General features: G+C 58.8%; 2 protein-coding genes across 13 annotated transcripts; one reads left to right on the top strand and one right to left on the bottom strand.

The window, feature by feature from the left end:
- Nucleotides 1-5,147: 5,147 nt before the first annotated feature.
- On the bottom strand, nucleotides 5,148-84,362 carry KCNT1 (potassium sodium-activated channel subfamily T member 1). Of its 12 annotated transcripts, none has more exons than XM_027556712.1 (32): nucleotides 55,131-55,288; nucleotides 50,943-50,984; nucleotides 44,667-44,746; nucleotides 44,006-44,105; nucleotides 38,494-38,550; nucleotides 37,103-37,151; nucleotides 36,955-37,014; nucleotides 36,668-36,742; nucleotides 36,517-36,600; nucleotides 35,820-35,914; nucleotides 34,637-34,817; nucleotides 24,762-24,926; nucleotides 24,268-24,404; nucleotides 23,285-23,348; nucleotides 23,066-23,174; nucleotides 22,549-22,657; nucleotides 21,644-21,793; nucleotides 21,145-21,383; nucleotides 20,667-20,901; nucleotides 19,365-19,470; nucleotides 17,281-17,453; nucleotides 16,839-16,910; nucleotides 16,598-16,732; nucleotides 16,388-16,499; nucleotides 12,926-13,027; nucleotides 12,474-12,557; nucleotides 12,102-12,227; nucleotides 11,789-11,809; nucleotides 10,751-11,075; nucleotides 9,330-9,392; nucleotides 6,235-6,319; nucleotides 5,148-6,101 (listed from the first exon to the last, which is right to left on the bottom strand). In XM_027556712.1, exons 1-32 carry the CDS (start codon nucleotides 55,283-55,285, stop codon nucleotides 5,981-5,983), a joined length of 3,711 nt encoding a protein of 1,236 aa, XP_027412513.1. In that variant the 5' UTR covers nucleotides 55,286-55,288; the 3' UTR covers nucleotides 5,148-5,980. The 12 variants fall into 12 exon arrangements, with proteins under 12 accessions (XP_027412513.1, XP_027412514.1, XP_027412517.1 ...); XM_027556713.1 differs by having other exon boundaries at nucleotides 20,667-20,895; XM_027556716.1 differs by lacking the exons at nucleotides 50,943-50,984; nucleotides 55,131-55,288 and adding exons at nucleotides 47,785-47,854; nucleotides 48,279-48,368.
- Nucleotides 84,363-88,016: 3,654 nt separating this feature from the next.
- Nucleotides 88,017-92,291, top strand: SOHLH1 (spermatogenesis and oogenesis specific basic helix-loop-helix 1). Its single transcript, XM_027554446.1, has 8 exons — nucleotides 88,017-88,109; nucleotides 88,460-88,597; nucleotides 89,020-89,167; nucleotides 89,626-89,744; nucleotides 89,835-89,932; nucleotides 90,629-90,815; nucleotides 91,248-91,318; nucleotides 91,914-92,291. Exons 1-8 carry the CDS (start codon nucleotides 88,051-88,053, stop codon nucleotides 92,132-92,134), a joined length of 1,041 nt encoding a protein of 346 aa, XP_027410247.1. The 5' UTR covers nucleotides 88,017-88,050; the 3' UTR covers nucleotides 92,135-92,291.
- Nucleotides 92,292-106,431: the final 14,140 nt, after the last annotated feature.

Below are 106,431 nucleotides of genomic sequence, written 5' to 3'. Positions count from 1 at the left end.
AAAGTAACGAATTGCATGCACAGAACTTGATATAAAGTTTGAGTGTTTATTCTTATTTTAAAATGAGTGGTCCTCAGCACTTGCCACTAAAGTCATCCCTAAAGGTTTTGCTTCTCCATTACATTGGTGTCTGGTCCAGTTTTATTAGTAGGAGTTGGTCAGCCGAAGCATGAGACGATGGAAGGGCAGAGCGGCTGTTTGCGGGGTGGAAAGTACGTCCTTATTTCCGTGTCTTTCTTCACACTGCTGTTCAGCTTGTGGGTGCTGAGATGCCTCTTCCAGGGGGTGGTCGGTGCACCGGTGGGGCATTCCCCCTGGGGCGGGTTCCACAAGTTTCCAGCATTAGGCGTCACTGGCCTCAGAGCTTAGGGCAGCTCCGCTGCTGAGGGGGACTGTGTGCCAGGCGTCCCCTGGGCGCCCTGTCCTGGAGCCTCTAGACCGCTGACTAGAAGGACCCACGCTCGCTGGTCTAAGGCGTCCGGAAGTCTAAGACACACCACTGTTGTGTGCCGCCAAGAGAAGCCCTGCCGTGTAGACTGTGTCACGTCGTCGCCTGGGAGACACCCTGGTCTCAGGCTCAGGTGTGTCCGGGGGAGGAGGCTCGGGCTGGGGTCCATGCGAGGACACCTGTAGACTGATGAATAAAACTAGATTTCTCTGCATCAAAACCTGGCCAGAGGCCCAGGAGCATAAGATTACGGTCCAGTTCCTGCTGCCGAGCATAATGTGTACAAACACTGGGATAAAAAGTCAAGGGAACCCAGACGAAGACATCATGCTCGACAGCATCTAAACAGGAATAAACGTTCATCATGAGAGAACGTATCCGCGTGATTCATGTGGAGAGCCGAAGAGGAAAACCAGGGGTAGAAACAAGTTGATCACACTCAGCATGTATTATTCAGGATGAAAGTGCTACAGTTAGAATTCTCATACTCTGATAATACTCAGCAGGGATTTCCAGCAGACCCCTCCTTAACAGTGAAGCTCTGGAAGTGTCCCCCGTTAGGTCAGGGTGGAGCCCAGGTCGCCGGAGGCCAGAGTCCATAGCCAAGGTTCTCCCGGATATCTGAGTTGTCATAATAAGGCATCGGGATTAAAGGCAGGAAAAGAAACGCCCTAAAGGTCTTTATTAGCTGAGAGGTGAAGGCCCTCCTAGAAAAGCGGAGGACAGGTGGCGAGCGTTGGCACCACCAGCATGCAAGCCAGAGCGTTGCCGTACCAGCAGGTGCGTCAGGCAAAGGCGGTCACGGGAAGTTGGTCACTTAGAGTGTCCCCAGAGGTGTGACAGCCAGAGGTTCAGTCTCCTGCTGTGTAGATGGACCGCCACCACAGGCAAAGTCCCCAGAGGCCTTTCTAGGGGGCCTCAGCTGCTGATTCAGGGCTGGGCACTGGGGACCCAAGACCAGGAGCCCTGAACACGGCGCCTGCTGTCACCCTCTCTCCTGGGCTCGGACGGACTTCAAGGCCCCAGCAGGTGAGCAGGCCCACGGGCGCCCCAGGGGGAATGCCCCACCGGGCATTCTCCAGGCCAGAACACTGGAGTGGGTAGCCGTTCTCTTCTCCAGGGGATCTTCCCAACCCAGGAATCGGACTGGGGTCTCCTGCATTGCAGGTGACTGCTAAGTCGCTTCAGTCGTGTCTGACTCTGTGCTACCCCACAGACGGCAGCCCACCAGGCTCTGCCGTCCCTGGGATTCTCCAGGCAGGAACACTGGAGTGGGTTGCCATTTCCTTCTCCAACGCGTGAAAAGTGAAAGTGAAGTCGCTCAGTCATTCCTGACTCTTAGCGACCCCATGGACTGCAGCCTACCAGGCTCCTCCATCCATGGGATTTTCCAGGCAAGAGTACTGGAGTGGGGTGCCATTGCCTTCTCCAAGATTCTTTACCAACTGAGCTATCAGGGACAAACCTAGACAGCATATCAAAAAGCAGAGACATCACTTTTCCTGACAAAGGTCCATCTAGTCAAAGCTATGGTTTTTCCTGTAGTCATGTATGGATGTGAGAGTTGGACCATAAAGAAGGCTGAGTGCTGAAGAATTAATGCTTTTGAGTTGTTGTGCTGCAGAAGACTCTTGAGAGTCCCTTGGACTACAAGGAGATCCAACCAGTCCATCCTAAAGGAAATGAACCCTGAATATTCATTGGAAAGACTGATGCTGAAGCTCCAATACTTTGGCCACCTGATGCAAAGAGCCTACTCACTGGAAAAGACCCTGATGCAGGGAAAGGGAGCAAGAGAAGGGGTCGACAGAGGATGAGATGGTTGGATGGCATCACCGACTCAATGGACATGAGTTTGAGCAAGCTCCTGGAGACAGTGCAGGACAGGGAGGCCTGGCGTGCTGCGGTCCGTGGGGTCGCAAACGGAACAACAACCGCGTGGCAATGAAAGCCGGAACCCTAACCCCTGGGCCCCCAGGGAACTCCCTGGCTTTTTGTGTTTTTGACTGTTACTCTTGGTATTTGGAATATAACCCCTGCTCTTGGTGATTTTAATTGCTGTTTTCCTGGGTAGAGATGAATGCAGCACATTTCCATGTCCTTGTTGGTCATCTTGTTTTTCTTTTGTGAAATGTCTCTTCAAGTGTTCTGCTTCTTTCCCCGTAAAAGATATATTCTGTGTATTAGTTATCTTCTGCCTCCAGAGCTTCTGCACTCTCTTGATGGAGCTGTGATGAGCAGAGGTTCTAGACTTCTTTGGCTCCCTGTCCATCGCAGCCCCTCTTGCTGAGGACCCAGGCTTAGCACCAGCTCTTTGGGGAGGCCCTGGGGAGGGTTCCCCTGGGAAGACCCCCAACCCACCCTGTGCAGCAGGATAGCTGGGAACCAGCCACAGGGGTTGCCTCAGCACCAAGGGGGCCGATGGGCTCCCCGTGACCCCTCCATCCAGACTCCTGGAGCTGTTGGGCTGGAGAGGGGCTATGGATGCTGAGAGCGAGTCTGCAGTCCCTGCCTGGCATCCCGGGGGCTGTGGCCTGGGTCCCTGGGACAGTTGGGGCAGCAGGAAGGCTCTCTGGGTGAGCTGTTCTCCCCTGCAGAGCCCTGGAGAGACCCTGGAGATAATGGGGGTCCCAGCCAGAGAAGGGATCTGCGGGGGCTGGGTGGTCTCCTGGAGGTGCCCAGGGCTGGAATGGAGGCCCACTGTGAACCCATGTGGTCATCTAGAACTTGGGAGGCTGGAGTTGGAGCCGTCCTGGGTAAAGATTTTTACTTACTTTCTCTGGGCATCCCTGAGTCCTCTGAGACCACCCTGCTTGGCACTCAAGCTTCCACGGACTTCACCGGGCCTGGACGTGGCCCTGGTCAGCTGGCTGCCCTGGAGAACTCCTCCCCTGGAGGCCCCATCCAAGCCTCTCAAGCCCCAGGGGGGCAAGGCTGGCAGTAGGGCAGTGGGCTGAGGTCCCGGACGGCATGCCTGTGTGCCCCTAGCCCAGCCAGCACGCCTGTCTGGCACCGGGGACACAGCCCTGCCCAAGATACGGGAAGCCATAGCTCACCAATCTCACAAGAAAATGCCGCGATTCCTGAGATGCCCACCCAACAGGGGGCTCAGCTGCCAAGGATCCTGACCTGAACTTGAGCCCCCAGAGGGAGAGGCACCTTTGAGACTCTTGGTCTGGCCTGGGGTGAAGACGAGGTGCGAATGTCATGGGGGTGCCCGCTTTGTGGTCGTGTGGACTCTTGCCCGGCAGCCGAGCTCGTGTCCACGACGGGTGGGCCAGCGTCCTCCCGAGGCTGGGCCTCTGAGGGGCTGGGGGTGGGGTGGTCTCTGCCCTGCTCCTGACTGTGCTGTGCACACCTTGTCCCTTTTTCTGCCCGCTCTGCTTTTAATAAGCGCTTGATACAATTCCATCTCCTCTCATCTCCCAGCTACTGAACGCACTTCTTTCTGAGATTCTGGGTGGTTGCCCTGAGTCAGTTCACACCTGCCCCACGTCCATCCCTAAATGCTCAGCTCTGGGGGGAGGCGGACGGGCACCTCAGGGCCGGCGTTCCCAGGCCACGTCACGTCACGAGCCACAACAGCCCGCTTGTCGCCGGTGTCATGGTCATGACCAGCTTTCTACAGGAATTAAAAAAATCAGAGGTGTCTCTCTCATTTTATATGTCTGAAAACCTGTCAAAACATTGAGAAATGTCTTCTGCTTGCCGGGTCAGGATGCCTGGATCCAGTCTCAGGCCTTTGCTGAAGACTCTGCATGTGGCAATGGGTGTGAGAGTGCGTCTGGGTAGGAGCGTGTCTGGCCCAGAGGAGACCCCATTCCTCACCGCCCATCCTTGCACCCAACACTCAAGCAGACACCTCCAGAGATCCCAGTCGGATGCTGTCTTCCCAGTGGGGGACTGAGGGGCTGCAACCCCACCTGGATGGAGACCCTGCTCCAGAAGCCAAGAAGGTCCCCTCATTCTCCACTCCTGCAGGGGCCTCCTCCTCTCAGGGAGCTAGCACGTGGGTGCCAGGAGAGGTGGCGGGTGCGGAAGGGAACAGTCACTGGCAGGACCCTGGGAGCCACTGACACCCCGCTGGGACAGGCCCTGACCCCAGAGGCCACCCGAGCCCACATCAACAGCCTGTCACCCCATCGAGGGCCCCTGAGTTTCCCCTCCTCAATCAGACACCCTTCCTGACCCCCCACAGCCCACACTGTCCCAGCAGCTCCCCCCACCCCAGGCGTGGAGACCCTCTCTAGGTGAGAGGGTCCCGGGCAGCCAGTGGGGGGTGAGCTGGACGTGCGGCCTTGACTGGAGAAGGGGAGGGTGGCCCTGAGTTATGTCGCTCCCTGGGGGCAGGCCACTCCAGCACCTGTCTGGCCTGGAGCCACACCCCCCTGGGGGCTGGGTTGGTCCTTTCCCTGCCAGACTCTTGGGGGTACTCTGTAAGAGCAAGAGCCCCCAGCTGAGAACCAACAGGGGTGTCTTTGTGCTGGGGAAGCGCACAGACCTGTCCCGGGGCTCGGCCCGGAACCCCTGCCTCCAGCTGACTTGCTTCCTGCTTTTGGGGAGGACCCGGGCCAGCCTCATTTCCTTGGGTTGGGGGCTTTCCTGTGGGGTCCCAGGGGTTGTTCCTAACCCTTGGGCGGCTGGGGCAGACCCAGGCCCAGAGCATGCAACCATGGAGAGAATGCCTCACGAGGGGACCTCCTGTCTGCAGAGTGCATCCATTTAATGGAAGTTTCCAGCACTGAGCGTGCAAACCTGTCAGCAAGTCACAAAGGAACCGAGGTAACGCCCAGAGTCCCTCCGTGATAAGAAGTCCCCGTCCTGGAGACATGGGCCGGCAGCAGCCCAGCGGCTGTGTTGTGCTTCAGATTTCTTGTTTAAAAGGGTGTCAGATGGTGCGGCTGCAAAAGTTCAGCGTAAAAATACAGGAAAAGGCAGTCGTCCGAGTCTCTTCCACAAAGTCACGGGCCGCGGGATCCCCAGTGCGCAGCCGGGCCCCACCCTGACGCTTCTCCAGAGCCCATACTGCTGCAGGCAGGGGCTTGGCCAAGCTGAAAACCCTCCTGCTTTCCATTTCCTTCTCAAATGAGCGCACAGGGGACCCAGGCGAGAAGGGCAGCCCCCCACCCTGTGGCTTGGCCAAGAGCCACAGGCTAGACTGGTCCACGGCTGAGGAAACATGGCAAGTTTGGGCTGCAGCATCCCTCTCCTATCACGGTGTGAGCCCCCGGCCCGAGCACCTGTCTGATCCACCCCAGCCTCACCCCGTGGTCCAGCCCGGCTCCTCTCCCTCTGCCGTGGCCAGATTCGGTCACGAGTTGCGGTGCGTTTGTGCAAAGGATCAGGGTTGTATAGATTCATAAAAACAGGTTAAAAAGTCTTCCCGCCAGTGTCTGGCGGTGCCCAGGGCAGCCCGAGCCTTCACCCAGCTAAGGTCCGCTCCCTCTTGACAGTCCCAGGAGCATCTCGGGGTTGGGCACCGGGCAGGGCCCCGCGCACACGCATCATGGGCTTGCGGACTCTGCAAGGAGATCAGAGCTGTGTCTCGTCCCGAGTCTCAGGGTTGCAGGAGGCCAGCTTGTTGCTGCAGCTGCTCTTCCGGCTCTGGGAGCTGCTGGCCACGTGGGCCAAGGGGTCGGAGCGGATGAGATATCTGTGGGAAGGGTGGAGGGTGCTGGCCTCACGCTTTGCCCCGGAGGCCAGGCTGGACGCCCATGTGGGTGCGCAGTGCCAGTCCATGTGGTGAAGGGCAGGTGTCTACACTCGCCTGGGGATGCGGTACTTACACAATGTCGTTGGGCTCCAGCCGCGTGTCGGGCGGGGGGTTGATGAGCACATAGGAGAGGGTGTTCTGGTGGTCATTCATCTCGTCTGCGGAGGAGACAGGGCCCGGCGGGCGGTCACCCCTCAGCCCCTGCCCACCTCTGCTCCGCCGGGCCCCGAGGAGCTGGCAGCTCCAGTCAGCTGCAGAATCCTCCTGGCTGTGGGGCCGTCCCGCCCGAGCCCTGTCCTGGGGAACCCAGCCTGGCCGATCCTCCCTGATCCACGTGGGCCTCAGCCCAGCACTGCACCGGCAGGGAGCAGCCACCACCCCTGCCCGTCCCCGTAGCTTGTTGAGTCACCAGCATCTTAGGAGGTGGTGACCCTGAATGTGGAGCACACTTGTGCACACCTCCACGTGTGCACACACCAGCACACAACGACACACCTACACACACACCCAACCCAGGCTCATTCACCCCCCTCCCAGCACCCCTGCCCCATACAGGCCACCCCCAATCCCCTCCTCAGCTGTCAACCTTGGACTTGCCCTCTGTTTCCCAAAACCTGTCCGGCAGCATCAGCCCAGAGTCCGACCGGCTCACCCTGCCGGAGGTCCCCTCTGGCACGCGCAGGGCCAGGACACTGCCCACCACGGGTACAGCCAGCCCAGTGTCCGGCTCTCGGGGTGGCCCCAGGATGCGACCCACAGGGGTGTGAACTGGTTCTAGAGAAACCCTGGCCACCACATAGATGTCTCTTTGGCCAACTATGGGGTCGGGCTGGCCACTGTCCAGCAGTGACCCTGAGCTCAGTGAGTGGCAGGAGGTGGATGGCTCGTGGCCTCAGTTTACACATCTGGCGATGCCTAAAGGCACCTCCTGACCCAGGACTGGGCACTGGGGGGGACAGCCCTGGTGGGGGGCTGGGTAAGGCCCTGGGTGACCTCTGCCCCAGCCCCTCCCGTCCCGGGAGGGCTCCCTGGCCATGGGGGTCAGGGACTCAGGGAAGGTGGGACAGCTGCTAGCGGGTCAGCAAGGGGTGCTGCGGCTGACTTCCCTGAACTGGTGAGCTCAGGGCCGAATCTGACTCTGGATTCGGGACCCCCCCATGGCAGCAGGTGGAGTCCGGCATGCTTCAGGGGACAGCTGGGGGTGGGGGTGCAGACCAAACGGGGTCGGGGCTTACAGATATCACCTGCTCCAGGCTTGTGTCCCCACCCAGCAAGTGGATGGCCTGACCCCCACCCCTCCCACCGCACGGGGTCCCTGGCGGGCTTGGCTCATGGAGGCGGCGCATGTCCAGGGAGGGCAGCAAAGAGCGGGCTGGGGCAGCGGAGGTGCGGGCGGGAGCGGGAGGCTTTGGTGCACCCTGTACCCCTGAGCACAGCCAAGAACAAGGAAAACGGAGAGGCTGACAAGGGACGGGGTCGCCTGTCCATCTCACTCAGGGGCGGGGCTGCAGAGGGTGGGCGTGGCCCCTGCCTCACCGGCCCCTCCCCACCTGGCCTGGGCCCTGCCTCTGCCCGGGGTGGGCGGGCTATGGGCTGTCCCAGCCCCAGCTGGGCCCGGCTTTGTGTTTCTGGGGGTGCTGGGCTGAGAGGTGGCGGGGGGAGGCACGTGGGGTCCGGCTGTAACGCCCGGGGACTGGGTGACCCACGAGGCCCTGACCCCGACTTCCCAGAAGGGGCCACCTCATCGCGCCTGCTGTGGGGCCGGGGGCTGGCCCATGACCAAGGGGCCCCTCCATGGGGGCTCCTCCCTGGACCCGCAGACCAGTCTCTCGACAGCCCCTGGGGGTCCACACCACTCCTCTGGAGGCCCTGCCCCAGAACTGTGAACTGGGGACAGCTGGACCACTCCCCCCAGGGGTGACTGTGTAGAAGGGGCTGTGTCTACATGTCACGGCTGGGGGCGTCTCCTCCCTCATCTGCACCCAGCTCGGGGAGGGGGCTTTGTGGCGGTGTCCCCCTGGAGGACCGCCCTGCAGCCCCCTGGGACCAGCCTCTCCTCTGGTTTTAGGTCCTGGCCCAGGCACCTCTCAACGTCCACACCCCAGGGGCAGGGGCTCAGCAAACACCATGCGGTGACCCTGTGGGTGCGGCCACCCCGCCTGCGAGCCTTGGCGAGAAGTAGGGGTGCAGCCGGCCACAGGGAGGTGGCGACCCAGCCCTCCCGCTCGGGGCAGCCCCAGGCTCGGACTCGCGCTGGCCTAGTGGGGAGTCTGCTGTGAACACGGTCGTGGGTGCAACTGAAGAAAAACGCAGGAACCCGGGGCGGGGGGTGGGGTGTGGTCAGGGCTCTGCCCCCTGGGCCGCCCCGCAGCTCCCCCGCGGTGCACCCCAGAGCTTCTCAATCCTGAGTCTTGTTTGCCCCGGCTGTCCTCAGAAACTGGCCCATCTGAGCTAACACCCACCTGGGCTCAGGAGGCCTGCACAGCTCTGAGCCTGGGGAGCCCCCAGGTAAGGAAGGGGTCCCAGCAGTGAGGTCTGGGGCCTGGACTCTGCTCTGACCCCTGTTGGGGTCTGGGGGCTGCGGGGTGTCTTCTTGGAAGATACAGGGGCCCAAGCAGCACCTGAGCACCTGGATGAAAATGTGGTACATCAGGCTTTGTCTCAACTGAAGTGGTCCCCATCTCGTGAAGCCCCAGCTGGGGAGTGGAGGTCAACCGTCCACCTGGCTTGGGTGGCCCTCGAAGGCTCAGGGTGCTGCAGACCTCAAGGCCCCAGGCGCCAGCTCAGGTCTCACTGTGCTCCACCACGCCGGGGGCGCGGGTACCCTGGCCTGGGGTGCTCCATGCCGGTGCTTCTTGAGAGCTGGGTGGGCTCCCAGGGGCCGGCCAGTGGCTGCCTGCGTGTCCAGAGTAGGGCTTATCTCAGACAACAAAGTGGGCAGAAGGGCTGGGGTGCAGGGGGCCGTGCTGAAGTCAGCAGTCAGTGGGGAGAAAGTTAGGGTCCTTGCAGTGGGGTGGCCTGGGAGCTCGTGGGGCCCTGCCTGGAGGGACCCTCTCTCGTGTCTCGCCCTGTCTGCCTGCCTGGCCGGGGCGGGCGGCCACTGGGTGGACCATCAGGAAGGGTTGGCACGCCCCCTATGCCAGACTCCGGCCCCGGGAGCAGAATTACCTTGCAAATATCCCAGGTTTACCCGATTCATGACATCACTGGCTGTTAAATTTGCTACATCCTCTACGGAACACACAGGAAGAGGGACAGACAGAAACAGAGAGAGAGATTGAGGTCAGCGAGCAGCGCAGAGGAGGTGGCTGGCAGAGCAGGGGCGGGAGGTGCACGCAGGCCGCAGGCGGCCGTCTGTCCCAAAAGCGAAGTCGGCTCTTTGTCTGCCAAGCTCTGGCGGGGAGGCCCGGGGGAGCCCGAGGGGCAGGGGCCTGCTCTGGGGCTCAGCTGGGCTTGAGCGTCTGTCTGCCAGGGTGTTACATGGGGCCGTGAAACGGGACCCCCACTGGGAGCCTGAGCAGCCTGCACGCCACCCGGGATGGGGGTGACAGCACACGCCCGGGGAAAGGGCGCAAAGTGGACAACGTACGCCGTGTGGCAGGGGTGTGGCCGGGAGGGGCTGGGCGGCTCTCCCAGAGGGCGATCTCCTTGGGCCTGGCATACAGCCAGACCCGAGAGACCCTTGGGCAGTTCTGGGTGAAGCCCAAAGCCGCTTGGTCCCACTTGGACGGGCTTGAGGGCCCCTGGCCCAGGAGGTGAGCAGCAGGTGGCGGGGTAGGGGAGTGGGTGCCCAGAAAAATATAGCCAGGCCCGAGGTGGGGTGTGGGGCAGAGTCCCCCAGAGACGGGGCCTAGCGGAGGTCAGAGCCTCCACCCAGCCTGGGGTGTGGATGAGGCCAGGCTGCAGTGGAGGGGCGGGGGGCTTGGGCCCCTTTCAGCCCCATCAACAGAGGCAGCATCTCTGGAGCGAGGGAGGGGCGGGCCAGTCTCCTCGGGCCCGGCCGGGGACCCCAGCTCCATTCATGGTCAGAGTCACAAACTTTTCCCCGAATCAAGCGACAGAGAAAATCTGCTGACAACAACAAACGCCCTGGCGACGGCGCCCTGAAGTCGCCGGAATGGGGTGGCCTTGCCCCAGGAGCAGTGGTGGAGTGTCCTGGTGCTGGGCCCCCTGACCTGCCCCGCCCCTATCCCACACAAGCTCCAGCTGCAGGGAGGGTTCGGGGAGGGGTGGCCAGGGCTCTGGGGTGTCCCCGCCACGCCCCTGTTCCTATCCTCAGAGGAACATGATGGGGTCCTGTGTTCCTGATCCCGGCAGGACCGGCCGGAGGTGGCCAATCTGCCCCCTGGCTGAGGCCGGTGCCTTTGGCTTTCATGGAGCCTGGCAAGGCTGTCCCTACCCACAGCTGCCTCCTCCAGGACGGCTGCCTACTGGCTCAGGCAATAGGCATCTTTTTTCCTACAGATGTGGAAACTGAGGCCCCAGAGCAGAGGGTGAATGAACCCTTCCTTGCCGGGCTTGGCGCTGGATCTAGGGGAGCCCCCCTCCCCACACGGGCCAGGAGAGCAGACAGACGCCCTGCCCCTTACCGTAGCCAGTGGTGGGCAGCCCCAGGTGCTTCATGCGGTTCTTGACCAGCTCTGAGAGCTCCTGCCTCTCGGAGCGCCGGTACAGGCTGAGCCGCTGTTGGCTGATCCACTCGGCTGCCGCATTCCCCGTGTGCCGGGAGCCCTTGCGGCTCAGCCTCCGCGCCCACGGGAGGCTCTTGCGCCGCAGGAGCGGGTGCTCGGCTGGGTCGCTGCCCACCGTGTGCCGGCCGTGGGTGCTGCCGCCGCTCGTGCCCACCCGTGCACCCCAGGGCCCCTTTGCCTCCCGAGTGTCCTCACAGTCCTCCACGCTCACCGAGACCTGGGACTGGCCGGGGAGGAGGGGTGAGGCCTGGGAGGGGAAGGGTGTCCCGGGACAGGGGCGGGGCGGGGGCAGGTACAGGGAAGGGGAACGGGAGCTGGGCAGAGGACTGGGGGGACCCACGGAGCAGCTGGGGTGATGGGGAGGACAGTCACAGTTCCGGGGGAACCCCAGGCCCTTCTTCTCTCAGGTGGAAGTCCCTTCCTCTCCCCAGACCCTGGCTCAGGCCCGTCCCTGACTTGCTGGTGAGAGGTGGGCCTCCCTCCACCTCTCTGGGGCAGCGTGTTCTGACTTTACCACGGTGGGGTAGGGGAGGGAACAGCCCCTCTAGGAGACTCAGTTTCCTCACCACGGGGGCAGGAGAGAACAGGGGCAGCCCGATGGTGGGCTGGGACGTGCAGAGCCTTGCAAGGCTTGGTGGGTGACATGGGGCCTGGGGGGTGTGGAAGTGGGGACAGATGAGGGGAGGAAGGGGTACCTGCCAGGATGGGGGCTGTGCCCTGAGGGGCAGACAGCCTGGGGGTGGGGGGACCCTGGGCTTCCCACCCCGGCCTCAGTTTCCCCATCTGCACGGGGGAGGAGAGTGATGCTAGGAGTCCTCTCTGAGCTGCACCTTGGCTAGTGCCACCTGGGGACTTGCTTCCTGACCACCCTTGCCCCCGCCAGGCCTGCGTGGGGCTGAGCTTAGGCACTCCCGTGGGCTTGAAGGGACCACTCACCTGGGCCCTGAGGTCGGGGGGCTGCAAAGGAAACCAGAGCCACCTGAGTACCTGGGGGCTCCTCCTACCCTGACCACCAAGGCTGTCTGACCGCCCCCCCCCGCCCCCCCCCCCCCCCCCCCCCCCCGCCATCTCCCCGCCCCCCCCCCCACCCGGCGGGCTCATAACTCGCGGGCAGGCCGCCTTGCACGGTCTGGCGGCGCACGGGCGCCCCTCGGTGCTCTCCCCTCCCCCAAAGCGCCCCAAGGAACCATGTGGGCCCCTGTGAACCTGACCCCAAAAGGGCCCGGATCTCCAGGCCCCTGCCCCGCACCTCGGTGGAGAAGACGTGGCACTGGGTCCTGTAGATGCCGATAGGGATCTCGGCGCTGGAGGAGCACAGCTTCTGGAAGAGGCGGCCGTAGGTGCGGATCCACAGGTCGTCCTCCGAGATCTTCATCTGCAACGCAGAGCCTGGGCTGGGCGGGCCTCAGGCCGCAGAGGCGGTGCTCGCCTCCCCGGCAGGGCGTGGCTGCCCAGCCCAGCCTGCCACAAGCCCCGCTCCTCCACCCGCCCAGGCCCGACCCACCCCGCCCCCCGACCCCACCCACCCCGACCCCGGCCCCACCCCCGCGCCCACGCCCCTCCACCCCGCCCACGCCCCATCTGGCCCCGCCCGTCTCCCCTCTCCGGCCCAGGCACTTACCGCACAGAGGTAGCCGGAGCCCGGCGTGGTGTCCAAGCCCAGCAACAGCCTGGTGATGGGGATCATGTAGTCCTTCACGAAGGACTGGAGGAGAGGGGCCGCAGTGAGGCCAGCGTTGTGGGCAGTTCCACACCCCCTGGCGGGACATGCCCGCCGGGCACCCACAGTGTCCCCTGCACAGCGTGCCAGAAGATGGAGCTGGGCGGCCTTTCCTGGCCTTGGTAGCTCGCCTGGTCATGCGCCTTAGGCTAGAAGGGATCAGAAACCCAAAGGCTGCCAGGAATGACCCTAGGCTAGCACCCTCCTGGGAGGAAAGGATGGTGATGCTCAGGGGTGAACCCCTGTGGCTCCCGGTCAGGGACGGGGCCCAGAGCCACTCAGTCCCACTGGTCTCCTGGGGACCCAGGATGGACGTGGCTCAGGATCGGACGTCAGCCAGGCCCCAGGCTGACCTGATACAGCAGTGTGTCCAGCATGCTGATGCTGAAGACGCGGCCGGCGGCGAAGGGCAGGCGGAACATGAAGGCCAGGTTGGAGCCGTTCTCACGCTCCCTCTGCAAGACAGGGCGGCTCAGACGGGCTGGTGCCCGCGGCCACAGCCGCACGGGGCGGGCAGCCCAGGGCTTGCATGCACACGTGTGTGGGGTGAGTATATGAACACGGGCCAGCAGATGCCCCCACACAGAGGCCAAGCACCCGGCTCGTGTCCCCCAGACACAGGGGGCCGGAGCCAGGAGTAAGGACTCATGGCTCTGCTGGCGAGAGCCAGGGGCCCGTGCTGGGGTTAATGCCCAGCCGCTGCCGCCCTGGGCCCTTCACTCTCATAGCAACTCGTCCTGGAGCTCATGTCCTGTGAGTGAGGTGGCGAGGACAGCAGGGCGTGCTCGTGAGCAGCGACACGTGTCACAGCTCCTGCCTCCCCTGTGAGCACAGCAACGCGAGGCCCCACGTGGATTCCTTAGACCCGCAGCTCAGAACCACACGGTTCTTCTCTCACGGTATCAGATTTTGTGAGTCCGATCAGATATGTGGGGCTGGAGTCACGTGTCACAGGGCTCCCGCCGGTGACCAATTCCCCCACCCCTGCCTGGCCAGGAGACTCCTTTCCTGCACCTTTCCCATTTTCTAGAAGCCAACCATGGCCCTGGGCCCTTCCTCCACCTCCAGGGCTGGCAGGCTGACCTCTGGCCTCCCTCTTGCAAGCGCCCTGGTGATGGCGTGGGGCCCTGGGGCGAACCAGGGCCTCCTCCATCTCAGGGTCCTTCACAGAATCGTGTTCCCCACTCCATGCTGGTTCTGGGACGCGAACTTTTTCGGCGCGTGTCTCCACCGCGTGAGGTTGGCCTACAACTGAGGGGTGCCTCTGAACCCAGGAAGTCATCCTTCCCTCTGGACCAGAACACGCTCCACACAGACAGAAGGTGGGACGCAGGAGCCCTCCCGGGGCCTTCTCCTGGGGCTGCTTCCTGCTGCGGCAGCTTCCTCCTGCAAACTCGGCTGGCGGCCGGCAGGGCAGACAAACATTGGGACAGCGGGCCTCACCTCTGTCCCTCCCCAGCAGCAGGGAGCCCGAGGGTGTGCTGGCACATGGGTGTCCAAGAGGGAAACAGTGTGTCAGTTCCGAGCGGCGTTTTGCTGTCCCGAAAGAACGAATCATGGACAAGCCCTGGAATCCAACCTGCGTGGCCTGCTGACTCCAGGCTGCACGCTCCCGCCACACGCTATGAGGACAAGTGGGGAGACTCCCAAGATCATTAAAGCTGTCGGTTTCCCTTCACTAAGAACAGTGAATGGTTTGAGAAGCAAAGACCGAGGGCGGGTCCAGGGAGACTGTGGACGAAGGAGGGCTTGATGTTTCAGTGGCTTCATGCCGCCTGTTCTGTAGTGGCCACGGAGGGACTGGAGGCTGTAGCCCAAGCTCTGAGGTCACAGGTCACAGCGAGACATGGGAGCCCACGTGGACGAGCCCTTCTGAGAACCACGTGTCTGGAGGGAGCAGGACTGAATGGGCAGGCTGGGCCCTGGTCGACGTCACTGTCACAGGTGCCGCGGATATTGAAACGATGATGCCACCAGGAACCTGAGTCTGGGGACGGGGTGGGGAGTGGGGTGGGCAGTGGCCCAGCCTCTGGGAGACCTTCCTGAGAACCTCCAGGGAGATGCAGCCACTGCCCTCCACGCCTTCCTGAATCCCCCACCCCCACCCCCGCCCTAGTGCCACTTCGATCTCGGGGAAGCACGTTGATCTGAATGCCAGAAGCGTTTCCGATGTTCCTGCAGTTTCCGCTCACGAAACAGGACTCCCCTCATCCAGATTGTATGTACAGCGTGATGCCACACTCCCACTCCGTCCTCTGTGGAATCTTCTGCGTGCATAGGTCGGGGGAGGCACCGGCTCTGGCTATCTCTCCAGAGGGGGTGGATCATGTGGCTCTGTGCCCCTCTGTCCTCAGCCCCCAGGCACTGCATGGGCCTGGCTCTGCCCAGCGTACCCATCGGCAGGGCCTTCAACCCTGGGCTGCAGCCTCCCCAGGTCACACGTGCTCACTTGCTAACTTCTCTCCCCATCACAAAACCAGAGCACGAGGTGGGGAGTGGGCCGCCCCTGCCCCTGCCCCTCCCTGGAGGTGATGCTGCAGGGGAAGGTGGAAGGTGTGGTCAACTGGTGATGCCTGCCACAGAGGGCAAAGTGGGGTGGACTTGTGGTGTCTGCTGAGGAAGGCCAGTGTCTGCTGACGGATCTATTTCAAGCCCACTGGCTGAACAGGTGAGGGTGCCAGGCCCATAGGGAGCTGGCGGCGAGTGAGGACCAGCGCCAGGATGTCAGCCCTGACCCCAGTTCTGTGCTGGTCATCCTGCCTGAACTGGGTCAGACTGGCCCAAGCACCTGGACACAGTCCTGGCCGGGGCCGCTTCCGATGCCCACAGTCCCAGTTTGAGCAGACGGAGGATCAGCTCACGGGCTGGTAGGAAGTGGCTCTGAGTGGGCTCCAATGGGCTGTCGTGTGGGGTGCAGGCCAAGCCTCCTCCAGGGGCAGGACAGCCTGAGCTCCTCGGCTGCTGACTGAGGCCTCTGGCTACCGACCCAGGGGCTCCGGGGCCACCATGGGCCTCCTGGCAAAACGTACTTCCATCGTCCACCTGGGTTCTGGGCAGGTGGAGCTCCCACGCTGCCCCTGTCTGCTTTTGGGGCCAGGCCTGGCCTGGTGTGGGGTTAGCCATGCAAATGCAAGCTGCCCCCTGACAAGGACCCCTGTCTGGGCTCGCAGGGAATGGTCACTGCCCCCGACTTCATTAGCTGGGTCTCCTCATAGCGGCCCACCTGTTTCCTGGTCTCACCTGGGGCCACCTGAGCGCGGCCCTGCCTTTCAGTGGAGGGCAGTGCTACACTGACCCAGACAGGGGCTGGGGAGGGCCTGGGGTCCACAAACATGCCAGGGCGGCAACACTGGTCCGTGGCGGGTCCCCGTGCCCCCCGGGCCCCTGCTGACCTGGCCTATGAGCCACTGCGTGACCTGAGGCAACCACTCCCCGCTCTGGTCCCAGAGCCCTCGTCAGTACCAGGATGAACACGTCCCCACCGGCGTTTGACAGAACGGACATGGCTCAGACGTGGGTGTGGTGTCAGGGCTGGTGTCACTGGGCTAGTAATTTCTGGTATAACTAGCAGCCTTGGCCAAGCACAAGGCCGGGATGGACCTTGCCGTAAGGGGACGGTGTCCCCTCCTGGCCGAGGACCCTAAAGTCTCTGGGCTGCACGCTCGAGAGCCTCACAATGGGACTAGAACCCCGCCGGAGGAGGGCAGGCACCCACACCCTCCAGGCCTGGTGCAGGCCCTCAGCTGGGCAGAGTCAGAAGGGGCACTTCATGTGGGGGTGGGAGGGGAAGGGGTGGTTCGCGAGGGGCTACTCACCTTCTCCAGTTTAGAGAGAGCCAGAGAGTAGCTGTCCTTGGCGCGAAACTGCATGAACCGCATGTTGGACGGGTGGGTGAGCTCAGTGGTGATGCTGAGACTGGGGAAGAGCCTGGGGCGGGCGGTCCTGGTCATGGACATGGGGAGGGGCTGGGGGTGGGGCCCCTGGCCACCGACGAGGGGAAGCTCAGGGTGACCCCGGCGCCTCACCGGAACATGGTCTGCACATTGACGATGGTCTTTGCGTCGGCCATGTAGTCCTCCTCAGCGCTCATGGTGCTCTCCTTGTCTGCCACCACCAGATTGTCCGCGTAGATGACGCCGCACCGCAGCAGGCTGTCCAGGCTGCGGGGACACGCCCGTGGGTGCAGCCACCCCCTACTTGGCCCTGGACGCCCCGCCTGGGGGGAGGAGAGCGGGGCGGGGGTCCTCCTGCCGAGAGGCACCTTACTTGTCCACGGAGCCCTCCATGTAGTAGACCATGGGAAAGCAGCAGATGGCCTCCAGGAAGTGGTGGTCGGGCCTGTGGGCACAGCAGGGCCTGCAGGCATCCACCTGGCTCCCCCACCCCCACACCAGTTCTGACCTGGGTGGAGCAGGGGCCCCAGGACCATGATGGCTTGGACCGGGGGCCCTTTAGAGGCCAACGGGGCTGCTCTTTATTGTCCCCAAGGGGAAACCAAGGCCCCAGGACAGCTGAGACTGGACTCTGAGCTCTGGGCTGGCAGGCCTCTGGGGGTAGAGGTGCTGGGGTGCACCCTGGGGGAGGTTCATGGTCATCGGGAGGATGATGGAGCAGCACCAGGGTGTGGGAAGGGGCAGGCGGGGTGGGGCCGCTCCCCTCACTCCCCACCAAAGGTGAGGGCACCCATGCCCTGCCCTCTGCCCCTCACTTGTTGTCCAGCAGCAGCACAATGGGGTTGAGCTCCCGGCGAGGCCGGTAGTAGGCGCGCAGCGGCACGATGAAGTTGTACAGCCCGTTGCCCGCCGTCTCTGCCGAGACGATGATCAGCTTGTTCTTGAAGCCATAGGCCTTGGCATCTTCATAGCTGTTGTGCTTGCAGCCCTGGAAGGGGAGAACGCTGGAATCAACCATGGAGGGGGAGGGAGGGTGCTCCAGGGAAGCCTGAGGCCAAATGGCACCTGGTGTCACCGGGGCTACAGGCCAGCCATCCACCATACCCCACAGAGCGAGCTGGGGCCCTGCGGGGGTGGGAAGGGAGGTGTCTGTGAGCTTGTGGCCTTAGCAGATGCAGACACAGATGTGTCTGCATGGACACATTTGTATTTGTGCACATTTTGTCTTGTGTGTACACATCCTGCAGTGTGTGCATGTGTGTACACGTTTTGTATGTGTTGCACATTTCTTATGTGTATAACATTCTTTCGTGTGTGCACGCGTCTTATGTGTATACACATTCTCTCGTGCGTATACACGTTTTTGAGTGTGCATGTTGTCATGTGTGTACACATTCTGTAGTGTGTGCATTTGTATATGTTTTGTGTGTTCACACACACATTTTGTCACGTATACACACATTCCATAGTGTGTGCATGTGTGTACACATTTTGTATGTGTGTGTACATTTCTTATGTGTATAACATTCTCTCGTGTGTACACACATATTATGTGCATACACATTCTCTCGTGTGTATACACATTTTGTGTGTGCACGTTTTGTCATGTGTGTACACATTCTGTAGTGTGTGCACGTGTATACATGTTGTGTGTATACATACATTTGTCATGTGTATACACATCCCATAGTGTGTGCGCGTGTGTACACATCTTGTGTGCACATGTCCTGCCATGTGTGTAAATGCTCTGTAGCGTGTGCGTATGTATACATGTTTGTGTGTGCACGTTTTATCACGCGTGTACATTCTGTTGTGTGTGCATGTTTTGTGTGTGCACGTTTTGTCATGTGTGTATACATTCTTTCAAGTGGTGTGTACACTTTTTTATGTGTGTGCACATTTTGTCATGTGTGTACACATTCTGTTGTGTGTGTGCCCACTTTCTAGCTCTTTGCAGAGAGGCTCAGATGCAGGGCAGCAGTGAGCACCCCAAATCCCCATCTTGTTTCTAAACATGGTTTCCACTAACAGGAATCAGGTTTCTTGGAGCAGCAGCCAGTCCCAGGACTGGAGTAGGAACAAAAAGCGGGGGCAGGCACCATTAGTTCGGAAGCACAGACATCTTCACAGATCAGGAGACGCGTCGGAAAGACCTGGAGGCCCCATCAGCAAAACCAGGAAAGTCTGAGTGTCAAAACCAGCAGGATCCGCACAGAAAGCCGACGTGGCAGTAATGCACAGCGGGTTTACTGAGTGAAACGCTGAGTCCACACTGATGTGCACAAATGGCTAAGAAAGGGGAAGAACCTCCTCACGGGGAAAAGTGGACTCAAACATGGAAGGAACTGGAACCTGCATCCATCAACTACAGAGGAAACGCATCAGGGGGTCGGTGATGAGCAGCTTTTGTACCCGGTCCCCACGTGTCTCCCCACAGTGACGTCCTGACTGCAAAGGTGAAGCTATATTTCCTCCAGGGAGACCAGGTGTGGACCCGAACCACACGCTCTAAGGCAGCATCGCAAAGGCTGAGTTGCCCCCCTTCAGGGACGCTCCACTGAATCGATGACTGCACTCCCCAAATACGGAAGAAACCCAGGGAAGGTGGGGGCGAGGAGCCTTGAGACGGAGGGAGGCAGGCATGACGGGCACGCAGAAGTGGGTCAGGACTGGCTCTGGCAAGAAGGGCAGCTGGACTGCGGGCTGAGGGTCTGACACACACATCCTGGTGCTGGTAAGTGGACTGTGGTCAGGAGAGGCACACCCTCGCCTCAGACACACATGCGCATGCAGGAGGGAGGGAACCTGCCCCCCTCAGAGGAATAGACACCGGGGAGGTGGACTTGAGTCAGGATGTCCTCAGGGTCCCTGCTGCCTCCCCATCTTTGCTGTGACCCACCTTGTCCAGCCGCAGGCAGCAGAAGGGGGCTTTCACGGGCAGGAGGTGGCACAGGGTGGGGGAGCTGCCGATGTAGGGTGAGTTAGGAGGGTAGCCCTTCACATACCTGGAGGGGTGGGAGAGACAGGAACCTCAGACATGTGCCCCGCACCCTGGGTGGCCACACGGGGGCGCCAGGCCTCGCAGACCAGACTGGGCTGGGGCACTCAGAGCCTCACCACCGCCCCTCCAGCCCAGGAAGCCCCAGGACCCCTTTGTTCAACCCCTAGGCAGGAAGGAGGGCTGTGACCAGGACCCGTGTCTGTTCTCTCGAGATCGAAGGAGATTCCATGCAATGCACACACACACACACACACACACACATGAGCTCACACAGGCCTGGGAGCCACAGAAGAGCCTTAAGGGGTTCCCCTACCCTGGTGTTCCCAGTGCCCCAACGCTGGGGCAGATGCTGGCCCTTGGTCCCTGTTCTACTGGTGGCCAGGCTGGGCTGGGTGCCCCACAGGCTGCCCCCCACCTTCCCACTGGCCCCTCAGTGTCCGGTGCAGACATGTGGGGTGGTAGGCCACCAGGCCACCTGGAGAGGGGCTGGCCTTCTGCTCGGCCTCCAGTTGGCTTAAGGGAGGCGGCGTCAGAGGCCAGTCTGCCACCTGCTCCGAGTGTGCAGGAGCCCTGTAGAGCCCCCTAGATCTTGGACCCAGTTCCAGCAACCCATCTTTAAAGTGCGTTGACTCCACCCCAGGGACAGAGGCAGGAGCAGAGAGTGGCCACAGCACGATGACAGCCCAGCTGAGAGGGACAGGCTGTGCAGGCCTGTGACTGGCCATGGCCCTAGGGTCAGGTGCTGCCTATCTGTTTGGGACGAGGCCAAATGGCTGAGACTCCAGGACACACTGGAGTCTTTTCCGTCTCATGATCTCAGAGGAAGATCTGGACTCAAACCCAGGGCAGCAGCCTCCGGACCTGGACGGCACCTCACCCAGGGCTCCGCAGACCGTGCTCAGAGTGCAGCCGCCTCGATCAAGTAGGCTGTGGTACTCAGGTCTGGCTGCCGGCCCAGAGTGCGAGGCTGAGGAGGAGGAGGGGTGAGGGGGTACAGCACAGCCTTCCTGCCCAGGAGCTGGGTCCCCAGATTCCACTTGCCAAGCAAGGTCTCCGCAGAGGCTGTTTGGAAGCCTGGTTCAGAGCATGGGTCCAGGCCCAGTGCTGGCGGCCCCTCTTCCTGGGCACCAGGCACGCACATGCTGTGCCTCCCCTCTCCCTTGGAGCGCGCCTGTCCTCCCCCCGCCCCGAGACACTCACTCCACCACGGACAGCCCCTCATCCTCCGACGGCGTCATCTCGTCCTCTGACTGGTCACTCAGCAGGTCGCAGGGCAGCAGGGCTGAGCTGTCAGCCACCTCCAGCACCGGCGCGATGCTGGGCCGCCGGCTGCCTGAGCCGTTCTCCGTGGGGAGCGCCAGCTTGCTGCCCCCACTGCCCCCGCCACTCTGTGTGGGCCGGCACTCCGTATTCTGGAGGTCCATGGCCACTGTCCCTGGAACAGAGTGGCTGGACTTGGCTGGCAGCCCCTCCCGGGACTGTCCTGGGGGTGGAGGCTCCCTCCCAGTGCTGACAGTGATGTCCCCACAGGAAGGCAGGGATGACCCCGCCGGACCGACGTGCAAACTGAGGCCCAGAGAGAGGGGGCTTGCCCAGGGTTACATGCAGGCCTGAGGACTGGAGTCTCCGGTGGGGCCCCTGCCCGCTTGCCCAGGTGGGAGCGGGTGCCCGGCCTCACCCATGGAGGCGATGATGCTGTGCACCGGCAGGCGGGATGAGCCCTCGTACAGCCCCTGTCCCGCGAAGCCCTTCCTCTTCTGCTTTTCCTCCTGCTTGAAGATGAAGGCCGAGTTCTCCTCCTTGGTGATGTTGATGTAGAAGCAGGTGTCGGAGGCCGCCAGGATGTGCCGTGGGCCCGGGTTCAGCAGGATGCTCTTGTTGTCCTCGCGCTTCAGGCCGATGAGGCACACGCCGTACCTGGGCGGACGGACGGACGGGGGTGGAGCCCAGAGCTGCCCCTCTCGGGCTCCTCGTGAGGGTCGGGACCCCGAAGACCCACAGAGGGTTGCCTCAGAGAGAGGTGCTGGGCGCAGGTCTCACGCTGAGTGGGCGTGGCGTCCGGCCCCGAGGCCCCGCCCACCCTCCCGACGGTGGGCGAGGTCCCGCCCACTTCTGCCTCCGAGTCCCGCTCAGCGCTCCCTCCCTCCTTGGCCTGGACAGGGTGCAAGGGGCCGTACTTCTTGTGTGCGTGGAAGGCGGCGTAGGTGAAGCTCTTGCCCTCGTACTCGCGGAAGAACTTGCTGTCCCCCATCCGCACGTGGTAGACCTCGTTGCCCGAGCAGCGTCCGTACATGCGCTGCCACTGCTCTGGCGAGTCCTGGCCTTCCCTGGGGCGCGGGCAGGACGTCACCCCCACCGTTGCCCCGCCTGGCCTGGCCGCTTCCAGGCTTCCAGGGTGAGTGGAAGGCAACGTGACCCCTGACCCCGCCCCTCCCCGTCTGTGGGAGACTACACCCGGGTGTGGCCTGATGGGTCCCTCCGCCAGTTTTAAAGAGCTGTGAACATAATGGTCCAGCTTTCAGGGGGGTCAAAAGGTTTCAGAGTCAAGACCGGCTTCTGTGGCCTGTGGGTCCTCCGACATCTCCTTGGTCCCTCCCCGAGGGCCGCCCAGGCCCCACAAGGAGCCAAGGCCACCCGTTGGGGTGTCTTGCTAGAGAGACCCCTCCTCTGTCCCGGGCAGCCCCTTACCTCCCGCTCTACCTGGGACCCCAGCTCAGGTGCTGAACACCAACGCGCCTTCTCCTACAGGCCAAGCGTGTCCCCCAACCACAACCCCTGCCCCTATCGCTGTTTCTAGACTCGGTGGCTCTCCTGAGCCCCCCACCCCCACTAGGCCCTGTGCTTCATGGAGGTCCCTGCCTGTGATTCCCTGCAGCCCCAAGGCCGCCCCCAGCTCCCAATCCTGGCAAGGCACCTACTGCTTCCCAGCTGGGTCCTCCCGGGTCGCCACCCACTCCCATCTCGGGCTCCTCACCCCCCCGCCCCCATCACAGGCTCCTCAACACGTCCCCTGCCTCCAGTGTCTGCTCCTCTCCAGGGCAGCACGCTGCATGCCACGTGGTGGTCCCAGGGCAGAACTCACTGGCCGCGGGACGTGTGCACCAGCAGGGTGATGAGGGTGGACGTGGCTGGGCAGATGCAGTTGAGGGCCAGCATGGCATACTTGCACTCCTCCTCGCACACCACGTGCTCTGCGGGCAGGAAGGTCAGGGTCACTGAGCGCCTCTCACTGTCCCCCACAGTAGGTGCCCCCTCGTCTCCTTAGAAGGCTCCCTCCAGCGCCCCACTTTCCCGAGGCTGTTAATTCTCCTGGCTCTTCTGTGGTTGTTTCCCAGGCTTGGCGGAGAGCTCCAGGGCTGGGAGTGGGGGGAGGGAGCTGGCAACACCTTTTGCCCCCCAGGTGTCCAGCATAGATCTGTTCATCTTAGAGGTGCTCATCAGATGGTGTTCCTGCCCCTCCCCCGCCCTTGGCCCCTGCCCTCACTGACCCCCAGGCTCCCAGGTGCAGCACCTGCATGGGCTCTGCCTCAACCCCACCCCTACCCCCAGCATGCTCCCCTTGGACCACACGGGTGCCCCCCACTCCTGGCCAAACGTACCTGCAAACTTGACATGAAACTTGTTCTCAGGCTTGAGGATCTGGACGTAGAGGGGGCAGTTCGGGGCAAAGTCCTTCACGGCCCAGGCACGCAGTATGGTCTGGTGGTCCTGAGCAGGGAGGCCACGGTCACTGCTGAGGGCAGCCAGCAGGCTGGGGGAGGGGCTCTGCCCCTCTGGCTGGCGGGCAGGCGGGGGGCCGGTGGCCGGGGGGCACTCACCGCAGCGGTGCGGTCCACCTCGTTCCGGCTGCTGAGAATAAAGCAGGCCTCCCCATTGTCCATCCTGCAAAGCACCAGGTCTGAGCACCACAGGACCGGCCTTCCCTGTCTGGGCCATCAGGACCCCGCCTCACTCTGACCAGCCCTGGACGGGCTGAGGATGGGCCCCTACACACTCAGAGTGGGGCTGAGGCATGGAAGGGGGTGTACTTTGTGGCAGAGATGCTGAACCCCGCCTGCTGTCCTGTCCCCTCCTGGGACAGGCTGCCAGAGGTCTGGGGATGGCCAGGTCTGCTCCCCTCATGCCCCGCCCCCAGCCCTTGGCTGCAGAAAGGCCGCCTGAGAGAGGGTCCACTTGCCCCAGGGCAGGGAGGCCTGGCGCCTCGCTCCCCATCACCCTGCACCCCCTGCTTGTCCCTGTTGGGCCCTTGATTCCTGGGCTCAGGAGATGGGTGGATGGGGGCCCTGGCTACCCGGGCTCCTGCCGCCTTGGCCTCCATACAACCCACATTTTACCGTTTCACCACGAAGGTTACATCAGGCTCTGTAATAAAATGGTGACGAGTGGCGGGGGATGGGAGGGCCCTCCAGGGGTGGGGGGGCCCCCTCCCGGGTGTCTCAGAATGTGCTGCAGCAGATTCTGGAAAGTTCTGTTCACAACTCAGTCTCCTTACCTCAAGTCACCCTGTCACCTCGTCTTTAGAAGAATATCCACCCACAGCCTCAGCTTCCCACCCAAGGCGCAGCAGTAGCAGCCCCCGCCTCGCCCCCAAACACAGCCAGGCGGGTGGGAGAGGAGCTGGTGGGCTTGCCCAGGAGGCTATGCGGGGGTCAGTGAGGGGCCCGGCTGGCCTGGGCGGGCAGCAGGCACAAAGCTGGAGCTGCCGCCGGGCTGATGGCCCCTCCCGGTTGGCGTAGTGCTCAGGGCCGCCGCTTAGGCTGGCCGGCGCAGGACCGCACCCTCCCCGCAACCGGGCGCTCACTTGGCCCGCATGAGGTCCTGATCCTTGAGCGCGGAGCCCTGGAGGTAGATGACCCGCTGGGACCACAGTGGGATCTGCAGGACCCTGCGAACCTGGATGTCCATCTCCGTGGGGCACAGGATGACGACGTAGTAGTCCTGCAGGTAGGGCACCGTTAGCCCCCTGGCAAGCTCGCGGGCGCCCTGCCCACCCTGCCTTCCTACTGTTTTCACCTCTGTATAGCCTCTCGGGACCCCCGGCCTTCTCTGTGACGGCAGGAAGGCAGGACGCCACAGACCCACCCCCTACAATGTGGGAGACCATCCAGACTCCACCCCACAAGCAGGGAAACAGAGGCCCAGAGAGCTCAGGGGGTTCTGGGTCCCGATGGGGCTGTGGGCGGGGCCTCACCGCAGCTGTGGGTGGGACCGTGGGCGGGGCCTTAGCGCAGCCGTGGGTGGGACCGTGGGCGGGGCCTCACCTGCAGTGGGGTGGGGCCATGCGCGGGGCCTCACCTGCAACCGTGGATGCGCGTAGAACTCGTTCAGAAAGTCCATGAGCAGGTCGATCTTGAGGGAGCTCACGCACAGGATCACATGCTTCTCCGTCTGGGCCCGGTGGCGGCTGTAGTTGCCCCCCGACTTCTGCCGCTCCATCCACAGGTAGACGAGTTCCTCAAACTGCAGGTAAAGCGTGTGAGCGCCAGATGGCCTGGGGCTCCAGGAACTGCGACAGCACAGGGCAGGGCAAGAAGGCTGATAGCCAGCCCGTGCCGGGCATGAAGGTTGGCGACCAGAGGCAGGCCAGAGGAGGAAGGGCGAGAATGGAGCCCCGTCCTGACCATGTCTCGGAAGGCCTTGGATATTTGTGGCACAGGTAACCCAAGGGGCCAGGTGGGGGCACAGTGGATGGTCTGGCCCATGTGTGGGGTAGCAGATATAAGGCAGGGCCAGTTCCCGGCTCCAGATGGCCAACAACTGACTGTTAGTGGATGCTAAAGCACGTACTCTGGACATCCAGGTAACTACATGACCTTTGGGTCTCTGTCCACACCTGAAACACATTTGGAGAAACCTGGATGGGTCTTAGAGAATTCTCAGCCACAGAATTAGGGACCTAGACCGTGGTCCTGAGCCCAAGTCAAGGTTGTGGGTGATTCGAGGCAGCAGCCTGCATCTACCCTGGCCCACACCTCCTGATTATGAGCTTTGGGTGTTGGGAACCCTTTTTAAAAATAGGACAATGACAGAGACATAAAGGTGGGCAGGGTGAGGGGGATGCCAGGGCCCTGCGGAGCTGTCCGCGGTGCTGAACCACCCAGGGCCTCCCTCTACAGTCTGATTCCATGTCTGTAGGTGACAGCCAGGTCCCATGAAAGTCTGACTGTTTTCATCCCAAGCACTGAGGTTGTTCATTTTTCTCACATGATTTAAAATCAGTGCCAGCGGCCACGTCCATTCATGCTCACCTGCTCTGGTTGATGTACTATATCTAGGTTAAGATCATCTCATTGAATTTATTGAGTATGTATTAGGTTCTAGTAACAAGACCCCGTGGCCTTGAAGCACAGAACTGGGTCCTGCTGGGAGGGGCCAGAGACCCCAGGGTGATCCCTGAGACCTGTGCAGAGTCCGGGCTCTGATGGCAGACACTTGGGTTCCAGCCCTGAGAGAGTCATTTCCTAGGCAGGTTGATAGGGAGTCTAGGGGTCCCCAAGGAGAGAGGGGTCTGGAATTCTCAAGGAGGAAGAAAGGACAAATTTTTTTTCTTTCTCCACATTCCTTAGGATTATATAACAATAATGTATCCTGCCTAAGGACAGTCTTTGGATTAAACCTTCTGTTATCTTAAAATGTAAATTATGGGAGTAGACCTGGTCTTTACAAGGATGTATCCTGCCTGAGGACAGTATTATCTTAAAATGTAAATTATGGGAGTAGGTCTGATGAGGTCTTTACAACCTCCAGACATTCTTTGGATTATATAACTTCATTGTTAACACTAGCAAGCGGGTATTCTTTCTGCCCCCTTCTGATGCCTATGTCAGAAGCTTTCTCTATCTCCTTTATACTTTAATAAAACTTTATTACACAAAAGCTCTGAGTGATCAAGCCTCGTCTCTGGCCCCGGATTGAATTCTTCTCCTCCGGGGGCCAAGAATCCCGGTGTCTTCGTGTGATTCAACAACAACCTTTCATCCTGGGGGCTCGTCCGGGATCCTTCAGGACAAGGTAAGGATGCTTGGAGCTTTAGTTCTTTGTTCTCTTAGCGAACACGTTTTCTGCTGTGCTTTACTAACTCTACGGTGTGCTTGTGTGAATGAATGGCATGCCCTGTGTGAAGCAAGTAAGGAGCCCTGCTCTGCGGTTCCACGGTGATCTCATACAGCTTATGGCAGAAACCTGTTGGGGTGTTATACCGACCTGCCAATGCCAAGAGGCACCCAATGTCTCCTTCTGGAACCGACCAGAAATGGGCAAAGCGTGTGGACAGAACCCTCCTTTCTCGGTCAAACTTTTCAGTCTCTTTGACCCTTTTATAACTCCTTGGGAATTAGAAGTACTAACTTAATCTATCAGATCATAGACTTTCAAGGGACTTGTGATCTATACTGTTATTGTGTACTGCCGTTTAGGTCCCAAACTTGGATTGGTAGTCAAGAAAGCGCCTAGCCTCGCTAGGAATCGAAAGTTCGGAAGCTAGATGGAGCTCTAGCTCCCAGAACATCTCTGAGGTTAAAGGTTACTCAGATTGGGACTGCAATGGGTTTTTTTTTCTTTGGTAATGCCGGCTCTTAGTGGATCAGAGGAGGCTGTTATACTGGTGTGGTGATGCTTGGAAATAACACCTCAGTTTTATGTTTGCGTCGGTCTTATTGTGGTCAGGAAATACTCAGGGTTCTGCACAGGCACTCAGGTGGTGAATGTTTCCCCTAGTAGTCTTAGCTTGGGAGGCATTCCAGAAGGTTACTCTGATTCACCCCGGGTGACATCAGAGGCAAGCAAGGTTAAGGGTGAAGAGCTGGACGTCAAGTAGGGATGCTATCAAGTCTACCCCTGGTACGTCCCCACCCCATCTCGGTGGTAGAACCGGGAGGGACGAGTACGGTGCCTGCGTCGGTAAGGGACAGACTAAGTCTGACCAGGAAGGAAAAGCTTTTGGTGTAACGTCTGTCCACACCCCCATCTAGAGCAGGGAGGGACGCCTCCGGTAGAAAAATGGCGCTGGTCGCTTTTTTTCTCTCTTACAGATGGGAGCTAACAATTCCAGCCTCACTCCTTTGAACTGTATCCTGAAAAACTGGGATAGATTTGATCCCCAGGGCTTAAAGAAGACACACCTGGTCTTCCTATGTGGTACTGCATGGCCACGGTATCCATTGGAGGATGGCGAACGGTGGCCAGTTGGAGGGTCTCTTAAGTATAATACTGTTCTACAATTAGACCGGTTCTGTAAGGAACAAGGGAAATGGGTAGAAGTAGCATATGTGTCGCCCTTTTTCTCTCTGCGAAATATGCCAGACTTATGTCCTAAGGGTATAGATTTGGGCGTGAAACCTTCAGCTCCCTCCTTTACATCTCCTGTCTCAGTATGACCTCAGACTACTCTGGTTTCAGTAGAAACTCAGACCATTGAAGTAAAAGATGAGATGGAGGACAGGAGACAAAGAGAAGAGGAAAAACAGGTTTCTCCAATCTATCCCTGGGATCATATGCACAGAGCAGCCAGAGAGACTGAGGAACAGCCACACAAGCTGTTGCCTCTTTATGAAACACCCACCGGGAGAAATAATCAGTCTGTGAGAGTTAATAAGCCTTTCTCTTATCAAGAAATACAAAGAATCAAGGAGGATCTGGGAGACTATTTAGAGGACCCAGAAAAATATATTAGAGCCTTTAAAGGTGTTACTCTGCTTTATGACCTCACTTGGAAGGATGTGATGTATATCTTGGGACAAACGCTGACTCCCGAGTCAAAGACTCGAGTTTTGGGAAAAGTGGTTGCTTATGGAGATGAATGGCTTGGTAATGAATCAGTAGGGAAGAGGGAGAACGAGATAGCGGCCTTCCCTACTGGGAATCAGGCGGTCCCAACTATAGAACCAGACTGGGACTACAACACAGCTAAAGGAAGATGGGATCAGAGTCATTTTGTTAGATGTATTCTTGAGGGACTTAGGCAGGCGCGTTCTAAGCCTTTAAACTATGGCAAATTGGCAGACATAGAACAGGAGGAGAAGGAAGCTCCTGGTAAATTCCTAGATAGACTGAGAGAAGGCCTTCGCAGATTCACTGAGATTGATCCCGAAAGTGAAGAGGGAAAAGTGATCTTAAAGGATAGATTTCTCACTGGGTGGGCTCCAGATATCCGCCGTAAGCTATTAAAAAGGGCGTATGGACCAAATCAACTTTAGATACTCTGTTACAACTGGCTCAGACAGTCTATTATGGTAGGGAATATGAGGAAAAGAAAGAAAGGCAAAAAAAGACAAAGGAAAAGGCGGAAGCCTTCACCATGGCTATGAAAAACTTTCTTAAACAGCCTGAGAGAAATGCCCAGAGGGGCCCAGGTGAAAAGGGATGGGCTTGCTATTACTGTGGAAAGGAGGGGCACCGCAAGCGGGATTGCCCTCAGGCATCTAAGCCGCCCCCGGCTCCATGTCCAGTCTGCAAAGGACCACACTGGAAGAGAGACTGCCCCCAGAGGTGTAGGTCTCCAGGGTCGGACTCTCAAGACAATCAGGACTGAAGGTGCCCGGGGGTCCCCACAAAAGCTCCCGTCCTAATTACACCTGAGGAACCCCGGGTATTAATAATTGTGGGGGGCCAATCTGTCGATTCCCTTTTAGATACTGGGGAAACTTATTCTGTGCTTACTGAAGCCCCTGGCCCACTTTCTTCCCGATCCGCTTCCGTAATGGGATTGTCTGGACGAGCCAAAAGGTATTATTTCAGTTATTCTTTATCTTGCAACTGGGATTCTGTGCTGTTTTCACACAAGTTTCTGATTGTGCCAGAATCTCCCTCACCCCTTTTGGGGAGGGATATACTGAGCAAGGTCCATGCCTCTGTTTTCATGAATATGGAGCCCTCCCTTTCTCTCCCTTTAGTTGAACAAAATGTAAATCCTAGAATATGGGCTGATGGGAAATCTGTGGGTCGAGCACAAAATGCTATTCCTGTAGTTGTTAAGCTCAAAGACCCACACGTATTTCCACATAAGAAGCAGTATCCACTGAAACCTGAAGTTAAGGAAAGGTTAAAACCCATCATCGAAAATTTAAAGGACCAGGGACTATTAATTCCCTGTAACAGTCCTTGCAACACTCCTATTTTGGGTATAAAGAAATCGAATGGTAAATGGAGACTAGTTCAAGATTTACGAATAATAAATGAGGCTGTAGTTCCTTTACACCCCGTGGTGCCTAATCCTTATACTCTATTGTCTGAAATTCCTGAACGGGCCAAATATTTCTCAGTAATTGATTTAAAGGATGCTTTCTATTCAGTGCCTTTGGCGGAAGAAAGTCAATTTCTATTTGCCTTTGAAGACCCTACACAATCAGCTTCTCAGTTAACCTGGACAGTTTTGCCCCAGGGATTTCGTGACAGTCCTCACCTATTTGGACAAAGTTTGTCACGGGATCTACAAAACTTTAATAGCTCTGAAGCCGTGGTGTTACAATATGTAGATGATATTTTGCTCTGTGCTGAGACAGAGGAAGCTTGTTCGCAAGCCTCAGAAGATTTCTTTCTGAGAAAGAAACTTTCTGGCAGGCTGTGGTTACAAGGCATCAAGAGAAAAGGCTCAGCTTTGTCAATAGTTGGTTAAATATCTGGGCCTAATCATATCAGAAGGGACTAGGGCCATAGGCCCTGAGAGAATTAAACCTATACTAAATCACCCACTTGGAGAAGGCAATGGCATCCCACTCCAGTACTCTTGCCTGGAAAATCCCATGGACGGAGGAGCCTGGTAGGCTGCAGTCCATGGGGTCGCTCAGGGTCGGACACGACTGAGCAACTTCACTTTCACTTTTCGCGTTCATGCATTGGAGAAGGAAATGGCAACCCACTCCAGTGTTCTTGCCTGGAGAATCCCAGGGACAGCAGAGCCTGGTGGGCTGCTGTCTATGGGATCACACAGAGTCGGACATGACTGAAGTGACTTAGCAGCAGCAGCAAATCACCCCCTACCTATGACTTTAAGACAATTGAGAGGATTTTTGGGAATTACAGGTTACTGTCGAATTTGGATTCCAGGTTACAGGGAACTTGCCCAGCCTTTGTATAAACTTACAGCTGAAACTCAGCAGGCCCAAACCGACAAACTGGTTTGGTCTCCAGAAACTCAAAAGGCCTTTAAGGTTCTTCAGACTGCTCTCCTGCAAGCTCTCCAGCTCTGAGCTTGCCCACAGGGTCAGAATTTAATTTGTTTGTCACTGAAAGAAAAGGTGTGGCATTGGGAGTTTTGACACAACCCCGAGGGCCTCACCAGCAACCTATTGCTTATCTAAGCAGAGAATTAGATGTAGTTTCACGTGGGTGGCCCCACTGCCTAAGAGTAATTGGAGCAGCAGCTTTATTAGCACCTGAAGCTTTAAAAATAATTAATGGACGAAACCTTACTGTACTGACTTCTCATGATGTGAGTGGAATCTTAAATTCTAAGGTTAATATTTGGATGACAGACAGTAGGCTTCTTAAGTATCAGTCATTGTTGTTAGAAGGACCAGAAACTAAGCTTAAAGTTTGTGGAAATTTAAATCCTGGCACTTTCCTTCCTGAGAAGGAAAATGAAAACACCTGATCACGATTGTTCTCAATTCCTACCTTTAAACTGTGCAGCTCGGGAGGATCTAAAGGATACCCCATTAGACAATCGTGACATGGAAATATTTACAGATGGCAGTTCTTTTGTTCGGGATGGAAAGCGTAAAGCAGGTTACGTCATGGTGACTGCTGAACAGGTTTTGGAAGCAAAATCTCTCCCCCAGGGAACCAGTGCTCAGTTATCGGAGCTTGTGGCTCTGACCTGAGCTCTAGAGTTAAGCAAAGGGCAGCAGATGGGCCTGATAATCTATGTGAGCTTACTTCTGCTGACTCCAAATATCCTGAGTCTGCCGTTGGATCCTCAAGACAATGTCTTCCTGTCCTGGGCTCACTCCTATGCTGCATTCCACAATCGGTCTAACTGCTGGGTCTGCGGAGCGCTCCCCTCTTCATCAGTGGAAGGCTTCCCGTGGTGGACATCCCCACTTCAAGGAAAAGACTTTCTCCAAGTCTGTGAATACCTTCGACAACAATCACATGCGATGCCTCTTCGTCATCTGATGACATCTACCAACCCTAAAATGGACTGGTGCAACACTTTGTACTCTAACTATGGACATAATGTGACTTAATTTTGATTATACATTGTCTCGGTTCAATGACTATTTTGCTACATATAAGGCAAATAGGTCTAGATCTAATGGTTTTTTACCTGATGTTTATCAACTATGGGATGAGGTTATATGGCTAACTCCTGAAAAAGGACGTTTAATATCTACTGCTTCTATATGCTGGGAACAAACAGAGCCATCCCCAAAAGTTAGCCAACAACTTAATTACAATGATTGGAAACAAGTGGGATATTTGTCTCAGAAAACATGCAATGTAATCATTCCCGTGTTTTCCAGTCCCAGTTCAGGTTCTCCCTTTGTCTGGCCAGGCACGAATTGGGACTGGATATCTCAGTCGCGCTGGCTTGCTCCAAACGGGACTTATTGGATATGTGGCTCTTACCTATGGGCATGGCTCCCCCCTGGTTGGATAGGGAGATGCACCCTGGGTCTAGCCTTTACTCATGGCTTTATATTTTCAGAGCTTCCAGAAAAGCCTGCTAATTTACCCCACCTTAGAACTTGGTGGGCAAGGTCTGTATTTTATTGGTATGATTATTTGGCTGCAGCGTTTGTTCCCTCTTTGGGAACTACAGATGTTATGTTACGAGTGGATGCTTTGACTAATTTTACTCAACAGGCATTACAGGATTCTCAAAAGGCTATTTCAGCTCTTAATGCTGAACAAGCACAAATTAGAAAGGTGGTTTTACAAAACAGATTGGCTCTAGATATTCTGACAGCTGCACAAGGAGGAACTTGTGCCATTGTTCATACCCAGTGCTGTACATATATACCTGATATGAGCACGAATGTTACCCATTTTACTAACCACATGAACAAGATGATTAGGGCCATGGACACTCCTGAAGCCTCAATTGCCTCACTTTGGGAGACATTAACTAGTTCCCCATGGTGGACAACTATCTTAATTACAATCATTCTGGTTGTTTTGTTCTTGCTGTTTGCTCCCTGCACCTGTAATTGTATAACTGGATTTGTTTCTAGCCGCATGAAAGCTTTTAAGTTACAAATGGTTGCTCAAACTCCTGCTACTGCTGTAGCTTCCTCCAGCTACTATTTGGGGCCCCTGGATCAGATATCCTCAATATGAGGATTAGGAGAATATGTTGCCTCACCAATTTAGGGACAACGCCCCTTGTCAGCTCGGAAGCAGTTATGGAACGAGAATGACGCCCCTTTTCCCTAGGCAACATAATTCTCCTAAAAGAAAAGGGGGGAATGAGAGAGTCATTTCCTAGGCAGGTTGATAGGGAGTCTAGGGGTCCCCAAGGAGAGAGGGGTCTGGAATTCTCAAGGAGGAAGAAAGGACAAACTTTTTTTTCTTTCTCCACATTCCTTAGGATTATATAACAATAATGTATCCTGCCTAAGGACAGTCTTTGGATTAAACCTGTTATCTTAAAATGTAAATTATGGGAGTAGACCTGGTCTTTACAAGGATGTATCCTGCCTGAGGACAGTATTATCTTAAAATGTAAATTATGGGAGTAGGTCTGATGAGGTCTTTACAACCTCCAGACATTCTTTGGATTATATAACTTCATTGTTAACACTAGCAAGCGGGTATTCTTTCTGCCCCCTTCTGATGCCTATGTCAGAAGCTTTCTCTATCTCCTTTATACTTTAATAAAACTTTATTACACAAAAGCTCTGAGCGATCAAGCCTCGTCTCTGGCCCCGGATTGAATTCTTCTCCTCCGGGGGCCAAGAATCCCAGTGTCTTCGCGTGATTTGACAACAACCTTTCAGCCCCACATGGCACAGGTGCGCAGCTCATCTGCAAAACGGCCCGACAGTGCCTGCCTCCCAGGGCTGCAGCGAGGGGCAAGTGGCCTAGTTGTAGAGGATCCAACAATGACCCCTGAAATCCTGTCCACCCAGAACCTCCGAATGTGACCTTATGTGGAAATAGGGTCTTTGCAGAGGTAACGCATTAAGATGAGATCAGACAGAATTAGTGAAGTGAAAGTTACTCAGTCGTGTCCAACTCTCTGCGATCCCATGGACTATAAATCCATGGAATTCTCCAGGCCAGAATACTGGAGTGGGTAGCTTTTCCCTTCTCCCAACCCAGGAATCGAACTGGGGTCTCCTGCATTGCAGGGGGATTCTTGACCACTGAGCCACTGGAGAAGCCCACAAGAGATTAGATTCCTCTGGTTCAAGCCCCACCCTTCATTTGTGGGGTGCTTTGTTCTAACAGCTACAGGAAGCACCGCGCGACAACTCAGCCCCGAGTGGGGAGGGTGTTGTCAGCTGTTGTCACTGTTATTCTGGGAGGGACATTTACTGGTGGGCGTTGTTCTCACTGTCATCACCTCTAGGGACACTAACTGTGAATGTGGTATAAGGAAGAATGAAGGACAGGGCTTCCCTGATGACCCAGTGGCTAGGACTCCAAGCTCCCAGTGCAGGGGGCCTGGGTTTGATCCCTGGTCAGGGAACTAGATCCCGCATGCCACAACTGAAGATCTGCATGTCACAGTGAAGACTGAAGAGCCCACGTGCTGCAGCTAAGACCCGGTGCAAAGAAAGAAATAGTAAATTAAAAACAGAAGAATGCCGGATGGTAACCGGGACCATCCTTTTTCATCACTGATAGAGGGCGACACTGGCTTTCCTGGCAGGTACACTGTGCTCTGGATTGGGGCAAGTGGGGAAGGGAGGGTGTCAGCTGGGGCTGGGGTCCTGAGCTAAACACAGGTGGAGTCCTGCACTGTCCCCATTGTGCTAAGCTGGCAGATCAGCCTTGGTGACAAGTGAGAAGAAGCAGCTGCTGCTGCACCGGCTGAGGACTCCTGATCCCCAGCCTGCGGGAGACCCTGGCAGCCCCTCCCGCTCTGCACTCGGCAAAGGTCCTGGGGAGCCGTCTGAGAGTGCCACTCCCCACCCTGTCCTGACGCAGCAGCCTCACTGATTACAGACCCCACCAGGAAGCCACGTCCCCCGCCCTCGTCGGCTCTGCTCCTGGGCAGGGCTCACCTGCAGCGGGAGCACCACCAGGGCCACACAGATCATGATGACCACCAGCAGCTGGGACGGCCAGATCTTGGGCGTCACGTCCCCATAGCCCACGGTGGAGAAGGTGACGATGCAGAAGTAGAAGGATGTCAGGAGGGACAGGTTGTCGCCCGCGCGCTCCAGGTGCTGGATGCCGCAGGTCCTAGAGCCGGGGAGGGGCGGCGGTGGGGCCTCGGCCACCCGGCTCCCAGAGTGAGGCTCTGCCTGCCTGCGGCTCCTTGTCATTCGTCACCCACACAGCCCCCAGCCTGGGCCTGAGTCCAGCCGGGCGCTTCCCGACCCCGGCCTACAGAGCTGGCATACCCAGCACGTCCCTCCTACCTGACCTTCCTTTCTGGCCCCGAGGCTCCTTTGAGGCCCTTGGAAAATTGGCCACGAGCGTGGACATAGCACTGCGTGGGCTCAGTGTGAGCTTGAGATCCGAGGGTGCGGATGTGGCCACCCAGGCTGTGAGCCCCACCTGCCACCCACCTCAGAGGCTCATCCTCACCCAGGGGTCAGACGGCATGGGGCACACGCAGCCCCCTGCCCAGCACAGAGCTGGAGAGTCCTCCTTGCTACTCCTGTGGCCCCACGTCCTGTCCCCAGGCTGGGAGGTGCTGCTGGCAGGGCCTGGGGGGCCCACAGTGCACACACGGGGCAGCATGCAGGGGCCCTCCCCAGAGTAGACGCTCTGGCTGGGGCGGGGGCGGGCTGAATCACCCTGCAGTTTCCCACCCTGCAGACACCCCAGCCTGCTCCACTCAAGTCTGTGTGTTTTTTTTTCGTGGGGGGGAGGGAGGGTAGGAGGCACATGGCCTTGGGGCCTCCCCTGTCCTGGCCTGGGGCAGGCATGCAGGGGGACGGGGTCTCCCCTTCAGGCCCCCCACCTCTCACTCTGGTGACTCCCAGACCTTATTCTCAGCTGGGCCTTGAGCCCAGGGTCCCCACCCGGCCGAGAGCCAGTGCCCCTCCCCACGCTGTGTCCTGGACCCCGGAGGAGCTGGACTTGGGCAGCTCTGGTCTGGAACGTGGGCCCTGAGCTGCCTCCTGGCCCTCTGTCCCAGTCGGGCTGCCTCCCGCCACCCTGAGGCCCGCCTGGCCTGTTGGATGCGAGGGCCCGGCTCTACCTGGGATGGGCGGGTGGCCGCCGGCAGGGACTCACCCTGTGAAGACCAGGCACAGCAAGGTGCAGAAGAGGATGAGGACCTGATTGAACATGGCCGACTGCGAGCGCAGGATGGCACGGTGGAAGTCGTTCTGTGGGACGGGACACGGTGTCATCAGCAGCTTAGCCTGGGTGGAACGGAGCCCAGGGCCCTTCCCGCCGCCCCGGACACACACAGGTGAGCGAGCAGGGGAAGGACTCCACCTGACCTCAGCTCTCTCGCTCCCCGCCATGTATAGGCCAGAGGCCATGACCTCAGCCCCGAGCCCTCCCTTTGCAGCTGGGATGGGGGTGAGCCAAGGCCTGGGCCGGTGGGTGTGTGGCGGGGGGCGCCCCGGGTGGAAACGGTCCTTGAGCAGCACAGGGCTGCCCGTGACCCTGGGTCTTGGGGCCTACCCCCTCTCACGTGCGTGTTCACCCGCTTCCTCCCCCAGCCATGATTCCGGGGTCAGGGACAGGCCTGGGTGACTGTCCCCGGGGCATCAGGGATGAGGCTCCGGCCGGCCAGGAAGGAGGTGTGAGGGCATCTCGTGGTGACAGGCACATGTGTCTGCCGGCCACCGGCCTGGGCACCAAGGGAGTGGGCCAGCTCCCCTGGGCCAGGACCAGGGCATGGCAAGTGGTTGCCCTGGGGTCCTGGGGAACCTCACAGAGGTGAGGCAGTGGTGGGGGTGGGGGGCAGGGGATGGCTTACGATCATGTTCTCCAGGGCGTGCTTGGCCAGCCAGCAGTTCAGAAACACGGGGATGAACAGGTTCCGCAGCGGCGGCCAGAATATCTGCGGAGGAGACGGGTCAGGGGGCAGGGGTCTCGGCGGCCCCTGCCTCGGCCAGCGGCTCACCCACCGTGATGATGAAGGGCAGCGTGTTGATCATCTCCAGGATGAAGGACACGCGGAAGATCTGCTCCCAGATGTTGCCCTGGGGAGCCAAGGGGGTGGGCTTCAGAGCGGGTGGAGGGGAGGGGGCACCGGGTGGGGCGGGGGCTGAGGAGACAGACAAACTGAGCCAGTGGGAGGTCAGGGGATGAGACCGAGGGCTGAGGGAAGGGGTGCAAGGGGCTAGGGGAGGGGGCTGGCAGAGGGTGTCAGTGGTGGGGCCCTCCGGGGCAGGGCCAGGCCTGGGGCACTCACTTTGTAGCTGAGGTAAATGAGAAGCATGGTCTCCAGGAAGCTGATGATGGCCACGATGACCTGGGGTAGGGTGGGAACGGAGCCTCTGAGCAGGGCCAGGGAGGCAGCAGGGCCCACCCAGAGCCATGCCCCACCGCGCCCCACTCACCTGAATGGCCCACAGAGCCACCTTCCTCTCCACCCACAGGATGGGGGCCCTGGGGAGAGAGGGAGGTGAGCGCCAGGCTGGGGGTCCCCAGCCATATGGGCCTCTGCCGATCCCAGGCTGTTCCTTAAGCTGGACAGTGGGCGGCAGCCTTGCCCTCGAGGGGCTGAGAGCAGGAGAGGAGGGGGGCTTCCTCCAGAAAGGAGGCCTTGGGGAGGGGCCTGTGAGACCAGGGGCTGAGCAAGGCTGCTCTGGGGACAGGCCTGGCAGCCCCAGGTGGCCACTGTTTCTCGTCAGGTTCCTGTGCCTCTGCACGGGGGCTGTGCTGGTCGTCCATGCTCTTGGGTTTCCTGGCCTCAGATCCTTGCTTGACTATAACCCACGTAGCTCCCTTGAGGAGAGTGACATGGGGGAGGGGGCGTCCCTGCCCAGACGCAGCCTCTGGACAAAGGTTGGGGTGAGACCAGCAGGAGGGGCCAGATGGCCGAGCTCCGCGCTGACCCTGCCCAACCTCCCCAGGCCCAGATGGCCAAGGCCTGACCCTCGGGGGCCCCTGCTGCAGCCGGGGTGTCGGGTAATCACTTTCTCCACCGAGGGACAGAGACTGAAATGCCCAGGCCTTCCTTTGGGCGGGAGTTGGGCTGGGCTCAGAAGCTGTCCTGCCCCCACTGGGCCAGAAAGGGAGGGCTTCCAGGGCCAGGTGTGAAGGGAGGGGCTGGCGTGTCCCTACGTGTCCCTGCGATCCTAACCCTCTTGCCTCCCAGGGACAGGTGACCGGGCTGGGAACAGTGGCCGGGGCCTGGCAGATGCATCCTGCTGCTGTGGAGGGCCAGGACTGACCTGCAAGGCTGGGCCGGGGTGCCAGGGGAGGGGTGTGGGTGAGGGAAGTAAGGCTGAGAGCAGGGCTGTGGGTTTGGGGAGGCTGGAAGGGAGAAGCCTCCATCAGGGAGGCGGCCAAGGTCCTGGAGCTCATCCTAGCCTCTGGCCCAGGCGCCTCTGCTGCTCTGGGGTCACTTCTCACTGCCTGACTGCAGCACCTGCTCTCTTTGGCCAAAGGCTCATGAATTGCAGAGGCAGCGGCCGACCCTCTGGCAGGTCCCCCCTGTCTGTCTCCTCTCCCCCAGGGCCCCTGGGGCTGGAGAACATCACAGAAGGGCGCTGGGCCAAGCCGGCTCCTGGTGACACCTGCTGCCACCCTTAGGTTGCTCCCAGGGTTTCAGGGGCTGTACCCTGCGGGGCCACCCCAGAGTTGTTCCTGCTCAGCCAGGTCCTGTGGATCCCAGGAGGCTCTCTGGCTGTGACTGGGCATCTGTCCTGCGGGCCCAGGCAGTGTCACTCTCTGGCCACCCCACCCTGCCCCGGACCTCTGAGTGGGAGCTGGGAGGCACACTCACCAGTTGATCTCGGAGGACGACTCATTGAAGGTGTAATTCTGCTTCGGGCAGCCCCAGCTGTGGAGAGATAGAGCTGGCCGCCGCAGCCCCTCCCAGCACCGCCCCCGAAGGGACTGGACCCTTCCAGGACTGCCACGGGCTCAGGGCGTGTTGGGGGGCACTCTCCCCAACCTAGGGCCAGGCCCCACATCTCAGATGGGCATCTGAATTCTAACACTCAGGGACGAGGAAGCCTGCTCCCACTCCGCAGAGGCTGTATGGAGGGTCTCTGAGGAGGGGGGTCTCTGAGGAGGAGGGGCCGGGGAGGGGTCTCTGAGGAGGGGCAGGGGGAGGGTCTCTGGGGAGGAGGGTCTCTGAGGGGGAGAGTCTCTGGGGAGGAGGGTCTTCGAGGAGGAGGGGCATGGGGCGGGGGAGGGTCTCTGAGGAGGAGGAGCAGGGGGAGGGGAAGGGGGAGGGTATCTGAGGAGGAGGCTCTCTGAGGAGGAGGGCAGGGATCAAGACCATCCCCAAGGGAAAGAAATGCAAAAAGGCAAAATGGTTGTCTGGAGAGGCCTTACAAATAGCTAAGAAGAGACGTGAAAGGCAAAGGAGAAAAGGAAAGATATACCCATTTGATGCAGAGTTCCAAAAACAAAAAGGAGAGATAAGAAAGCCTTTTTCAGTGATCAATGCAAAGAAACAGAAGAAAACAATAGAATGGGAAAGACTAGAGATCTCTTCAAGAAAATCAGAGATACCAAGGGAACATTTCGCAGAAGGCAATGGCACCCACTCCAGTACTCTTGCCTGGAAAATCCCATGGACAGAGGAGCCTGGTGGGCTGCAGTCCATGAGGTCGCTAGGAGTCAGACACGACTGAGCAACTTCAGTTTGACTTTTCACTTTCATGCATTGGAGAAGGAAATGGCAACCCACTCCAGTATTCTTGCCTGGAAAATCCCAGGGATGGGGGAGCCTGGTGGGCTGCCGTCTATGGGGTCGCACAGAGTCAGACACGACTGAAGCGACTTAGCAGCAGCAGCAACAGCAAGGGAAGATTTCATGCAAAGATGGGCTCAATAAAGGACAGAAATGGTATGGACTTAACAGAAGCAGAAGATATTAAGAAGAGGTGGCAAGAATACACAGAAGAACTGTACAAAAAAGATCTTCATGACCCAGATAATCATGATGGTGTGATCACTCACCTAGAGCCAGATATCAGAATGAGAAGTCAAGTGGGCCTTAGGAACATCACTACAAACAAAGCTAGTGGAGATGATGGAATTCTAGTTGAGCTATTTCAAATCCTGAAAGATGATGCTGTGAAAGTGCTGCACTCAATATGTCAGCAAATTTGGAAAACAGCAGAGGCCACAGGACTGGAAAAGGTCAGTTTTCATTCCAATCGCAAAGAAAGGCAATGCCAAAGGATGTTCAAACTACCGCACAATTGCACTCATCTCACATGCTAGCAAAGTAATGCTCAAAATTCTCCAAGCCAGGCTTCAACAGTACGTGAACCATGAACTTCCAGGTGTTCAAGCTGGATTTAGAAAAGGCAGAAGAACCAGAGATCAAATTGCCAACATCCACTGGATCGTTGAAAAAGCGAGAGAATTCCAGGAAAACATCTACTTCTGCTTTATTGGCTATGCCAAAGCCTTTGACTGTGTGGATCCCAACAAACTCTGGAAAATTCTGAAAGAGATGGGAATACCTGACCAATTGACCTGCCTCTTGAGAAACCTGTATGCAGGTCAGGAAGCAATAGTTAGAACTGGACATGGAACAACAGCCTGGTTCCATATAGGGAAAGGAGTATGTCAAGGCTATGTATTGTCACCCTGTTTATTTAACTTATATGCAGAGTACATCATGAGAAATGCTGGGCTGGATGAAGCACAAGCTGGAATCAAGATCGCTGGGAGAAACATCAATAACTTCAGATATGCAGATGACACCATCCTTACGGCAGAAAGTGAACTGAAAAGTCTATTAATGAAAGTGAAATAGGAAAGTAAAAAAGTTGGCTTAAAACTCAACATTCAGAAAACTAAGATCATGGCATCTGGTCCCATCACTTCATGGCAAATAGATGGGGAAACAGTGGAAACAGTGTCAGACTTTAATTTTGGGGGCTCCAAAATCACTGCAGATGGTGACTGCAGCCATGAAATTAAAAGACGCTTGCTCCTTGGAAGAAAAGTTATGATCAACCTAGACGGCATATTAAAAAGCAGAGACATTACTGTGCCAACAAAAGTCCATCTGGTCAAAGCTATGGTTTTTCCAGTAGTCATGTATGGATGTGAGAGTTGAAATACAAAGAAGGCTGAGCGCCAGAGAATTGATGCTTTTGAACTGTGGTGTTGGAGAAGACTCTTGAGAGTCCCTTGGACTGCAAGGAGAGCCAACCAGTCCATCCTAAAGGAAATCAGTCCTGAATATTCATTGGAAGGACTGATGCTGAAGCTGAAACTCTAATACTTCGGCCACGTCATTCGAAGAACTGACTGATTAGAAAAGACCCTGATGCTGGGAAAGACTGAAGGCAGGAGGAGAAGGGGACGACAAAGGATGAGGTGGTTGGATGGCATCACTGACTCAATGAACATAAGTTTGAGTAAACTCCGGGAGTTGGCGATGGACAGGGAGGCCTGGCGTGCTGCAGTACAGGGGGCTGTCCTGAAGAGTCAGTCTGAGAGGCTGAACTGAACTGAACTGAGGAGGAGGGTCTCTGAGGGGGCGCGTCTCTGAGGAGGAGGTCTCTGAGGGGGCGGGTCTCTGATGGGGCGGGCCTCTGAGGAGGAGGGCTTCTGAGGGGGTGGGCCTCTGAGGGTGTGGGTCTCTGAGGGTGTGGGTCTCTGAGGGGGCGGGTCTCTGAGGGTGTGGGTCTCTGAAAAGGAGGTCTCTGAGGGGGCGGGCCTCTGAGGGGGCGGGTCTCTGAGGATGTGGGTCTCTGAGGGGGAGGGCTTCTGAGGGGGTGGGTCTCTGAGGGGGTGGGTCTCTGAAAAGGAGGTCTCTGAGGGGGCGGGTCTCTGAGGGGGTGGGTCTCTGAGGGTGTGGGTCTCTGAGGGGGCGGGTCTCTGAGGGTGTGGGTCTCTGAAAAGGAGGTCTCTGAGGGGGCGGGCCTCTGAGGGGGCGGGTCTCTGAGGATGTGGGTCTCTGAGGGGGAGGGCTTCTGAGGGGGCGGGTCTCTGAGGGGGTGGGTCTCTGAGGGTGTGGGTCTCTGAAAAGGAGGTCTCTGAGGGGGCGGGTCTCTGAGGAGGAGGGGGGAGGGGCAGGGGGAGGGGCCAGCCGGGTAGGCGAACACCAGCGGGGAGCCCGGGAGGGGGCTGGGGGCTCCACCTGGGCTGCCGGCAGGGGAAGGGCTGTGCGCGGCCAGAGATGGACCTGGAGCCCTCAGGGCCTCCTGGAGGCCAGAGCTGCCGAAACGAGGCTGGACAGTGTGTGTGCGACACGGAGAGAAAAGCATGCTCCTGCTCAGTGTGCTGACTCTAAGAAGCAGGTTCCCCAAGTCACTCCTGAGAAGGAGCTTCCCCAAGCCACCGGGACGCCCTCCACCGGGAAGGGGGCAGGGGCCTGGCTGCCATGCTAGTTCCGCCCCAGATTACAGCCGAAGCCAGGGTCGCCGAGCTGTGGGACCTGACTCTCAGGGAGTCCCATGGTGGCAGGTGGCTCCCTCCTTTTTTCCTCAATTGGCCCACTTCCTCCTGCACCTGAGCCTGTTGTTGCAAACTTAATACCTATAGGAGTCATGAGCCACCCTTCCATTCATCCACCACCCACCCACCCATCTATCCTATCCATCTGACCCATCCATCCACATCCAGTGTCCTTACATCACCCACCATCCATCCTTCTATCCACTCATCCATCCAGCCTCCATCCATCCACCATCATCAGTCCACCCCCTCCCCATCCATCCGTCCGTCCATCTTCCATCCATCCACCCTCCACCACCCATCCATCCACCATCATCCATCCACCCCCTCCCCATCCATCCACTCTACCCATGCCTCTCCCAGCCCCCATCCATCCATTTGCTCTCCCACCCACCCACCACGTGCCAGGTGCTGTGCAATGAATACAACAGACCTGGTCTCCCTGGGGATGTAAAGCCAGGTGCCTCGATGTCTCTGGAGGTGGGAGAAGGTGAGATGAACACAGAAGAGTGCTCTCAAAGTCAGTTAGAGCCCTTCTCAAACCACCACAGTGCGACCTGCCCTCCCACACTCAGGATGAAGACGAGGTCTGTTCTCAGGAGCAGGTGAAGGAGTCTGGCCTGGCGACCCGCCCCACTGCACGTGGGGGTGGGGAAGATGCAAGCTTGCACAGCGACCTTTCACCCCTGCCTCCTTCCCAACTCAGCCAGCAGGAGCCCAGTGGCCAGGCCCTATCCTCCAGTGAGGAGGGGAAGGATCTGCTCTGAGGAGCTGGGGCGACAAGTGAAGGACACATCCTGACTGCTGGGCCCTTGGCCTCTGGACGCCCACCCTTAGTGTGAGTGGCGGGACATTTGAGGAAGTCCCCTGCCCACAAGCCCAGAGACTGAGCAGAAGAGAAACATATAAGAAAGGAAAGGGTTTTGGACAAACCCCAGAGATGCCGACGGCAGGACACCTGCAGTGGGGCTGACGCCTGAAGATGAAGAGTTCTTGGAAATCACAAAATACGGGAGCAGAAGTGAAAACCTCAGCTAGAGGGCTGGAGAGGAAGCTGAGGAAACCCCCAGAAAGAGGAGAAACAGGAGAGAGGACCACTCCAGAACCTTCTGGAACCCCAATCTGGGTATGAAGGAGTCAAGAGAGGCTCCCAGGGCAGATGGGGACCCAGTTGCAGATGAGCCCAGCCCTGCATGCCCCCAGCTCAGTGTCCACCAGGACCAACGTGGTGCTGAGAAGGCATCACGCCAGGCATCCCTGAGACGTGACAGACATGGGCACAGAGAGCCAGCCACACCAGCTTCCAGGGCAGAAAACTGCTTCCCATCAGCAGCGCGAGCAGGAGCGCGGGGCCCTCTGGACAACACGAGGCAGGAAGTACCTCGTCTAGCTGTGGGCTCTTGGGCATCCGCTCAGGAGGCGCGGGCACTGTGCCCATGGCCTTTCTGGGAAGCCCCGCAGCAGGTGTTCCATGTAAATAAGGGAGAGGCCCCAGGGCTGGGAGAGGCAGGGGAACCAGGGGATTCCAGAGAAAGGGGCTCACCTCCTCTCCCCACTGAGGCCTGCTACCCCCACCCACCCAGGAGGAGCTGGGGGAGCCAGAGTCCCTCACCGAGACCCCCGGGCGCCACTGGGCAGGCAGGGAGGGGGCATCCCAGACCCTCTGGGAGAGTTCCGTCCGGGTGCAGCTGCAAGTGCAGCCACCGTCCACAGCAAGGACACCCAGTGTCAGTGCCAGCCTGAGGGCTGTGTCCCAGCCACGGCTCTGGTGTGGGGGGGTTCCCACACACAGACCCCTGTGCAAACCCCATCAGCCTCTGTCACAGCACCAGGAAGGCCCAGCCCCTGGCCCACAGGTCACCCACCATCCGATCCCCAGGGCTGGGTCGTCCAGCAGGACGCGGACAATGTACAGCAGGCAGGTCAGCAGCTTCAGGGAGAAGTTGAACAGCCGGATCCGCAGGCCTGTGGGTGGGGGTGGGTGGGGGAGGCAGTGGTCAGGGCTCCTGGAGCGGCTGGGACGCTGCACCTGGGCCGCTGTACCCGGCTGTCCTGACCAACACTGACCAGGTGGCTCTGCGTTGGGGGGGCTCTGCCAGGCCGGCCTCCGAGAGGCCCCATGCCCTCCCACCTCATGGACGAGGAGCAGAGTGTCCCTGAGCTGCTGGCCCTGGGGGCGGGCCTGGATCTTGGGGGAGGAACCTACAGATCGATGGACCAGAACCCACAAGCACCGCCTCTGCACCCCATCCTGCATCCCAGGTGGCCAGGTTCCTGCTGGGAAGGCAGGTGGAGGGAGCCCACAGGGCAAAGGAGAGGGCCACACAGTGGTGCCAGGGAGCGGGGGGCTGAGCTGGTGGCCTTGGTGGCCGTGGCTAGCCCTGCCTCCAGGAGGGGCGCACCCCCCCAGGGTCCCAGCATCTCCCACCCTGGAAGGTGGCAAGGAGCTGAGACAAGGAGCACGCCCATCGCCCCGCCCGCTCCAACAGAGCCTCTCTGCCCTGCCCCTCTACAGACCCCACTCACTGGATCTTTGGTTTTTGATGAAGAACAGCTTAAGCCTCTCCTTGAAGGTGTTCTCGTTGACGTAGAACTCCACCTGGACCCTGGGGGGTAGGAAGGCGTGGGCTTGGGGCTGGGGGCTCCAGCCCAAAGCCCCACATCCCCACGTGCCCCCAGAAGATCTGCTGGCTGGCTGCCTCCCTCCCAGTGCCTGGGGCCCTCCAGGCCCTGCAGATGCGCACACTCATGGCCCCCAGCCTGGGCCATCATGGCAGCTGCCAGGACTATAGGTGGCCTGAGTGGCCAGCCCTTGGCTCAAAACACACCATATGCTTTGCACAGAATGTTCCAGAAGCTGACGGCCAGGTGCTTTTCTGGGGGCCCCTGGTGGCTTGTGCCTTGAAGCCTGCTGTAGCCTGTGGGATGGTCAGGGCTGGCAGTGGGGCCCCTCCAGCCGTGGCTGTTGCCCCACACAGTCCTCAGACACCCTGAGCCCCTGGGTGGGTGCCCAGCCTCCGGGGAACAGACCGCACAGACTGGCAGGAGCAGCCTGTTGAATGAGGAGGCAGGTGGGGCTTGGGAGGACGGGCCGCTGCCCACACCTTAGGCGCAGGCCCGCTGTGGCCTGCCAGGGTGTCATGTTCCACCACAGGGAGAACTCCGGTGTTGGCAGCAGGCAAGACAGCCACGGCCCTGCTGCCAGGTTCTTGCGCAGGAAGGGTCTAGCATTGCCTTCCTCCCAGAAGTGGGTCTGGGGCTGGGACTGCCTTGCTCTGGGCTGGCACCTGCTGGCCCCCACACGGCCTCCATTCCAGGCTGCCTCAGCCGCAATTGAGGCTGGTCTCAGGACCCCAGAGTGGCCCGCGGGCATCATCGCCATTCCCCGACCCCTGACCAGACAGAGGCACTGGTAGCCTGGGATTTGGGGTGAGGCTTTGGCCCTGAAAGGCCTGGTCCAAGTTACCCAGGCGAGCTAAGCCACCCCCGGAGATGTTGTGGAGGTGGGACAAGGCCGTTCAGGTGAGGCAGCGGCTCACCCACGGCTCTGTGTGATGGTCATGACACACACAGAGAGAGGAGGCAGGGACATCCAGCACCCTGAAGGCAGAGTTGTGCGGCCCAAGGAATCCTGGAGGGCTGCATGGAGGAGGTGGCGGTGGAGCAGCTGGGAGGCACGACAGTGGTCCAGTCAGAGGTGAGGTGCACGCTGGCCCCAGTCCCTGCTCCCCATCCCCGCCCCCATTCAGAGCGGAGGCTCTGAACATCCTCCCCCTCTGACCAGGCTCCAGCTCTGATCAACGCAGAAATTAATGCCGCTGTCACCTTGAAAGTTTTGTGACACCGCTCTGCCAGGGGCTGGTGACCCCATCATCTTCGAGAAGTGTTTAAAATATTCATCGCTCCCCAAAGCCTGTTCGACCCAAAGCATGTGAAACAGACCTAACGTGCCGGCAGCAGCCGTCTGCACCTGCCCAGGTGATGGACCCGAGGGAGGGGCCGTGGGCAGAACCCCAGCACCTTCCTGATCTTTGCAGAGTGGGGGGCCCCGGCCTGACCACAGCGGCCGCCCCTGGTCACAGGGCTCAGGGCCCAGGGAGAGTGACGGTGGTGTGGGCCCCCCACCCTCAGGTCCGGATGCAGTGTGGTCAGCGGGGCAGCAGGACAGGCCTCCCGCAGAGCAGGGTCCAAGCCCAGAGCACCCACTGCACACTGTGCACCCCGGCACATTTCTGTTAGCCCTCCGTGAGAGGGGATGGGCCCATACCGCCAGTGCGCCCGATGATACACCCCACCCCGGCACACTCCACTGCACTCCAGCACCCCTCTGTGTACCCCACTGTCCGCCGTACCCAAGCACTCTCACTGTACATCACAGCCCAGAGTACTCCTCATGAATGTGAGTCACTCAGTTGTATCCGACTCTTTCCAACCCCATGGACCATAGCCCACCAGGCTCCTCTGTCCGAGGGATTCTCCAGGCAAGAATACTGGAGTGGGTTGCCACGCCCTCCTCCAGGGGATCGTCCTGACCCAGGGATCAAACCTGGGTCTCCTGCATTGCCGGCAGATTCTTTACCATCTGAGCCACCGGGGAAGCCCGCATGGGTCCTAGTATATCCCTGAGCATACCACTGTACCCTGTGTTCCCCAGTGTAGACTACACCCCAGCACAACCCACTGTACATGGCCCCCTAGTACGCCCAGTGCTCCCCAGCACACTGCACTGCACCTCTGCACGCCTCGCTGTACACTGTACTCCAGTACATCTCTGCACACCCCACTGCACCCCAGTGTACCCCACTAGACCTGAACCCCAGCCCCCTCTGTAGGTGCTGCCTGGGGCCAGGTCAGTGGAGCTCCCTAGGGTCCCTGGGGGGAGCTGGTCAAAAGCCTTCTCTGTGAAGGAGGGGCTCAGACAACCCGGGCTGGGCCGGGGTCAGGTCAGGGGCAGCCACCCCTGAGTGGTGCCCACATGTTCCGAGGGACCACATGCCCCCTCACTCTCCTGCCTGCACAGCGAAGCCTCAAGGAGGGGTCCCCACCCCTCGTGCCCTCCACTTGGGCACCCCTCCCCTGAAAGTCCCTGCCCAGATCCAGGGGTCAGGATGGCTGACCTGGGACCAGTTACTCCTAGTAATTAGTGGCCTAGGAATTGCTCCTAGTAACTGATGTGGACAAGAAACCCACATCACCTGTCAGTCCCCACGCCCAGGCAGCTATGGACACCCAGACAGGTCTGGCCTGGGAAGTTGAGCCTGGGTGCTGGGGAAATCCACAGAGCCGCCTCCACTTTTTTTTTCTTTTTTTGGCTGCACCGTGTGGCATGGGGGATCTTCCCTGAGCAGGGATCAAACCTGTGCCCTCTACACTAGAAGCATGCATCTTAGCCACTGGACTGCCAGGGAAGTATGTTGCCTCCACGAGCTGTGGCTGCCCACTTCTCCCACCACAGAATGCAAGTTGCAAGCTTTCCCTTTAACCTAAAGTTTAAGGCGGTGGGTGTAATTCAGCTGAGGGTGTGCTCTTGGCTCAGCAAGGCTCCTGAAAGAAATGGCCACCAGGGGGGCATGGACCATCTGGTCCGACAGAGCCCTGCTCCTCACCTGCCTGGCCCCACCTGTCTGAGCCTCAGCTGCCTCACCTGGGGAACAGGCAGTGACAGCAACCGCCTGCCCCGGGCATCCTGAGGGTGCCTGGCAGCACTGCTGCATCTGTGGAGAAATCAAAACAATCTCCTCTGTACCTCGGGTTCTCCCTTGAAGAGTCAGGCTCTGCTGTGCTGTGCTTAGTCACTCAGTCATGTCCCACTCTTTGTGACCCCATGGACTGTAGCCCGCCAGGCTCCTCTGTCCATGGGATTCTCTAGGCAAGAATACTGGAGTGGGTTGCCATGCCCTCCTCCAGGGGATCTTCCCCACCCAAGGACTGAACCTAGGTCTCCTGCATTACAGGCAGATTCTTTACCATCTGAGCCACCAGGGAAGCCCCAAAATCAAGCTAATTGTTGGTTTTCAGAGGAGGATTAAGTGAGAGAGAATACCCGCCCTTGGCCCTGCCCTGCCACCCTCTCTCAGTGGTGCCAGCAATCAGGGGTGGTTTTACTGAGTCCGACTCTGGCCGATACCCATCACTTACGTCACCCAGAGAAGATGGCGCTGTGCTGTAAGCCCACGTGTGTGGCCGCAGGTGGCACGTGGTGGATGCCCACCAGCTGTGGCTCGAGGCTTCTTGGTGGCCCCATGGTGGAGCTGGCTGCCAAGCCCGTGGGATGCTGCTCTGAGGAGCAGGGGAGGGCTGGGCGGGGGCCAGGAGCTGGGACACCACCAAGAGCTCACATGGCGACGGCCCTGCTAACAAGCTCAAGAGCCCTGGGCAGGGGCAGACGAGGTGTCCACCCCCTACACGCCTGCTCCTGTTCAGCCACTCAATCCTTCAGTGGGCGGCCGGCGGGGAGGGCTGGGCACAGCAGAGGGGCCACTGCTGCTTAGCCCAGGGCGGAGGAAGGTGTCAAGCTCTGGGCAGGCCTAGTCATGGGGCCCTGAGGCTTCCGGGACCCTGGCCTCAGAAGGGCCCTGGGGCACCCCCGGGGTTAGGCCACGAGCCCCAGGCCAAACCCACACCCGTCCGGGACAGTCCTCAGCCCTGGTCTGTCTGTCCTGCTCGGAGTGAGCAGCTCTCTGACTGTGAGGACAGGGACTCAGGCTGGGCAGCTCAAGAGCCATGCCCCCAGCCCCTCCCCGGGCCTCTCAGGGGGCTCCTGCGAGCCTCGTGCCCATACGCATGGAAACGGAAGCCCACCCAGGCTGGGTGCTGGCTCACGTCACGCAGAGGGTTGAAAGACATGGGCCTCTGGGCTCCCCCTGGAGCCTAGGGCTCTCGAGTTTCGGGTCCAGCAGTCAGCTCTGGCCCATCCCCACGCGGCTTGCATTCGAGTGGCCCAGGCCCAGGCCCACGGCTGGCGTGCAGGGTCTTGTCCACACTGGATGGACTGGAGGGGGCCCCCTTGTGCCAGCAAAGTGGCTCGAACCCCACCCACCCCACCCCACACCCGGACGGGTCCTGCCAGGCGCGGCAGGTGGAGGACACTGCAGCCCCCCCCAGTTGACCGGGGGGCTGACTGGTGGGCTGACTGGCAGGCTGGGGAGCGGCCTTCCAGGGATTCCTGGCAGGCAGTTCCGGCACAGATGGCCTGTGCCGGGAAACTGCAAACGCAGGGCCAGGCGGCCAGCCCTGGTGGGAGGGTGGCCAGACACCAGGCACATGGCCGCGGGCAGGCCCACCCGCCTGGCTGTGACAGCCGCGCACTCACATGGGGCCGAGGTCCGGTGGTCTCCTTCCTAGGGGCCTGCTGCAGGCTGGTGGCTGTCTGCAGGTGCCTGGGAGCTCCAGGCAGGAGGCTGAGGAGCCCGCGGGCAAGACGGAAGAGCAGAGCCCAGGCCCAAGCACCAACTCTGAGGCCAGCTATTCTGAGACTGAGCAGAACCTGTGACCCGCCCAGGGGCCCGGGCGGGACAGACACGTGGCCTGCTCTGCTCCAGGTCCTGGGCTGGATCGGCAAGGAGCTGAGCTAGTCTGGTTTGGGGGCGGGGCCCTTGAGCTGACGGTGGCACTGGGACCGTTCTGCCTCCGCCACACCCAGCCCCGTTGCAGATTCACCCGTGGGGGCGTCGGGGGGGACACGGGCCTCTGCTGTAGCCCCCCCAACCCTCACTGCACAGGCTGGGGCACAGGCCAGCCTGCGGCCACAGGCCTCCTCTCTGCCAGTTGCCCCTCCTGGGGTCTGGGATGCTAAGAAAAGCAAAGGCTCCAAGCTGCCAGGCAGGGTGGGCAGCAACCTCTCAAAGCAACAGTGTTGTCCTGGGCCTCTCCAGTACTGGTCTGGCATCTTGGCTGGGTCAGGTCCCCGGCAAGCCTCCTTGGGCCTCCGAGGGCCCAGGGACATTTGATCTGCTGGTCACCATGCAGCTCTGGGGCAGAGGACCACAGCCTCAGCCCCTCGGGCGGCTGCAACTGTCCATTCCCCCCTCACCCTGCCAACAGCCTGAGACCCGCCCCCGGGGAGCCAGCAGAGGCACTGTCCCCCTCTCTGGTTACACATTGCACCGCGGCTGGGGGACGGAGGCCCAGGGCTGGCCTGGGTAATGATGCCCGAGCCTCAGGCTGCAGAAGGCACCGTGGAGAAGCCCGGAGTGAGTGCTGGTGGCCACTGCCAACGGTGTTAATTAACGAAAGAATAATCAGGCCCCACGTGGTGGCCAATCTGGACTCCGTGGGCGTGAGCAGGTGAGGGGTTCCTTCCCAGGAATACGCCCGGCGGGGGTGCTGAGGGGCTTGGGTCCCCTGACCTCAAAGTGTCCTCTGCGGCCCTAACTGAAGTCAGGAAAAGCCTGGAGGGGCTCATGGTGGAGCAGCTGGGCCAGGCGCCTGGGGTCCTGGATCTGCACAGGTGGCCGCAGTGGGCTGAAGCCTGCGTCCCCAGCGGTCACCTGCTGACCCTACACCAGTACCATAGCGGGGTCCTCATCCCCCGCTGTCGTCACCACTGTGGGGCCGTGGGGTATCTGGCTCTGGACACCCCATTTCCCACTCCCAGGCTCCTTCCCAGAGAGCCACACCCCGTTCTGCCCCCAGCCTCAGCCCCACTCAAGGTCCAGCAGCCCCGGCCATGCTCTGCTCTGGCCTGGGTGCAGGACAGATGGTGTTGGGCACGGCGGACCCTCCCCCTGGGCAGTCATGGCCCAAGCACCTTCCCCCAGGGTCTGCTCGGGGCCAGGAGGACACTGTGAACCAAGCACTTACTGAGACACAGAGGAGTCCAGGCTGAACTCTTCCACATGAAGCCTGAGGGCGGAATGGAGCGGACACATCAACACAGACAGCGGACGGATGGACAGATGGGAGAGCCTGGGCTCCCGGACACAGAGGGAGGACTCGGGCAGGGGCCGAGGGGAGCAGGGCACGCCCATGCGCACACCCCCTGGTGGGGCCTGGCCCGCAGATGCCCCAGAAGCAGCACAGCACCCGCGGCAGTGTGGGTACATGCACCCCGTGCCCACCCCGGTGGGACAGGGTGACGCTTCCAGCAGATGGCACGCAGGACGGGCTCCCGCCTGCAGCCAAGCGAGTGGCTGGACAGCAGGTTCAGGAGCGCCCACGGCTCTGCTCTGCACTGAGACTGCCCCAGGCCTCGTGTGACCCCAGGGTCCAGGAAGGAGCAGGTGAGCCCCCCTCGACACCCAGGAAGCTGATGGCAGCGAGAGGCACCCCACACACAGGGGCCACCAGCTGGACATGACAGTTGGGCTCCTTGTCGTCAAGCCTGCCCACCTCTCCTTGATGCCCCTGCCCTCTACAGGCCCTGGTGCCACCCCACTGCCCTGCCCCCTCGGCTTCCTGGTGACAAGACAGTTTGATGCTTCTTAGGGACCCCCAGGGGCACCCCCTCTCCTGGGCCAGCAACACACACCTGCTGCCCTTGAGGCTGCCTTGGCCTAGGGTTCTTCCAGACTGGCTGCAGCCAGAGAACACCAAGGTGGGTGTGGCCTGCACTAACTGGAGACTGGGAGGGAGAAGCTGGTGGGAGCATCAGGGACTGGTGGGGGGCGGGGCACAGAGGGTCTGCTCTTTGCTGGTGTCCCTCCCGTCTGGCCCAGCGTCTCCAGCTTCATGGGGCCTCTCCTTCAATCCTTAAAGCAAACATCTTCTAGAAGAGGAAACCAAGGTTCAGAGGGGACCGCTGCCTTCCCAAGGCCACAGGCAGGGAGGAGGGAGCCAGCCTGCTTTGCCTTGTGTAGGGCCCTCTGGGTGGGGCCCCAGCCTACAGCTCCGGGTGCCCCGTGGGTGGGCCAGGTGCTGGCTGGGCCTGCAGAGAGCAGGGGGCCTGGGCTTCACTGGGTCTGGGGTCTCTGGAAGCTTCTGGCAGGTTCTGCGTGTTTATCCAGCTCAGATCCCCTCTGGCCCAGGCACTGCCTGAGTGCTGAGTTGGGTGACAGCTGCTCCCCCGGGGGCGGGAGCCTGGCAGGGCCACAGCCTGTTCCAGCGTCAGGTCAGGGCGGACCAGGAACTCGCTGGAAGCGTCGAGGAGAAGGGACGGGAAAGAGGCTGGATTCCTGGCCAGGGGGTGGGGGGCACATGAAGATGTGGATCTGCAGGGGAGGAGGGGGCCCCCGAGTGAGGACTCCTGGGAAAAATCCGGGGGCAGGGGGCGTTGGGAGACTTGGGCGGGCGAGCAGGAGGCCGGCCACAGGCGAGGGATCCGGGAGGAACAGCAGGAGAGCAGGGTGGCACCGATCTCAGAGCACAAGGGGCAGGCAGGCTCAGCCCCCAGAGCAGAGTGCACCGCCAGTCCTGGGCTGGCCAAGCCGCTGTTTCCTGCAGCCCTCGCTCTCCCTGCCTGCCATGGCCGCCACCGTCCACAGAAGCCCCCAGGGCCCTGCACGCAGAGGTGGGCCCGGAGCCCCCAGGCCTGTCCTTGGTGGGAGCCAGGCTCAGAGGGGCCGTCCTGAGTTCGGCGCGGGCCGGCGGGGGTTGGGGGGGCCCGGGCGTACAGTTGCCCCCAGAGGCCACTCACTGCAGCTGCCACCCGCCCGGGGTCTCCAGCTGATTCTGATCCCGCCCAGGCCCTGCACCACCTGCTCGGGCTCTGCCTGACTCCACCCCACGCCCCAAGACCCCACCCCTCCTCCCTGCCTTTCACGAAGAGCCCCTGGGCTAGAGTTTCGCCTTTGTCTCCAACCCTTCCTTCCGCCCAGCTCTGAGCGAGCGCCTTCCTTGGCTGCCCCTCCTGGTAAGGGTCCTGGGTTGGCGAGCCCTGCCCCTGAAACTACCCTGGGGAAGGCGCAGACAACCCCAAGGTCCCGCTCACAGGCCTCCCCTGCTGGGGGCCCCTCACTCCTTGCCCAGGTCCTCCTGTGCCTCCCCTGCCTTCCCCTCCCTGGACCCTCTTGCCTTCTTTCTGCCCTGGGGCTCCCTTGACCTCTGCGAGCAGCCTCCAGTGGGAGCTCAGAGCTCATCCTGGCCTCCGCTGCCCACTCCTCCCCTTGTCCGTGTTCCCCTCTCCACGGCGTCCAGGAGAAGGACGGCAGGGTGGTAGGGGCAGGCGGTGGGGGACGATCTGGGTAGGGAGTTGGGAGCCAGCCCCTCCCTGTGGCTCAGTCCCCTGGGGGCAGTGGAGACCCCTGCCTCTGCCGTGCTACCTCCCCAGCAGTGGTGAGGCCTCCAGGAGGCTCTGGGCCTCCCTAGGCTGGGCCAAGGCCTGGCTGGCTCCAGACACTGCACGCAGGTTGGGGCAGAAGCTACAGCCACAGGCTCCTCCAGCAGAGGGCACCCACCTGCCTGCTCTGGTCTTTGCAGAACTGAAACCCTGCAAGTCCTCGTCTGCTCCGGAACCTGCCATGGCTCCCCACTGCTCCTGTCTGGAGCAAACTCCACAGCGTGCACCTAATGCTCCCAGAGATGAGCTGCAGGCACCAGCCCCTCGTGCTGCTGGGCTGGCTGTGCAGCTGCTCTGAGGACCCTGCCCCTCAGAGGCAGCTTGGGGACCGAGCCAGGCTGTTCACACGAAGGGTCTGTGCAGGACTGGGGGCGGCAGGGGTGGGAGTGGGGGGAGGGCTTCCTGGAGGAGGTGTCCCTGCCACCGCAGCTCCCGTGCTGCACTGCGGGTTCAGATGCAGCTTGGACAGGACCTGCCATCCCTGTGTCCCTGCAGGAACAGGGACAGCAGGAAGCCAATCATTTGCAGGGGCCAGGCTGCCGGTAACCAAAGCCTCTGGACTCACTGCTCCCTACAGCCTCCGGGAAGGGAATGGAGAAGAGAGGAATCTGGTCTCCAGGGCCTTGGCCAGCACTCGCCTCCCTCCTGCCCAGGGGCTGCCCATTAGCTGTGTGAGTCCACCAGGAGTGCCCGTTAGAGCACTTAGTCTCCTGCCTTAGCAGTCTCCTCCGGCAAATGGGAATGACCGCGGGGCAGCTGCCCCCTAGGGGCGTGTCAAGGAGCAGGAGATGGGGTGCGAGAGTGTGGAGGGTCCAGAGGGCCTGTGGTCAGTGGGGAGGGGCAGGGAGGCTCCCCAGGCACCGTGGTCTGCCATCTGCCTGGCTGAGTCTCTGCCAACGCCTCACCCCAACCCTGACATGGCACCACACCCCAGCCCCCCAGGCTTTGGCCTTGGCTGTCTCCTCTGCCAGGAAGCCCCTGCCCATCTCCCAGTGCTCTGCCTGCAGGGCCAGCACCCCAGGAAGCCCCCCTTCTCCTTGTCCCAGCCCAGCCCACACAGGTTTTCGTGCCCACGACGTGTGCCCACATTAGGGGGGTCTGATTCATCTCAGTTTCCCCCGCAGCATCTAGAAGGGCTCCCGGCACAGGAAAGATGCTGGCTGAGAGTTAGTGCTGCAGACTGAGCCTCAGTGTCCTCATCAGTGAAATGGGGGTGTCATGCTGTGCCCGTGCTCAAGGAGGGGCCGGAGGGGGTCAGCAGGACCCTGCCGGGCAGGGAGAACCAGCCTCCTGCACCTCTACTGCCATGGGCTCCAGGCACCAGCCCCAGGGAGACTAAGCCCCCAGCCTGCGCCCCAGCTCCCATCTGCTCTGCGGCCGCCCTGGGCCTCACACTGCTTACCTCTGGAGCGGGACACAGATGCTGGCCCTGCCTCACCCCAAGTGGCTGCTGGGGACCGACATGAGTGTAGCCTCCAGCGGGACAGGGCTTGGGCAGGGGTCAGCAGGTCCCCACCTCCTTTCTCTCCTCCGATTTCAGCTGCAGGCCCACTGTGCTCAGCCTATCAGAGCAGGAGGGAGCAGGGGTCCCACAGGCGGACGGGAGACACAGCGGGCGGGGCGCTTGGGAGGGGGTCCCCAGGGGAGACCCCGGCCGTCCCTCCCCTCCCCAGGGCTGCAGGCAACGCGGCAGGTGCAGCGGAGCGGAGCCCGTGCGGGATGCGAGCGCAGAGAGCAAAGCCCCTCCCGGCGGCGCCCCGCGCCCCCGCCCCTACCTCTGGCCCACGTCGCTGCCCACGGAGCCCCCGCCGCGGGCCGGCAGCAGCGGGCTGAGCCCGTGCGGCTCCTCGGGGGCCGAGGCGCCGGCTGGGGTGCCCCCGGGGCCCGCCTTGCCCTCGGACGGCGAGCGCGGCAGCTTGGCCCGCGCCATCCTGCCGGAGCGCACGGCGGCGGCGGCGGCGGCGGCGGCGGCGGCGGGAGGCGGGGGCGGAGCGGGCGCTACCATCTCCGCGCGCCGCCCCGCGCTCCCCGCGCCGCCGCCGCAGTGGAACGGCCGAGGGGGGGCTGGGATGCTGGGGGACAGTCGGGCTCCCTCCCGCCGCGACCGGGGGGCGCCCAGGCTCGGCCCCCTGCCCATCCCCGGAGCGCAGAGGGCGCCCCACGTGGGAGCGGGGGTCTCGGCGCCCCAGGCTGCGAGAGGTCTGCCTTCCCATGGAAGGAGTAGTAATAGTCACGCTGGCCCGCACGGCGCGGGGGGAGGGGAAGGGGAGGACTAGTAGCGCGGTGGCAGCTGGTGGCTCTTGGCCGGTCACCTCCGCAGGCGGGGACTCCAGGCGGCCTGTGGGTCCTGGGGACCCGCCACGCGCACCTCCCAGATCCCACCCCTGCCGCCCAGGTCGGGAGGGCCCAGCCCCACGGTCGAGGTTGGGGGGGACGCCGCTGTCTCCCTTCCCGCAGGCACTCAGGGGCGGTCCTTGCCCCCCACCTCCTCCCCCAAAGTGTCCAGGGAGTCCACGAGGTCCTCCTTTACCTGTACCCGCACTCGAGGCTCCATTCGGGGCGGGACATAGGATCCCGGACGCGGAGGAGGCAGCTAACAGTCCCGGAGCTCAGTCTGCGCCCGACCCCTTCCCTGCCTGGTGAGCTCGGACCACCTCACGGAATAGACAGCTTGAGGAAGTGTGCAGATTTCTGTCCGTTTGCAAAGAAGGGAAACCGAGGCGCTGAGGGAGGAAGTGGCTTCAATGGGAGACCAGACAGGAAGGCAGGGAGAGGCCTCCCAGCTGACAGAGCCTCTTCTCCCTGTTGCCACATTATGTGGCTTTTCTGCCCAATTCCTTCTATTTTTGCAGACCAGGGAGGCCCGGGACTGAGGGGCGGGGGGTAGAGGTGACTTGCCCAGGTGTTGGTGCTGGGAGGACCCAGGCTGTGGGCTGGCTGCCCTGGAGCCCAGCTGGGTACAGGGCACTCAGAGGACAGCTGTGCAGGTTGCCCCTGGGGGGCTCCAGGCCCTCCTGTCTGGTCCAAGCCCTGATGCCAGACTGGAGGCTCCAACTTGGCCAGCTGGCCTGCCTCTATTGCTTCACCCGTCTTGTGGCCCAGCAAACCACCATGGCCCTGCGCGGACAGAAGGTCTGTGAGAGGAAGGTGGGCCTCTGTGCACCCAGCTCCTGGCCTGGCCTCCCCCCAGACAGTGCTGAGTCAGGATGAAGCCATTGGGTGGTTTCAGCAACACTTATATTTGCGCTTCCCCGACCACCTTCCACATCCTGTCCCGTCTCCTGTCCCGAACCTTCCCCGCCAACACAGGAGGTGGCAGGGGGATAAACTGGTGTCAGCCACTCTTTGCCCCTCCTGTGGAGGGGGTGACATGGGAGTGGCTGCAAAGAGGGAGGGCTTGAAGCACCTCCGGCCTGCTGGTGAGCGAGACACCGCAGCGCCTGTAAAACAGGACCAGTAGGGTCGAGGGCACGGGCAGCACCCTCTCTGGGGCCCTGCTGAGCCTCTCTGCCTGTGTGTCCATGTGAGCCGGGCTGGGACCTGGGGCCCTTTGCTGCAGTGCTTTCTCCTGGACACACCTCTCCTTCAGCAACAAAATACAAAGAGACTAAATGAGACTAAAAACAACCGCGTGCATGCTCAGGTGGGGCAAATTATGGACAAAAGATAAAGACCAAAAACCCAACGGCCACATCTGAAGAGCCGGGAGCAAAAACAGGGTGTCAGGAGCAATGCCTCTGTACTCAACACCACCAAAAAGGGGTGGGGCCGTCTAAACCATCACCTCCGGCACATCCTGGACACACGCCTGCCCTCAGCCCATAGCACGATCCCTGAGGCGCACTAAGTCGTTTCGGTCGTGTCCGACTCTTTGCAACCCATGGACTGCAGGCTGCTAGGGTCCTCTGTCCGTGGAATCCTCCAGACAAGAATACTGGAGTGGGTTGCCATTTCCTTCTCCAGGGGATCTTCCCGACCCAGGGATCTAACCCGTCTCTTAACGTCTCCTGCATTGGCAGGCGGGTTCTTTACCACTAGCGCCACCTGGTGAACCCAAATCAGAAGGGAAATGACTGATCATGGAATAACTGAGAGAGGGATGGCCCTGCTGGCACAGAGGTAGACGCGGAGCAGAATGTCCAGCAGCTGCAAACACCTGAAGAACTGCTCATGCCCCGGTAGGGGCCCCGGCCCGTTTGAAGCATTTAAAACAAATTTAGGAAATAGAAACAGAATGGTGAAAGGACTCCTCACGGAGTTCCAGGACAATAAGATGCGCCGCACCCAGCATCAATCTCACCAATCTACTGGGCTTAGAGGATGAAGACAGAATTCTTCAGGCAATAAGAGAGACAAAGCAAATCAGGGGAAGGGAAGAGCACGCTGGCTTCAGGGGCTGGGGGAGGGGGTGGGGAGTGAGTTTGATGGGGATGCGTTTCAGTCGGGGAAGATGAAAGCGGTGGATGGTGGTGTCAGCTGCCCATTAAGAATATGCTTAGTTTGCACTCCCACCAACAGTTTAAGAGGGTTCCCTTTTCTCCACACCCTCTCCAGCATTTATTGCTTGTAGACTTTTGGATCGCAGCCATTCTGATCATATATGAAACGAGTCGCCAGTCCAGGTTTGATGCAGGATACTGGATGCTTGGGGCTGGTGCACTGGGACGACCCAGAGGGATGGTATGGGGAGGGAGGAGGGAGGAGGGTTCAGGATGGGAAACACATGTATACCTGTGGCGGATTCATTTTGATATATGGCAAAACCAATAAATATTGTAAAGTTAAAAAATAAAATAAAATTAAAAAAAAAAGAATATGCTTAGTGTATTTAAAAACAAAGACTGGAATGAGAGGCAAACAAGGGATACTGCACAATGATCCAGGGATCCCTGCAAGAAGACTGTGTAACAATTGTAAATGTATGTGCACCCAATGTCTGTGCGGGATCAGTCGTGTCCATGACCCCATGGACTGTAGCCCGCCAGGCTTCTCTGTCCACGGGATTCTCCAGGCAAGAATACTGGAGTGGGTTGCCATGCCCTCCTCTAGGGGGATCTTCCCCACCCAGGGATCGAACCCACATCTTCTCTGTTGGCAGGTAGATTCTTTACCACTGAGCCACCAGGGAATCCCTAAATCAACTATACTTGATTCAAAAAATCTAGAAAGACTATTCTATCACAGACTGTACACTCAAAAATGATTAAGGTGGTGAATTTTACATCATGTGTGTTTTTTATTTATTTACTTTTGGCTTGCTGGGTCTGTCGATGTACACAGGCTTTCTCTGCACTCTAGTTGGAATGCACAGGCTTCTCATTGCGATGGCTTCTCTTGTGAAGCATATGTGTTTTACACAATTTTTTAAAAATTGTGAAAAAAAGAAGTACAAAATCCAGTTGGATGGGCTCCCACTAGCCCAAGAAGGGACAACTGAATATTAGATGGGACAAAGACGGGACTCCCCTGGCAGTCCAGTGGTGAAGACTTTGCTTTCCAGTGCCGAGGGCGTGGGCTCGATCCCTGGTTGAGGAGCTAGGGTCCCACACGCCTCACAGCCAGAAACCCAAAACCAAACCAAAACAGAAGGAAGATGAGCACACGGTGTGTGGGTCTCCTCTTGCTTCTGTAACAAGTACTACAAATACAGTGGTTTGAAACTTGTCGTCTTCAACAGTTCTGGAATTCTGGGTCCTAAAGTCTACACGCGGGCAGGGGCTGGTTCCCTTTGGAGACTTTGGGGAGATGCTTCTGTGTCTTTTCCAGCTTCCAGAGGCCCCGGCGTCCCCTCTCTGGGGCCCCGTCCTCACGTGGCTCTGGCCCCTGCCTCATCCTTCCGTCTCCCTCTCTGACTCTGGCCTTCCTCCTCCCTCTTCTGAAAAGCCCTGTGACCCCACAGCGTTCCCCAGGTGACCCAGGATTACCGCCTCATCTCAAGATTCTTTTTTTTTTTTCAAGATTCTTAACTTTGGACTTCCACGGGTTCGGAGTCCACGGGTTGGGACTCCAACTGCCAATGCAGAGGACACGGGTTCAATCCCTGGTCCAGGGAGATTCCACACGCCGTGGAGCAACCAAGCCTGTTCACCGCAATTACTGAGCCTGTGCTCTGCAGCAAGAAAGGCCACCGCAGTGAAGAGTAGCCCCCGCCGCTGCAATTCGAGAAAGCCCATGTGCAGCAACCAAGACCCAATACAGCCAAAAGTAAATAAAACAAATAAGTAATAACTTTAAAATGTTAATCTCTTTCTTCTAAGGTAAGTACTTTTTTTTTTAAGATCCTTGCTGCTGCTGCTGCTGCATCACTTCAGTCGTGTCCGACTCTGTGTGACCCCATAGATGGCAGCCCACCAGGCTCCACCATCCCTGGGATTCTCCAGGCAAGAACACTGGAGTGGGTTGCCATTGCCTTCTCCAGTGCATGAAAGTGAAAAGTGAAAGTGAAGTCACTCAGTCGTGTCCGACTCTTAGCAACCCCATGGACTGCAGCCTACCAGGTTCCTCCGTCCATGGGATTTTCCAGGCAAGAGTACTGGAGTGGGGTGCCATTGCCTTTCAGCATATTTTCAAAGCCCCTCTTGTCACTTAAGAAACTCAAAGGTCACACCCAGAAGGAAGAATCCAGAAAAAACACCCTCAGCTGTCATCCTGTGAAGCTACTATAATACACTTTGAAAACTAGTAATTAAAGGGAAAGGATTGAGCGGTTTTCCTGCTTTTTTCAGCAGGAATTATGTTTCAGGGCTTACAACCGGCTCCCATTGATGCAGGAAATGCTATGCTAAGTCACTTCAGTCGTGTCCAACTCTGTGCGATCCCATAGACGGCAGCCCACCAGGCTCCCCCATCCCTGGGACTCTCCAGGCAAGAACACTGGAGTGGGCTGCCATTTCCTTCTCCAATGCATGAAAGTGAAAAGTGAAAGTGAAACCACCAGTTAAAGAAGCATGTGGCTTATACTCAAGGAGGGTGGAGCAGAACAGGAAAGGAGCTTGGCCAAGCCTCCATGGAATGTGGGGCTCAGGGAGGCTGTCCCGGGGGGCTGCCCTCCTCAGCTGCAAGGTAGAGGGGGAGTGCCTGGTCACATGTTGACGGATCACTGTGCCTAACTGCTCAGTGCAAGGGCTGGGCTGTCATCACTAGCCAGTGTCCATCTGGCCATCTCTAACGGAGGGACAACCAGGACATGGCAACGTGGGGACCACAGTGGCACTTAAAACCTTTTGCCTGAAACATCCGAGTTCCATCCACCAGGCCTTCAGAACCAACATCCAGTTTATGAGAAATACTAGGAGAGGCAGCCAGACACATAGACAGCAGAACCTTCTGCAGGGCGGGAGGCCTGGCGCATCAGCCACTTGTGCTGTGCGACAAATCACCACCAACTTCGCAGCTTAAAGCAACACATCTGTTATCTTTCGCCATCCATTAGAAGGCTGGGCATGGCTTAGCTTGGTGTCCTGCTTAGGGTTCCATGTGCCTGAAACCAGCATCAGCAAGGCTGGCCTTCCACCTTGAGCCCTGGGGGAAATCCACCTTCAGGCTCATCCAGTTGGTGGGATTGATTTCCTGGTGGTTGTAGGACTGAGTTTCCCTTTTCCTGTTGTCTGTTGGTGGCTCAGCTCCTAAAGGCTTCCCGCATCCCTTGGCCCCTCCGTCTTTAAAGCTGGCAATTGTGGCTCAGATACTCCTAGGCCTCAAATCTTTTCTTCCACTTCTGGCCAGAGAAAACACCCTACTCTCAAAGGCCCACTGTGCTTAGAAAGGGCCCACCCTCCTGTTCATTACCTCAGCCGACTGATCAGTAACCTTACTTATAATGCAAAATTGCCATGGGTATGAGCTTCCAGGAGAAATATCAACAACCTCAGATACGCAGATGATACCACTCTAATGGCAGAAGGTGAAGAGGAACTAAAGAGCCTCTTAATGAGGGTGAAAAAGGAGAGTGAAAGGCTGGCTTAAAACTCAGCATTCAGAAAACTAAGGTCATGGCATCCAGTCCCATCACTTCATGGCAAACAGATGCGGAAAAAGTAAAAGCAGTGACAGATTTTATTTTTTTGGGGGGGGGGCTCCCAAATCACTATGGACGGTGGCTGCAGCCATGAAATTAAAAGACGCTTGCTCGTTGGAAGGAAAGCTATGACAAACCTAGACAGCATGTTAAAAAGCAGAGACATCACTTTCCTGACAAAGGCCTGTACAGTGAAAGCTATGGTTTTTCCAGAAGTCATGTATGGATGTGTGAGTTGGAACATACAGAAGGCTGAGGGCCAAAGAATTGATGCTTTCCAATTGTGGTGCTGGAGAAGACTCTTGAGAGTCCCTTGGACAGCAAGGAGACCAAACCAGTCAATCCTCAAGGAAATCAACCCTGAATATTCATTGGAAGGACTGATGGTGAAGCTCCAATACTCTGGCCACCTGATGCGAAGAGCTGACTCATTGGAAAAGATCCTGATGCTGGGAAAGACTGAAGGAAAAGGAGAGAAGGGGGTGGCAGAGGATGAGAAGGTTGGATGGCATCACCAACTCAATGGACATGAATTTGAGCAAACTCTGGGAGATAGTGAAGGACAGGGAGGCCTGGTGTGCTGCAGTCCATGGTGTCACAAAGAGTCAGTGAGCGACTGGACTACAGCATGAGCTTCCTAGGGCTGTGTGGCCCAGTCTGGATGGCGTGAACAGCAGAAATTCATTCTCTCCCAGTTCTGGAGGCTGAGATCAAGGTGTTAGCAGGGCCTGCTTCTGAGGCCATGAGGCAGGATCTTTCCACGTCTGTCTCCAAATTTCCCTTTTTAAAAAGGACATCAGTTGGACCTTCTCTGGTGGCCCAGTGGCTAAGACGCTGAACTCCCAATGCAGGGGCCCTGGGTTCAATCCCTGGTCGGGGAACTAGGCCTTACGTGCTGCAACTAAATACCCCACATGCTACCAGAAGACAGAAGATCCTGTGTGCCACAACCCAGACCCAGCGCAGCCAAATAAACAAAAGTAAACACTAAAATAGACACTGATCAGGTTGGATTAGGGCCCACCCTAATGACCTGCTCATCAATTATCTGTAAAGATCCTACTTCCAAATAAGGAGACATCTCACCATCCTCATGGGCTTGGGGATTAGGGTGGGGGACCTAGGCGGGCATACCTGGTAGGAGCCATCCTGGATTAAAAGGAGTTAGCGAACCCTAATAACCAGATGCAACACAATATTCCTGGATGGAGCAAACAAGCTGTGAAGGTCAGGTTGGGGCCACCAGGGCAGTGTCCTCCCCAAGCCAGGTATGTGCTGCCCTTCCCTGGACTCTGCCATGGCTGCAGACCCAGAGCTGGGAGACTTCTCCCCTGTTCACAAGCCCGCTGATCACCTCACAGGCACCACTTGGAGGTCCCTGGCTTCTCAGGGAAGATGCTTCCTCTCCTGCTGCCCTCTCCAGCCCAAACATGAGTCTCAGAAGTTAAAGTGAAGTGTTCGTCATTCAGTCCTATCTGACTCTTTGTGACCTCATGGACTGTAACCTACTAGGTCCTCTATCCATGGGACTCTCCAGGCAAGAATACCGGAGTGGGTGGCCATTCCCTTCTCCAGAGGATCTTCCCAACCCAGGGATCGAACCTGCATCTCCTGCATTGCAGGCAGATTCTTTACTGTCTGAGCCACCAGAGAAGCCCTGGTCTCGGGAGATACCCCATAAATGCCACATGAGATCTGTGCTTCCCAAGGGAGTCTCCCTTCCTAACAGTGGCCTGGGGACTGGCCTGGCCACTGGGCTGGGGTAGGGGGTGGGAAAGGCTTCCCCAGACTGCTCAGCAGGTGGTACTTTTCTGTCCGAGAGAAAAACGAGGTGACTTCTCCTCGACATTCACTGTCCCCCAAATGCCTGAGATTTCCTGGTGTGTGTATCTTGGGGCAGCTGGAACAAGGGACCACGATTGAGGGACTTAACACAGAAATTTGTTCTCAGTCCTGGAGCCCAGAGGTCCAAACTCAGCATCACTGGGCTGAAATCAGTGTCACAGGACCATGCTCCCTCCAGAGGCTCCACGGGAGGGCGCTTCCTGCCTCCTCTAACTCCTGGAGGCCCCTGGAGGCTCTGGCTTGTGGCCGTCACCTGTCTCTGCTCTGTTCTCACATAGCTTCTCCTGTGTGTGTGTGTGTGTGTGTGTGTGTGTGTGTGTGTCTCTTCTTAAAAGGACACCAGTCAGTGGATGTAGGGCCCACCCTAAATCTGAAATCATCCCATCTCAAGATCTTTACCTTAATTACAGCCGCAAAGACGCTATTTCCAAATAAGGTCACATTCCCAGGTGCCAGTGGACAGGAACTTGGGGGACACCATTCAAAGCACTGCAGGCCCCCTCCTGAGATTCTGCCTCTCAGCTGGAGACCTTGAGCTGGGCTTCTTCCTGCAGGATCTTCCTCCACTCACCAGGGGCCTGCACCTCGTGGGTGTCGGGGAGGCGAGAGAGGCAGGCTTTCCCTCCAGGGATCCTGGGATGCCCCAGGGCTTAAGGAATTTGAGATCGAGGCACACCTTAACCCCTGGAGAGGGTACCGGCCATCTATTTCATAGTGTCCACTTTGTTCCCCAAGCCTGTTGTGGATGGAATGTGTATGTGTCCCTCCCACAAACTCACACTGAAGCCCCAACCCCCAAAGAGATGGCATTCAGAGGTGATGAGAGTTATTAATAGATGAGGTCCTGAGGGTGGGGCCCGAGATGGGGTTAGTGCCCTCATGAGAGAACTTGTTCACTGTCTCTCATGAGGACAGGCAGGACGGTATCTGCACAACAGGAAGAGGCCCCATCAGGAACGCCCTCCCCACCTCCCCAGGTTGGCATCTGATCTCAGACTTCCAGCTGCAGAACTGTGAGCAGTAACTGTCCGCTGGTGAGGTGCCCGGGTAGGGGTGTCTGTCACTCAGCTGGAGCTGCCTGAGCCGCAGCCTGGGCACTCCCACCTCCCTTTGTTACTCGGAGTGCACGGCAGTGGCACGTGGTGGGCAGCATATCAGGAGTCTGATAAACTGCAGTTTGAGACCAAAACCGATCATGGTTTCCAAGACCCTGGGCGATGCTGGCTGTCCTCTCACTGGGCATCTGTGTCCTGCTTTGCACTAATTGGCAGGAATTTAGTTTTGAGCCGTGCACACACGTGCCCAGGATGCAGGCTTAGAGGCAAAGAGATGCTCTGGGATGTGCACGGCCAGAGGGTGGGATGTGGACAAGGCTCCTGGGGACACCTGATTTGCCATCTCAAGATTCTCCCCCAGGATCCCTGGGGCGTGGGCAAGGGGAGGCCGGGCCCCACCTCATCACAGAACTGTTGACACCTTCACTGATGTTCTCTTAATCCCGGATCATCAAGAGTGTGACTGTCTTAAAAGTGGAGACCCAGGTCCAGGAGCCCTGCTGAACGCTCTCAGTGCCCACGGCTGGGTGAGATGACCACACTGCTGCTCACATGTGCGTGCATTCCCCGTCACCCTCCCTTGTTCCTTTCTCCTCCATCTCGTCCTACCTATCCTGCCCACTCCTGGCCTCCCAAGTCTGGGGGTGACCCAAGCTCCCCACCCCCACCTACAGGGAGGGAGTTAGGGTGGCAGGGGAGTGTGACCTGTCCTGGGAGCCCCGGCTGCCCCCCTGTCCACCTCCCAGGACCCTGCTCCCTGGCACAGACCCCAGGTGGCAATGGGGCACAGAGTCAGACCTGGCCCTAGTTCCCCGGTGGAGTCGGGGGTATACAAGCAAACGAGCCCCAGACCTGGAAAATGCCAGAAAAATCAGGATACTGCCTTGGGACACAGCACACAGACTCAGTCAGGACCCGGCACCACCCGGGCCTGTCCTGGATCTAATCACAGAGGAAACGTGAGTCCCAGAGAGACAGGGACATCGGGGAGCAGCCTGGTGGTGTCCAGGGTCAGCTCCTAGCTCCATGCGCCCAGCACCCTGGCCACTGTTTGTTCATGGTTGAAGGACCCTTGGCCTCGGGTGGGAAAGGCCTGAGGGGGCACAGGCATTTCAGGCCTGGGCGTGGGGGGAAGTTGGGAGTGTTGGGGGCCCGCTGGAGAGGCTGCTGTGAGGGCGGCAGCTGTCCAGGGAGCTGGAGTGGCGCCCCAGGGGTGACCGACTTACTCAGGGAGCAGGTCAGGCCTTGGGCCTGAACACCCAGGGCTGCTCTAGCCTGGGGAGGGGCTGTGGTGGGGAGGTGGGGGTTTTGGCTTTAGATCTACACTCTGGGGTGCTGGACATGTCTCCGCTAGCACCCGCCAGTCCTGTTCCGCATGGAGCTGAAGGTGGCAGGGGACCCCCAACCTGTCTGGCCCTACCAGCCTGGGTCACAGCCATTTCCCAGGCCAGCCGTGTCCTCAGAGGCCTTCGGGTCTGCGATGGATACAGGGCCGTGGCCAGGGCAGGGCAAGGCCAGGGCAGGGCCGGGATCCCACCTTACTCCGTCCTGATCACACCTGAGTGCAAGGAAGGCTCAGGGAGTTTAACCCCAGGAGCCTGAGCTCAGCTCCGAGCAGGGAGAACCCTGGGGCCCTGGGTGGCTGGGTCTGCTCCAGTGCCAGCCTGCTTCAGCCTGGCCAGCATGGGGGTGGTCACCCTGCATGGTGACAGCACCCTCCTGGTGCAAGGCTCAGGCCCAGAGGGACTGTGGGCCCCAGGCCCTGGTCCTCACCTCGGGTCAGGCCCAGCAGTGACTCCCTCCTCCCCTTCCTCTCTGTGACCCCTCCAGTCGTCCACCCCAGGGGCCAGAGGCTGCACAGGCAGGTCACGGGATGCTCAGAGGTCAACATCGTCCCTCATGGCCCCCACCTCCTCCCTGAACAGTCCCTGCCCCCGAGCAGTGAGACCCCTACAAGTGCTTGCCCTCTTGGGTCCTCAGGGTCCTGGGCCCTGCAGGAGCCAGCAGAGAATGGTGTCCCTCCCCTCTGAATTCTTTACTCAGATGGTAAAGAATCCACCTGCAACTCAGGAGACCTGGGTTGAGAAGATCCCCTGGAGAACAGAATGGCAGCCCACTCCAATTTTCTTGCCTGGAGAATCCCCATGGACAGAGGAGCCTGACAGGCTACAGTCCATGGGGTCACAAAGAGTTGGATATAACTCAGCGACTAAGCACAGCACCCCCTCAATCCTGCTGCTCCCAGGCCACTCCCACCCCCACCCTCTCCAGGGAGCCACTGGGGTGGGGGTCACACCTCCTCTCTGGAGCTGGGTGCTCTCTTGGAACACCAAGTTGAATTAGTTCCAGGCGCTGGGCTAGGGGCTGGCCTGTGCCCAGCTGTGACTCGCTGGGCCTCGCAACCCTGGCCTCCTGGGCAGAGTCCACCACCTGCTGTCCTAAACACAGGGCCTGTCCCTGAATCCCTGCACTGCCCTAGGCACCTACCCCCGGGGAATGCACCACCCAGAAAGGCTCTGGTTCTGACACAAGCCCGCTTGGAAGGGTCTTAGGGGTCTTCCAGGCTCAAGGACCCCAGGGACCCCAGGCGGACCTCGTGGATCTGGGGCGAGGGGAGAGCCGGGGGCAGGTGGACCTTGGCTTCACCAGATCCCCTGTCAAAGCCCAGCCCTTGCATCTCTCCTGAGGAACCTGGGGTCCGGTGGGGTCCTGTCCAGGCCCTCAAGGCAGGGGCTACCCCAGGGTCCCCAGAGCACCCCTGAAGGACAGGTGACGGTGCCCCAACCCCTCCCAAAGCTGCCCATGCAGAAACTAGCTGTGTGACTTTGGGGAGCCCGCGGCCGGCCCAGCCCAGACTCCCGGCTAACTGTCCTGGAGGGTCTCAGAGAGCCAAGGAGGGGCTGGGGGACCCTGGAGAAGCAGAGCACTCGGCAGAGCTCCCTCCCAAAGAAAGCGGGGCGGTGGGGGCGGGGCTGGCTGTTCCTGTCTGCAGGCTGGGGCTGAGTTGGAGCAGGGAAACAGGCGGGATGGTGGAGGGACGATGGGGAGGTGGGAGTGGAGGACGGGACACATGTGGTGGTGATCAGGACACGGGGTGGGGGGCAGACCCAGGTAGAGCTGAATGGTGCAGGCGAAGGTGCCCCTCCTGCACTTCAGCACCCAAGGCTGCTTCTAAAGTTCCCCCACCCCTACCCCGGTCATGCCCGGCTCGCAGCAGTCTACAGCCCCGCCGGAGACTGCTGTTTTAGCAACTGCAGGTGAGGGCTAGGAGGGCAGGCTGCTCCTTGAGACCCCCGTCCCCACCTTGACTCCCCTGCACGGGGCTTCCCAGGCAGCGCTAGTGGTAAAGAACCCACCTGCCAATGCACGAGACATTAAGAGGTGTGGGTTCAATTCCTGGGTTAGGAAGATGCCCTAGAGAAGGAAATGGCAACCCACTTCAGTATTCTTGCTGGAGAATCCCATGGACAGAGGAGCCTGGGCTACAGTCCATGGGGTTGCAGAGAGTCAGACACGACTGAAGCAACTTAGCACACGGAGGCCTGGCAGGACCTTCCTCTACTGGAGGGGCCTGGCTTTGCCCCTCAGCGCCCTGCCCCCGGAACCCAGGCTGCGGGTCCACTTCTGCTCAGCTGAGGGGGAGGGGCGGAGGGGGCGCCCCTCTCGCAGAGACCCCAACTCTGAGCCCCGCCTTCCCTTCCCTGCAGCCAGCCTGGGGGCCACAGCTGCCAGTGGTGGCCCCTGCAGGATGGGGCGGGGGTCGGTCCGCAGGTCTCCCCCAGGCTCCCCGCAGGGCGGGCCAGTCTCTTGCATGCTTCGGCTTGTGTGAAACAACAGAGTGTTGCTCAACCTCACAGGGGCGGTCAGGCTGTTGTCGGAGGAGCTTAGGGAAACATGGGGCCAGCCCTTCCAGGCAGTGCTCTGACCCCTTGAGGCCCGGTCTCCTCACCTCCTTGCAGGAGGCCGGCACCCACCCAGGGGGAGGTGCACACCCCCGCCCGTCCCCCACTAGATGTCTGGGAGCAAGGGGGGCGTGGACCCTGACAGAACCTCCCATGGTGGTGAGGGGTCCCCGTAGGCCAGGCCGGGTCCCAGCTGGACAGGCAGCTGGCGACGGCACGCAGGCCAGGAGCCCACCCGGCCGCCCCAGCTCAGCTGCGGTTCTGCCCACCCCAGCCCTTTGTGGATTCTGCAGCTTGCTGGAGATGAGCCTGCGGTGTGACAGCCCTGTTTGGCCCCTGCCCCCTACAGGGCATGTCCCCAAGCTGGGGGAGGGTGCTGGTACCTTGCGTCCATGTTACAGACCAGGAGGGGGCAGGACGCTGCCAGTGGCCCAAGCCCCGCCTGAAAAGCGCTTTTCCAATCTCTGCACTGCTGCCCTTTCCAGGCCAGGTTGTCGTCAGCCCTCTGAGGAGGAGGGACAGGGGCAGGGGCAGGGGCAGGGGGGCTGGGAAGGCGTGCCACCTGGCCAGGCCTACAGGCCCTGAGCCACGCGGGAGGCCCTCAGACCCCTGAGTCCGGCCTTCAGGACCAGGCGCCCCAGGTGCTCAGGAGGGGACCCGGAGCTGCCCCTTGGCTCCTGGGATGAAGGCGCAGTGAGCTGTCCCAGGACAGGGCAGGGAGCCCCAAGCTCCAGGCCTTGGAGGGTCCAGGTGCCCTTCTGCCCAGAGCCCTGCTCCCCAGGAGTCCTGAGATCTGGCTTAGAGGCCGTGAGGAAGGTCCCCTGGGAACCTGGCTGCCCCCGTAAGGCGTGCCAGTCCTGGCTCTGCTCACCTCCTTGGTTGCCCCTCCCCACCAGGAGAGGCGGGGGGTCGCGGGGGTGCAGCTCCTTCGCCCACATGGGCCGAGCCCCTCCTCCCCGCCAAGGCCGCAGCGTGTGAGGCTCTGGTGACTCACGGCTGTGGCTTTATTCCCCTGGAGAACAGGAAGCCCACAGCCCTGCCCGCCCACTCACAGCCTGCCAGGAGTCGGGCAGCAGCGCCCCCGCTCAGCCCGCAGAGGCTGCCCTGGGCCAAGTGAGTGGGGCCTGGAGAGGAGCCAGGCAGCAGGGACCCAGGGGCATGCCGGGGGGCAGGGAGCCCTGCACTGAGCCCTGCTGCACCCTGCCCTGCGCCCCCGCCTGTGGTGCAGGGAGGGCACAGCTCACCTCCCCAGACCCACGACGCGTACCCCCCCCCCCACCTCCCTGGCAGTGCTGACTCACCTGCAGCCTTCACCCTCCTCCTGCAGCCCCAGGAGCCTGTCCTAGGCCCACCCCGTGCCCTGGGGGGCTGTTCCTGGGGCACATGGATGCCTGCCTGAGCCCCCCAGCACCTGATGAGTGCACCTGGCCCAGCTGGAGAGACAGGCTGGCCTTCTTGGCCTCCAGCCTCTCGGACCCAGTGCCTGCTCCCTTCTCCCCCACCCAGGACACACCTTACCACCTCTCCACACACCTGCAGGGGCCCCCGCAGGTCAGGTCCTCCACTCTGGGACCAGTGATGGGGGTGGGGGCCACAGGCACCGAGCAGGAGAGGGAGCTGAGGGAGGGAGGGGTCTCCACACACGTGGTCTTCAAGATGGGAGGCTCAGGTGATCTCAGGACCCCCAGGAACCCCAAGCTGGTTTCCGGCACTGCCTGCCCCCATGAGACCTGTGAGCACAAGGGGTTCATGAGAGGCAAGACCTGTAGCTGCCTTTGGGCAAAGGTTTGAGAGAGAGAAACTCCTCCGGGGCCAGGAGAGGGGGGGCTCCCTGAGCTGCCTGCTCGGAGGACTGGCCCCTTCCAGTTCCCCCACTGACTCACGCCCCTGCCCCTCAAGGCTGGTACTCGGTGAGGACAGCACCATGCCTCAACCCCCTCCAGCCCCCATGGGGAACAGGAGCAGAATCACCTTGTGCAAACCAGCAGCCCCTGCCCCTCCTGTGGGCCCCCTGGCTGTTGCAAGGGCCAGCCAACTGCACCCAGGCCCTGTGCTCCTCTGTGGGGTGGGCAAGGGACCCTTCCCCCAACAGCCTGGCAGAGGCCATGCTCCCCCTCTTTCTCGGTGACACCCCCAGGGCCAGCCAGTCCTGCAGACACCAGTGCAAGGTCTCCATGCCCACCCGGGGACCACAGGGGTCTTTCCTATGCAGGATTCACACACATACACACGACGCGTGTATATATGTGCACACACAGTGGGTCTCCAAACACCATGTGCACACAAGCAGGAGGTCCCTGGGCCCAGCACACAGGAGGACTTCACCCTGAGAACAAGGCCAAGGAGGACGGAGACTGGGGTTTTGCCAGGAGTCAGGGGGTGGGACTGCCCATGGGGACCAGGTTCCCCCCTGGGGTGATGGAATGCTCTGGAAGTACATACTGGTGATGATGTAAAGTTACCAAACTTCACTCTATATTTTAGGTTTTGTGTATTTTATCACGATTAAAAAACCCCCCAAGTTGTAGGGTCCAGAACACAGTGGGGGTCTCAGTGCCAGCCTCCCAGGTCCCAGGGGACAGGGATAGTTTCCTCCAGGCAGACACAAGCCACCCTCGGCTGAAGGCGAGGACCTGCCATCCACTCCTGAAATCCGAGGGATGCGTCACTGCAATTACGTCAGCTGCAGTCACTGGCATTTCTGGAGCATTCGGAGGCCCCAGGCCCACTCAGGAGATGGATGTCGTTTCCTGCCCGACATGGAAAGAACCTCCGGGGCTGCTGTTTTAGAGAAATAACAGTCCCAGTGGAGCAGGCAGGGAGGGGCTGGTGCTGACTCAGGAAGGTGCTGAGCTTGCATTCAGCTTAGGGAAGCCCCCAGCCCTGCCCTCCTCCACCTCTGCCCACACAGGGAGCTAAGTGAACTCTTCACCTGGGCATGTGATCCACCTGGGGTGGATTTACCTATCACTTCTGCACTCAGTCTGACAAGACAAAACTACATGGCCTTAAGAAGCGCCTCTGCTGGGCTCACATCCACTGGTCTAAGTGGGTGAAGTCCTTGGGTTCCAGCTCTCCTCCCGATTCTACCCAGGGAATGCAAGCGAATGCCATCTGAGGTCTGGAAGGATGTTCTGTTGCCAGCAGGCAGAGCAGATTTCAAACTCATTTTCCACATGCCTCATGCATAGTCCTTACGTCCTGGCCTCATTCACAAGCCTGATTTCTCTCCCAGCTGCAGTTTCAGCAGTGGATTATTCTGAAAGCCCCATCTTTGTCCTGACAATTTTCAACCTCATGGACTTTGTGTGCTAACTCAAATCACTGCACCGTGAGGGGAACACTGCAGATTCACGACCCCGGTTCAGGGCTGGGTGAGGAAGGAGACCCGCAGATACCAGGCCACCGCCCCCAACACACTACAAGGGAAGCGGTTCCGTCCGAAGTCCCTCAGGCTCCAGTGTGAGTCCCTGCAGGCATAGAAGCACCTCCCTTGAGGCTGACAGAGCTAAAGTGCTGGGTGTTTACTGAGACAGCTATTTGAGGAAAAGGCAGAGAAAAGCAACATTTCTCCCAGCTTCCTGCCAGCCCCCTCAGCACATGAATTATTTCCAAGGGCTTAGTTTGCTGGTCCTTTGCCGAAAGACTCAAGTTTATTTTGCTTTTTGCTACCTCCCCCCTACCCCGCCCCAGGATAATCTGAGGCTAGGGTATGTTGTCAACCTTGGTAAGTGACCACGGCATGAGCTTGAAGGACATATATCCCCCGATTAATAATAAATGACCAGAGCCAGCGTCTGGAGGACGCCAGTCCTCAGCCAGCCCGCGGGGCTCCAAGACGGAGCGCTTCCGGCCCTGGCTTGTGCCCAAAGTCAGCAGAGCTGCTAGAGAGGCTGGGGGCCTGTGGGCAGACCCGGGGAGGGAAGCCTGAGAATCGGTCTCTGGGGCGACTGCCCAGCACAGAGCATCCCGTCCCACCTTCCAGGACCCTCCCAGGAAGATGCTTCCCACCTCCCCCACCCACCCAACCCAAACTTCTCCGGTCCCGGAAGCCCGGGAAAGTTGAAGGGCGCGGGTCGCGGGCGCACCAGCGGGCTTCAGCACCGCGGACAGCTCCGCGCGCCGACCCCACCCCCCGCCCTCCCTACCTGTCGTCGTTCTGGAAGGACTGGTCGCCCAGCAGCAGGTCCCGGAAGCGGTACCGCGGAGGCAAGGGCAGCACCTCCGAGTCCAGGTCGCTCATCTTGAGGCCGGCGGTGTCCAGGCGCGCGCCGTCCCCGCGGCCGCCGTCCTCGGCGCCGGGCTGCCTGCGGGCACACGCCAGCGCCCCCTCAGCCCGCGCCCGCGCCCGCCCGCGCCCAGCGCCCCCGGCCCTCCTGGCCCGCACGGCCCCGCCTCCCTCGGCCCGCCCTGCCCTCGCAGCGCCCCCCATCCCCACGAGCCTGGCCGTGCAGCACAGCCCGGGCCACTGCACCTCTGCCCCTGCAGGGCTGTGAAGCCCACTGCAAAGCACCTTCAGGGTGTGGGGGAGGTTCACCACCGCCCACATCAGAGGCGGGCACTTACCCCACCCCTGGACTTCCACCAGGGCCACGGAAGCCCTCCCGGCAACCCCCACATAGACTGCCTACTCAGCCTTCCTCAGGATCCAGAACACTCATCTCCCCGTCAAAGACCCCCACTTCCAGACCCTCAGGCTGCTGGGCTCGGGCCAGGGGTGGTGGGGTGCATATGACAAGGAGGCTTAAGAAGAGGCCCTTGTCTGCGGTCTCCATGGGGCCAAGAGGCTGAGGTGGGATCAGAACCTGGGAGGGGGTGGCAGTGGGGACGGCAGGATCCCTCTGGGCCCCCAACTGCCCTTTGCCCAGTATCGCCAGGACTCTGGGGCCAGAAGCCCCTGTCCCCACCTGGCAGGACAGAGCAGAGGAATGGGATCAGACCAGGTAAACTGCGAGGGCCCTTGGTGGTCTGCAGTCTTCTGGGGCCTATTTGTCTCCTGGGGCACCTGCCCCTTCCCGCCCCCACCCCACATCCAGGTGAATTTTGGCTGTGGTCGCCCTCAAGCACCAAGGCTCCCAGTTCCTAACCTCCTGGGGCGACAACCTCAGCAGGACCTCTCTGCCCGCCACGCAGAGGCTTGCTCGCCAGCCCCCACGCCCCATCATCACCCAGTGGGTGCTGCACACAGCAAGGCAGCTGCATAGCATTAACTGAATGCCCTGGGGAACCTTACGTCCACGGCGCAGGCGGGCAGGGGAGGCGCGGCCACCACTGCAGGTGGGAGGCTAGGGCAGACCCCTAGCTCCCGCCAGGTGAGCCCAGCCCCAGGCCACCCCTTGGTGGTGCCCTCAGCCCGCGGTGGGGAGGTGGAATTCTCTCCCTGCAGCCTCCACCCTCTGGGCTGAGCCCTCACCCAGCTCTTCTAAGAGTCAAGACCCCCGGAGCGGGGGCAGTATATCAGCTGGGACCCTTTGGTGGTGGACCCGTGATTGGGCCTCTTGGGACCTTCAGAGGCACTTCCGCAACGGCAGACCAGCTGGAGGGCACGGGGTGGTGGGTTCTCTGCCCTGTGAGGCCCGTCCCTGCCAAGGGGCAGGAGTTGGAGGGAGGAGTCTGGCTCTGCCCCTGGGCAGGTGCAGTGCTCCACTGACCATACTCATTCCCAAACTGAAAACTCATGGACAAGCTGTGTGAGAGGCTGGGAGGCCAGGCCACTCACCTGGAGCATGAGGTCCACGTTGTGGTGGGGGGGGGTTGGCGGCAGGCACTCTGGTCCCCTCCTCTCCCTCCTCAAGGCAGGAAGGGCAGGCACATTCCCTGGGAACCCCACTGAGCCCCTCGCCCACGCGTCCCGACCCCTGGACAAGCAGCAGGCAGGCGTCAGCCCCTCATCCCACGGCTTCAGGAGCTGCTCAAGGGCCATCCCGGGCCCAGGCTGCGAGTGGCCTTGTGGACCCAGCATGCCTGTGTGCTGTTCTCCAGGTCACAGGGTCAACCCCGAGGATCTGGCAGTGTTTGTAAAACAACATTTTCCTAATCGCATCAGCGTGGCTGCATGTTTTTCCTTAGTCACAAGCTGGTGGGGCCGTGGGCAGGCGCAGGCAGGCAGGGGAGCCGTGTGGCGGGAGGTTGGGCTTGTGTTTTCTTGCCTTTGCCCCCTTCTTGCCGACCGCCTCTTTCAACGGCAGAACCCCAGAGCTCCCCGGGCATGGCCGCCTTTGACCCCTTCTCCTCCGGGGGTGACCGGGAATGCGGCCCCTCCTCCCTCGTGGTGCGGCCGGAACACCGGAGCCTGGAGGGAGCACACAGCGGGGAGCAGACGCCCCACAGGCCTCGCAGTGTCCTGCCTCATTGCCCCAGCAGAGCCGAAAGCCCACACGAGCCTGAGTGTGGGGCCCACCAGGCCCCAGGGCTCCTGGAACGGTGCCCCTGGTAGGAGGGACATGGCCGGGCAGCTGCTCCCCGTGTCCAGGGGCCTGCTCAAGGCCTGTCTCTAAGCCTGAAGGCTTGTGTCACTGAGAGCTTCCAGGCAAGTGGGACTTGGGGGTCCTGTCCCCGCCCATGCCTGCCCCCACCACAGCTGGGATGGTCCAGGTGGGGCGAGGGCGGGCCACCTGTGTCTCCTCGTCGTCCCTTTCCTCTCCTCCTCACAGAGTGACTGAGGGGCGGAGGACCTGGGGAGGAAGTCCAGGATCCCCAAACCACGCCCGGTGTCTTTTCTGTCTGATGGCTACACAGAACGCAAGGCTTCCATGGCATAAAGAAGGCATCCATTTCCCTGGCCCTCAACTGCCCTCAGGACAAGATGAGGAACTTCATCGCAGGACTCACTGACCCCCACCCCCCGGAGCCAGGGCAGAGCACCCCCTCCCAGACAAGGCCTTGGGGGACTCTCAAGTCCCCTCGACATGAACCTGCCAGGCCCAGGAAGCTGCCCAGGGTCCTGATGACTGAGCAGGGCTCAGTCCTGCCCCTTTAGTCCATGGTGGGTGGCCCCAGGGAAGTCACCTGACCCCTCTGAGCCTCAGTTTCCTCTTTCGTAAATGAATATTCTGAAGCCTTCTACCGTTATGAGGCAATGGCTGAGATGGAATGAGACAGCAAGTTTGAGGTGGTCAGTGTGTGTAATCCATGTCAGTTTTTAATTTGGGGCTGGTGACCCAGTTGTTTGGCCAAATTCCTGTGGACAAAGGCCCTGACCCCAAGCGTCAGGTTCCTAGGACGGCCAGCTCCCCATCCCCATCTCCCCAGTTCAGCAGGAGGCCCCTTTGGGGGCCTTTTGGGATGCTGACCAGGGAGGCCAAGGCGATAGGAAGCTCACTCCCAGCATATACAGAGCAGGAAGTCACCTCCCAGTTTGGGGCACATGAGCTCGGGCACCCTGACCCTTTGGCCCCAGGGGACAGACAGCCTGGGCCACAGCACTGCACGCTGTGGAAGAGGCCCAGGAGGTGGGGGTGGGGAGGCCAGGTGCACCTGAGGCAGAGCCCTGCTGTTTCCCACCAGGGCTTTCCAGGGGATAGTGGTGGTAAAGAACCCGCCCGCCAACGCAGGCGATACAGGAGACGCAGGTTTGATCCCCGGGCTGGGAAGATCCCCTGTCGGAGGGCATGGCAACCCACTCCAGTATTCTTGCCTGGAGAATCCCATGCACAGAGGAGCCTGGAGGGCTACAGTCCATGGGGTCACAAAGAGTCAGACACAACTTAAGCAGCTTGGCACGCACACACTACCCACAGGTGGCCAAGGGGCATCCCTCTGAGGGGCAGGACTTCCACTTCTCTCCCCTCCCAAATCCCCCCTCCCCCACCCTGGCTGGTCAAGAAGTAAGCACGACTGAGGAGGGTAAAGTGGTCAAAAACCTCCTTCTCCCACCAAAGGCACCAGGCCCTGGTGGTTGCCTAAGTTTGCCACCTCAGCCAAACCATGCCAAAGTACAGAAAGAAACAGAAGTGATTTTGTTCATTTCCCTAAGCGGACCCAATCCCATCACCAAAGTCAGGTGCAGACAACACAAGGTATTGATACAAACGAGGAGACCTCCCTGAAGGCTCTAAGTGCAAAAATCCTAAGTAAACTGTTAGTAAGTGGAATCCAGGAGTGCATTACAACACCATACCACCAGCATCCAGGAGGATTTACCCAAGTGTGATGTACTTCACAACGCCAAGGAATTAAAGGGGAAAATCTATATGATTTTGTGAGCAATTACAGAAAAAGGATCTGTTAAGACCCCAAATCTGTTAGTAAAATTAGATATAGAGGGAAATGTTCTTAATTTGATTAGCAAAACCAACAGTGGAATCCTGGGGGCATTCCCACTCCAGGGGGAACACAAGACTGTCCGCTGCAACAGGCCCAACGGGCCTCCTGGGTGCCCACCCAGGAGGGAGACGAAGGGAGGTGTGAGAGGAGGAAGACGGGGGCTCTTTCTCTCGTCAGCAGCAGCATCCCCATTTGCTTCAAAACCCCAAGAGTCAACTGAAACCGATCAGAACAAATGAGAGCTTCTAATGAGGCCGCCAAACCAGAGAGCGCCGAAGGTACGAATCGAGGGCAGGAGCAACGAGGCGGCCGCAGCATCACGAGAGGGAGCTCCTGCCCCATTCTCCCTGGGCCTACAGGGTCTCTCGGAGAGGCCGCCCACCGCTCCCGGCACCGGCTAACGGTGGGAGGAGGTCGCGCTCCCAGCCCTCGACGGTCCCTTACCCAGATGAGGGCGCAAAGTCAATCAGCACACAGCCATTTCGAGTCTGACAAACCGTTTCCAAGATTTACACTGAAGAATAAATACACAAGACCGGCCAGGACGGGTGTGAGAGCAAAACAGAGAAGGGGCGGGCCTTGCCAGCTGTCAGGGCTAATTTATAGCCTCAGCAGAGGGACCGGCTGGAGCTTGGCACGACAGAAGACACAGAGGAGGGGAATTCAGGACGAGAGGAAGGCGATCTCGGGAGGGAAGCGGCCACTTTGGGCTGGGGTTGGAACGAGGGCCACTCATGGAATGCTCACGGCGTCCTGGGTGGTGGGGTTGGCGTCCCCTCATTTTGCTGATGGGGAAACAGAGACACAGAGAAGTGAAGGAACTCAGCTATCCAGGCAGGCCCAGCCCCGGAGCCCAGAGACCCTCAGGGGCGATGCCATCCAGCCAGCCATCAGGTATAAGAAAAAATCCACTTTTCAGCCCCAAATCGAGGAGGAGACCAGAAGAGAACACAGAGCAGGGATGTCTGCGGTGGAGAAGGCCTATCGTTTAGCAGAACAGATGTATACATGCTACGTGGGAACAAGACACTTCCGTTTCGCAGGGAAGAGCAGCGACAGAAATCAGGTCAGTGCCCGGATGCCCGGAAGTCGCCCAGGAAAGACAGACGGGCAAGAGGAGGCCAAGGACAGAGAGGTGGCCACTCAGGAGACGCCACAGAAGTCCAGCTCTACACGCGTGAAGGGCTTCCTGCCCTCCTGGTCATTAGGAGACTGCCGGGAGCAGGAGCTCCGCCCCTGGCAAAGGTCATGAGGAAGGCGGCTCGGCATACGCAAAGGCGGGATCGAGCCTCAGGAGTCCCCCTGGATATTCTCGAGCGTCTACCCCCAAAACCAGAGTCTGCCTACTTTCTGCTTTGTGCTCTCACCTACACCTCTGACTTTACGGCTGGGGTGGGGGGGCTGTCCCCCACTACGTCTCTCCAAAAAAAGAGTTAACTTACAGCTCCAGTTAATAAAGTTCCTGGGCCTGACAGTGTTTCAACCTACAAACTCCTTTGGAAATCCTCTAGCCTGCCTGAATAGGTTTTTCCGGCCACATGTGATTGTTCAGAGCCTCCCAACTGTGAGAGGGAGGAGATGTTCTAAACTGTCTACACACAGATTCCTTCGAGCAGTTAAAAGATTGATTGGAAATCGTATTGGTGAAGGGCTTTTCACTTGTTGGGCCAATGTTTGCTGCCAGGTCTCCATATCCCTTACCTGCTGTGTCCCTGGCAGTGTGTGTAACCGTGGACCCTTGAGTTAATTCTTTTCTTGATTGAGCCCACCTCACCTTTGCCCTATAGGAATGCAGCTTTGTCCAATGCTTTTTTGGAGGCTGGCACCTGACTTTAGAGTAATCACCTTTAGAGAAAAATAAGTTTCTTAAAATGTTAACAGGCCTCTGGGCCAGAAGATGATGCAAATCACCTAAACTTTTGCATAGGATAGGTTTGCAGGAAGAAAGCCTGGCTTATTGCATGACTCTATCCCTTCCCCCATTATCCTCTATGCATAACTTAAGGTATAAAAACTACTTTGGAAAATAAAGTGCGGGCCTGGTTCACCGAAACTTGGTCTCCCCATGTCGTTCTTTCTCTCACCTTCTGGCTGAATTATTCAGCCTCTTTTCTCCACTGAATTTCCTCACTGAGCTATCCTTATTTAACCACTCTTTATATCCTTAATTAACATTTAATTAAGCAATTGTTTCCTGATCTTCGCCGACGCCGTCCCCGCTTCAAATTCCCTGGATCCACCGGGGCTGGACCCCAGCAGGAGACAGACCAGCGAGTACCATAACAGGGCCAGGGGGACTCCAACTGCAAGCCTCCGCCCCGGACCCTTCATCTACCCCAGGGACATTGGGCCCCCACCCCGCCTCAGGATGACACCTTGGACGGCCCGGACGTTCGCGACAGAAGACATATCGCCCTGTGAACACAGTCCGCTCCAAGAGAACCCCAGGGAGACAGGCTTGCTCTGCAGGCCTGGCTCACACCACGTGTGTAGGCTGTCCCCACCGCATGGGGACAGTTCCAGGGAGCTGGGGCGGGGCGGGGATTCAGGCCTGCGCCTCATCCTTGGTGCTGCACCAGGAGACATACTGAGCGGGACTCAAGTTTATTGGACCTGAGAAAAGCTAGAGACCACCTGCCTCCCCCACACGTCACTGGGTTGGAGCCGCAGCCCCCGGGTGGGTCTCTGGGGAGGAGGGGCATACGACCTCCTGGGACAATGTCCCTCCCACCCAGGCTCCTGTAGGCAGGAGTCCAGACGGCTTGGAATGCTCAGGTCGACCCACAGTGTGACTGACGGATGCCCCGCTGGCTCAAGGATGTAGTCCTTCTTCTAAGATGCATCCTTCAACCCTGGAGAGCCACGACCAACAGGGATGGCGGATGTGTGCGTGTGCAGAGGTGTGCAAGGACCGGTGTGTGCACGCAGATGTGCAGATGAACACACAATGTGCATGTGCACACACATACGTGTGTGTGTACCCCACGTTCACACTGCCCAGCACCCAGGAGAGTCCTCAGACCCTGCAGCACCACCAGGGAGGTGGAGGGCAGTCAAGCACTGGGCTCGGTGCCCAGGGAAGCAGAAAGCCGCCGCCACTCTCTGCTGACCACGACAGAAAAGCTAAGTGCTTCCTCTGTCCTGTAATTAAAAAGCCAGAGCTGCTCAAGCTGCCCAGCAGCTGGTGGTGGTCGTGGGGGGAGGGGGGGCGGTCTCCGGGAAATATCCACCCTCTCACTAGGGGAGGGGGCTTCGAGTCAACGCTGAGGATGGCCAATCACCACCCACTCTGAGGGATATCAGAATCCAAAGTTGAAAGCTCAAAACGCATCGTTGAGCTGAGTTCAAGCTCTGGAGCCACCAAAGAGACTCCTCCTAGCAGCTTCTCCCGTGCGCCAAGCAAGCCCAGGGGACACGAGGAGGGGCCTGGCATCCCTGTAGACACGGGGCCTCGGGCATGTCCATCACCTCCCCGCTCCCTGGCCTTCCCCAAGCCTCGGGCCCACCTTCAGGACACAGGGAAGCAGAAGCCATGGGGACTGCAGCGCCCACCCCGCCCGGCCGCCCACCTGAACTGGGGCCTGCCTCTGTGGAGGGCCCCTGCTGCAAGTCCCCTGAGTGGTTGCAGCGTGCCCAGGCCCCTCGGGGCCAGGCAGTGAGTGCACATCCAGATCACAGGCCCAGCACTCGCCACCTGGCTGCCTGTCCCCTGGCTGGATGTAGGGTGGCTGCTGGTGGGGGCAGATGTTGGGGGGACCACAGACAGGCCTGGGCTGAGTGGGTGGGGTCCACCTGCAGGTGGAAAGCTGCCCTGCCTTCCCCATTCCCACAGCTGCAGAAGGCACCGCTGTGTTCCTGCTGAGCCCTAGGCCCCACGGCTGGCATGGCCTGCAGGGGCGCCTGGGCCTCGTCTGGGGGCTGGGGCCCAGATAGGGACACCCTGCCCACACAGGACATCTCATAACACAGGGCCCTCTCCTTAGAGCCCCGAGTCCCTGAGAATCTGATCCCTGCTGGCTTCCTTGCCCCCCTCCTCCAACCTGCCAACATGTTAGGGCTCCCCCTCCCCACACCCTAGGGGCTCCCGTGTCTGCCAGACGGGGTTAAATTCTGCGTTCACCCGGCAGCCGGGGCCTCTTCCTCTGGTTTGAGACTCTGAGCTTTTCCCAAGATCAGACACCTGCCAAGAGGCGTCCAGCAGCGGCCTCCGGCCCGGAATCCGGGTCTCTGTGAAGGCGGCTGAAGGCCCAGGCGGGGCCTGTCTTGGGGTGGAGGCAGGAGCGGGGTTTCTGGTCACGTCATTGTCAACATGCGGGCAGCATCCAGGCCCGCAAGGCTGGCACCGCAGGGTGGCTTCCGGGCCTCATTGGCCCATGAAGGACAAGCTGACCACAGCCAGAGAGACTGCAGGAGGAACCTAGGAACACACCCCTCCGTGGGAAGTCCAAAGCACAGGGCAGACCTCCTGGGACAGGCATTCCCAGGAACCGCAGTCCGGAGCGGGCCTTCTATCTCAAGTTTGAACTTGCTGGCAGCTGGTATGGGCCAGATGTGCCCATCCCTCGGCTCCGCAGGAGGAAGAGGTTTTGGCAAACGTGGCTGGCCCACCCGAGCACACAGCCTGGGAGAGTCCCCACGACTCCTTTAAAAACACCCATGTCATCAGGCGCTGCTCCTGGGCCACACTGCCTGCAGGCTCCACCCAGAGACTCCACGCACCCGGGAACAGCCGGCGAAGCCCCACGGCCGCGGAGATGGAACAAGAAACCTCAGGGGAGAGGTCACAGTTCAGTCACGAGACCCTCTGAGAAGAGGGGAAGTTGTGCTAACAAGGCTGGACTCCCGCCGCGCAGGGTAACTCAGGGTTAGTCAGACTCTCAGACGGGCCTCCCTGGTAGCTCAGTTGGTAAAGAATCCGCCTGCAATGCAGGAGACCCTGGTTCGATTCCTGGGTCGGGAAGATACCCTGGAGAAGGGAAAGGCTACCCACTCCAGTATTTTGGCCTGGACAATTCCATGGAGTGTATAGTCCATGGACTCACAAAGAGTCGGACACGACTGAGTGACTTTCACTTTCAGACAGGCCGGGACACCCACGTGGACAGTGGTCAGAGCCATGCGTGAGGACACGGTGACACCCGCAGCCGCACCTGGACACAAGCAGAGTCCTGTGCAGGTACCACCCCCCCATCCCCGGCTCACTCACCTCTGCCCACCCGAGCTGCAGCCAAAGGCAGACCCCCGAGTTCCCTCCAGCCCCTACACCAGGAAGCCGGCTCTGGCTGGACAGGGCTGCGTTGGACCTCAGGCCTTTTCCCACAGAATCTCGGCCACTTCCGGCTGCCCTGCAGGCACGCCTCCCTAATATGGACCTCCAGCCAGACATGGACCCTGGCGGGATGCCAGCCCTGGATCTGTGCCCTCTGCATCAGGGCCCAGAGGGTCCCACATTGGCCCTGGGGGGAGTTCAGTCAGGAAACCCTCCAAGGAGAGGGGAAGTTGTGCTAACAAGGCTTGACCCCTGCCGTGCCAGGGTAATTCAGGGTTAGTCAGGCTCTCAGACAGGCTGGGATACCCACACGGACGGTGGGCAGAGCCGGGCATAAGGACACAGGTGACAGAGACCGGCACCTGGACACAAGCAGCGCCCTAAGGCTGCTGGCAAGAGGCGGGCACCAGCCAGCTCTGGGGCATCTGGGGGTGCCCTAGCCACTCCCTCTCCCACCTGCAGGGCAGAGATGTCAGGACCTGGGGATGGAGCAGGGCTGGAAGGACAGTGCCCAGGGACCGCGGGGGACAGCCGAGGCAGGGGACCCCTGGGCACAGAGGGGAGGCCCTGGGGTTCAGACAGGGAACCAGGCACCAGGGCCAAGACGCCTGCGGCCTGGAGTCCTCCTGGGACCCCCCATACCAGGCCTCACAGCCTGGGGGCAGCCCGGGGACCAGGCAGGGCCGGGGGTCAGATGGGGGTGGAATGCCCCCCACTCCCCACCTGCACCCTCCCCCACCTCCTCTCTCAGAGCTGAAGCCCGTCTCCCTGAGCTGCTGGCCTTGGCCACAGGCCCCACTGAAGCCCAGCCAGGTTTCCCCCTCACCCGGCCTGACCTTCCCTGCAGGGGTCCCCACCTGGCCTGCCTGACGTGCCCTCGGCCCTGGCAGCCACCCCAGATGCCTGCAGCACAACTGGGAATCCTGCAGGGACAGAGGCCAGCTCCGGCCAGGGGAAGGGCACTGTCCAGGGGGAGATGGAGGCATCCGGGGGACTAAGCCCACCCAGCCTGGACCTCAGGACGCAGAGCCCCCACCTCGTCTGGAGCAGGCCGTCCAGGACAGCGGGAGGAGTGGGACACTGGTCACCAGGAAGATGGGCGACACCCTTCCAAGCAGGGAGATGGGCAGAGGGGCAGTCAGACCGTGATGGTGCAAGACCCTCTCGGGGTCACCTACTCTGAGCTTGATGGATGTTACCTGGTTGACCCTCAGAGCGACCCAGGGGAGGTCCAGACTGTGCCTACTTCATGGGGTTAATTTTGCTTCCCAAGGACTTCACCGGGCGGCCTGCTCTCAGAGCACTGGCCTCAGGCTGTGCCCCCAGGACCCCACAGGTGCCAGGCTGGTGTTGTCCCTGCCGAGGGACCACCCTGACCCTGGACATGTGGCCAGAAGCCTCCACTCCCGACCCTGGTCACTCAGCACACACGGCCCTCCCTTCAAGACCATCCGCTCCATTCCTTACTTGACAAGTGGGGAAACTGAGTCCCACAGAAAATGGCCACAGGGCTTGGCCTTGAACCAGGTGTCCACCCCTTCTCTGGCCTTAGAACGGCGGACCGAGTGGGGGCCAGAGGCCAGGGTGTTGCTGAGCTAGGGAGGCTCGTGCTGGGCAGTGGCTGTGGCTGACCTGGAGTCTGGCTCCTGGCCGAGGGTGAGGAGTACCTGTGAGTGCCGACCCTCTGGGGGCTGGTGGGGTCGGGGGAGGGTCCCAGGAAAGGGCCCTGGGGCAAAGCCCCTTGGGATGGTCACTGCTCTGCCCTTCCAGGGCCCCCGCCAGCGCTGTACCCTTGGTGCTGGTCAGCAGGGGCCACGTGGCACCGTGGATGTACAGGGAAGGTCACCTCCCGGCCACCTGGAAGGCCCTGCTAGTCAGCCCTCTCCTCACACGTGGACAGAGAAGTGACTGGCCGGCGAGCACCACGGGACCAGACCCCACCCCTGCCCTGGGAAGCGGGGAAACCCCACTCCCCCCCAGAGCCTTGCTGGCCTGGGCCAGGCCGTCCCACAGGCTCCTTCCCCAGGCCAGACCAGAGAGGGGGCTGGGAGGCCGGCACAGTGCCCGGCCCCTCTGGCACAGAGGGCATCCCAGCTTCCTGCCTGCAGCGTCTGCGCCTCCCGGTGCCTGGGAGATGTATGTAAGCCTGGCCACGCCGTGGCCACCCTCCATCAACGGTGCAGACAGAGAGTCTGGGCACCTGCTGGTGATCTGAGTGTAAGTGCCCAGCGTGCTGCCACCCGGCCTTGAGGGGCAGCCCTCTCCCCCACGCTCCCCAGGCTCCGTAGGGACGTAAGCTCACCGTGGTGGTGGAGGTTGGGGGGAAGGATGGGGGTAGAGGGGCAGGCGGCTAGGGAAGTGGGGATTCTGAGGATGAGGGGTCCTGGGAGGGTGGCATGAACTCCATCTGGGGTCCCTCCTCATGGGCGGTGGGGGGGGCCCGGCAGACCGTACCTGGGGGCGCACTGGCCGTCGTCGAACACGAAGGTCCGGTTGGTGTGGCCGCCGCCTTGCACCCCGCTGTAGACATCTCCTGGACCCCTGCGCACCCCGTCGTGAAGCGGCATTGGGCTGGCGGCGGCTGCGACTGGGAGGCAAGGGACACACCGGGAGCGACAGGAGACTTCTTCCCCTCCACCCCTCTCCCAGAGCTGTGCCCTGAAACATTTCTCTGATTTCGGTGGGGGTGGGAAAAAAAAAAAAATCCTGTTCCAGGGATGGTTTCGGCGCCGGTGCGGGCGCGCCCCCTGCTGGCCATGCCGGGAACCGCGCGAGGGACGGGGCTGTGGTCCCTCCGCGTCCCATCTGCCGAACAGCCTAATCCTGAGACCCTGAGACCCTGAGATCCGGGGCACAGGCTCTTCAAATGCTAAAAAAAACCCCCCAAATCCCAAAGACCACCCCCCACCGGGGGCAGGGTTCCACGGTGGGAGGCGCTCCCAGGGGGCTGGGGGCCTCTGCGCGCTTCACGGGTGAGGGTGCCTGCGCAGCTGACCCTGCCCGCCTCTGGGGCGGGAGGGGCGGCCGGTCAGCATCTGACCCGCCCCCATCTCTCCTGCGCCCCCCTCCTCGCCCTCCCCCAGCCCTCCACGGCACCGGTCACTCCTGCAGACACCAGCCCACAGACCCCGTGTGTCCATCCGCATCAGCCTCACCCCTGGGAGGCCCCTGGGCCTGGAGAGGGAGGGGAGGTCAGAGCGCTGGAGGCGGGAGTGAGCGACCCGCCCCCCCCCCCCCGCCCCCGCCCACCAGGCCTACGCAGTGAGCCCCAGCCCCACCCCGAGCATCTTGCAAACAGGCAGAGAGGCTGGGCTGCACCCTGCTGCAGCTCCACCACCCAAGGGAAGATGCTCAGGAAGCAGAGGGATTGACTGGTGACACCCACCACAGGCTAACACGGACATCCTGGCTCCGGGTCCCTCCCCGCACCCCATGCAGAGTCCTACAGGTAGAGCCCCCAGGTCTGTCCTCACCCTCAGTGAATGAACCAGGAGCATGGAGAGAAGCAAAGGCAGAAAAACAGACACAGGGGCAAGAGAGCAGCCTCTGAAAAGAGGGCGAGGGGCTGGGGCGCCAGATGGGGCAGGGGCCACTGAGCCAGCACCACCCAGGCAGCTCTTCTCAAGGCCCTGGGCACCAACCCACCCCCCTGAGGAGGTCAGGGTAGGGGCTGCCAGGGCAGGGCTGGACCCGCTGATTGGGAGGGCGCATGGCAGGTACTTTGCGGTCCTGACGCCTGCATTGCTCCTGAGGTCCCATCTCTGTTTACTCCCAGGAGATGGCAAGCTCAACATCATGGTTTTCCTGGAGGGGGCACTCCGTGAAGGCATGGATCGCCCCAAAGTCCTCCGGAGGGCAGCGTGCACCCCCAACCGGCTCACCAGCAGTCTTGCACCCTGGGGGCTTTCCCTGCTCCCTCCTGAGCGGTCCCACCCACCCCTGCCCCAGCCCCGCCCCACCCCCAGCAGGACTCCCGCCAGTGTGTGTCCATCTTACAGACCCCTTGGAGGTGCCCTGCTGGTTGGTCAACGAGATGACTAGCCGGCTCTGTCAGTGATGGGAAACAGACAAGCCTGGTAACATTCCTGACATCATCAAGGAAAACAAAACACAGCTTCCCTCTGCCATGGAGGAGCCAAGCCCCAAAACACCGGCCTGTCCATCCATCCCCAGCCGGGAGCAGGGAGCCCACCTGCCCCCGGCCCCCCTGGCCCAGGGACCCCTGCACACTCTCAGCCAATGTTCTCCGTGGGGTCTATTCCAGCACCGCCCTCCCTTGGACACCAGGAACACTCCCAGGGCACGGAGCCTGGCTTCTCCTTACACCTCCGATAAACCCCGGACCCTAGGTGCTAGCAGAACTGACCGTCCCCAGCCTTTCTTGGGTTCAGCCCAGAAGCCGGGCTGTGGGCTGGGCGTAACCGGGTCTCCCTGCTCCCAGACTTGACATCAGATCCACACACCTTCTTAGTATCGCCGTTGACTGTGACTTGGGTCCCCTGCTCAGCGCCCGCTTCATCCCAGGCCCTGGCCTCCTCCCTTTTCTCCTGCATGGCCTGACACCGCAGGCCCTGGGTCATGGCCCCCACCCGTCCTCCAGCGTCTGACCTGTGGCCTGGCCTGCGCTGACCGGCCCCTCTTCCGTGCTGCCTTCAGGCTGTGGAGCTGAGCAGGGTTGGAGAGTCAGGCCCAAGCCATCAGCTCTCAGGACCTCCAGGGCCACATTTCAGCCATCTCCGGGCGTCCCCACGGTCCACAGTCCACCTGAGGACGCCCTCCTGTAGCCCCCAGCCCCTCCTCAGTTGCAGACAGGTTTCTCGCTTTCCTGGGACAGAGGCTCTGCTCTGGCCCCTGGCCCTGTCCCAGGACGACCACCTGGGGTGGACTCCACTCACCGCAGGGACACCTGCCCCAGCTCCCTTCTGCTTCCCCTCCTGGGAGATGAGGTCTCCCCGACCGTGGCCTCCCCCAGGAAGGGCCCCGCACGTCCCCAGCAGCCCCCTTCAGCATGAGCTCTGACATCCTCCCGACTGAAATAAGGACTTAGTACCCTCTTCTCCTGCTAGAAGTCTGCCTCCTTGAAAGAGGCGGCGTCTCCACTTTCCCCTCCCTCCCTCCCTTCTTCCGTCATCCCTCCACCGGACTTAGTGGGCCGCACGCCCAGCACTGGGCCAGCCCCCAGAGATCCAGCAAGGAGCACAGGCCTGGAGACCCAGCCACTCACACTTGAGCGTCAGGAGTGGGCAAAGGGAGGTTTGCCCGCACCAACCTGCTGGAGACAGCGGCTCCGTGCAGCGAGGCCTGAGCCAAGGGCCCTGTCAGGGCAGGAAAATCAGAGGGCAGGTAGAGGGCAGGCGGGTGGGCCACGGCCCAGGGGGAAGGGGCAGGAAGGCCAGCCAGCCTTGCAGTAAGCCAGAAGCTAGGGAGGGCAGAGAGAGGGTGGATGGGATCAGAGACAGGCCTGGGAGGTGTGGGGATGCCCCTGGCTCCTAGGTCAGTGGTGGCACTGGCTTAGGCAGAACGCCCCTGGACAAGGATGAGATTTGGGATAGGGGCACCTGCAGGCCCTCAGAGGCGGGTGAAGGCTCTCTGCCCATCCTTAACCAGCCGAAGTCCCGCGATCTCTGCTGACCAGCCTCCCAGCTCCTCTTGCATGTAGCTCCCCCAGCCTCTCACCCCTGCCTCCAAGGGGGCCCACAAGAATCCTAAAACCTTCCTCTAATCCCCCCGGCCCTGTAGTTCCCTCCTCCGCTCTCAGGTAAGACCAACGCTTCCTGCCACAGAGGCGGTCCTCCCTGCCCACCAGGCCCACTTGCCAGCCCAGGAACCCACCTGGGCTCCTTCCCTGAGAAGCTTTGCGCAGTTCGGTCCTCACCCTGATGGACCCTGTCCGGCCCCTCCCTCCACCCTCAGTCCTTGCCCCCTGCCCCCCACCCTCAGTTGTGAGATCCTTCAGGGGAGAGCCCCAGCTCGGGACTGGCACCTGAGGGTGCCCACGGTGGGCAGGTGAGAGGAGACCCCCACTCCAGTGGGAAGCTGGGCTGCCCAGCTGGAAGCGGTGGGGGAGGACTGTCCATCTTGGGCACTAACCCAGGTGTGCCTTTCTGGCAATTTCTCCAACAGAGGGACCTCACCGCAGGAAGGGGGGCAGAAGTAGGGCAGCGGGGTGGAGGTGGCGCAGAGCACGCGGGGGCGGGGCAGGCTCCGTCCCGGCGGGAAGCACGTGGGGGCGGGTAGAACGCACGTGAGGGGGCGTGGCTGGGAGGACGGCGTGCGTGGGGCGGGGCGCACGTGGCAGGGTCCAGGGCTTTGCGGCTCTCTTCCGCAGCTGTGCGCGCGCTCATGGCGTCCCGGGCTCCTGAGCCCCGCGCTGGGGTTCCGCGAGTTTCCCGGGGATGCAGGTGAGAACTGGGGAGCGGTTGCTGGAGGGATCAGCTGGGACGCCCTTGCCCAGGGATGCTTGGGCGGGTGGGGGGCGGGTGGTGGTCCGGGCCCGACTCTTCTTTCCAATTGAAATGAAACTGAGTCCTAGCCCCACCCAGCAGGGCCCGCTTGGGGCCCACCCCGACCCCCGGGTCTTTGAAGGTTGCGGGGGGAAGACAGAGGGGTGCCAAGAGGCAGGACCTACAGGGCCGTGTTCTAGGCCCTTGTCCTGAGCCCACCCCCTCTAAGACGTTCATCACCGCTTCTGGGCGCTAGGGGCGTTTTCTGGGGTCACAGAGCCCCGCGCTCGTGTCTTTTCTCGCGGCAGTGGCCCTTTCCCATCGAGCACCCAGGTCTGCTGCGAGGACCACCCTGGCCAGGGTTCGGGCCAGACCAAGGGGCCTGCGGTGGCGGAGGGTCCCGGCTCCCACCTGCCACGGAACGTGCTCAGCGAGAGGGAGCGCAGGTGGGGGCCGTCGTGGCGGCCGCGCGGTGGGGGCGGGGGTCCGAGGAGGTCAGGTCTGCGCCCGCCGCCTAGTTTCAGACAGCTGTTTGGTAAGGGCACGCTGTAGCGAGTTCTCAAGGTAAATATAGCCCTCGTGCTGGGGGAGGGCCACCAGTGCAGCCCTTTCTTTGACGTGAAGTTCAGGACCACTCGAGGTTGTACATTTGGGGCCGGTCCCCGCTCCAGGCAGGGGTGGTGGTCTAGGCTTGGTGGTGGCCTGTGGCAGACGCCCTGCTAAGCCTGCAGCTGGGGTCCAGGGCCCCTGGGGCCAGGGCAGTGCTCTGACCTGGTTCCTGAAGGGCTCAAGGCTTTCTGGGGCTGTCCTCTCGTTTCCTGGCCAAGCCAGACAACCCTACAGTCGGGGGTCCCTTCTCTGCGAGCAGGAAGCGGATCTCCTTGAGCTGTGAGCACCTGCGGGGTCTGCTGCCGCGGTTTGACGGCCGGCGGGAGGACATGGCCTCGGTCCTGGAGATGGCAGTGCAGTTCCTCCAGCTGGCAGGCACCCTGGTGCCCGGCTGGGAGCAGCAGGCTGTGAGTCGTCCTGTGACCGCCGGGTTAGCCCTCTGCGGAGGAGCCATGGGCATCTCCCTGCTCCCAGTCCCCCTCTGTCCCCCCGCAGCTCTGACCACTGGGCGGCCTGGCTTCCCTGGCGTCCCCGCCCCGCATGCCCAGGGCTGCTGTTTCCAGTAGACACACCTCCGTTTGCGTATCACACCTCCTCTGGGAACCCAGGGGATGAACTGTGGTTTCCACTTACATCCCTTGCCATCGCCCATGGTGCCAAAGCTGGCATAGGTAAAAGTACCCCCCTCCCCCGGGGGGGCACCAACTTCAGCCTCCCTCCCCCCAGTCCGGAGCACAGGGTCTGTGCTCAGGGTGGATCTCTGCGACCCCAGGCGGGCTGTCCAGGGCCGACCACAGCCTGCCTTGCGTGCGTGTTTTCCGGTTGACAGTCTCGGTTGCATTTCTGCTGTTTGTCTCCACTTCAGGCTCTCACTTCCTCCAAGGAGCCGTGGCTCGCATGGCAGACGGATGTCCTGCAGCTGGCCCTGGCGAGTCAGGCCCCGGCAGGCGCCCCGGACGCCGGCGTAGGAACATCCAGTGTGATGTCAGTGTCCCCGTGGGGCCGGGGGCCATGGTGGGGGGGGTGCGTGCAGACCACTCAGAGGCTCTCCTTTTGTCTTTGCACACCATGCAGTCATCAGGCCCCCCCGAGCTGTGAGGCTGCGGCTGTGGACGAGGGTGAGGCCCTGTCGGGGGTGGCCGACATGCTGGACAGGCCACCAGCGCTGCCTGGTGAGTGTGAGTGGGTCCCCGTCCTCCCCTCATGCTGTCCACAGCCAGGTGCATGAGGCCGCCACGATGACCACGTCCCCCTTGTGCTGGACACCCAGCTGTGGGTGGCTCCCCGGACCATGACTGCCGCTCCCGAGTGCCGCAGGAGGCGAGACTGTGCGTGCCCACCCAGGCGGGGAGGGGTCCTGCTGTGGTCAGGGCCGGCAGGAGAGCTGGTGGTGGTTTAGTCACTGAGTCGTGTCCGACTCTCGCGACGCCATGGACTGTAGTCCTCCAGGCTCCTCTGTCCGTAGGATTCTCCAGACGAGAATACTGGAGTGGGTTACCGTTTTCTTCTCCAAGCAGAGCTGGGCCTCCAGGGAAAGTTGAGAGCTGTACACGGGGTGTGGGGATGGAGGAGTCACACAGCAGGGTAGACGGGTCCTGGAGATAGAGGAGGCGGTGGAGCGTGAGGGTCCTGGGGTCTGAGCCGCACCTGTTTGGCCTGAGGCCGAGCGGCCACGTCCTGCAGGCGGCCTCCCTGGCCTCAGGTGTGGAGTGCTTCAGCTCTGGACCCTTACCTTCTCCTGGTTGCCTGTTGGCACCAGGTTCCCGAGCCTCAGGCATTCCCTGTGCGGGACGCAATGGGCAGGGGCTGCGGTCTTCTTTGGCGGGGGGGGCTCATTCTTCTTTACCCACTCCTTGCTTCCCTCGTAGAGTCACCCAGCCTCGTCCCCCAGTCCCCAGGCCCGAGACCCCCCAAGGTCCTGAGGCCGTCCCCTCTGTGGCCGGTCCGCTCGCAGCAGTCCCCTTCCCCACTGGTGAGTGAGGAGCCCCGGAGCTGCCTGGGCCAGGCGGGGCCCCCCACTACGAGGGCTGACAAGGCCCTGATGCCGGACTCCAGGTGGGTGCCCGGGTGCGTGTGCATGAGCTGCCAAGGCCTCCTCCCAGACCCCCGCCCCCGGCCCCGGCTGCCCGGACCCGCTGCCCAGGAGGTCTCTGCCCGTCCCGTCCTTGCTGTGCCCGGGTGGCCAGACTCTGCCGTGTGGCTTTGTAGTCTGTGTGTGTTGGGAAACACTACTGTCTCCCTAATTGTCGTCTGTTTTGGTTGATGGTAAATGAGTTTGTGTTTTGTGAGTTCCACCAGCTGGGGCGTGGGCTGAGAGCTCTCGGGGGGCTGGAGAGGAGCTGGCAGCGGGCTGGGTGGGCAGGGTCCGGCGGGAGGGAGCAGCCCATCAGTAAGCTGCCTTTCCGGGCCCACGCCCTCCTCTCGAGGTGCAAGGCCCAGGGTCCACCTGGGACGACCGGGGTGGGGCTTCCTTCTCGTCCTGTCCAGGTCTGTGTCGGGATGTGACGTGGCAGATGGTGCGTCTGTTCTGCTGAGCCCTGGGCCTGACTGGTGGTTGGGTGAGTGGACCGCTTTCCTACCACCCCCAACCTGGAGCCTGGGTTGGTCCTCAGGCAGGGCTGGGGGCAGGCAGCTGGGACCGTGGGGAGATGGGCCCCAGCTTGCCGAGTGACGCCAAGCTTCCAGTGTCTGCATCTGAGTTCTCGTTCCCTTCTCTGCTGGTGTTTTTGGGGACCCCTGGGTCGGTGGGGGGGATGGCAGGTGAGGTGCATGCTGATCGGCGGTGGGCATCTGTGGGTGAGAGTGTGTGAGTGCTGGGTGTCGGTGGCTGCAAGTCGGCTTCAGAGCTTTCCCCCAAGAACTCGTGCCCACAGAGGCACGTGGGTGCGGGGTGAGTCGAGCGTGTGCAGGATCTGGCGTGGAGGGGGTGCACCTCCCTGGTTCTGGCCCTCCCAGGGGTCTTGAGCAGGGCCAGCAGGAGTGGGCCCACCCACCTGGTCAGGGGCCCTTCTGAGGATGAGCAGGGGACTTCTTGGTGGGGTGGGACAGATGGGTGGGGGGAAGGGTGTCATCTTCTCTACGCTGACCCTACCCTGCCCACCATGGGTCCTGGGGTCCTTGTCTGCTCTGCTGACACGTCCCATCTGCTTCCAGGGTCCCTGGAGGGCAGAGGCAGCGGCGCCCCTTCTCGGGTAGCCACCAGGAACAGCCCGCTGGACAGGCTCGAGCCGGGCTTCCTGGGAGACCCCGAGTCTGGCCCCCAGGAGGAGTCCCCGGACGGGCCCCTGGAGCCGTGGGGCTCGGATGGGAGCTGCTCCAGCCCAGTCCTGCGGGATGAGGTGGACAGCATCTTCCCCGACTTCTTCGCCTGCTGAGACCAGGGGAACGGGACCTTTTCGGCAGCACGTGCCACACACTCGGGCGGGGTTTTATTCTGGGTTTGGGCTGCAGCTGTGGTCTAATTCCAGCGAAGGCTGGTGGGGAGCGGAGGCTGAGGATTAAAGAGGAGAGCGATTTCCTGGAGGAAGCAAAGCTTGTGTAGCTTTTGTGCAGTTGATGCGATTCACTGGGCACATGGCACCAGTTCCGTTCACAGTGCGGGCGCCTGCCTGGGTTTGTTTCTGTGAGGTTCCCGGCCTGTGCGATCTCTAAATAACGGCGCTGGGGCTGGCGGGGGCAGGGGCTCCCTGGACTGAGACTCCTGTGTCCTGGGCCTGCTCCCCGAGAGGTGGGTGTGGGACTGTCTGCCCCTGCAATACTGGTCCCAGGAGCTCCAGAGACATCCATCGGGGAGGCCTGTCTCTAGGCCAGGAGGTGCCGGGGTAGGACGGACCTCTGTCTTCGAGGTGGGGGCCTCGGTGCTCCCCTCACGGGGCCTGTTGGGGGTCCGGGGCAGAGGCTGCCTGGCTTTTAACGCTTGGACTCCTAGCTGTTCCCGTCCGCCCCGGGATCTGGGAAGCACTGGGTTCCTGGGAGGAGTGCCCCTCCACTCTGGTATGGCAGGGTGACCCTGTCTGAGTCCCGCTACCTTTCAGCCACTGTGAAGGTGGTGCCAGTCTTTGAGCCAGGCTGGTCAGGGGCTCACTCCTCTCTGGCCTCTGCGTGTCCCTTTCTGGAGACTCGGGGTTCTGGGCCCACCTGGAGGAACCCTATCTGAGCTCTGGGCAGCCTTAACCCAACACCCCAGGAGGGAGGCAGGGGGATGGGACAGGGGCTCAGCTCTTTCAGAAGCCTGACTGAGGCCCCAGGGGGACAGGTGGACGCACCCTGACCCTTAGACGTCTTACTTGGACGCTTAGAAGGTGAGGGATAGGACCCTGCCGCAGGTGGTAGGCTTGTGCTGCCTCGATCCCATGGCTGGGGACGGGGGGCTGGAGCCGGTGCTAGAAATGGTCCTGGGCCAGGGTTGACAGCGGTGCCTGGGCTGTTGTGGGAGGAGCGTGGCAGGAAGGGCAGCGCCCGCCAAATCTGCACCCGCCCTGGGCCCTGGGGCTGCACACACAAAGCTGCTGCGTTGAACGCTTTAGACGACCCACCACCCCACCCCGGGCTGGTGGCTGGGACCTGGCCTCTCTCGCTGCAGCTGCCTGGGGGGAGTGGAGAGAAAGCCCCCCCACGGAGGGGAGAACCCAGGCTGTTGCCTGGCCTGGTCAAGACCGCTGGAGCCGAGGAGCTGGGGTCCACGAAACTGCTTGCTTTCCGCCCCCTCCACTTCTCTGGCCCTCGCTGAACCAAATCAGCGAGGCTGATTGCGTATCTTGTTGGCTGCAATTGTGTGTCTGGGGGTGAGTTTAGAAAATCAGCCAGCCGGTGATTACTGGCTAATTCTGTGAGTTGGGGAGGCCTCAGCACAATCTCCCATCTCTCAAGGTGATCCACTCTCCTTCCCCCGACCCCAGGGGGTCCTGCTTGCCTGGCCCCAGGACACAGCAGGCTCTGCCAGGCCCAGCGGGACCCCGGCACCCTGGGGCTGCACCATCTCCCAGGCCCACCCATCCCTCAGCTCGGGCCAGTGCGGCCAGGCCTCGGTGGCAGGCAGCTGGCTGTCCTGGGGCTGACCAGCCGTCGGCCAGCACCCTCGGTCCAGCTTGCCTCCCCCGCCCCTCTGTGCTGCCCACCCTGCTCCTTGAACTTGGCGGCCACCACGGATCACTACTCGCTGGTGTCATGGTCGAGGTGCCCAGTGCCACCCAGGACTCACGCCGTCTCTGGTCACAGGTCCTGCCCTGGAGCATGGCCTGCTTGGAGGCTCTCCGCAGAGCTAGGAGGGGGCGGGTTCTGCTGCCCTTCAGGGGCTGGAAGGCTCCACTTACTGGGGAGGGGGCTGTGGTCCCAGGGTCCTTTGCCCTCCACTAGGCTGTGACCTCCTCTTGGCAAGGACACATCCATCCGTGAGGAGGGAACCCTCAAACTCACACTCCAGTGAACCCGGGGAGCCCAGCAGCTCTCCTGTTGGGGCACTCTCTTAGGTTGAATGACAAAGTCCAGTGGGGACCAGCGTGCGTGAGGGAGGCTTAAAGAGGCTGCCGATGGGGGAAGCTGGGAGTGGTCGGTGACTGCCGGGAGCCCAAGTCACGGTCCACGTGTGGGGCATCGGGGCTGAGCCCGCTTGGGCCTGTGGAGTGCGGTGCTGTGAGGGGGGCCTGAGCCAGCACGCCGGCACCGGAGGGGCCGCGGAGGGGCCGGAGTGCCATGTGCTGGGCTCACCGCATCCCTGCCTGTTTTCCCAGATGTGGGGTGAGGCTTGGCGGGTCACGCGAGGTCGCGCCCAGAGTGCTGGTGGTGGGTCGGGTCCCGGTTGTGGCCCCCTCCTCCGGCGCCGCCCTCCCTGTCCTCCCCAGGCCCCAGGGTGTTCTCCGCAGGTGGCCAGGGCTCAGCTGGCCGCCTCTGTGTTTCCAGTTCAGGCAGGTCTCCTGATGAGGCCACGTGCTTCCAGACGTCAGCTCCTGACCGCTCCACACCACGTCGCCCAGGGCCCCGGGCAGGCCCCTTGGCAGGGTCACAACAGCTTCCTGAGATGCAAATTTTCCGCAGGAACAAAAGCTCTTGTGGAGGCCACCTTCTGAAACAGACCTGTCTGAGGCCCCTGCACCCCTGTGTCCTTGCCCACATGGCAGACAGCTTTCTCTTTGTCCCAGGGCCTAGGTGACCTCAGCCACATGCGGGCATTCATGTCAAGAGTGCCCAACTTGCTCAGCCACCACAGAGACCACGGAAGCCAGGGTAGCCCTGAAAATGCCAGCCCGTGGGTAGCTGTTTAATACCACAGCCAGCTCTGCAGCAGCACGGGAGCCGCCCCTGGACAGGTGGTCAGAAGGAGACCAGCCTGTCCGGGGGCTGGCCGCGGGCCTTCCACGGGTGTTTGTCCAAGTGACCCTGCAGGCCCCCAGCCTGGCGGCCCTGAGGTCCAAACCCAGGGCTCCCTCAGCCTCCACCTCGCAGGTTGGCAGGATGGAGACTCAGGTGTCCTGCATGCGTCTCATCCAGCCGTGCGTGCTGGCCCCAGGCTGCCCGCTGGCCCTGGCCCGTGCGTGAGGCTGGTCTTGTGTCTGCAGGCATCTCCGCTCCAGTGGGCTGTTTCCGGAGGGCTGGTCCGCCCGCGTTGCTCACGTCCTCCCAGTAGGAGCCTTTGGTTGCCTCGGACCTTGCTGTGTCCTCCAGTGGTGTGGGTGTGAGTGTGGCAAGCGTGCAGGTGGCCGAGCCACTGACCCAGTGGACCTTAGACCAGGAAGTGAAGACCTGGCTTTTGCATAGAGACTCCTGTCACCAGGATGCATATGGCTTCCCGGGGTCCCCGGCGCGGCTGTTGGAATGGCTCTCATATGTGGTGGAGTCTCTCATACTTTGATTTTACATGTATTTGAAATCCACAAAAGCAGTATCACAGGGCATATCTTTTTGTGTCCAGTTATTCTGTGTGGAATATTATGTTTGTGAGACTCATCCACATTACTTTTAAATTCATTTTCATTATGATACGACATACCTAATGTAGAGTTTACTGTTTCAACCGCTTTTTAAATATATATATGTATTTTTAAATTGGAGGATAATTGCTTTACAATGAAGGTTGCAGATCTAGGGTATCAGGCACGCTCACATCATTGTATAACCACCACCACATCCATCTCCCAGAACTTTCTTAGCTCCCCAGAACTTTCTTATCTCCTCAGACTGACCCTGTGTCCCCACAAAAAACTGTCTCTTCTCTCTTCCCCCAGCCGCTGGGCTCCACCGTCTACACTCGTCTCTATGGATTTGACTCCTCTAGGGACCTCTTGGACTGCAAGGAATTCCAACCAGTCCATCCGAAAGGAAATCAGTCCTGAATATTCATTGCAAGCACTGCTGCTGAAGCTGAAACTCCAATACTTTGGCCACATGATGCTCATTTGAAAAGACCCTGATGCTGGGAGAGATTAAAGGCAGGAGGAGAAGAGAATGACAGAGGATGAGATGGTTGGATATCATTACCAACCCGATGGACATGAGTTTGGGTGAACTCCGGTGATGTTGGTGATGGACAGGGAGGCCTGGCGTGCTGCAGTCCACGGGGTTTCAAAGAGTCGGACACGACTGAGCGACTGAACTGAACTGAGGGACCTCTTACAGGCCCTGGTGGTTGAGACGGTAAAGAAGCCTGTGTCAGAGTTTCTCACTTTTTGTGTCTGAATGATATTCCATTGTGAATATTTTATGAATAAATATTGTTACATGCAACATGGGTTCACCTGTCTGTCTGTGGCCATCTGGGTTGTTGCCACCTTTTGGTTGCGTGACCAGTGCTGCTATGAACCTGGGTGGGCAAATATCTTTTTGGGTTCCTGCTTTCCATTATTTGGGGTGTGTGCTTAGATATGTAATAGCTGGATCAATTAAAAGCTCTTGTGTTTATTTGTGAAACTGCCATACTGCGCCCCGTGGCGGCTGCACTGGTTTTCACTTCCACTGACAGGAGGGTTCTAGTTTTCTCCACGTTGTCGTCAACGCTTGTTTTTATAACAGCCACCCTAGTGGGTGTGCAGTGATAGCTTGATTTCAATTTCCATAATGATTATTGATCTTGACCCTTTTTTTTAAAGTACTTATTGGCCATTTGTATGTCTTCTTGGGGAAAATGTCTATTCAAGTCCTTTGCTCATTTTTAAATGTTGCTGTTGCTGTTCAGATCAGATCAGATCAGTCGCTCAGTTGTGTCTGACTCTTTGCGACCCCATGAATCACAGCACGCCAGGCCTCCCTGTCCATCACCAACTCCCAGAGTTCACTCAGACTCACGTCCATCAAGTCAGTGATGCCATCCAGCCATCTCATCCTCTTTCGGCCCCTTCTCCTCCTGCCCCCAATCCCTCCCAGCATCAGAGTCTTTTCCAATGAGTCAACTCTTCACATGAGGTGGCCAAAGTACTGGAGTTTCAGCTTTAGCATCATTCCTTCCAAAGAACACCCAGGGCTGATCTCCTTCAGAATGGACTGGTTGGATCTCCTTGCAGTCCAAGGGACTCTCAAGAGTCTTCTCCAACACCACAGTTCAAAAGCATCAACTCTTCAGTGCTCAGCCTTCTTCACAGTCCAACTCTCACATCCATACATGACCACAGGAAAAACCATAGCCTTGACTAGACGGACCTTTGTTGACAAAGTAATGTCTCTGCTTTTGAATATGCTGTCTAGGTTGGTCATAACTTTCCTTCCAAGGAGTAAGTGTCTTTTGCTGAGTTGGAAAAGACCTTTATGTATTCTGGATATTGGTCTCTTATCAGATACAGAATTTGCGAAAGTTGTCTCCCATTCTGTGTTTCCTTGTTAACATAGTTCAGTTTTGTTTTTTTTTCTATCATCTGTGCTTTTGGTTTCATATTCAAGAAACCTTGGCATGACCCGCAGTTACGAAGCTCTCCCTGCGTCTTAGCACCCAGTGTGCAGCGATGTGAACGTGCTTGATGCCACGGAGCCATCCCGTTAGAAGTGGTGGACGTAAGAGGTTTACAGTTTAGCTCTTCGATTTGAGCCGTTTTGAGTTAACTTTTGTACGTATGTAAGGTAAGGGTCCACCTTTATCCTTTTGCATGTGGAGATCCAGTTTTCCCAACACTGTTTGGTGAAATGACTGTTCTTTCCCTGTTGAGTGGTCTTGGCACCCTGGTCAAAACACATTTGACCATAGAAGTGAGGGTTTGATTCTGACCCCTCTGCTCTGCCACGTTGGTCTGTAATCTGTCTTTATGCAGTGCCTTTGACCATAGAAGTGAGGGTTAGATTCTGATCCCTCTGCTCTACCGCATTACTCTGTAGTCTGTCTTTGTGCAGTGCCACACTCTTTTGATGACTGTAACTTTGTAGTAGGTTTTGAAACCAGGAAGTGTGAGTCTTCCACTTTGCCCTGCTTTCCAAGGTGGTTTTGGCTATTTGGCATCCCTGGAGTTCTCATAAGAATTTTTAAACGGGCTTTTCTATTTCTTGGGATCTATATGGGTTTTATAATGGGTTTTTCTATTTCTGAAAAAAAGAAAAAGAAACTTTAGGATTTTGATAGGGGTTGCAATGAACTGTTGAAGGCTTGGGCGGTACTGACATCTTCACAATGTGAAGTCTTCCAATCCTCAAACCTAGCACGTGTTTCCATTTGTTTGCATCTTGAATTTCTTTCAGCATTGTTTTTCAGTGTCCTAGTCTTTGCCTCCTTGGTTAAGTTTATTTCTAAGTGTTTCACTCTTCTTGATGCTATTGTAAATGGAATTGTCTTCACAATTTCGTTTGCAAATTTTCTTTATTATCCGTGTACAGAAACAGAGCGGATTTTTATGTGCTGACCTTGTGTCCTGCAAGTTTGCTGAATTCTTTTCTTAGTACTCAATTCTTTTTTGGTAGGATCTTTAAGGCTTTTCTGCACATAAGATTGTGTTATCTGGGCCAACATCCGAGAGGGAGGAGCCAAGATGGCGGAGGAGTAGGACGGGGAGAACACTTTCTCCCCCAGAAATTCATCAAAAGAGCATTTAAACGTCGAGTAAATTCCACAAAACAACTTCTGAATGCCAGCAGAGGACATCAGGCACCCAGAAAAGCAATCCAACTCTTTGAAAGGAGGTAGGAAAAAATATAAAAGACAAAAAAAGAGACAAAAGAGGGAGGGATGGAGTTCCGTCCCGGGAAGGGAGTCTTAAAAAGAGAGAAGTTTCCAAACACCAGGAAACCTTCTCACTGCCGAATCTGTGCCGAGCTTTGGAAGCACAGAGGGCAACATAACAGGAAGAAAAAATAAATAAACAATTAAAACTCGAAGATTGCGAGTCCTACGGTAACTCCCCCAGTGGAGAAGCAGCGCAGACGCCTGCATGCGCCATTAGCAAGCGGGGGCTGGGCAGGGAGGCGCAGCGCAGGCTGCATCGCTTAGAGTAAGAATCTGGCCTGAATACCCTGAGCACTATCTGAGCGAAATAATTTGGGCTAGCAAACCAGACTGTGGGATATCTACCACGCGAAAAGCCAGCCCCAAGCTAAGACACCGCCAGGCCCGCGCACGGAACAAAGAATTGAACAGAGATAGCCGGCTGCAGACCTTCCCCCTCCGGTGACAGGCAGCCAGAGCCGGAAGGGGGCAATCGCAGCCCCAGAGAGACATTATCTATAAAACTGTAAGCAGGCTTCTTTGCTAACTAAAACTTCTTGGGGGTATGGACGGTTAACATCTGCCTGAGAAGGTGTGCTGGTTTTACACCCAGATAACCGAGTGGCGGGGAGGCGATAAGTCGCAGCATTGGCGCTCGCCAAACACCTCATCACTTGAGCTGCTCGGACCTGGGAAGAGCACAAAACTCAGGCCCAACTGAGTCTGAGCCTCTGAGGACTACCCGAGTGCCTGAACCTGAGCGGCTTGGACCTGGGAGGTACATGCAACCCAGGGCCAGCCTCGGATTGTTCCCGGCGGAACAACCTAGAGCCCGAGCAGTGTGGGCAGGGAGGCTACACGCTCCGTGAGCGGGGGCAGACCCAATGTGGCTGAGGCACTGCGAGCGCTCGCCAGTGTTATTTGTTTGCAGCATCCCTCCCTCCCTCCCCACAGTGCGACTGAACAAAGAGAAGAAATACAGCTCCACCTATCAGAACACCGACACAAGCTTCCCTAACCAGGAAACCTTGACAAGCCACCTGTACAAACCCACACACAGCGAGGAAAAGCCACAATAAAGAGAACTCCACAAACTGCCACAATACAGAAAGGACACCCCAAACTCAGCAATTTAAACAAGATGAAGAGACAGAGGAATAGCCAGCAGATAAAGGAACAGGATAAATGCCCACCAAACCAAACAAAAGAGGAAGAGATAGGGAATCTACCTGATAAAGAATTCCGAATAATGATAGTGAAATTGATCCAAAATCTTGAAATTAAAATGGAATCACAGATAAATAGCTTGGAGACAAGGATTGAGAAGATGCAAGAAAGGTTTAACAAGGACCTAGAAGAAATAAAAAAGAGTCAATATATAATGAATAATGCAATAAATGAAATTAAAAACACTCTGGAGGCAACAAATAGTAGAATAACAGAGGCAGAAGATAGGATTAGTGAATTAGAAGATAGAATGGTAGAAATAAATGAATCAGAGAGAATAAAAGAAAAACGAATTAAAAGAAATGAGGACAATCTCAGAGACCTCCAGGACAATATTAAATGCTACAACATTCGAATCATAGGGGTTCCAGAAGAAGAAGACAAAAAGAAAGACCATGAGAAAATACTTGAGGAGATAATAGTTGAAAACTTCCCTAAACTGGGGAAGGAAATAATCACCCAAGTCCAAGAAACCCAGAGAATCCCAAACAGGATAAACCCAAGGCGAAACACCCCAAGACACATATTACTCAAATTAACAAAGATCAAACACAAAGAACAAATATTAAAAGCAGCAAGGGAAAAACAACAAATAACACACAAGGGAATTCCCATAAGAATAACAGCTGATCTTTCAATAGAAACTCTTCAAGCCAGGAGGGAATGGCAAGACATACTTAAAATGATGAAAGAAAATAACCTACAGCCCAGATTACTGTACCCAGCAAGGATCTCATTCAAATATGAAGGAGAAATCAAAAACTTTACAGACAAGCAAAAGCTGAGAGAATTCAGCACCACCAAACCAGCTCTCCAACAACTACTAAAGGATATTCTCTAGACAGGAAACACAAAAATGGTGTATAAATTCGAACCCCAAACAATAAAGTAAATGGCAACGGGATCATACTTATCAGTAATTACCTTAAACGTAAATGGATTGAATGCCCCAACCAAAAGACAAAGACTGGCTGAATGGATGCAAAAACAAGACCCCTACATATGTTGTCTACAGGAGACCCACCTCAAAACAGGGGACACATACAGACTGAAAGTGAAGGGCTGGAAAAAGATTTTCCATGCAAATAGGGACCAAAAGAAAGCAGGAGTAGCAATACTCATATCAGATAAAATAGACTTTAAAACAAAGGCTGTGAAAAGAGACAAAGAAGGTCACTACATAATGATCAAAGGATCAATCCAAGAAGAAGATATAACAATTATAAATATATATGCACCCAACACGGGAGCACCACAGTATGTAAGACAAATGCTAACAAGTATGAAAGGAGAAATTAACAATAACACAATAATAGTGGGAGACTTTAATACCCCACTCACACCTATGGATAGATCAACTAACAGAAAATTAACAAGGAAACACAAACTTTAAACGATACAATAGACCAGTTAGACCTAATTGATATCTATAGGACATTTCATCCCAAAACAATGAATTTCACCTTTTTCTCAAGCGCACATGGAACCTTCTCCAGGATAGATCACATCCTGGGCCATAAAGCTAGCCTTGGTAAATTCAAAAAAATAGAAATCATTCCAAGCATCTTTTCTGACCACAATGCAGTAAGATTAGATCTCAATTACAGGAGAAAAACTATTAAAAATTCCAACATATGGAGGCTGAACAACACGCTGCTGAATAACCAACAAATCACAGAAGAAATCAAAAAAGAAATCAAAATTTGCATAGAAATGAATGAAAATGAAAACACAACAACCCAAAACCTGTGGGACACAGTAAAAGCAGTCCTAAGGGGAAAGTTCATAGCAATACAGGCACACCTCAAGAAACAAGAAAAAAGTCAAATAAATAACCTAACTCTACACCTAAAGCAACTAGAAAAGGAAGAAATGAAGAACCCCAGGGTTAGTAGAAGGAAAGAAATCTTAAAAATTAGAGCAGAAATAAATGCAAAAGAAACAAAAGAGACCATAGCAAAAATCAACAAAGCCAAAAGCTGGTTCTTTGAAAGGATAAATAAAATTGACAAACCATTAGCCAGACTCATCAAGAAACAAAGGGAGAAAAATCAAATCAATAAAATTAGAAACGAAAATGGAGAGATCACAACAGACAACACAGAAATACAAAGGATCATAAGAGACTATTATCAACAATTATATGCCAATAAAATGGACAACGAGGAAGAAATGGACAAATTCTTAGAAAAGTACAACTTTCCAAAACTGGACCAGGAAGAAATAGAAAACCTTAACAGACCCATCACAAGCATGGAAATTGAAACTGTAATCAAAAATCTTCCAGCAAACAAAAGCCCAGGTCCAGACGGCTTCACAGCTGAATTCTACCAAAAATTTAGAGAAGAGCTAACACCTATCCTGCTCAAACTCTTCCAGAAAATTGCAGAGGAAGGTAAACTTCCAAACTCATTCTATGAGGCCACCATCACCCTAATACCAAAACCTGACAAAGATCCCACAAAAAAAGAAAACTACAGGCCAATATCACTGATGAACATAGATGCAAAAATCCTAAACAAAATTCTAGCAATCAGAATCCAACAACACATTAAAAAGATCATACACCATAACCAAGTGGGCTTTATCCCAGGGATGCAAGGATTCTTCAATATCCGCAAATCAATCAATGTAATACGTCACATTAACAAATTGAAAAATAAAAACCATATGATTATCTCAATAGATACAGAGAAAGCCTTTGACAAAATTCAACACCCATTTATGATAAAAACTCTCCAGAAAGCAGGAATAGAAGGAACATACCTCAACATAATAAAAGCTTTATATGACAAACCCACAGCAAACATTATCCTCAATGGTGAAAAATTGAAAGCATTTCCTCTAAAGTCAGGAACAAGACAAGGGTGCCCACTTTCACCATTACTATTCAACATAGTTTTGGAAGTTTTGGCCACAGCAATCAGAGCAGAAAAAGAAATAAAAGGAATCCAAATTGGAAAAGAAGAAGTAAAACTCTCACTATTTGCAGATGACATGATCTTCTACATAGAAAACCCTAAAGACTCCACCAGAAAATTACTAGAACTAATCAATGACTATAGTAAAGTTGCAGGATATAAAATCAACACACAGAAATCCCTTGCATTCCTATACACTAATAATGAGAAAACAGAAAGAGAAATTAAGGAAACAATTCCATTCACCATTGCAACGAAAAGAATAAAATACTTAGGAATATATCTACCTAAAGAAACTAAAGACCTATATATAGAAAACTATAAAACACTGGTGAAAGAAATCAAAGAGGACACTAATAGATGGAGAAATATACCATAAAAAAAAAAAAAGATTGTGTTATCTGCAAACAGGTAATTTTATGTCTTCCTTTCCAGTGTGGGTGGCGTTCGTGGGCACACCCATGTTCCTCTTCGTCACACAGAGCTGTGGTCAGGCCATCCTCACTGCTGAGCAGCAGTCCTGTGCTGTTGCTTGGATCATCTTGCTGTCAGTGGACATTTGGGTTCCTTGTGGCCTTTGACTCTCGCCCGTAGAAGTCCTCTGGTGTTGTTCAGTCGCTCAGTCGCGTCCAGCTCTTTGCAGCCCCACAGACTGCAGCATGCCAGGCTTCCCTGTCTTTCACCATCTTCCCGAGTTTGCTCAAATTAATATCCACTGAGTCAGTGATGCCATCTAACCATCTCATCCTCTGTCACCGCCTTCTCCTCCCGCCCTCAATCTGGAAGTCCTTTAGTGACTTACAACTCCATTTATTTGTGGACCAAAACTGAATATTTAGTGTTGCATACTAAACAAACATTCAATACTAAAGGAATGACTAGATAGTTAATTAAATATTTAAAGAGTAGAATCGCTGGACCCTGAGCAGATGTGCTTCTATTAAAAACTACAAAAGCTTTTCCCAGAGTGGCTGTACCATGTGGTATCCCCACCGACAGCACTCCAGAATGCTCATTTTGCATCCTTGCGGAGACGGGGTGAGTCAGCCCTTAATTTTAGCTGTTCCAGTGGGTGTGACGTCGGAGGACACCTTGGCTTGGGTTAACCTCTCTGGTGACTAGTGATGGCAGGCACCTTCTCACGGGCTTGTTGGCCATTCGTTTGCCTCCTGTTGTGAAGTGTCTGTTCCCACCTGCTGCCCGATTTCAAACTGGGCGGTTTGTTTTTCGCTGTTGGCTTTGTAGCAAGGCCTTCAGAGAGGCCTCTGGAGCCTCACTCCCGGATTCCAGCTTGCGGCCCTGGGGGACGGGCGAGAGCCGACGGCCTCCATCGCGGGGCCCTGTTCTTTGGAGAAGTGGACACTTCCTGGGTTAGAACTCTGGCTCAGGGTCTGTTTACCCCATCGGCACTTTCCAGGGACGGTTTCTCATCCTCCGTCCTCCGTCATCTCGGAGGAAAAGCGAAGCCAGAGTTTCCTGCGTGATGCTACCTTTGAGTTTCAGGGGGCCTGACAGTGGTTTGCATTGCTTGGAGTTTGTCGAGTGTCTAGAATCCAAACATTGTCCTTTATCAAGTTTGGGTTTTTGTTTCTCCGTTATTTCTTTAAAGTGTTCTGATCATTTCTTTGGGGGTGTGTGTGTGTTGGCCTGTGTCGCTCCCTTCTCTCCACGAGGCTCCAGTTCAGTGCACATCAGGCCTTTGGATCCTGCTTATGGTTGCTGACATGCTCTTCATTTTTTGAAAAAAGATTTCTCTGGCTGTGCTGGGTCTTAGTTGCAGCATGCGGAATCTTTAGTTCTGAGCGTGTGAACTCTTTGCTGTGGCGTGGGACGTCTAGATTCCTGACCAGGGATCGAACCTAGGCCTTTCCAACTTGGCCCTCTTTCTAGCAGCCGTGTCTGCAGGGCGGTGTCTGGAGCTCAGGCGTGGCCTGGGGCGGCTGGCCTCTATTTCCTGGCCTCCTCTCCCCCATCACGGGGCTTTGCGATGCTTTCCGTGCCCTCAGGCCCACCCATGTGGGGCCCGGCCCTCCGCACCCTGCTCCTGCTCAGCCAGAGGCCCCGTCGGGCCGGCTCCGGGTCTGGACAAAGCCCACCGGAGGGTCCTTCCTCCTGCCCTCTGCCACCCGAGGCTGAGAGAGAAGGCCGCTCCCTTCCGGAGAGGAAAGGTGTGGGGGATCGGGGATGAAAGAGCTGCATGCCTGGGTGCCTCTTGCCCGGCTGGGCGGGAGGGCTCAGCCGTCCTTCCTTCCTGTCCTCCCCCAGCCAGCCGTGTGGTCTGACCCACCGCACTCCACCAGCCCCCCGGGGCTGCCTCCGCCCTGGAGTCTGCCCACACCCGCACTGGACTGGCAGAGTCCCGACCAGGAGTAACTCATGTGGCTTAGTGGGCGTGGGTCCTGGGGACCCCTGCTCACAAGTCCAGAAAGCTCAGGACATCAATGCCCCCTGCCTCTGCCGGACCCAGCCTCCAAAACTGCCACTGGCATCCTGTCCAACGCTCTGGGTGCTTGACTCTGGCCCAGCTGCCTTGGCAATGGGCACCTTCAGGTGGGGCCACGTAGGGCCGGATGGGGGGTTGTCAGGGCTACCATTGTCCTTCTCTCCTGGAAACAAAGTCTTTCACATCATAGCAGGTAAAACGAATACAGATGCTGAGAAGAACATTCCTGTTTAAGACCCCACTGGCACTCTGGGGCAACTGGATGTCTTTTCTACCTACTGTCCTCAAGCCTCTTCATACTGTTCAAGGGGACGACAGAGGATGGGATGGTTGGATGGCATCACCGACTCGATGGACATGAGTGTGAGCAAGCTCCGGGAGATGGTGATGGACAGAAAGCCTGGCGTGCTGCAGTCCATGGGGTCGCAAAGACTCAGACACGACTGAGCGACTGAACTGAACCATCGTCAAGCAACTTAGTTTTTAAAAAATTGCAGTATAGTGTATTTATAGTGTTTCAGGTGGACAGCAATGTGATTCAGTTATATATATTTTTTTCAGTTTTTTTATTATAGGTTTTTATAAGGTATTGAATATAGTTTCCTCTGCTATACAGTAGGTCCTGGTTATTATCTGTCTTATATATGCAGCCAATATAAGTCAGTCGTGTCTGACTCTTTATGACCCCATGGACCGTAGCCCACCAGACTCTTCTGTCCATGGGATTCTCCAAGCAAGAATGCTGGAGTGGGTTGTCATGCCCTCCTCCAGGGGATCTTCCCAACCCAGGGATCGAACCCATGTCTCTTATATATAGTTGTTGGAGGAGGAAATGGCGACCCAATCCAGTGTTCTTGCTCAGAATTCCCCATGGACAGAGGAGCCTGGCGGACTACAGACCGTGGAGTCTGTAGAATTGGACACGACTTAGCCACTGAACAGCAACATGTATAGCTGTGTGTATATTTT

Source organism: Bos indicus x Bos taurus, chromosome 11 (genome assembly GCF_003369695.1).
Source record: "Bos indicus x Bos taurus breed Angus x Brahman F1 hybrid chromosome 11, Bos_hybrid_MaternalHap_v2.0, whole genome shotgun sequence".
Taxonomy (NCBI): domain Eukaryota; kingdom Metazoa; phylum Chordata; class Mammalia; order Artiodactyla; family Bovidae; genus Bos; species Bos indicus x Bos taurus.
This window is presented reverse-complemented; position numbering and strand designations above follow the sequence as displayed.

Bases quoted from the DNA above. Each gene is read 5' to 3' on its own strand.
- SOHLH1 (XM_027554446.1), top strand. From the start codon at position 88,051: ATGGCGTCCCGGGCTCCTGAGCCCCGCGCTGGGGTTCCGCGAGTTTCC. The intron at 89,745-89,834 runs GTCAGTGTCCCC...CACACCATGCAG, and splicing joins GTAGGAACATCCAGTGTGAT to TCATCAGGCCCCCCCGAGCT. The intron at 90,816-91,247 runs GTGGGTGCCCGG...CGTCCTGTCCAG, and splicing joins GCCCTGATGCCGGACTCCAG to GTCTGTGTCGGGATGTGACG.
- KCNT1 (XM_027556709.1), bottom strand. From the start codon at position 51,184: ATGTACCCACACTGCCGCGGGTGCTGTGCTGCTTCTGGGGCATCTGCG. The intron at 44,747-50,942 runs GTAAGTGCTTGG...CCTACCCCCCAG, and splicing joins CTGGACTCCTCTGTGTCTCA to GGTCCAGGTGGAGTTCTACG. The intron at 34,818-35,819 runs GTGAGTCCCTGC...CCCCGGCTCTAG, and splicing joins CTGTGCCTGGTCTTCACAGG to GACCTGCGGCATCCAGCACC.